Source organism: Carcharhinus amblyrhynchos, chromosome 17, assembly GCF_965287045.1.
Source record: "Carcharhinus amblyrhynchos chromosome 17, sCarAmb.v2.hapA, whole genome shotgun sequence".
NCBI classification, from domain to species: Eukaryota; Metazoa; Chordata; class Chondrichthyes; order Carcharhiniformes; family Carcharhinidae; genus Carcharhinus; species Carcharhinus amblyrhynchos.
The window spans coordinates 1,520,380-1,641,628 of NC_137340.1; the positions used below are offsets into that span (position 1 = coordinate 1,520,380).

Consider the following 121,249-nt stretch of genomic DNA (forward strand, 5'->3'; position numbering starts at 1 on the left):
AGTCAAAATTCTTTGGCCCTGTTCAAAGAGCAAGAAAGTTCTTCCAATGAATGGTCAATATTTATCCTTCATCTGGTGCTTTATCGCACTGTTGTTTGTAGGATCTGGTTTAATTTAACTTGCGTTCTACATTTCCCTAGAAACTACATTGCAAAAATACTTGATTAGTTATGAATTGTTTACTGACGTTAAAGGAACAATAAAAATTTCAACTCATTGTCAGAAATCCTGTAGTACTATAGAACCTTTATCTCAAAATCATACAGCCACAGAAAGAAAATATTCAACTGGAATTATCCAGTTAGTTCCACTCCCGTTTGAATGAACTTGCACTGTGCTTTCAGGCAATGTGTTCAACAAAAGTTGTTTTAAACAACATACACCACAGTGGTTAGCACAGCTGCCTCAGCGCCAGGGACCCCAGGTTCAATTCTAGCCTTGGGTCACTGTCTGTGTGGAGTTTGCACATTCTCCCTATGTTTGCATGGGTTTCCTCCCAAAGTCTGGATAGGTTTATGGACGAAAAGGGATTGGTATAGGCTAGTGGGTCATTGTTTTTGTAACTGGTCGGCGCAACATCGTGGGCCGAAGGGCCTGTTCTGCGCTGTAATGTTCTATGTTCTAAGTCCAAAGATGTGCAGGTTAGGTTGATTGGCCATGCTAAATTGCCCCTTAGTGTCAGGGGGATTAGTAGGGTAAATGTGTGGGGTTTACAGGGATAGGTCCTGGGTGGGATTGTCGTTGCAGATCCGTTAGACCGTATAGCCTCCTCCTGCACTACAGAGATTCTATGACTATTTCCTTATGTCGCCTCTGGATCTTGTTAATTACCTTAGGTTTGGTTACAGACACTTCTTACTGGGAATAGCTTCTCTTTATTTACTGTATCAAAATCCTTCATGTTTTGAACATCTCTATTAAATCTGCCCTCAACCCTCAAGTTCCAAGGTCAATAATTGCAGCTTCTCCAATCGATCCACATTAACTGAGCTTTCTCATTCCAGCACCATTCTAGGAAATTTCTGCAGCTCCTTCCCCTGCACCTTGACATCCCTAAAGTGTAGTGCTTCAAATTGAACAGAGCCTATGATTCAATAAAACTTTACATCTGAGGCATACCCAGTGCTTTAATGTACCTTCCTCACCTTTGCACACTGCTATATTAATAAAGACAAGGGTTGCAATCTTGTGCCCTCCCCCATGGTGAGGGAGGGGGAATGTGGCACTTGAGGACTTTGCCAACGCAACAAAGAGAGAAAAAACTGGAAAATCTCAGCAGGCCTGACAGCGCCTGTGGAGAGAGAATAGAGGCAATGTTTTGTGTCTAAATGATCCTTTATCAGAAAGTCAGTTCCATGTTGAAACATTAGCTCTGTGTCTACAGAGGCTGTCAGACCTGCTGAGATTTTCCAGCATTTTCTGTTTTGCTTCAGATTCCAGTATTTTGCTTTTTGCTTAGGACTTTCCCAACTCCACCCTGATGAAGTCTGTTGTAGGAAAGTCTGTGGGCAACCTTCCAGCTCCATCACCAGCTGAGAACCTAAAGTAGGTAATTAATGTCCGTCTGAGGGCCACATCATGCTATTGCTTGTATTCATCCAGGAAGGGGAGGGTTGCCGTGCAGGGAGCAATATAGGGTCATTCCTCTAAAGGTATTCAGCCTCTCAAAAGCAGCCCTGGCCCAGGCTGCCGATCCCCCTACCTCACAGTGACCAGTCACTGTGCTGAGTCCTACCTCGTGCCTCTGGTGGATGTGGTACCAGTAGCAGTTACTGCCCCCTGGTGGCTCTGACATGGTGAAGCTGCTGTCTTGATTGGCTGGCAGCTTCCCCACCCACCATCCGAGGGTCCTTGATAGCTGCTGGCCTGTTAAGGCCCAGGTGGCACAAAATGCAGCAAACCCTCAAAAGAGACCATGCAGGGTTTTGTCTGATTCCCAGGTACAGTCAACACCGAGGCTGTGCCCATTTGCTTTGTTAACAGCTGTGTCTAACCAATTCCAAAGATTTGTGTACGTACAGCCCAATTCGCTGTCAGAACACCTTTTTAAAAATTCTCCTATCTGGGTTATATTGCTTTTCCTCAACCTTCCTACCAAAATGCACAACTTTACAAGTCTATCTATTAGGTTTCCTCCACCACATTTTCCCGTTTCATCACTCCACCTGTTCTGTTTAGAACATTTTCAAGCCTTGATTTATCTGCAAACTTCTAATTAATTCCTTGAATATCATTGAAACTGGAAGCAGGAGTAGGCCATTCAGCCCTTTGAGCCTGCTCTGCTGTTCACTTTGATGATGGCTGATCATCAAATTCAATATCCTGATCCTCCCTTCCTCCCCATATCCCTTGATCCCTTTAGCCCCAAGAGTGACATGTAGTTTCTTCTTGAGATCACACAACGTTTTGTCCTCAATTACACTCTGTGGTAGTGAATCCCACACATTCACCACTCTCTATGCGAAGATATTTCTCCTCTCCTCAGTCCTAAAAGGTTTACACCTTATCCTCAAACTATGACCTCTAGTTCTGGACTCTTCTTCTCCACCTCCCCCCCACCCACCCCCACCATGGCATCGGGAACATTCTTTCTGAATCTACACTGTCTAACCCTGTTAGAATTTTATATGTTTCTATGAGATCCCCTCTCACTTTTCTAAATTCCAGTGAATACAATCCTAACCAACTTAGTCTCTCCTCATATATGATAGACCTGCCTCCCAGGAATCAGCCTGGTAAACCTTTGCTGTACTCCCTGTATAGCAAGGATATCCGCCTTCAAATAGGGACACCAAAACTGCACACAATGCACCAGGTGTAGCCTCACCAACGCCCTATACCATTGCAGTGAAACATCCCTATTCCTATACTCAAATCCTCTCACTATGAAGGCCAACATACTATTTGCCGCCTTTACTGACTGCTGTTCCTGTGTGCTTACTTTCAGTGACTGATGCATGCAGACTCCAAGATCTCGTTTGAGTATCCACCTCTCTCAATTTACACCCATTCAAATAATAATGTCTTCCTATTATTGCTGCCAAAGTGGATAACCTCACATTTATCCACGTTATACTGCATCTGCTATGCGCATGCTCACACACTTAGCCTGTCCAAATCACACTAAAGCATCTCTGCATCCTCCTCACAGCTCATCTTCCCACCCAACTGCAAATTTGGAGATAATACATTTTGTTTCCTCTTCTGAATCATTAACATATAATGTGAGCAGTTGGGGTCCTAGCACAGAAATCTGCAACAACCCATTAGTCACTGTTTGCCAGTCGGAAAAACTCATTTATGCTTCCTATCTGCTAACCAGCTTTCTAGCCATCTCGAAACATTACCTGCAATCCCATGTGCTTTACCTAGTAGTCTTTAATATACATCAAATAAGATGCATCAAAAACACTAGTTCCAACCTTGACCTCTAAGGGACTGTATCCAGCCCTCCAGTTTTAAAAGTCTACCCTGGAAGTGTTGGGGGACAGTATAAATAAGTAACCTGTCTCCATTTTAGCATTAATATGGGCACAAAATTCACAAAAGCAAGTATAAAATCTGTCAGTTTTTTGGTACGTGATTCAAGCAGAGAAAGGCAGCAGAACCTGGCACTCTCTACCATTTGCTGACCTTTCAGTTGAGGAAATGACTTTCAATAGCTTTGCTTTGTAATCAGAAACACACAGCTCTCCATTATATCAGATATGAAAACATTTACTTTCCATTTCATGGCTGCTGCGTAGAGGGGTCAAGGGCACGATATGATTTCCACGTTAATGCAGTTTTAATCCACCTCTGTTTGATGAAGCAGCTGATAACTAAATTGGGAGCACCAGCAGTCAGCACAAATTGAACAAGTTAACAGGTTATCATTATCTGAACAGGGAAATTCCACTCATCGCACAAAGGTCTCAAATTACAGCCAGCCTTGTCTGTTTGATTCTCATCTGAGTTACAAGCCTATTCCAGCGATTTGGGCATATAATCTCATCTAAAACTGGGCACATTACTATCAAGAGCTAATTCAGTGTTATTAATGTTAAGCAGAGTATAGAACACCAATTTATATTTAGATGATGCCTTTAACAAAATATCCGTCTACACAGGAACATTATGAAATAGCATTAGACACTGAGCAATAAAGGTCAAATACCCAAAAAGAGTGAGATTTTAAAATGGAAAGTGAGGTTGGGAATGGGAGAAATGTTGGGATGAAATTCCATAAAACCAGAAGAGTTGGAGCAGAAGTAGGCAATATCCATCGTACCTGCTCAACCATTTAAAGAGATCATGAATGATTTAGAAATGTGTCTCAGCCTTGACCATACTTAAACCAGCCTCTACAGCTCTGTGGTAAAGAATGCCACAGATTCACTATTCTTTGAGAAGAAATTCCTCCTCATTTCTGTCTTAAATGGGCAACCCCTTTCTCTGACATTATGCTTTCTGGTCCCAGCCTCTCCGACAAAGGGAAACAACCTCTCAACATCTACCCTGCCAAGCTTGCTGAGAATCCAATATGTTTCAATAGGGTCATTTCTCATTCTAAACTCCAATGAGCACAGGTCCAACCTACTCAACCGCTTCTCATAAATCTCTCTATGCCCTGGATCAACCTGGTGAACTTTCTCTGGACTACCTCCAATATCAGAATATCTGTCCTTAGATAAGGGGATCAAAACTATTCACAGTATTCCAGGTCTAGCTAGTGCTCTGTATAGTTTTAGCAAGAATTCCCTACTTTTATACTCCATTCCCCTTAAAGGACAACGTTCTATTTGCCTTCCCTATTACCTCCTGAACTTTCATGTTAGCTTTTTGTGATTTATGCACAAGAACCCCCAAATCCCTTTGTGCTTTCTGCAGCTTTTCTCTGTTTAAATAATACTCAACTCCTTTATTCTTCCTACCAAAGTGCACAACCAAGGAGGCACCACAAATCTCCCCATCCTCAGTGAGAGGGGATGTTAGCAAAAATATTACTGTGTAAGCAGTTTTAATAATCTTTAGTCAGAAATGCCAAACGAATGATCTGTCTCAGCCTCCTCCAGTGGTCCCCAGCGTCACAGATGGCAGTCTTCAGCCAAATTGTTTCACTCCATGTGAAATCAAGAAACAAGCTGAAGACACTGGATACTGCAAAGGCAATGGGCCCTGATAATATTCCAGCAATAGTACTGAAGACTCGTGCTCCAGAACTTGCTGCTCCCCTAGCCAAGCTGTTCCAGTACAGCTGCATCCCTGTGGAAAATTACCCAGCTGTGTCCTGTATACAATAAATAGGATAAATCCAACCCAGTCCATTACCGCCCCATTAGTCTACCCTTGATCATCAGTAACGTTGTGGACAGGATCAACAGCACCGTCAGGTGACACTTTTAAAGCAATATCTGCTCACTGATGCTCAGTTTGGGTTTTTTACGTGCCCTCATTATCTCCTGATTTATTCTCCATTCTACAGTATAGCTATTGTACTAGTATCTTCTTCCCCATATTATTCCTTACTTCCAACCATATGGATTCTACATTTTCTGATCTACGACCATTTCTTGCTATTTATTCCTTCTCATACTAACAGTTACCCACCACCCTTTCCTTCCTGCCTGTCCTTGAGAAAAGCCACATACCCCTGAATATTTAGTTCCCAGCTTTTATCTCCTTGTAACTATGTCTCTATAATGGCTATAAGATTGTACCCATTCTTCTCAATCCATGCCGTTCATTTATTTTGTGCCAAACACTGCGTGCATTTCTGATTAATTTTGCCTTTTGAGCAGTTTTCCCCTTTTTAACTTTATTTGTTGCTTTTTTTTTGTTTGTACACTCTATCCCTTCCTATCACACTCAGTGTGTCATTACTTAAATATCTGCTTTGTAATACTGCCATATCCTTTTGCTTTGTAAGTTTACATATCCCTTGTCCAGAATCATCCCATCCTCCATCTATTTACTTTAAAACCCTCTCTACTTCCCTAGTTATTCAGTTTGCAAGAACAGTGGTCCCAGCACATTTCGGATGTAGGTTGTCCTAATGGTACAGCCCCCACTTTCCCCAAAATTGATGCCTGTGCCTCACAAACCAAAACCCACTTCACCCACACCAGTCTTTGAGCCACTTATCTCTCTAAATTTATGTACCCTATGCCAATTTGCATGTGGGTCAGGTGGTAATCCAGAGATAATAACCTTGGAGGTTTTGTTGTTAAATTTAGTGCCTCACTCCTCAAACTCTCCAAGCAGAACCTCTTTCTTCATTCTGTCTATGTCATTGGTGACATTAACCTTGACAACAGAATCCTTTGTCCTGCAAATTTCTTTCCATCCTGGAGCAGATGCCCTGAACCTTGGCATTGGGCAGCTAATACATCCATCTAGACGCTTGCCCTTTGCTTTTGTTGTCTTTGCAGGGAATAGTGTCAATCCCCCTCACTATACTGTCTCCGACTACCACTACATTGTTACATACTCCCACCACTTGAATGGCATCTTACTCCCAGTGCCACAGTCAGTCAGCTCATCCACCCTGCAGCTCCACTCTCATCCAAAAAGCTGAGAGAAACTCAAATCTGCAGAGGGTGACACTTCTGCGCTCATGAGTCTCCTTACCTGCCTCAGCTGCAATCACACCCTCCTGTCCCTGACCATTTTCCACACTGGAACAGTCAATCCTCAGGGGTGTGACTGCTTTCCGAGGCAAAGCATTCAGGTAACTCTCCCCCTCCCTGATGTATCACAGTGTCTGCAGCTCAGCCTGCAACTTAATGACTCTGAGTCAAAGTTCCACAAGCTGCAAACATGCAGATGTTTTTGCCCTGGATCACAATGTTACCCAGGAGTGGCACACAACACTGCTGCCTCACAGGGTTCAATTCCCAGCTTGGGTGTCTGTCTGTGTGGATTTTGCACATTCTCCCCGTGTCTGTGTTGGGTTTTCTCTGGGTGCTTCGGTTTCCTCCAAAGATGTACGGGTTAGATGCATTGGCCGTGCTAAGTTGACCCTAGTGTGTTCCAGGATGTGCAGGTTAGAGATAATTGCAGGCTAAATATGTGGGGTTGTGGGGATGGGCCTGGGTGGGATTGTGGTAGGTGCAGACTCGATGGGCCGAATGGCCACCTTCTGCAGTGTAGGGTTTCTATGAATCTATTCTGTGAATCTCCTAAATGCCTTGACATCATCTGTCCTGAGATCCTTTAACGTGTTTTTCCTTAATTATTTCCTTATTTATGGCGCTGGGCAATTTATTAAATAGCCACCAGTTGCGATCTTTTTAAACCCTAGGAATAGCATAGAACTCCAACTTCATAGTTACAACTTCAATCATGTTTTCTCCATATCTACCACCACCCCCTCTCCATCCACAATCACATAAGAACATAAGAAGTAGGAGCAGGAGTAGGCCATCCAGCCCTTCGAGCCTGCCCCGCCATTCAATAAGATCATGGCTGATCTGTCGTGACTCAGTTCCACATTCCCGCCCTCTCCCCATAACCCTTAATCCCCTCTCTTATCAAAAACCCATCAACCCGCGTCTTAAATATATTTAGCGAGGCAGCCTCCACCACTTCAACGGGCAGAGAATTCCAGAGATTCACCACCCTTTGAGTGAAGAAGTTCCTCCTCAACTCCGTTCTAAACCGCCCCCCCTTTATCTTGAGGCTGTGCCCCCTAGTCCTACTGTCTTTTTTGAGCGGGAAGAGTCTCTCCACCTCTATCCTATCCATCCCATTCATCATACAAACAAAAGAACAAAGAACAACCCATCATCTTATATGTCTCAATGAGATCTCCCCTCATTCTTCTAAACTCTAACGAGTGCAAGCCCAGTTTATTCAGCCTCTCCTCATAGTTCAACCCCCTCAACTCCGGTATCAGCCTAGTAAACCTCCTCTGCACTCCCTCCAAGGCCAAAATATCCTTGCGTAAGTGCGGCGACCAAAACTTACATCAGCTTTACTCTACTATAATTGGCTCAAACTTTTCTTTATTCCAGACCCAAGTTTTTCACATTCTGCCCTTTCCACCTTTGAAGGTGAAGATGGCGAGAGTGCGATTGAAGGTGGAGCCCTTCCCAGCCAATCAACTTACCAGTTTTTTGTGATTACATAGCTGTCTGTTTTACGGTGGCACTGTTGACTCAGAACACCAGCGACTCGGGTTCAATTCACAGCTTTGGTCACTGTCTGTGTGGAGTTTACCCATTCTCCCCCTGACTGTGTGGGTTTCCTCCGGGTGCTGTGGTGTTCTCCCACACTCCAAAGATGTGCAGGTTATGTGGATTGGACATGGTGAATTGCCCCTTAGTGTCAGGGGGATTAGCAGGGTGAATATGTGGGATTACAGGAATTGGTCCTGGGTGGGATTGTGGTCGGTGCAGGCCCAATGGGCCTAATGGCCTCCTTCTGCACTATAGGGATTCTATGATTTCCTCCAGCAGCAGAGACACCAAATAACTTCTGCAACAGGCTAAGACCACTTTTTGAACTGCATATGAATTTAGATGAGGTTTCTCCTACTGTTTGTGCACCACTTACTTGGGGCCTAGTGGTGGAGCAGTTCAAGTTGAAGATGCATCAAAGGGCAGAATTAGTTGAGCACAGAGATTTCAGAAGGTTGTGAACCTGGAGGAAATCACAGAGATATGGAGCAGATGAAGCCAAGGAGAAATTTGAAAATACAGATGAGAATTTTAAGATCAAGATGCGTGCTTGATTGATAAACCAAGTCCCATTCCCTTGTCCTACATTGGTTGAGTTAAGGCGCAGGCAGCAGAGTTTTGGATCACTTGAAGCTTTCGAGGATATGATGTGGATGACCAGCCAGGACAGCACAGAAATACCCCAGTCCAGAAGTAACAATAGTATGGAAAAGGATTTCAGTAACTGATGAAACAATGGCTAAGTCAAACAATGATGCAGAGATAAAAATAGACAGTCTTAGAATTAATACAATAGGAGGTCGAACCTAGCTCGGGATCAAATGTAACTCAACATTGTGAACAGACTGGTTTAACGTCAGACTGTTGCCAGTAACTGAAATGAAGTCAGACAATGGGGGACGGAGTTGGAGTGGGGTCTGAAAACAATAGCTTCCATCTTCCCAATGGAGAACAGTTCTGCTCATGGTGTACAATGTTGGCGAAGCAATCTGATAACTTAGCAACAGTGGAGGAACAGTTGAGAGAAATGAGTGTTATCGACCTTTATGTGAAAATTAATGCTGTATTTTCAGATGGTGAGGGGCAACTTCTAGATGAGAAATAGGAGGGGCCAAGGATTGAACTTTTCTCTGGAGGTAACAGAGCAGGAACACGGAAGGAAACCATTTTAAGTGCTTCAGGGGCTATGGTTTTTACAGTGGCGGGATGGATTCTAACATGTGAATGTCAGAAAGATGAGAATGGATTTGGGAGATGGCAATAGCTTCATGGATTTTAGAGAGAAAAGGAACGTTATTAAAGTATAGAATTAAATAAAATTACAGCCCAAAGATTCCATTTAGCCTTCAAGGCTAAGAGTGATCATAATATGGTTGAATTTCACATTCACGTTAAAGCAAGAAGAGTGAATCTAAGACAAGTCTCTTAAAATTAAGTAAGGACAATTATGGGGAATTAAGACCGAGCTGGCTAAAATAAACAGGGAAATGAGGTTAAGGGATAGGTCAGCAGAGATGGGTGGTAAACCTTTAAGGAGACATTTCAGAACACTCTGAAAAGATATATTCCAGTGAAAAGTCATCACCTGTAGCTAACTAAAGAAGTTAATGGAAGTATCAATTTAAAAGAAAATGCGTATTATTCCACAAAGGTAACCAGCAGGTCACAAGATTGGACTGAATATTAACAAAAACAAAGAATGGCTAAAAGATTAATAGGGAGAAATAATAGCAAGAGAGAAAGTTAGCTACAAATATAAAAAGATAGTTTCTACAGGAAAGTGAAGTGAACCTTGTCTTCTAGAAAATGAGAATGGAACATTAATAATAGAAAATAAAGAAATGGATAAGTTGAACAGATATTTCACATCTCTCTTCACTGGGGAGGATACAAATAACATCCTAGAAATAATTGTTAATCAGAAAGTGAAAGGAACTTAAAACAATTATAATTACCAGGGAAAGGATATTGGAAAAATGATTACAACTAAAAGCTGACAAGTCCCCAGATCCAGTTCTGTCAGGTCATTTAGAATTTTGTTTCTTTCCATATGCTGCCAGACCTGCAGAATTTGTCCAGCATTCTCTGTTTTTTCACTCCAGATTCTGAGGGACAGGGTAGATTCAGAAAATATGTTCTCACTGGTAGGGGAGTCCAGAACTAGGGTCATAGTTTAAGGATAAGCAGCAAACCTTTTAGAACTGAGGTGAGGAGAAATGCCTTCACCCAGAGGGTGGTGAATGTGTGGAACTTGCTACCACTGAATGCAACTGAGGCCAAAACATTGCCTGATGAATTTAGATGAAGAAGAAATTAGATAGAGCTTTTGGGACTAAAGCATTAAGGGATATGAGGGGGAAGGGGGATCAGGATATTGAATCCGATGATCAGCCATGATCAAGGTGAATGGTGGAGTAGACGCAAAGGGCTGAATGGCCTTCTCCTCCTTCCAGTTTCTATGTTTCTGTGCTTCATACACAATCACACAAATGGAATAAAAAATACTCCAATTGCAATAAAACATTTTCAGACATTCTGAGATTGTGAAAGCTTCTATATGTCTTTTTTTCTTTCTCAATCCAGTGTTTACACATTATGTTTCAGAAATATGCAGAAATAATGTATGATCAAAGCCCCAAAATACAGACACTGGAATGAAGGTTACAGTGCTCGGGAATCTGTGAATTCCCCATACATTCAGCTGCCCAGTTTGATCCCAGTGCACAGTATGGTCCGCGTGTGAAAACTCAAATTACTGGATTGAAGAATTGGGGGAACACGAACAACAAACTGGAATCCAGCTTCAGAGGATCAGGAGCCAAGATTGGTGGATGGGAACTGGAATTAGAATTAGAAGCTGGGCGGAAGATTCAGGAATTGGGATCATGCAATCTCAATCAAAGAATTAGGTACCAGGATTTGCAATGTTTGGTTCTCCTTGTCTCTGTTAAGTTTGCGTTCAGTTGAGAATGGTGTCTCACGGAATTGCTCCTTGTCTGCACTGTTATAATTCTGTGATTCTGTCTCTGAAGGGATATCAATCCTGTACAATATTTCACAGAATGGTTTGAGAGCTGACAGCTTCTCCCTTTGTCTCCTCAGCGTGATCATAATTGGAACTGATGCGACTATTCGCTGTTGTCTCCATTCTAATTGTGGTGTAAGTGCTGCTCCGCGTTATTCGGAAGCTTGCTGTTGTTGTTAACTCCAGTTCATCATATCTACTAACATGGACAAAAGGACAGCATCGAAAAGCTCTCTTAAATCCAATGCGAAATCTGTTAATAACAACAGAAGAATGATTAATAAAGAATCATGGGATTCAACAGCTTTACACCTTTGATTAATCACACTTACTGTCAGGGAAATCTTCTCAGGCAGTGTTTGAATTTGTAGAAACGTCTAAAGAAAGGAAAGAACGCATCACATAACCCCAATCCGATCTCTCAATTATCTTCACTTCATTCCCACCACATTCCTTCATTGGGAAATTATTCCACAACTGGATTCTCCGTTATAGTTCTTCCTGACATCACTTCCTACTCCTAATTTGGGATACAGTACGTGAGGAATTTGAGACACGACAAGGTGAGTAGAAAGCTTGGAAGGAACAGAACTTTAGACCTGGTTCCCAAAGCTCTGCACCACTGAGGAGCTTTTCCTCACCAGGTCTGTGGTGGACTAATCGCTAGAGATTGAATTCTTGATCAGTCAATTTCTCAACGGCCATCTTATCATGTAACTACCTGAATGGTGGCGATAATTGCAGACGGATTGTGGCCTTTTTACCAAGAGCAGCTTCTATGTTCCTAACTTTCTGCTCCTGAGAGTGGAAGGCCATGGCAACATCATAGATTCATAGAGGTTTACAACATGGAAACAGGCCCTTCGGCCCAACTTGTCCATGCTGCCCTTTGTTTTTAAAACCGCTAAGCTAATCCCAATTGCCCGCATTTAGCCCATATCCCTCCATACCCATTGTACCCATGTAACTATCTAAATGCATTTTAAAAGACAAAATTGTACCCGCCTCTACTACTACGTCTTGTTCCAGATACCACCATCTGTGTGAAAAAATTGCCCCTCTGGACGCTTTTGTATCTCTCCCCTCTCACCTTAAACCTATGCCCTCTAGTTTTAGACTCCGCCACCTTTGGGGAAAGATATTGACTACCTCGCTGATCTGTGCACCTCATTATTTTATAGACCTCGATGAGATCACCCCTCAGCCTCCTACACTCCAGAGAATAAAGTCCCAGTCTACCCAACCTCTCCTTATAACTCAATCCATCAAGTCCCAGTAGCATCCTAGTAAATCTTTTCTGCACTCTTTCTAGTTTAATAATATCCTTTCTATAATAAGGTGACCAGAATTGCACACAGTATTCCAAGTGTGGCCTTACCAATGTCTTGTACAATTTCAACAAGACGTCACAACTCCTGTATTCAATGTTCTGACCGATGAAACCAAGCATGCTGAATGCCTTCTTTACCACTGTGTCCACCTGTGACTCCACTTTCAAGGAGCTATGAACATGTATCCCTAGATCTCTTTGTTCTGTAACTCTCCCCAACGCCCTACCATTAACTGAGTAAGTCCTGCCCTGGTTCAATCTACCAAAATGTATCACCTCACATTTGGCTATATTAAACTCCATCTGCCATTCGTCAGCCCACTGGCCCAATTGATAAAGATCCCGTTGCAACTGGAGATAATTTTCTTCACTGTCCACTATGTCACCAATCTTAGTGTCATCTGCAAACTTACTAACCATGCCTCCTATATTGTCATCCAAATCATTAACATAAATAACAAACTACTATAGATAAAAACAACACAAGATAAAGCTCAGCAGACAATAGCCAAGGACCTGCCTTCAAACAAAGCCACATAAGTGAATACTTCTCCTCTCATCTTCTTTAATCATCTTAACCACGTCAGTTAAATCTTTTTTAAAAAATTTATTTATTTGTCACAAGTAGGCTTACATTAACACTGCAATGAAGTTGCTGTGAAAATCCCTTAGTCGCCACACTCCGGCACCTGTTTGGGTACACTGAGGGAGAATTTAGCTTGGCCAATACACCCAACCAACATGTCTTTTGGACTGTGGGAGGAAACCCACGCAGACACAGGGAGAACAAAGAACAACACAACACAGGAAACAGGCCCTTCGGCCCAACGAGCCCGCGCCGCCATTTTAATATTGTGCTTTTCCTCCTCCACCCTTGACCCATGTCTATGCTTATGGCACTCACATTGGAAACCAGATTCAGGGGAGAATAATTTAGGGACAATTTGTTACACCAATCAGCCTAAGAGCACATCTTTGGGGTGTGGGAGGAAACCGGAGCACCCGGTGGAAACCCATGCAACCACAGGGAGAATGTGCAAACTCCCACAGACACTGGCCCAAATCCATGTATCTGCACAGCTAGCAGTGATAGTCACTGAGCTGTCATTGTGCCCATCTGCTGGTCCAGTTTAAGTGTACACAAACATCGCGAAGTACTAGGCTATTCTTGAAACATCCAAGAGCAGCCCACGCACGACCCACCACGTGTATGCCCCTCGTTAGACAACAAGGTGGACCGACACACCTGTGGAGAACGTGCAGACTCCGCTCAGACAGGGACTCAAATAAGGAATTGAAGTCGGATCCCTGGCACTGTGAGGCGGCAATGCTAACCACTGTGTCACCGTGCCACCCCAAATCATTCCTTCTATACTCAAAAGGAATACAAGTCATGCAACCTGTCCTTGCACTTTAACCCTTTTAGCCCTTCCTGAGGTGCCAAGTCCAGAACTCCAAAGTATTCCAAAGATGTGGAACATAACATCCAGCGTTTTGTCAAACATTCTTTCTTCTCTTAGCCTTTTTCATTATTTTTATAGCCACCAATTAGTTTTTAATAATTCTATTCTGCTGCTCAATTTTACCACACCTCCACAGTTCATCATTTCTCACCATCTAGAACATAGAACATAGAACACTACAGCACAAACAGGCCCTTCGGCCCACGAGTTGCGCCGATCACATCAACACCTACCAATCTATAGACCTATCTATAACCCCCAATCCCATTAAACCCCATATACTCATCCAGAAGTCTTTTAAAAGACCCCAGCGAGTTCGCCTCCACCACCACTGACGGCAGCCGATTCCATTCACTCACCACCCTCTGAGTGAAAAACTTACCCCTAACATCACTTCTGTACTTTCCTCCCCGCACCTTAAACCTGTGTCCTCTCGTAGCAACCATTTCAACCCGGGGAAATAGCCTCTGAGAATCCACCCTATCTATTCCTCTCAACATTTTACAAACTTCTATCAGGTCGCCTCTCAACCTTCATCTCTCCAGGGAAAAGAGTCCCAGCTCCCTCAACCTAACTTCATAAGGCATGCCTCCCAGTCCAGGCAACATCCTTGTAAATCTCCTCTGTACCCTTTCAATAGCTTCTACGTCCTTCCTATAGTGAGGCGACCAGAACTGCGCACAGTACTCCAAATGAGGCCTGACAAGGGTCTTATAAAGTTGCAGCATTACCTCCCGACTCCTAAACTCAATCCCTCGATTAATGAAGGCCAGTCCACCATACGCCTTCTTGACCACCTCCTCCACCTGCGAGGCCGATTTAAGAGTCCTATGGACCCGGACCCCAAGATCCTTCTGCTCTTCAACACTACTAAGACTTCTGCCCTTGATAGTGTACTCGTTCATCCCATTGGTTCTGCCAAAATGGACGACTACACATTTATCCGCGTTGAAGTCCATCTGCCACTTCTCCGCCCAGTCCTGCATCCTATTTATGTCCTGCTGCAACTTTTGACATCCTTCCAGACCATCCACAACACCACCAACCTTCGTGTCATCAGCGAACTTACTTACCCATCCCTCCACTTCCTCATCCAGGTCATTTATGAAAATGACAAACAGCAAGGGTCCTAGAACAGATCCCTGGGGCACTCCACTGGTGACCGACCTCCATTCAGAAAAAGACCCATCCACAACCACTCTCTGCCTTCTGCAGGCAAGCCAGTTCTTGATCCACAAGGCCAAAGGCCCTTGGATCCCATGCCCTCTCACCTTCTCAAGAACATTCTTTGATTTTTTTTAGATTTAAATGGATGACCACATATCCTCATCTGCTGCAGCTTTATCTACTGAATATCTTTTTACTGCTTTCTGTTTCCTCCTTGCTGTGCCAAAACATACAACTGTTAGCAATTGTGTACAAAAAGCCCTCCATCCCTTCATCTATTTAACTGATAGATATTGTGAGGTCTCATTCCAAATCACTGAGGGGTTTAACTGTTCACATAGTCAATGCAAGGGGAAGCACTGACGGGAGAGTATGCCAGTTTGTCAGGAATTAGGAAGTTGTTTCAGGTGAGAATTCTTTGCAGCAGGAAGGGCTTTTCTTCAGTCTCCAGTTATTGAGTTTTCTTCCTTGTCTCCAAACTAGGTAAGCAACTATCAATTAATTTTCATCAACATTATTAATTCATTCAATGAGGTTGGACAAAAATAGCAAGGCTGGTGATGTGCTGTGACTACAACATGTGGGAACGTGTGGAATGCACTGTATCTGCAGAAAGTGTCTGTGGTTTAGGTAATGTCAGCTCCAATTGCAGAGCTGGAGTCTGAGTTATGGACACTGTGGGACAGCAGGGAGAGAGTTAACCAGACACTTTATTCCCAGAGGCAGTCAGACCCCTTCAGGTTAGGCAGAACATTAGAGTTGATCTGTGGTCAGGCACAGCGGGTGTGACGGTAAGTAAGGTAGGTAAGGGAAGCCAGCAGACAGTGATGGAGGACCCTCAGCCCCTGACTTTGTCCAATAGGTACAAAGTGTTCTGTGTGGATCAGGAGAAGGACTGCAAGGTGGGAGAGCAGACTGACCCTGGCACCTTGGTGAAGGATGCCATTGAAGCAGTGGAAATGATAGCAGACAGTATAGTCAGGGGGATAGATACTGCTCTCGACAGCCCAGAACATAAGCTCTGAAGGCTGTGCTTTCTGCCCAATGCCAGGGTTAAGAACATCTCCTCAGGACTGGAGGAGAGGATGGCATGGTCCATGTGGGGGCCAGCAACACAGATAGAACCAAGAATGACGTTCTGCTCAGAGAGTTTGAGGAGTTGGGGCAAAATTAAAATGCGGAACATCAAAGGTAATTAATTCTGGATTGTTACCTGAGCCACATGTCAGTTAGAGAATGCAGGACTCCTGGGCTTTGATTCATGCAACACTAGTAGTTGTGGAACAGTGAGCTATTTGATTGGTATGGGCTCTGCTTGAATAGGGATGGAACCATTGTCCTGGCCAATTCTAACAAGGGCTGTGGAGAGGGATTTAAACTAACAGAGTGGGAGAAGGATTCAAGTGAAGAGAAGACTTAGAAAACCAAAGAGAAAAGTCAAGTTCTCGAAACATTGAAGCAATATTGGCAAAGACAAGCAGAGTGGGAAAGAAAGGTTCAGAGAGTTTAACAAAAAAAGTACATCAGCAAATTAGAGTAATAGAAGTAAAGAAAAAGAAAATGAAAGGTTCTTTATCTGAATGCACAAAGCATCTGAGATAAGATAAATTCACTGGTGACATGAATACAAGTAATTGATTTTGATTTACTCACCACCACAAAAGGATGACTACTAGGTGGCCAAGGTTGGGAAATAAATATTCCAGGGTATATAATTTTTCAGAAAGACAGAACGGCAAAGGAGGAGGGATAGCCCTGATCGTAAAAGAGACTGCAAAGAGACACAGACAGGTTTGGTGCATGGGTAATAAGATGGCAGATGGAGTATAATGTAGGGAAGTGTGAGATTATTCACTCTATTTGTAAGAATCAAAAAATTAATATTTTTAACAGGTGTGCTGGTGTTCAAAGAGAATTGGGTGTGCTGATACAAGGAATACAGAAAGTTAGCATTCAGGTACAGCAGCAAGACAGTGTCATATTGGCCTTTATTACAAGGGGATTGGAATACAAGAATAAGTCTTGTTACAATTGCAGAGTGTTTTGGTGAATTATCTGGAATAGTTTGCAGTCTTAGTCTCCATGTTGAATAAAGATCATCATTGCATTGGAAGGTGTACAGCGAAGATTCACTAAATTGGTTTCTGGGATGAGGAGATTGTCCTGTGATGAGAGGCTGAGGGAATTCTGTGTGGGTTTCTGGGATGAGGAGAGTGTCCTGTGATGAGAGGCTGAGGGAATTCTGTGTGGGTTTCTGGGATGAGGAGATTGTCCTGTGATGAGAGGCTGAGGGAATTCTGTGTGGGTTTCTGGGATGAGGAGAGTGTCCTGTGACGAGGGGCTGAGGGAATTCTGTGTGGGTTCCTGGGATGAGGAGATTGTCCTGTGATGACAGGCTGAGGGAATTCTGTGTGGGTTTCTGGGATGAGGAGATTGTCCTGTGATGAGAGGCTGAGGGAATTCTGTGTGGGTTTCTGGGATGAGGAGATTGTCCTGTGATGAGAGGCTGAGGGAATTCTGTGTGGGTTTCTGGGATGAGGAGAGTGTCCTGTGACGAGGGGCTGAGGGAATTCTGTGTGGGTTCCTGGGATGAGGAGATTGTCCTGTGATGACAGGCTGAGGGAATTCTGTGTGGGTTTCTGGGATGAGGAGATTGTCCTGTGATGAGAGGCTGAGGGAATTCTGTGTGGGTTCCTGGGATGATTGTCCTGTGATGAGAGGCTGAGGGAATGAGGTCGACATTTCCCAGATTTCAGAAGAATGAAAAACAATCTTATTCAAACCTACCATGAAGGAGTTTGATGGGGGGGATGCTGAGGGATTGTTTCTGCAGGTCAGGAATCTAAAACACGGGGACAGAGTCTCAGAATAAGGAGCTGAACATTTTGGATTGAGATGAGGAGTAATTACTTCACTCAAAGGGTTGTGAATCTGTGGAATTCTCAGTGTTGTGGGTGCTCCATCATTAGATATATTTAAGGTTGGGATAGACAGAGTTTTGTCTCTCAGGGAGATAAGGGAAATGGGAAACGGGCGGTAAAATGGAGTGGCAGCCCAAGACCAGCCATGAAACTATAGAAAGGGGGAGCAGGCTTGATGAGCCGAATGGTCTACCCCACTCCTGTTTCTTGTGTTTTTTCCAGTTAAGGAATCCTTGCTCTTGATTGGCAGCTTCCTAACTAATTCCTTTCCTATGCTAATTCCAATTCTCCCCCGCTCCCAGTGGCAGACTTTAGTCTGGTTCCGTAACGACTAATTCCCGGAACAACTCGCTAAGTCTGTCTCCAGGGGCTTATAACTTGAGGAGCATTGATCCTATGACAATAGGTCTTTACAATTCACGGACTCTCAGCTGGAACGAAAGCTCCTAGTTCTGTGAGATTCACTATTACTGTATCACAATGCTGTATCGATAGCTGGGCTATTAGTGACACATACACCAGCGCCAGAAATTTCTCCACTCCTCTGTTCACCTGTGAGTGAAGTGCCTTTCATTAACTCATCTGTCTGAGGTTATCAGGGGTGTAGGTGGGAAAATTACAATCAGATCAGCAATGATCTTACTGAGTATCGGAGCAGGCTTGAGGAGCCAAGTGGCCTACTCCTGCTCCTAATTCGTATGTTCATATACAGCCTTGGACCAGTGGTGTGCCTGAGGGATCGGTGCTGGGTCCACTGTTATTTGTCATTTATATTAATGATTTGGGTAGAATTTAGTAGACATGGTTAGTAAGTTTGCAGATAACATCAAGACTGGTGGCACAGTGGACAGTGAAGAAGGTTACCCAGGATTGCAATGGGATCTTGATCAATTGGGCCAGTGGATGATGAATGGCAGATGGAGTTTAATTTAGATAAATGCAATGTACTGCATTTTGGGTCAACTGAACTCAGTTAATGGTGGGGCGTTGGGGAGAGTTATGGAACAAAGAGATCTAGTGGGTATACATTCATAGCTCCTTGAAAGTGGAGTCACAGGTGGACAGAGTGGTGAAGAAGGCATTCGGCATGCTTGGTTTCATCGGTCAGAACATTGAACACAGGAGTTGGGACGTCTTGTTGAAGTTGGACAAGGCATTGGTAAGGCTACAGTTGGAATATTGTGTGCAATTCTGTCACCCTATTATAGAAAGGATATTACTAAACTAGAAAGGGTGCAGAAAAGATTTACTAGGATGTTCCTGGGACTTGATGGATTGAGTTATAAGGAGAGACTGGATAGACTGGGACTTTTTTCTCTGGAGCGTAGGAGGCTGAAGACTGATCTTATATAATGAGGGGCACAGATCAGCTAGATAGTCAATATCTTTTCCCAAAGATAGGGGAGTCTAAAACTAGAGGGCATAGGTTTAAGGTGAGAGGGGAGAGATACAAAAGGGTCCAGAAGGATAAGTTTTTCACACAGAGGGTGGTGAGTGTCTGGAACAAGCTGCCAGAGGCAGTAGTAGAGGCGGGTACAATTTTGACTTTTTAAGTCCTCTCTTTCCCCTTATCCCTCACTGTCTCTATGACCTCCTCGAGCCTGACATCTGCTGAGGTATCTGACCAAACTCCTCCAATTCTCATCTCTTGTGCATTCCCCATTTTAATTGCTCCACATAAAGAGACCATGTTTTCAGTTGCTAGGTGTCAAGTTCTGGGATTTGCTTCCTAAACCACTCCTTCTTAGGCTGTTCTCTTTTAAGACATCAACCTAAGGTTTCTGATAATTTCTTGTAATATATCTATGCATGGCACTGTACCAAATTTGGTTTGCTCACACTCCCATGAAACATCTTGGGACATTTAACAATGTTAAAGACACTGTTGGTCCTGTCAACACATCAACCTTAATATTCAGGCCAAGATGCCCATATTGCCTCAACCACCAGCTGTCCCTGTGTCAGTTCACTCACCGCCTGTCCCTGTCTGCCAATGTACCCACCGCCTGTCCCTGTCTGTCAATGTACCCACCGCCTGTCCCTGTCTGTCAATGTACCCACCGCCTGTCCCCGTCTGTCAATGTACCCACCGCCTGTCCCCGACTGTCAATGTACCCACCGCCTGTCCCCGACTGTCAATGTACCCACTGCCTGTCCCCGTCTGTCAATGTACCCACCGCCTGTCCCCGTCTGCCAATGTACCCACCGCCTGTCCCCGACTGTCAATGTACCCACCGCCTGTCCCTGTCTGTCAATGTACCCACCACCTGTCCCTGTCTGTCAATGTACCCACCGCCTGTCCCTGTCTGTCAATGTACCCACCGCCTGTCCCCTTCTGTCAATGTACCCACCGCCTGTCCCCTTCTGTCAATGTACCCACCGCCTGTCCCTGTCTGTCAATATACCCACTACCTGTCCCCGTGTCAGTTCACCTATCACCTGTTCCCATCCATCAGTTCAACTACCACCTGTTCCCATCTGTCAATGTACCTACTGCCTGTCCCCGTCTGTCAGTGTACTCAACACCACCTGTCCCCGTGTGTCAGTGTACCCACCGCCTGTCCCATCTGTCAATGTATCCACTGCCTGTCCCCGTGTGTCAGTGTAGCCACCGTCTGCCCTGTCTGTCAGTGTACCCACTGCCTGTCCCTATCTGTCAGTGTATCCATCACCACCTGTCCCATTTGTCAGCGTACCCACCGTCTGTCCCTGTCTATCAGTGTACCCACCACCTCTTGTTCTGGTCTGTCAGTGTACGCAGCACCTATCCCCGTCTGTCAGTGTACCCACCACATGTTCCGGTCTGCCACCACCACCTGCTAATGCCCGTGTGCAGCCGGATCTCTTGAACCTTGATGTGGTTGTTGTTTTCCCTCTCTCCCACAGTCAGTGTGTGTGTTGTGCTCACCTGCGATTTAGACAGCAGTAAATGATGGGGTTGTACATGGTGGAACTCATGGCGAGCCAGAATAATCCCAGGTACACCTGCTGTATGTAGCTTTCATAATAAATATCCTGCTTGAAACTTGTGAGGATGAAATACAAATGGTAGGGTAACCAGCAAATGGCAAAGGTCAGAACTACCACAATCATCATTTTTACAATCTGAAACAGAGTAAGGAACACACGTTAGATTGCTTTAAGATGCTGTTAGAGGTGCATAGTACATAAGTTTGAAAACTGAACGACATGATAGTTTTAAAAAAAAAATGCTTAATGAACATTCAAACAGAGTTTTTAAGAAAATAATTTCTGTTTTATCAATTTGTTTGAACTGTTTTGTTAACATTAGCAGTTTGAGTTTTTCTGTTTCTCCCTGGGATGTGGCTAGGCCAGTATTTATTGCCCATCCCGAATTGCCTTTGGGAAGGTGGTGGTGAGCTCGAACCCCTGCAGTGACTGTGTGTAGGTACACTCACAGTGCTGTTAGGGAGAGAGTGCCAAGATTTTGACCCAGTGACAGTGAAAGAACAGCGATGTATTTCATAAGAACATAAGAAATAGGAGCAGGAGTCGGCCGTCTAGCCCTTCGAGCCTGCCCCGCCATTCAATAAGATCATGGCTGATCTGAAGTGGATCAGTTCCACTTTCCAGGGTAGGAGTCTTAGCGGTGTTGAAGAGCAGAAGGATCTTGGGGTCCGGGTCTATAGGACTCTCAAATTGGCCTCGCAGGTGGAGGATGTGGTCAAGAAGGCGTATGGTGTACTGGCCTTCATTAATCGAGAGATTGAGTTTAGGAATCGGGAGGTAATGCTGCAACTTTATTAGACCCTTGTCAGACCCCACTTGGAGTATTGTGCACAGTTCTGGTCGCCTCACTACAGGAAGGACGTGGAAGCTATTGAGAGGGTGCAGAGGAGATTTACAAGGATGTTGCCTGGATTGGGAGGCATGCCTTATGAAGATAGGTTGAGCTGGGACTCTTCTCCCTGGAGAGACGAAGGTTGAGAGGCGACCTGATAGAGGTTTATAAAATGTTGAGAGGAATAGATAGGGTGGATTCTCAGAGGCTATTTCCCCAGGTTGAAATGGTCGCTACGAGAGGACAAGGTTTAAGGTGCATGGAAGCAAGTATAGAGGAGATGTCAGGGGTAAGTTTTTCACTCAGAGGGTGGTGAGTGAATGGAATCGGCTGCCGTCAGTGGTGGTGGAGGCGAACTCGCTGGGGTCTTTTAAAAGACTTCTGGATGAGTATATGGGATTTAATGGGATTGGGGGTTATAGATAGTTCTATGGATTGATAGGTGTTGATGTGATCGGCGCAACTTGTTGGCCAAAGGGCCTGTTTGTGCTGTAGTGTTCTATGTTCTATGTTCTATGTTCCTGCTTTCTCCCCATAACCCTTAATTTCCTTGTCTACCAAAAACCTATCTACCCATGACTTAAATATATTCAGCGAGGTAGCCTCCACCACTTCAACAGGGAGAGAATTCCAAATGGGACCTTTCCAGAATCTAACGAATTTTGGAAAATTAAAACCAATGCTTTCAGTAGCGGCTTCTTTAGAGTCGAGGATGAAGTCCATCAGGACCTGGGGACTTGATAATTTTATAGTTTGAATCATTTTCTTAGTATCCTTTCCTGGGGATTGGAATTGTTTTAAGTTCCTCCCTCACTTTCACCTTCTGATCTACAATTATTTCTGGGATATTATGTGTTAGTGGATGAAGGGAAGGCGGTGGATGTTACCTACCTGGATTTCAGTAAGGCCTTTGACAAGGTTCCTCATGGGAGGTTAGTTAGGGTGTACATGGGGAGGTTGTAAATTGGATTAGACATTGGCTCAATGGAAGAAGCCAGAGAGTGGTTGTGGAGGATTCCTTCTGAGTGGAGGCCTGTGACTAGTGGAGTCTCCTGTATCCCTCCATCTCTAGTCCGCTCATGTGCCTATCCAGGTAAGCCTTAAACAACTCTAGCGTGTCTGCCTCCAACCCCCTACTTGGCAGTGCATTCCAGGCCCCCACCACCCTCTGTGTGAACAACCTCCCTCTAACATCTGAATTATACCTCGCCCCCCTCACCCTAAGCCCGTGGCCCCTCGTAATTTTTGTATCCAACCTAGGAAAAAGCTTACCTCTGTTCACTCGATCTATACCCTTCATAATCTTATACACCTCTATTAGATCTCCCCTCATTCTCTGCCTTTCTAAGGAAAACAGCCCCAATTCATAGAATAGAACATAGAACATTACAGCGCAGAACAGGCCCTTCGGCCCACGATGTTGCGCCGACCAGTTAAAAAAACAATGACCCTCTAACCTAAACCAAACCCTTTCCATCCATAAACCTATGAGAAAAAGGCTATCACTGTCCACCCTATCTAAACCTCTAATCATCTTATATGTTTCAATAAGGTCCCCTCTTAGCTGCCTTCTTTCTAACGAAAACAACCCCAAATTCCTCAGTCTCTCCTCATAGGACCTCCCCTCCATACCAGGCAACATCCTGATAAACCTCCTCTGCACCCTCTCCAATGCCTCCACATCCTTCCTATAATGTGGGGACCAGAACTGCACACAATACTCCAAGTGCGGACGCACCAGAGTTTTGTACAGTTGCAACATGACGCTGCGACTCCTAAATTCAATCCCCCTACCAATAAACGCCAAGACACCGTATGCCTTCCTAACAACCCTATCTGCTTGATTCCCAACTTTCAGGGATCTATGTACACATACACCTAGATCCCTCTGTTCATCCACAATTTTTATACACAATTTGTCCAATCTCTCCTCATAGCTCAGTCCTTCCATATCAGGCAGCATCCTGGTAAACCTCCTCTGCACTCTCTCCAGGGTCTCCACGTCCTTCCGGTAGTAAGGCAACCAGAACTGGACGCAGTACTCCAAATGCAGGTGAACCAACGTTCTATACAACTGCAACATTAGAAGCCAGCTTTTATACTCTATACGCCTCCCTATAAAGGCTAACATACCATAAGCTTTCTTCACAGCCTTCTCCACCTGTACTGCCACCTTCAAGGACTTGTGTACCTGCACACCTAGGTTCCTCTGCATTTCTATACTCTCAAGAGGCCTATCATTTATCGTGTAACTTCCCCCTACATTATTTCTTCCAAAATGCATCACTTCGCACTTATCTGTATTAAATTCCATCTGCCATTTCTCTGCCCAATATACCAGCGTATCTATATCCTGCTGTATTGCCTGACACTGCTCCTCACTATTAACAAGTCCAGCCATCTTCGTGTCATCTGCAAACTTGCCGATCACACCACTTACTCCTTCTTCCAAGTCATTTATGTATATTACAAATAGCAAAGGTCCCAGTACTGAGCCCTGCGGCACACCACTAGTTACAGACCTCCAGCTAGAAAAGGACCCTTCCACTACTACTCTCTGTCTCCTGTTGCCTAGCCAGTTCTCAACCCATCTAGACACCTGTCCTTGTATCCCATGAGCCTTAACCTTTCCAACAAACCTACCATGAGGGACTTTGTCAAACGCCTTACTGAAATCCATGTGGACAACATCAACGGCTCGTCCTTCGTCGACCATTTTTGTCACCTCCTCAAAAAATTCTAACAGATTCATAAGGCACGATCTCCCCTTTACAAAGCCATGCTGCCTATCACTAATCAAATTGCCACACTCTAAATCCTATCTCTAAGAATCCTTTCCAACAACTTCCTACCACTGACGCCAAACTCACCAGCCTATAATTACCCGGGTTATCCCTACTGCCCTTTTTAAACAGGAGTATCACATTCACTATCCTCCAGTCCTCTGGGACCTCACCTGTGTCCAAAGATTTGCGTCAGAGGCCCAGCAATTTCATCTCTCGTCTCCCTAAGCAGCCTAGGATAAATGCCATCGGGCCCCGGAGATTTATCAGTTATAATGCTACCTAAAAGCCCCAACACTTCCTCCCTCGTAATAGATATTTCCTCCAATGGTTCTACAACTCCCTCCAAGACAGTACAACAAGTCCCTGTCCTTCGTGAATACTGACGCAAGGTATTCATTCAGGATCTCCCCCATTCCCTCAGACTCTAAGCACAGTTCCCCTCCTCTGTCTCTAAGAGGACCGATTTTTCTTCTAACCATCCTTTTGTTCCTAACATAGGAGTAAAATGCCTTTGGATTTTCCTTAATCCTGTCTGCCAAGACCATTTCATGCCCCCTTTTTGCCCTTCTAACTCCCTGTTTGAGCTCCCTCCTACTCTCTCTGTATTCCTCCAATGCTCTCTCCATTCCCAGTTGCTTAGACCTAACAAATGCATCTCTTTTCTTCCTGACCAAGTCCTCAATGTCCCTAGTTATCCACGGCTCTCTAATCCTACCTTTCCTATCCTTCCTCTTAACCGGCACACGTCTTTCCTGCAACCTTTTCAGTTGTCCCTTAAAAGACTCCCACATGCCAAATGTGGACTTACCCTCAAACAACCTCTCCCAATCAGTATCTATAAGTTCCTGCCTAATCCGGCTGCGTCTAGCCTTCCCCCAATTTGGCATCCTCCCCTTCAAAAGGCCTGTTTCTGAGCTGTAATTTTCTATGGTTCTATGGTTATCTCTACAGTGAAGACAGATACAAAATATCTTCAATTAATCTACCATTTCCTTACTTTCCATCATTAATTCCCAAGACTCTCTCTCTTGAGGACCAATGCTTACTTACTCTTTTCCTCATTAAAAACCTGGCATAAAATGTTATGTCTGCTGGGCAACCGTGGGTTTTATTTATTTTAGTTTTTATTAATGTCACAAGTAGGCTTACATTAATACTGCAATGAAGTTACTGTGAAAAATCCCTTAATTGCCACACACTGATGCCTTTTCAGATTCAGTGAGGGAGAATTTAGCACGGTCAATGCACTAACCTGCACGTCTTTCAGACTGTGGGAGGAAACTGGAGCACCCGGAGGAAACCCACTCAGACACGGAGAACATGCAGACTCTGCACAGACAGTGACCCAAACTGGGAATCGAACTCAGGTCCCCGGGTGCTGTGAGGCAGCGGTGCTAACCGTTGTGCCACCGTGTCCAACCCTGAAGTCCATTAAAGAGCATCAGGTGTACATCCCACATCATTACGCACTCACGTGATATTTTGCTGGGTGAATGCTGGTGTTGATCAAGCTTGTGCCCAACAATAATTAGATTAAGGGGATTAAAGCACTAATTGACCAGAATTTTACCTTGCTGTGTGATATTAAGCTTGTTGCACAGGCAAGAAGGGCAGCCCAATCGGAATTGGTGTTTTTTAATTGAAGTGAGGGATAAAAGGCGTCTGCTGGTTATACTGGCTGACAGGTATGTGTTTGTAGGGGAGAGCTGAGGTGGTTTGTACTGTGGGAAGAATGTTTTGTATGTTGGGCGTATCAGAGTGTGGAGCTCAAACTAGTTTTCTGTCGGCTGGCACTGGCGATTTTAGTCCCTCTGTCACCCATTTTGCAAGTGACTCCCATTTGCCAACCTGCCAATGGGTATCCTCAGCAGAGAGCTCCTCCTCTGAGGGGGGGGGGCGACAAAGGTTGAGGAGGCAAGGTGGTCATAGGCAGCACCCCCTGGCAGTTGTCCAGTCTCAGGATGATCAGGACCATCAGGGAGGACAGGGAAACCAAGTCTGGAAAAGAGGGCAGTGCAGGAATCCGCTGAAATCCCACTCACTAACCGCTATTCCATTTTGGGGGCTGGTTCCTCTGAGGAATGCAGCGACAGCCAAGCATCTGGCAACACAAGCAGCGTGTATAGGATGGAAGGAAGAAGAAGCGAAGATCGGGCATCCTCCTAGTCAGGGGAGCAGGCAGGTGTTTCAATGCCTGCAGACGTGACTGCAGGATGATGTGTTTCTCACCCTGGGGTCAGGGATGTCACTGATTGGCTGCCTGAAAGGAGAGGGTGGTGAGTTAGATGTTGTTGATATCAATAATAAGGGCAAAGTGAGAAAAGAAATATTGTGTAAAAAATTGAGGGAGCTAGGCAATAATTTAAAAAACAGGATTTCAAAGATTGTAATTTCTGGGTTACTCTGAGCATCACGTGCTAACGAGTATGGAAATCAGAACATAGGATAGAAGTTGTGAAGTTGAGAAGAATGTTGGAATTTGGTGTCTGTAAAATTATACATTGTAAAATGCTAAGAAGGAGAAAGCATTTCATATTTCTGTTAAAGAAGTATTTTTGTTTTGCTTAGAGAGTTAAAAACTGTAGGTGCAAATGGTGTTAGTACACAGACTGAAACATTTGTATTGAGAGGCCAGGCAGTAGTATTGCCAAGACAACAGGCTGTTTTTGAATTTTTCCCAATCAGTTTAAACTAGGCACTTAGCTAACCATAGAACCACAGAAAATTACAGCTCAGAAACAGGCCTTTTGGCCCTTCTTGTCTGTGCCAAACCATTTTTTGCCTAGTCCCACTGACCTGCACTTGGACCATATCCCTCCACACCCCTCTCATCCATGAACCCATCCAAGTTTTTCTTAAATGTTAAAAGTGACCCCACATTTACCACTTTATCCGGCAGCTCATTCCACACTCCCACCACTCTCTGCGTGAAGAAGCCCCCCTAATATTCCCTTTAAATTTTTCTCCTTTCACTCTTAACCCATGCCCTCTGGTTTTTTTCTCCTCTCGCCTCAGTGGAAAAAGCCTGCTTGCATTCACTCTATCTATACCCATCAAAATCTTATACACCTCTATCAAATCTCCCCTCATTCTTCTACGCTCCAGGGAATAAAGTCCTAACCTATTCAATCTCTCTCTGTAACTCAGCTTTTCAAGTCCCGGCAACATCCTTGTGAACCTTCTCTGCACTCTTTCAACCTTATTTACATCCTTCCTGTGACTAGGTGACCAAAACTGTACACAATACTCTAAATTCAGCCTCACCAATGCCTTATACAACCTTACCATAACACTCCAACTTTTATACTCGATACTCCGATTTATAAAGGCCAATGTACCAAAAGCACTCTTTACAACCCTATCCACCTGTGACGTCACTTTTAGGGAATTCTGTATCTGTATTCCCAGATCCCTCTGTTCAACTGCACTCTTCAGAGTCCTACCATTTACCCTGTACGTTCTACTTTGGTTTGTCCTTCCAAAGTGCAATACCTCACATCTGTCTGTGTTAAATTCCATTTGCCATTTTTCAGCCCATTTCTCTAGTTGGTCCAAATCCCTCTGCAAGCTTTGAAAACCTTCCTCACTGTCCACTACACCTCCAATCTTTGTATCATCAGCAAATTTGTTGATCCAATTTACCACATTATCATCCAGATCATTGATACAGATATCACTGTAGCTTATTAGATTTAAATTTGATGTTTTGGTAACCTGAAAACCAATCCTCTTGTGGAGATGTTGATATCGCATCGGGGTATAAGGGACAGCTCTCAGCTTCAGAGAGACACGCCAGCAATTGTCTCTGCCACAGTTCATAGTTTTTAGCTCAAAGCCTCATCTGAATAGAGAAGGTATCAAAAGAAAACCTCATCTTGATAGTGAAGATAGTAAAGAAGAAAGATGACAGAAGATAAAACCTGGTTGTATTTTGAGAGTGACTAGAAAAAAATCTTATTTTTGTTAATAAGTGTGAGCTGTATCTAAACAGCATTCCATTAGAATAGTGTTTTATTGGGTTTGTTAATAGTTTAGTTAATCTGTTCATTGTTAGATAAATAAAGTGTTACTTGTTGATTTTACAGAGAGTGTCTCAGTAATTATTTTGATTTAACCACTAAAAGTTGCCGAAGAGCAGATTGTACTATTTCTTACATACGTTTAACAGATTATGAGGTGAGGTATCCTCTTTGAATGGTTAGGTATTAGCTCTCAGAGGGGATCAGTCTCCCCTTTATAACACAGATGACTGCATTGCTCAAGAGTTGGTGCAGGACGGAAGGTTTTAGATTCCTGGATCACTGGGACTGTTTTTGGGGAAGATGGAACATGTACAAACAGGATGGTCTGCACCTAAACCACATTGGGACCAACATCCTTGCAGGTAGGTTTGTTAGTGCTATTGGGAGGAGTTTAAACTGGTCCAGCAGGGGGAGGGGGACACAGAATATTGGTAAAATAGACACACATCATGATACAGTAAAGCAAGCAAGTCAGAGTGAGTATAGATATTGTTGAGGGTCAAGAGAATAAGGCAAAGCTGGATGGTCTTTACTTTAATGCCAAGAGTGTAATTGCTAAGATTGATGAGTTGAAGGTACAGATTGACACATGGAAGAATGATACTGTTGTCATCTCAGAAACATAGCTAAGGGAAGGGTATAGGACTGGTAACTCAACATTCCAGGGTATGGCATCTATAGTCAGAGAAGGGTGCAAAAAGGGAGGTAGTGTCGCATTTTTAATTAAGGAGTCAATTACTGTATTAAAGAGAGATAATGGGGCAGATCTTCCCAAAAACATTCTAAGTGCTGATCAAGTGAGAAAACAGGAGCATTTGAGACCCAACTTTTGGGTGAGACTAAAAATCAATCTTATGACATTATCACTTTTTTGGACAGAAGTGTGATTCTCACCAGTAGGGGGAGTGGTGGAGACTAAGCCAGCTTGCAGGTTGTTCAGGCTGCCATTCTGCAGGCAATCCATCTCCTGCTGAACAGCGAGACCTCCTGCAACTCCCCCACCCACCTCTCCCCATCACTGGTGGTAGGGTCACCTGCCCATATAGCCCTGAATGTTACAATGTGCCAAGTGTTCATCCAGATATTTTTTAAAGAATGTGAGGCATCCCACTCTATCACCCTCCCAGGCAGTGCATTCCAGACCGTCACCATCCTCTGGGCAAAAATGTTTTTCCTTTCATCCCCCCCAAAACCTCCTGCCCATCATCTTCAACCCATGTCCCTTCATGACTGATCTCTCAACTAAGGGGAAAAGCTGTTCCTTATCCACTCTTTCAATGCCCATCATAATCTTGTATCTCAATCAGGTCACCCCTCAGTCTTCTCTGCTCCAACAAAAACAACCCAAGTCAATCCAATCTCTCTTCAAATCTTAAATATTCCATCCCAGGCAGCATCCTGGTGAATCTCCTCTGCACCCCCTCCAGTGCAATCACATCCTTCCTGTAATGTGGTGACCAGAACTGCACACAGTGCTCCAGCTGTGGCCTCACCAAAGTTCTACACAACTCCAACATGACTCCCCTGCTTTGTAATCTATGCCTTGATTGATAAAAATCCTTTTGCCTTTTTCACCACCCTACTAACACACCCTTCCACCTTTACAGATCTGTGGACAAACACACCAAGGTCCCTTTGTTCCATAGAACTTCTTGCTGTCTTACCATTCATTGAATATTTCTGGGTCAAATTACTCCTTCCAAAGGTGTGACCTCACATTGTTAACCACCCACCCCATCCGTAAACTTACCCCCACATCTATGTCATTTATATAAATCACAAATAAAAGGGGGCCCAGCACAGATCTCTGTGTACGCCACTGGATACTGGCTTCCAGTCACTGAAGCAGCCTTCTATCATCGCCCTCTGACTCCCACAGCTGAGCCAGTTTTGAATCCACTTTATTAAATTACCCTGTATCCCGTGTGAATTTACCTTCTTTACAAATCTCCCATGTGGGACTTTATCAAAGACTTTACTGAAAGCCATACAAATTACATCAACTACACTACCCTTATCTACACACCTTGTCACCGCCCCCCCTCAAAAAAATTCAATCAGATTTGTTAGGCATGACCTCCCTCTGATGAAGTGCAGATAGATACTCTCTGTCAGAAGTTTCCACAGTAGTTTACCGACCACTGACATGAGACTCAGTGGTCTGTAGTGGTTTATCTCTACAACACATCTTAAACAGTGGAACCAATTAGCTGTTTGCTAATCAGCTGGGACCTTCCCCATGGCCAGAGAGGAGTTGAAAATTTGGGTCAGAGTCTCTGCAATATCCTCCCTTGCCTCCCACACTGGCCTAAGGTACAATTCATCTGGACCTGGAGATTTATCCACATTTAAGACTGCCAAATCTCCACTACCTTGCTCTTCCCTACGTCAATTTGTTCAAAAATCCCACAGTCCCCCTCCCTGAATTCCATACTCCAACATAGATTGGGATACTCATAGTGTAAAGGGATTTAGAGGGAGCAGATTTCTTGAAATGTATCCAGGGGAGTTTTTTTTTTCTAACAATTTGTAGAAAGTCCAACAAGGGGTGGAGCAATGCTGGATCTGCTTCTAGGGAATGAAACCAGACAAGTGTTCAATGTGTTAGTGGGGGAGCATTTTAGCAATAGTGACCACAACACACTACGGTTCAAATCTGTTATGGACAAGGAGAAAGATGGCCTGCAAAAAATTGCTTTGGATAGGAGGAAGGCAGATTTCATTAAAATAAAACAAGATCTGGCCAAAGTTGACTGGGAAAAGCTCCTTGTGGGAAAATCGACAGTGGAACAGTGAGGGAGCATTCAAAAAGGAGCTAGGGCAGTACAGGTCCAACAAGAACCCTTTGGGGGAAATGTAGGAGCAATAAGTTCAGGAACCCTGGATGTCTAGTACAATTCAGGACTGGAGAACTTGAAAAAGTAATTAGAGCAAACAGGGAGCATGAAAAAGATTAGGGAGAATCCTAAGATATTCTATAAATACATTAAGGGGAAGAGTTAACCAGGAAAAGAGTAGGGCCCATTAGAGACCAAGGATGCAATCTGTGTGAAACCGGAGGATATTGGAGGGGTGTCATCTTCTTTTCAGTCTTCCCTCAGGAAATGGAGAACATAGGTACAGAATTCAGGAAAAGGGTCTGTGAGGAACTTGCAAATATTAACATATGAAATGAAAAGATATCGGAGACTCCCCTCGCCTGAATGAACTGCATCCCAGGCTGCTGTAGGAGGCGAGACAGGAAATTGCAGGGGCTCTGATTTTTAATTCCTCTCTGGCCACAGGGGAAGTGCCAGCGGATTGGAGGGCAGCTGATATGACTTCTCAAAAAGAATGGTAGAGATGAACCAGGAAATTACAGACCAGTGAGTCTCATGTCAGTGGTGGGGAAACTATTGGAGAAAACTCGGAAGGAGAGAATTAATCTCCACTTGCAAAAGCATGGCTTAGTTAGAGATCATCAGCATGACTTTGTCAGAGGGATGTCATACCTAATAAATCTGTCAGAATTTTTCATAAATTCAATCAAGTGTGTGGAAGAAGGAAGTTCAGTTGATGTAGTTTATAAGAATTTCAGCAAACCTTTTGACAAGGTCCCACATGGGAGACTGATTGAAAAGGTTAAAGCACATGGAATTCAGGGAAACTTGGCAAGGTGGGTCAGAAACCGGCTAAATAATAGGACACAAAGGGTGGTGGAAGAACATAGGAACCAGGAGCAGGAGAAGGCCATCTGGTCCCTCAAGCCTGCTCCACCATTCAATAAGATCATTGCTGATCTTTTTGTGGACTCAGCTCCACTTACCCGCCCACTCACCATAACCCTTAATTCCTTTACTGTTCAAAAATGTATCTATCCTTACCTTAAAAACATTCAATGAGGGAACCTCAACTGGACAGGAATTCCACAGATTCACAACCCTTTGGGTGAAGAAATTCCTCCTCAACTCAGTCCTAAATCTGCTCCTCCTTATTTTGAGGCCATGCCCCCTAGTTCTAGTTTCAAGTCCAGACCTGTTCTAGTCTTCCTGTTTTCTTTTATACACAACTGTTTTGTCAAAACTGCTTATTTATTTATATAAAGAAGATCCTTCTTTTAACAACACATTTGACTACCTTATTTGTGGAGTCAAGTTACCTCAGATATTTAAGGTCACAACTTCAGAGACATACAAAAGGAGGATTGATACAAATGGATCATAAACACATCTCAATTTCAAATAAATCAGTCGTATCCACTGTGGACCTGGTGCTTCTGCTTATGTCTGGTGTGTCTTCAGCTTATGGTTTTGGGTGCTATGTCTGGGTGCCCACCCACACCCTCTTGCTGACAGTGACATTGGAGGCCGGTTGCTGTTTTTGTTGCCCTAGTGACACAGCTGACCTTGGTGGCCATCCTGTAGTCGGCAGGACCTGAGCAGACATCGTCTGGAAGGGTTCATTGATGGCATGGCCAGACAGCCCTCAGTAGGAGCAGACTCCTGGAACGGAGCAGGAACTGGCAGAGGGGCTGGTGTCCTCATCCCAGGCTGTGTGAGGAGAATCCACAAAGAAGGCAGAACCTTGGTTGTCATTCTCAGGTAAGTCCTCACCTCCCTGTTCACCAATGAAGTATGGGCAGCCATGGGTTACACTGGTTGGTGTACCTTTTTGGACATAGGTATTAATCTCCTGGGGTCAGAGCCTGTGTGAGGATTTGCAGGTCCCAGTGAAACCCCAGTCATGAGTATTTCCATTGCTGCAGCTTCCTCATCATGGGAGTTGCCTATCCCTCAATGGATGCGGCTGTGTTCAGAACTCAGGATCAACCCAGATCAACTCAGGATCGACCTTTGCTTTGCAAAGATAGCTCTGTGATAGAGACCAGGGCATGCAGACCCTCAGGGATCTCCACCAGATCTCCGCATATATCCCACTGGATAGCCAGCATGTGCTCCCTAATGGGCCATTCCAGAAGCTCAGACTCAGCAGGAACCTGCTCTCCGCTCTCCTCTGAATGCTGGCAATCTCTACCTCTGCCATCAACTAGTGCAAGCATGAAGTGCCCTCACTGCTGCTTCCTAGCAGCTCTCCTGGTCATGGCCAGCGATGTGACTATATCTGAGCTTGGTGCTTGGTGCTGAGAACTGGGTGCCCCGCGTGTCACCCCAACGTCCCAGATGTCAAGTGGTGGGTGGGGGGGGGTGTTGTCTGCCTGCTGCTCTCTCTGACAGATGCTCATCCATAGGATGAAAACAAAGGGTAAGATTCATTAGTAACATAACGAGGATGATATCTTAGTGCTTGCTGTCAATTGCAATTGGCCACAATTGTAATGAGGTTTCTCAGTGTTCCATTGTTCAGATGGAGCAGAATCTCCATCAACACCCTGACTGTCTGACACTTCAGCCTCTCTGTGGCCTGATGATCTTCCCCTAAGTTTTCCCTCACCCTCCAAGGCTCCCAGCTCGTGGCTGGTTACTCACTGTCCCAACAAGTGGTGGATCATTCCCAACTACTGTGGCTCAGTCGCACCTGGAAGTCAGGGTAGAGCTCTGATTATTATGAAGACCTTCACGTCCAGTGCCACACCATGCTGCTTCACCCAAACACAAAACACCTCAGAGAGATTTGAAAACTTTACCAACTCCCCACACCTGCATGTCTGTTGGATAAGAGGCTGCTGATTCATCTCTCCAGCCTCAGACAGCACGGGAAGCTGTGTGATCCAAGATGACATGAGATCCACATGCTTGATCCATGCAAAGCCACCCTGCTGAGTGTCCAATCAGCACATTGCCCAGTCACTAACCAGCCACAGAAGATCATTGAAAGTTTTGTGGTTTTGGATCAAGATTCTCTGGACTAGGTGATATCTGCTGCCTTGGCTGTGACCTACACTCCAGGCATTCTTTCTGAGGATTACACCCCTCGTGTCGCCCGTCAAGTGCACATTCCTCTTTTGCATGTCTATTTCACAAGGGTTCAGAAACTATCAGTGTGAAAAGGGGCACATGACAGGCACCCAGGAACCTTCCACTGTCTGCTGTGGGTGCAAGCTGCTGCCACAGGTCTCACAGGTCATCGTCCGCAGCCGCCGGGGGCCACTGTTAATGAAACACTAACCAATCTCTATTAGAATAGATTACTGAGACATTAATCATTGTACACTGGGATAGCTTACTGAGACATTAATCATTCTACACTGGGATAGATTACTGAGACATTAATCATTCTGCACTGGGATAGATTACTGAAACATTAATCATTCTACACTGGGATAGATTACTGAAACATTAATCATCCTGCACTGGGATAGATTACTGAGACATTAATCATTCTGCACTGGGATAGATTACTGAGACATTAATCATTCTGCACTGGGATAGATTACTGAAACATTAATCATTCTGCACTGGGATAGATTACTGAGACATTAATCATTCTGCACTGGGATAGATTACTGAGACATTAATCATTCTGCACTGGGATAGATTACTGAAACATTAATCATTCTACACTGGGATAGATTACTGAAACATTAATCATTCTGCACTGGGATAGATTACTGAAACATTAATCATTCTACACTGGGATAGATTACTGAAACATTAATCATTCTACACTGGGATAGATTACTGAAACATTAATCATTCTACACTGGGATAGATTACTGAAACATTAATCATTCTGCACTGGGATAGATTACTGAAACATTAATCATTCTGCACTGGGATAGATTACTGAAACATTAATCATTCTACACTGGGATAGATTACTGAAACATTAATCATTCTACACTGGGATAGATTACTGAAACATTAATCATTCTGCACTGGGATAGATTACTGAAACATTAATCATTCTACACTGGGATAGATTACTGAAACATTAATCATTCTACACTGGGATAGATTACTGAAACATTAATCATTCTACACTGGGATAGATTACTGAAACATTAATCATTCTGCACTGGGATAGATTACTGAAACATTAATCATTCTGCACTGGGATAGATTACTGAAACATTAATCATTCTACACTGGGATAGATTACTGAAACATTAATCATTCTACACTGGGATAGATTACTGAGACATTAATCGTTCTACACTGGGATAGGTTACTGAAACATTAATCATTCTACACTGGGATAGATTGCTGAAACATTAATCATTCTGCACTGGGATAGATTACTGAAACATTAATCATTCTACACTGGGATAGATTACTGAAACATTAATCATTCTACACTGGGATAGATTACTGAAACATGAATCATTCTGCACTGGGATAGATTACTGAAACATTAATCATTCTACACTGGGATAGATTACTGAAACATTAATCATTCTGCACTGGGATAGATTACTGAAACATTAATCATTCTACACTGGGATAGATTGCTGAAACATTAATCATTCTACACTGGGATAGATTACTGAGACATTAATCATTCTGCACTGGGATAGGTTACTGAAACATTAATCATTCTACACTGGGATAGATTACTGAAACATTAATCATTCTACACTGGGATAGATTACTGAGACATTAATCATTCTGCACTGGGGTAGATTACTGAAACATTAATCATTCTACACTGGGATAGATTACTGAAACATTAATCATTCTACACTGGGATAGATTGCTGAAACATTAATCATTCTACGCTGGGATAGATTACTGAGACATTAATCATTCTGCACTGGGATAGGTTACTGAAACATGAATCATTCTACACTGGGATAGATTACTGAGACATTAATCATTCTGCACTGGGATAGATTACTGAAACATTAATCATTCTACACTGGGATAGATTACTGAAACATTAATCATTCTACACTGGGATAGATTACTGAAACATTAATCATTCTACACTGGGATAGATTACTGAAACATTAATCATTCTACACTGGGATAGGTTACTGAAACATTAATCATTCTACACTGGGATAGATTACTGAGAAATTAATCATTCTACACTGGGATAGATTACAGAGACATTAATCATTCTACACTGGGATAGATTACTGAAACATTAATCATTGTACACTGGGATAGATTACTCAGAGGTTAATCATTGTACACTGGGATAGATTACTCAGAGGTTAATCATTCTACACTGGGATAGGTTGCTGAAACATTAATCATTCTACACTGGGATAGATTACTGAAACATTAATCATTCTACACTGGGATAGATTACTGAGACATTCATCATTCTACACTGGGATAGATTACTGAAACATTAATCATTCTACACTGGGATAGATTACTCAGAGGTTAATCATTCTACACTGGGATAGGTTACTGAAACATTAATCATTCTACACTGGGATAGATTACTGAGACATTAATCATTCTACACTGGGATAGATTACTGAAACATTAATCATTCTACTCTGGGATAGATTACTGAAACATTAATCATTCTACACTGGGATAGATTTCTGAAACATTAATCATTCTACACTGGGATAGATTACTGAAACATGAATCATTCTACACTGGGATAGATTACTGAAACATGAGTCATTCTACACTGGGATAGATTACTGAAACATGAATCATTCTACACTGGGATAGATTACTGAAACATGAATCATTCTACACTGGGATAGATTACTGAAACATTAATCATTCTACACTGGGATAGATTACTGAAACATAAATCATTCTACACTGGGATAGATTACTGAAACATTAATCATTCTACACTGGGATAGATTACTGAAACATTAATCATTCTACTCTGGGATAGATTACTGAAACATTAATCATTCTACACTGGGATAGATTTCTGAAACATTAATCATTCTACACTGGGATAGATTACTGAAACATGAATCATTCTACACTGGGATAGATTACTGAAACATGAGTCATTCTACACTGGGATAGATTACTGAAACATGAATCATTCTACACTGGGATAGATTACTGAAACATTAATCATTCTACACTGGGATAGATTACTGAAACATTAATCATTCTACACTGGGATAGATTACTGAAACATAAATCATTCTACACTGGGATAGATTACTGAAACATTAATCATTCTACACTGGGATAGATTGCTGAAACAAGTTGATAAAGAAGGATAGGAGAAACTATGAAGCTGGGCTAGCGCTTAATATAAAAAAGGATAGCAAGAGTTTTTATAAATATATAAAAAGGAAGAGGCTGGCTAGGGTGAATGTTGGTCCTTTAGAGGATGAGAAAGGGGACCTAGTGGTAGGGGATGAGGATATGGCTAAGGTATTGAATAACTTTTTTGTTTCTGTCTTCACGGAGGAGGACGTGAATAATTTGCCGGGTGTTAGCGATGGAAAGGTGGTAGGACTGGAGGGTCTTAATGACATTACTGTTACTAGAGAGGCGGTGCTCGACAGACTGGAGGGGCTGATTGTGGACAAGTCCCCAGGACCGGATGGAATGCATCCGAGGGTTCTGAAAGAAATGGCGGAGGTGATAGTGGATGCCTTGGTGGTTATTTTCCAGACGTCACTGGATTCCAGGGAAGTGCCGGATGATTGGAAAACGGCTAATGTTACGCCGTTGTTTAAAAGGGTGCCAGGCAAAAGGCGGGGAATTATAGGCCGGTTAGTTTAACGTCTGTGGTGGGTAAAATGTTAGAATCTGTCATTAAGGAGGAAATTGCGAGGCATCTTGAAGGGAATTGCTTGATAGAGCAGACGCAGCACGGTTTCATTAAAGGGAAGTCGTGTCTGACAAATTTACTGGAGTTCTATGAGGATGTGTCTAGGGCGGTGGATAGAGGAGAGCCTGTGGATGTGGTCTTTCTAGATTTTCAGAAGGCGTTTGACAAAGTGCCTCACAAGAGGTTATTGCAGAAGGTCGAGGGACATGGAGTTGGGGGTAGGGTGTTAGCGTGGATAGAGGATTGGTTGTCAAATAGGAGGCAGAGAGTGGGGGTCAACGGGTGCTATTCGGATTGGCGGATGGTGACTAGTGGAGTGCCCCAGGGGTCGGTGCTGGGGCCTCAGCTTTTTACCATTTATAGAGATGATCTGGAGGAGGGAACCGAGTGTAGGGTGTCGAAATTTGCTGATGACACCAAGATAGGGGGAACGGCAAATTGTGCGGAGGGTGTGGAGAGTCTGCAGAAGGATCTAGATAGGCTGGGCGAATGGGCCAGGAAATGGCAAATGGAATTTAATGTTGGCAAGTGTGAGGTTGTCCACTTTGGTAGGAATAATGGTAGGAAGGACTATTACTTACGGGGCGAAAAACTGCAGCAGGCGACGGTGCAGAGGGACCTCGGGGTCCTTGTGCATGAGTCGCAAAAACCCAGCCTGCAGGTGCAGCAGGTGGTCAGGAAGGCGAATGGGATGCTGGCCTTCATAGCGAGGGGGATTGAATATAAAAGTAGGGAGGTCTTGCTGCAGCTGTATAGGGCATTGGTGAGGCCGCAGCTGGAGTACTGTGTGCGGATTTGGGCACCGCACCTGCGCAAAGATATTTTGGCCTTGGAGGGAGTGCAGAGGAGGTTTACTAGGCTGATACCGGAGTTGAGGGGGTTGAGCTATGAGGAGAGGCTGAATAAACTGGGCTTGTACTCGTTAGAGTTTAGAAGAATGAGGGGAGGGAAGAATGAGGGACTTATAAGATGATGAATGGGATGGATAGGATAGAGGTGGAGAGACTCTTCCCGCTCAAAAAAGACAGTAGGACTAGGGGGCACAGCCTCAAGATAAAAGGGGGGCAGTTTAGAACAGAGTTGAGGAGGAACTTCTTCACTCAAAGGGTGGTGAATCTCTGGAATTCTCTGCCTGTTGAAGTGGTGGAGGCTGCCTCGCTAAATATTTTTAAGACGCGGGTTGATGGGTTTTTGATAGGAGACGAGATTAAGGGTTATGGGGAGAAAGCGGGAAAGTGGAACTGAGCAGCGACAGATCAGCCATGATCTTGTTGAATGGCGGGGCAGGCTGGAAGGGCTAGATGGCCTACTCCTGCTCCTATTTCTTATGTTCTTATGTTCTTATATTAATCATTCTACACTGGGATAGGTTACTGAAACATTAATCATTCTACACTGGGATAGATTATTGAAACATTAATCATTCTACACTGGGATAGATTACTGAAACATTAATCATTCTACACTGGGATAGATTACTGAAACATTAATCATTCTACACCGGGATAGATTACAGAGACATTAATCATTCTACACTGGGTTAGATTACTGAAACATTAATCATTCTACACTGGGATAGATTACTGAAACATTAATCATTCTACACTGGGATAGATTACTGAAACATTAATCATTCTACACTGGGATAGATTACTGAAACATTAATCATTCTACACCGGGATAGATTACAGAGACATTAATCATTCTACACTGGGTTAGATTACTGAAACATTAATCATTCTACACTGGGATAGATTACTGAAACATTAATCATTCTACACTGGGATAGATTACTGAGACATTAATCATTGTACACTAGGATAGATTACTGAGACATTAATGATTGTACTCTGGGATAGATTACTGAAAAATTATTAAATGTTCTCTAGTTGCCCCCCTCCAGAATCCTTAGAGATTTTTCAACAGAAATGTGTTCTACTCTCTGAATGTGTGACTACAACATAAACATTATCCATCTCAGCACAAGATGTCCGTGTCGTGTGCCAGTCAGCTTCATTGTCAGGGACTTGGACATCCCGGAGGGAATTGAAGAGGAGCCCAGGCTGCAGGGGTGGCTCATGGGTGCTATGAGTTACCCGTTTTGGACATGGCTGATGATGCCTGTGCGGAGCCCTGTGTATGAAGTGTGGACTTGCTTTAATGAGACCCATGGACCCACCTGCACGATAGTGTAGAGATGCACTGAGCGCCTTAAAATGTTAAAATGGATCAATGTGGCGTGGCCCTCCAAATCACCCCAATGGTCTCTTCCCGCACAGTGCTGGCACAGTCTGGCTGTACAGAGAGGTGACAAACGGAGGAAGTGGAGGCTGACCAGTCAGGTGTCACTAGGGAGGATGACCAGCAGGAGGAGGAGGGGGTCCATGTAGGGGAACATCACCCAGGCACTGGAGGGCTGGCAAGGGAAACCCCGGTTCATTCACTAGGGGTACCTGTCTGTGGGTTCCACTCCCACCCCCCATAGTCCTCCTGTAACATTGTCACAGCAGAGTGGTGGGCCTGGGGACGCTGTGTTAGTGAGTTTTATTTGGCAGGCAGGAGGGTGATGACGACTCACTGAGCACCGTGATGATGATGCCCTGGTGCAAACCAGTCTGACTCCTACCTGAGCTCGGCATGCACGCTGGCACCTGTGCCCATGCCTGTGTAGTGGGTAAAGGGTCAGTTAATCCCTGTACAGAGCCCTGGGGCGGGTGGGGGACGGGAGGGAATCACCGTGGGCTCTGGGGAATCAATGCCTTCCTTTCCTCAGTGACACAGAGCGAGGGGCCTCCCCAGCTGACACCGTTCCACTGATCGGTAATGGATTCCTTTTCCAGAGAAATGAATCACAGGTGGGTGGTGCAAAAACATTTAATTGCAGTGAAGATGTTTAAAATCAGACATTTTAACATAAAAACTTGTGTATAGACAATATTAAGGTACTTAAATATCTTTCTAACGAGGTCATCCTCCCTAGTGACACCGGATTGGTCAGCCTCCACTTCCTCTGTATGTCACCTCTCTGTACAGCCAGCACTGTGCGGGAAGAGATCATTGGGGTGATTTGGAGGGCCACGCCACATTGATCCAGGCACCAGAATCACATTTTAAGGAGCCCAGTGCATCTCTCCACTATCGTGCACCCTTCACCTGTTCCATCTCGGTGCAACTACAACACCCTAACCTTCTATGGCTGACAACCACAGCTCAGTGTCTCAGCAGAATATATATCAGAGGTGGAGGGGGCCAGCTGCCTTCCTCACCCCACTGCCTGTGATGTGCGTGCTGGCTGTCCTCTGGAGGTCCTGGACCTGGAGGGTTCTGGCCTGCTTCCAGGTGTCTGAGATGTTTCCAGAACACCCTCTTCATCCCGCTGCCCATGAGATGCCCTGGTGTCAGAAAGGGGGGGGACAGCTGGAAAACCCCGGCAGGGGCTTGAACCCTTCTTCCTCCCTTGGGGCTCCTGTAGGCCCCTGGTTCACTCCATGGGACGGCAGTACTTCTGCAATGAGTTCCAGAAGCTCTGGTGTCACCTGGCACTGCCAGTCTTGGAGGACCACCTGGTTCTACCCCTGCGATGGCACCTTGAGTTGGGGGCCACCTCTCAATGGCCGTAGCAAGTGCCCTCTGAGACAGGGCCATGTCTCTCAAAGGCTGCTGCCTTAGCCCACTGTGTCTCAGTGCTGTCCCGCTGGCTCTCCTGCGAGCTCTCGAGCCTCTCAGCATGAGCCGCAGAACCTCGAGAATCCTGTTCAATCCCTCAGCCATGGCCCTCGGTCATTCTGCTGTGGCCTGTTATGACTTGGCCATCCCTGGGCGCCTGCCCCAGGCTTCTCACAGTGTTGGCTTGGGAAACATGCAAGACAGGCAATAACTGGTCCACCTGAAAGCTTCGGGACTCCTCCCAGCAGCCTCACAGTGGGTCCAGTGAGGCTGTCAGCCCCTCCTGCATTCCCTGGCCCTGTTACTGCATCTCCAGGGAGGAGTGATCTCAGAGACCCAGCTGGGGCCAGCTGAGTCCTCACCTCTGGCAGGCCCCTCGGTACCAGACAGTTTGGATGTTCCGTCCTCCACCCAGTATACATTATCAGATATGTCCTGCTCACCAGAGAGTGACCCAGAAGCCTCACTACTCACTGGACACACCGATGTGTCTGGGATGGTGAGCTGTGAGGTGGAAGCTAACACCAAAACAATGTCCCTTCACCCGTATCCTCCGAGGACTCATCCGAGCTGTCTAGACCAGGATGGGCAGGGCAACTGGATGGTCCTGTTGGCCAGAAGGCCCCGGGGTGTGTCTCTGCACCCTGGACACTAAAGTAAGTGTAAAGGAGGGAGAGGAATCCGGGATACCAAACACATGATTCACATTTCTTCACTGAACAAAGTACTAAAAAATTATATCACAGGAGAAGGCCCTTCGGCCCTCCAAGCCTGTAGCAAACCAGGCTGCCCCTCTGATTTCTAACCCCTACCCTTCTGGATACCATAAACATCTCTCTACATCTCTGTTAAACCTTATCCCTCCCACCCGAAACTTGTGCCCCTGAGAAGTTGCCTCGAAGTGAGTGGAGAAATGTCAGGTGCTCACATCTTGACGGCAACCCGACCATTCTGTTGGTGCCAGCCCACATCTCCCTTTCCCTTGAGAGCCCCAGGGCCCGCTCCTCAAAGGGGGTGAGGACCCAGAGGTCTGGCTCACCGTCCCTTGGCTTCACCCTCTCACGGGTGTTACGGTCGGTCTTTTCCTGTGGAGAGAAATGGTGGCCTGACTCCTGCAGAGTATCGGGAGGTGGCCCTGAGACAACAAGCACAGGGGGGTTCTTCGGGGGGAGGATAGGAAGGAGCTGCTTGGCCGGGGGTCAGGGGCTGGAAACATGCAGGGTGCTGAGGATGGGAGGATCTCAGGGAGATTTGGGGGGGAAGATGCAAGATGGGTTTCAGCACTCACCCTTGCTGCACAGATTGACTTTTTTCCAGCACTGCCTCCCGGTCTGGCGGGGGAGGGGGGGGCCCGCTGTCCTGGCAGCAAGTTCCTTCCAGGCTACATTTCCATCACAGCCCCTGGGTCTGTGTCCTCCTGGTGGTGGTGGGGGGGGGGGGGGGTGTCCCGCCTTGTCTCTGCTGCATCCAGCAGCCTCCCAAGGTCGCCCTCAGTAATCGGGGGCCTGGGCGTGTAGACATTTTGTGCAGGAATGCCTGTCCGTCCATTCTTGAGTTTTTAATAGAGCTGCTTCTGGTTAGGGCAGATCAGCTGCAGGCAGAGTTTTCCAGAAAGTTCCATGCAGTTTGCTTGTTAGTGTTGAGGGGAAGGCAAGTGAGCACTCGGTGGTGTGCTGATGGGGAGGGTCACTGCCTCACTGACTGGGGACAGGGAGATGTCACACAGCCATTGGAATCTGGAGGAGATGGGGGCCTTGTGGGTGGGGGTGAGGGGGATCACTCTGCCTGAGATCTGTAGGGTGGAGGGGGAAGGGAAGTCGGCTGCCCCTCTGCCTGAAATCGGGGAGGGGGAAGGGGGGGTGCTCACTGCCATTTGGCTTCTGATCAATGGGGGAGGGGGGTGGTGAGGAGGGGGGGGCCTGCAGTCGGTCCGGGTGCTGCGGGGGGGGTGGGGGAATGAGGGGATCAGTATTGTTGTGGGGGTGGGGCAATGTATGTGGGGGCCAGGGGGAGGCATTATCCCATTCCATCATTTTTTGTCTGTTTACACACAGTTGGAGGCTCCGATCGGAGCTGCAAGGTTTCAGGCACATTCATCCCCACCCACACACAGCGCAGTGTGATTGGGAATCGCTGATATTTTTGCAAGCAGAGTGAGAACAGGTCGGATCTGAAACACCCCCAAAGATTCAACTCCGCCCAGCACTTAGAATGAAAACAGTAAAATAGGGACCTGGGACTGTGTGTGTGTGTGTGTGTGTGTGTGTGCGCGTGTGTGTGTGCGCGTGTGTGCGCGTGCGTGTGCGTGCGCGTGCGCGTGCGTGCGCGTGCGTGTGCGCATGCGCGTGTGTGCGCGCGCGTGTGTGTGTGTGCGTGTGTGTGTGCGTGTGTGTGCGCGTGTGTGCGCGTGCGTGTGCGCGTGCGTGTGCGTGCGTGCGCATGTGTGTGTGCGTGCGTGTGTGTGCGTGTGTGTGCACGTGTGTGTGTGTGTGCGTGTGTGTGTGTGCGTGTGTGTGTGTGTGTGTGTGTGTGTGTGCGTGTGTGTGTGTGTGGTGGGGGGGAGGTGTTGGGGGGTGGGGGTGGGAGGGTGTGTAGTCATATGGAATTTACCATTGGGTGTGAGGGGATGTGGAATTAAACATTGCCTGGGACGGCGAGGGGGGCGGGGGGGGCGGGGTGGATGTGAACTGGACACTGGGTGTAGAACACAGAACATAGAACGTTACAGCGCAGAACAGGCCCTTCGGCCCACGATGTTGTGCCGACCAATTAAAAAGCAATGACCCTCTAACCTAAACCAATCCCTTTCCATCCATAAACCTATCCACGGATCTCTTAAACGCCTCCAAACTAGGCACATTTACAACTGCAGCAGGCGGGGCATTCCAATCCCTCACCACCCTCTGGGTAAAGAACCTACCCCTGACATCTGTCCTATAACTACCACCCCTTAATTTAAAGCTATGCCCCCTCGTGCTAGCTTTCTCCATCCGAGGAAAATGGCTATCACTATCCACCCTATCTAAACCTCTAATCATCTTATATGTTTCAATAAGATCCCCTCTTAGCCGCCTTCTTTCTCGCGAAAACAACCCCAAATCCCTCAGTCTCTCCTCATAGGACCTCCCCTCCATACCAGGCAACATCCTGGTAAACCTCCTCTGCACCCTCTCCAAAGCCTCCACATCCTTCCTATAATATGGGGACCAGAACTGCACACAACACTCCAAGTGCGGCCGCACCAGAGTTGTGTACAGTTGCAACATGACGCTGCGACTCCTAAATTCAATCCCCCTACCAATAAACGCCAAGACACCGTATGCCTTCCTAACAACCTTATCTACTTGATTCCCTACTTTCAGGGATCTATGTACACATACACCTAGATCCCTCTGTGTGTGTGTGTGTGTGTGTGTGTGTGCGTGTGTGTGTGCGCGTGTGTGAGCGTGCGTGTGCACGTGCGTGTGTGTGCGTGCGTGCGCGTGTGTGTGTGCGTGCGTGTGTGTGCGTGTGTGTGCACGTGTGTGTGTGTGTGTGCGTGCGTGTGCGTGTGTGCGTGTGTGTGTGTGTGAGGATCCACAACCCCCCACACCCAGCATCCACAACCCCCCCCACACCCACACATCCCTCCACTTCCTCTGTGAGGAAGTGGAGGGATGGGTAAGTAAGTTTCGCTGATGACACTAAGGTCGGTGGTGTTGTGGATGGTCTGGAAGGATGGCAAAAGTTGCAGCAGGACATAAATACGATGCAGGACTGGGCGGAGAAGTGGCAGATGGACTTCAACGCAGATAAATGAGTAGTCGTCCATTTTGGCAGAACCAACGGGATGAACGAGTACACTATCAAGGGGAGGAGGTGGTCAAGAAGGCGTATGGTGTACTGGCCTTCATTAATCGAGGGATTGAGTTTAGGAGTCGGGAGGTAATGCTGCAACTTTATAAGACCCTTGTCAGGCCTCATTTAGAGTATTGTGCGCAGTTCTGGTCGCCTCACTATAGGAAAGATGTAGAAGCTATTGAGAGGGTACAGAGGAGATTTACAAGGATGTTGCCTGGACTGGGAGGCATGCCTTATGAAGTTAGGTTGAGGGAGCTGGGACTCTTTTCCCTGGAGAGACGACGGTTGAGAGGCGACCTGATAGAAGTTTACAAAATGTTGAGAGGAATAGATAGGGTGGACTCTCAGAGGCTATTTCCCCAGGTTGAAATGGTTGCTACGAGAGGATACAGATTTAAGGTGCGGGGAGGGAGGTTCAGAAGTGATGTTAGGGGTAAGTTTTTCACTCAGAGGGTGGTGAGTGAATGGAATCGGCTGCCGTCAGTGGTGGTGGAGGCGAACTCGCTGGGGTCTTTTAAAAGACTTCTGGATAAGTATATGGGGTTTAATGAGATTGAGGGTTATAGATAGGTCTGTAGGTTGGTAGGTGTTGATGTGATCGGCACAACTCGTGGGCCGAAGGGCCTGTTTGTGCTGTAGTGTTCTACGTTCTATGTTCTATGTTCTATGTATTCAGAGTCCTCCCGTTAGCCCTATACTCGACACATCTGTTATTCCTACCAAAGTGAATTACCTCACACTTCTCCGCATTAAACTCCATTCGCCACCTCTCGGCCCAGCTCTGCAACCTGTCTAAGTCTCCCTGCAAACTATGACACCCTTCCTCACAATCTACCACACCTCCGACTTTGGTGTCATCAGCAAATTTACTAATCCACCCAACTATAACCTCAATTACAAACAGCAGTGGCCCCAAAACAGATCCCTGAGGCACACCACTCGTAACTGTACTCCATGATGAATATTTACCATCAACCACCACCCTCTGTCTCCTATCTGCTAGCCAATTCCTGATCCAATTACCTAGATTACCCCCAATCCCATACGTCTGCATTTTCTGCAGAAGCCTACCATGGTGAACCTTATCAAACGCCTTACTAAAATCCATATATACCACGTCAACTGCTTTACCCCCATCCACCTCTTTGGTCACTTTCTCAAAAAACTCAATAAGGTTAGTAAGGCACGACTTACCCACTACAAAACCATGCTGACTATCTCCAATCAATTCATTACTCTCCAAATAACTATAAATCCTATCCCTAATAATTTTTTCTAAAACCTTGCCCACAACAGAAGTAAGACTCACCGGTCTATAATTCCCGGGGAAGTCTCTGTTCCCCTTCTTAAACAATGGGACAACATTCGCTATCCTCCAATCTTCCGGTACTATACCTGAGACTAACGACGACCTGAAGATCAGAGCCAGAGGCTCTGCAATCACCTCTCTTGCCTCCCAGAGAATCCTAGGGTAAATCCCGTCCGGACCAGGGGACTTATCTATTTTCAAACCCTCAAGAATATCCAGCACATCCCCCTTATCAACTGCAATACTGTCTAGTTTACACTCCTGCAACCCAGTGTTCTCCTCAGCTACATTCATGTCCCCCTGCGTGAACACCGAAGAGAAATATTGGTTCAATGCTTCTCCAATCTCTTCCGGTTCCACACACAACTTCCCTCTGCTGTCTGTAACTGGCCCTAATCTTGCCCTAACCAACCTTCTGTTCTTAACATACCTATAGAACGCCTTAGGATTCTCCTTAATCCTATCAGCCAAAGTCTTCTCATGTCCTCTTTTAGCCCTTCTTAACTCACTCTTCAACTCTCTCCTAGCCAATCTAAAGCTTTCTAGTGCACTACCTGAGCCCTCAAGTCTCATCCGAACACAAGCCTCCTTTTTCTTTCTAACCAACGAATCAACTTTTTTAGTGCACCACGGTTCCCTAGCCCTACCAATTCCTCCTTGCCTGACAGGGACATACCTATCAATGACTCGCAGTAGCTGCTCCTTGAAAAAACTCCACATTTCGGACGTTCCCAGTCCCTGTAGTCTCCTAGTCCAACCTATGCTTCCTAATTCTCTCCTAATAGCCTCATAATCACCCTTCCCACAGCTAAAACTACTGTCCCGAGGTTCATGCCTATCCCTTTCCATCACTAAGGTGAACGTAACTGAATTGTGGTCACTATCACCAAAATGCACACCAACTTCCAAGTCCAGCACCTGGTCTGGCTCATTTCCCAGCACCAAATCCAATATAGCCTCACCTCTAGTTGGCCTATCTACATACTGAGTCAAAAAACCTTCCTGCACGATTTGTACAAAAACTGACCCCTCTAACGAGCTAGAGCTATAGCAATTCCAATCAATATTAGTAAAGTTAAAGTCCCCCATAACAATTACCCTATTACTTTCACTCCTATCCAGGATTATCTCCGCAATCCTTTCCTCAGCCTCTCTAGAACTTTTAGGAGGTCTATAAAAGACTCCCAACAGGGTGACCTCTCCTCTCCTATTTCTAATCTCAGCCCATACTACCTCAACAGACAAGTCCTCATCAAACTTCTTCTCTGACACTGTGATACAATCCTTGACTAATAATGCTACCCCTCCCCCCCTTCTACCTCCTTCTCTACTCCGACTGAAGCATTTGAACCCCGGGACCTGCAACAACCATTCCTGACCCTGCTCTATCCACGTCTCTGAAATGGCCACAACATCAAAGTCCCAGGTACTGATCCACGCTGCAAGTTCATCCACTTTATTGCGAATACTCCTCACATTAAAGTATACGCATTTCAAACCCTGCTCTGCCCCACCCCTGCGATGCCGTGCATTGCAGTCCCCATCTATGCCCCCCTCACTTTCACCCCCTCTACTCAGGATCCCACCCCCCTCTGAATCAGTTTAGACCTCCCTGCATGGCCTTTGCAAATATACCCCCCAGGATATTGGTTCCCCTCTGATTCAGGTGTAGACCATCCTCTTGTAGAGGTCCCACCTTCCCCAGAATGAGCCCCAATTGCTCAAGGTGTTGGGGGGGGGGGTGGATGTGAACTGGACACTGGGTGTGGGGGGGGGGTGGATGTGAACTGGACACTGGGTGTGGGGGGGGGTGGATGTGAACTGGACACTGGGTGTGGGGGGGTGGATGTGAACTGGACACTGGGTGTTGGGGGGGGTTGGATGTGAACTGGACACTGGGTGTTGGGGGGGTGGATGTGAACTGGACACTGGGTGTGGGGGGGGTGGATGTGAACTGGACACTGGGTGTGGGGGGGGTGGATGTGAACTGGACACTGGGTGTGGGGGGGGTGGGTGTGAACTGGACACTGGGTGTGGGGGGGGTGGATGTGAACTGGACACTGGGTGTGGGGGGGGTGGATGTGAACTGGACACTGGGTGTGGGGGGGGTGGATGTGAACTGGACACTGGGTGTGGGGGGGGTGGGTGTGAACTGGACGGTGGGTGTGGGGGGGGTGGATGTGAACTGGACACTGGGTGTGGGGGGGGTGGGTGTGAACTGGACGGTGGGTGTGAGGGGGGTGGATGTGAACTGGACACTGGGTGTGGGGGGGGTGGGTGTGAACTGGACGGTGGGTGTGGGGGGGGTGGATGTGAACTGGACACTGGGTGTGGGGGGGGTGGATGTGAACTGGACACTGGGTGTGGGGGGGGTGGATGTGAACTGGACGCTGGGTGTGGGGGGGGTGGATGTGAACTGGACACTGGGTGTGGGGGGGGTGGATGTGAACTGGACACTGGGTGTGGGGGGGGGTGGATGTGAACTGGACACTGGGTGTGGGGGGGTGGTGGATGTGAACTGGACACTGGGTGTGGGGGGGGTGGGTGTGAACTGGACGCTGGATGTGGGGGGGTGGATGTGAACTGGACACTGGGTGTGGGGGGGGTGGATGTGAACTGGACACTGGGTGTGGGGGGGGTGGGTGTGAACTGGACACTGGGTGTGGGGGGGTGGATGTGAACTGGACGCTGGGTGTGGGGGGGGTGGATGTGAACTGGACACTGGGTGTGGGGGGGGTGGATGTGAACTGGACACTGGGTGGTGGGGGGGTGGGTGTGAACTGGACACTGGGTGTGGGGGGGTGGATGTGAACTGGACACTGGGTGTGGGGGGGGTGGGTGTGAACTGGACGCTGGGGGTGGGGGGGGTCGATGTGAACTGGACGCTGGGTGTGGGGGGGGTTGTGGATGCTGGGTGTGGGGGTGTTGTGGATGCGGGTGTGGGGGGGTTGTGGATGCTGGGTGTGGGGGTGTTGTGGATGCTGGGTGTGGGGGGGTTGTGGACGCTGGGTGTGGGGGTGTTGTGGATGCTGGGTGTAGGGGGGGTTGTGGATGCTGGGTGTGGGGGTGTTGTGGATGCTGTGTGTGGAGGGGTTGTGGATGCTGGGTGTAGGGGTGTTGTGGACGCTGGGTGTGGGGGTGTTGTGGATGCTGGGTGTGGGGGTGTTGTGGATGCTGGGTGTGGGGGGTTGTGGATGCTGGGTGTGGGGGTGTTGTGGATGCTGGGTGTGGGGGGGGTTGTGGATGCTGGGTGTGGGGGGGGTTGTGGATGCTGGGTGTGGGGGGTTGTGGATGCTGGGTGTGGGGGGTTGTGGATGCTGGGTGTGGGGGGGTTGTGGACGCTGGGTGTGGGGGGGTTGTGGACACTGGGTGTGGGGGGAGGTGGATGTGAACTGGACACTGGGTGTTGGGGGGGGTGGATGTGAACTGGACGGTGGGTGTGGGGGGGTTGTGGACGCTGGGTGTGGGGGGGTGGATGTGAACTGGACACTGGGTGTTGGGGGGGGTGGGTGTGAACTGGACGCTGGGTGTGGGGGGGGTGGGTGTGAACTGGACACTGGGTGTGGGGGGGGTGGATGTGAACTGGACACTGGGTGTTGGGGGAGGTGGATGTGAACTGGACACTGGGTGTGGGGGGGGGTGGATGTGAACTGGACACTGGGTGTGGGGGGGGTGGATGTGAACTGGACACTGGGTGTGGGGGGGGTGGATGTGAACTGGACACTGGGTTTGGGGGGGGTGGATGTGAACTGGACACTGGGTGTTGCGGGGGGTGGATGTGAACTGGACGGTGGGTGTGGGGGGTTGTGGATGCTGGGTGTGGGGGGGGTTGTGGATGCTGGGTGTGGGGGGTGTTGTGGATGCTGGGTGTGGGGGGGGTTGTGGATGCTGGGTGTGGGGGTGTTGTGGATGCTGGGTGTGGGGGTGGTTGTGGATGCTGGGTGTGGGGGTGTTGTGGATGCTGGGTGTGGGAGGGTTGTGGATGCTGGGTGTGGGGGTGTTGTGGATGCTGGGTGTGGGGGAGGTTGTGGATGCTGGGTGTGGGGGTGTTGTGGATGCTGGGTGTGGGGGTGTTGTGGATGCTGGGTGTGGGGGGTTGTGGATGCTGGGTGTGGGGGGGTTGTGGACGCTGGGTGTGGGGGGGTTGTGGACGCTGGGTGTGGGGGGGTTGTGGATGCTGGGTGTGGGGGGGTTGTGGATGCTGGGTGTGGGGGGCTTGTGGATGCTGGGTGTGGGGGTGTTGTGGATGCTGGGTGTGGGGGGGTTGTGGACACTGGGTGTGGGGGGAGGTGGATGTGAACTGGACACTGGGTGTTGGGGGGGGTGGATGTGAACTGGACGGTGGGTGTGGGGGGGTTGTGGACGCTGGGTGTGGGGGGGTGGATGTGAACTGGACACTGGGTGTTGGGGGGGGTGGGTGTGAACTGGACGCTGGGTGTGGGGGGGGTGGGTGTGAACTGGACACTGGGTGTGGGGGGGGGGGGTGGATGTGAACTGGACACTGGGTGTGGGGGGGGTGGATGTGAACTGGACACTGGGTGTTGGGGGAGGTGGATGTGAACTGGACACTGGGTGTGGGGGGGGGGTGGATGTGAACTGGACACTGGGTTTGGGGGGGGTGGATGTGAACTGGACACTGGGTGTTGGGGGGGGTGGATGTGAACTGGACACTGGGTGTTGGGGGGGGTGGATGTGAACTGGACGGTGGGTGTGGGGGGTTGTGGATGCTGGGTGTGGGGGGGGGGTTGTGGATGCTGGGTGTGGGGGGTGTTGTGGATGCTGGGTGTGGGGGGGTTGTGGATGCTGGGTGTGGGGGGTGTTGTGGATGCTGGGTGTGGGGGGGTGTTGTGGATGCTGGGTGTGGGGGTGTTGTGGACGCTGGGTGTGGGGTGGTTGTGGATGCTGGGTGTGGGGGGGCGTTGTGGATGCTGGGTGTGGGGGTGTTGTGGATGCTGGGTGTGGGGGTGTTGTGGATGCTGGGTGTGGGGGTGTTGTGGATGCTGGGTGTGGGGGTGTTGTGGATGCTGGGTGTGGGGGTGTTGTGGATTTTGGGTGTGGGGGTGTTGTGGATGCTGGGTGTGGGGGTGTTGTGGATGCTGGGTGTGGGGGTGTTGTGGATTTTGGGTGTGGGGGTGTTGTGGATGCTGGGTGTGGGGGTGTTGTGGATGCTGGGTGTAGGGGTGTTGTGGATTTTGGGTGTGGGGGTGTTGTGGATGCTGGGTGTGGGGGGTTGTGGATGCTGGGTGTGGGGGGGGTTGTGGATGCTGGGTGTGGGGGTGTTGTGGATTTTGGGTGTGGGGGTGTTGTGGATGCTGGGTGTGGGTATATCCCTACCTGATGTAAATTGATTCGATATGCGTCAGAGTTTCAGTAACTAATTGATATCTTGGCTGAGCTGATGATTTGGAAACCAGGCAAGGTTTTCGGCAAACGGTCAATTGCACAGTCAGCAAAGTCTATTTATTCAGCAAATAATGTTTATTTAAACAGGGCACTATCAGATTTCATTTCAGTCGTCTCGATGAATACAAGTAATTGGAGCAAATAATTGAAACTGCTAAAGTTCTCCCAGAATGGTAAAATCTCTAAAGAAATGCAGAATCTGGAGGATATTTCCATGATACGGATTGTGTGTAAAATCAATCCCCGTGTGTGATTAACTGGAAGATTTCTACATGAATTTCAGTAAGGCCTCTGACAAGGTCCCTCATGGCAGACTGGTGCAGAAGGTGAAGTCCCAGGGGATCAGAGGTGAGCTGGCAAGGTGGATACAAAACTGGCTCAGTCACAGAAGACAGACGATAGCAGTGTGTTTCTGAATGGAGGGCTGTGACAAGTGGTGTTCACAGTAAAAAGTCTGACAACACCAGGTTTTAGTCCAACCGATTTATTTGATAGTAAACGCACAAGCTTTCGAGGTTTCCCTCTTCGTCAGGTGAGTGGAGAGTTCTGGCCTCGGACAGAGCATATAAAGCACAGACAGCACTCTCCATTCACCTGACGAAGAGGGAAACCTCCAAAGTTTGTGCGTTTACTATCAAATAAATCGGTTGGACTAAAACCTGGTGTTGTCAAACTTTTTACTGTGTTTACCCCAGTCCAATTCCGGCACATCCACATCATGACAAGTGGTGTTCCTCAGGGACCTGCTGGGACCTTTACTGTTTGTAATATATATAAATGATTTGGAGGAAAATGTAACTGGATTGATTAGTAAGTTTGCGGACGACACAAAGGTTGGTGGATTTGTGGATAGCGATGAGGAACATCAGAGGATACAGCAGGATATAGATCAGTTGGAGACTTGGGCAGAGAGATGGCAGATGGAGTTTAATCCAGGCAAATGTGACGTAATGCATTTTGAAAGGTCTAATACAGATAGGAAATATACAGTAAATGGCAGAACCTTTAGGAGTATTGATAGACAGAGGGATCTGGGTGTACAGGTACACAGGTCACTGAAAGTGGCACTGCAGGTGGAGAAGGTAGTCAAGAAGGCATACGGCATGCTTGCCTTCCTCAGCCGGGGTATTAAGTTAAAAATTGGCAAGTCATGTTGCAGCTTTATAGAACCTTAGTGTTCAATTCTGATCACCACACTACCAGAAGGATGTGGAGGCTTTGGAGAGAGTACAGAAAAGATGTACCAGGATGTTGCCTGGTATGGGGGGCATTAGCTATGAGGAGAGGTTGGAGAAATTTCGTTTGTTCTCACTGGAGCGACGGAGGTTGAGGGGCGACCTGATAGAAGTCGACAAGACTATGAGAGGCATGGACAGAGTGGATAGTCAGAAGCTTTTTCCCAGGGTGGAAGAGTCAATTACTCGGGGGGCACAGGTTTAAGGTGCGAGGGGCAACGTTTAAAGGAGCTGTACAAGGCAGATTTTTTACACACAGAGTGGTGGGTGCCTGGAACTCATTGCCCGGGGAGGTAGTGGAAGCGGATACGGTAGTGAGTTTTAAGGGGTGTCTTGACAAGTACATGAATAGGATGGGAATAGAGGGATATGTTCCCCAGAAGGGGAGGGGGTTTTAGATCAGTCGGGCAGCATGGTCGGGGCAGGCTTGGAGGGGCCGAAGGGCCTGTTCCTGTGCTGGAATTTTCTTTGTTCTTATTTATGAATCTATTCCATTCTGGCCAGGAATATGATGCCAATATATTTAAGCCTACCGGGCAGCACAATGCACAGTGGTTAGCACTGCTGCTTCACAGCTCCAGGGACCTGGGTTCGATTCCTGGTTTGGGTCACTATCTGTGTGGAGTTTGCATGTTCTCCCCATGCCTGCATGGGTTTCCTCCGGGTGCTCCACTTTCCTCCCACAGTCCAAAGATGTGCAGGTTAGGTTGATTGGCCGTGCTAAAATTGCCCCTTAGTGTCCAGGAATGAGTAGATTTGAGGGATTAGTGGTTATAAGAACATAAGAAATAGGAGCAGGAGTAGGCCATCTAGCCCTTCAAGCCTGCCCCGCCATTCAATAAGATCATGGCTGATCTGAAGTGGATCAGTTCCACTTTCCCGCCTTCTCCCCATAACCCTTAATTCCCTTGTCTATCAGAAACCTATCTACCCATGACTTAAATATATTTAGCGAGGCAGCCTCCACCACTTCAACAGGCAGAGAATTCCAGAGATTCACCACCCTTTGAGTGAAGAAGTTCCTCCTCAACTCCGATCTAAACTGTCCCCCCCCTTATCTTGAGGCTGTGCCCTCTAGTCCTGCTGTCCTTTCTGAGCAGGAAGAATCTCTCTACCTCTGCTCTATCCATCCCCTTCATTATCTTATACGTCTCTATAAGATCCCCCCTCATCCTTCTAAACTCCAACAAGTACAGACCCAGTCTATTTAGTCTCTCTTCATAGTCCAACCCCCTCACCTCTGGTATCAGCCTAGTGAACCTCCTCTGCACTCCCTCCAAGGCCAATATATCCTTCCGCAAGTGCGGCGACCAAAACTGCACACAATACTCCAGCTGCGGCCTCACCAGTGCCCTGTACAGTTGCAGCAAGACCTCCCTACTATTGTATTCTATCCCCCTCACTATAAAGGCCAACATCCCATTCGCCTTCTTGATCACCTGCTGCACCTGCAGGCTGGGTTTTTGCAACTCGTGCACAAGGACCCCCAGGTCCCTCTGCACCGTAGCATGCTGCAGCTTTTCGCCCTTTAAATAATAATCCCTCCTACTATTATTTCTGCCAAAGTGGATAACCTCACACTTGCTAACATTATACTCCATCTGCCAGGTCCTCGCCCACTCGCTCAGCCTATCCAGATCCCTCTGCAGACTTTCCACACCCTCCACGCAATTTGCTTTTCCACTCATCTTCGTGTCATCAGCAAATTTCGACACCCTACACTCAGCCCCCTTCTCCAGATCACCTATATAAATGGTAAATAGTTGAGGCCCCAGCACCGATCCCTGCGGCACTCCACTAGTCACTAACTGCCAACCAGAATAGCACCCATTGATACCAACTCTCTGCTTCCTATTAGACAGCCAATCCTCTATCCACGCTAACACCTTACCCCCAACTCCATGCACCCTAACCTTCTGTAGCAACCTTTTGTGAGGCACCTTATCAAACGCCTTTTGGAAATCTGAAAACACCACATCCACAGGTTCCCCTCTGTCTACCGCACTATTCACATCCTCATAGAATCCAATAAATTCGTCAAACACGACTTCCCCTTAACGAATCCATGCTGCATCTGCTCGATCAAACCATTCTTTTCTAGGTGCCTCGCTATTTCTTCTTTGATGACGGATTCTAGCATTTTTCCAACTACAGACGTTAAACTAACCGGTCTATAATTCCCTGCCTTTTGTCTGCTAACTTTTTTAAACAGCGGCGTAACATTAGCCGTTTTCCAATCTTCCGGCATTTCCCCAGAATCCAGTGAATTTTGGTAAATAATCACTAAGGCATCCACTATCACCTCTGCCATTTCCTTCAGAACCCTGGGATGCATTCCATCTGGTCCTGGGGACTTGTCCACCATCAGTCCTGTTAGTCGATCAAGCACTACCTCTCTAGTGACAGTAATCGCATTCAGGCCCTCAACTCCTACCATCCTTCCATCTTTAATATCTGGTAAACTATTCGTGTCCTCCTCCGTGAAGACCGAGGCAAAAAACTTATTTAAGGCCTCCGCCATCTCCTCATCTCCCACCACTAAATCCCCCCTCTCATCCTCCAAGGGTCCAACATTCACTCTAGCCAGCCTCTTCTTCTTTATATATTTGTAAAAACACTTACTGCCCTTTTTCATATTTAGTGCTAGTTTAGCTTCACACTCTATCCTTCCTTTCTTTATCAACGTCTTAGTCATTCTTTGTTGATTTTTAAATCTTTCCCAATCTTCTAATTGCCCACTACTTTTAGCCACTCTGAACGCATCAGCTTTTAATTTAACACTCTCCTTTATTTCCTTACATAACCACGGCTGGTTATCCCTTCTACTACAGTCCTTCTTTACCATTGGAATATATTCCTGCTGAGTACTGAAAAAGATCTCCTTAAAAATCCCCCACTGTTCCTCAGCCGTCCTACCGACCAATCTGCGCCCCCAATCTACATTCGCTAATTCTGCTCTCATCCTATCGTACTCCCCTCTGTTCAAACAGAGGACACAGGTTTGGGACCCTACTTTCTCATCCTCCATCTGCATCAGAAATTCCACCATGCTATGATCACCCATCCCAAGAGGATCCCTCACAAGAAGATCCCTAATTCTACCTGCCTCGTTACACAACACCAGATCTAAGATAGCTCACTCCCTTGTAGGTTCCGTCACATACTGTTCAAGGAAACTATCCCGACAGCATTCCAAGAACTCTTCCTCAAGCCCACCGCATCCGACTTGGGTCATCCAATCAATATGCAGATTAAAATCCCCCATAATTATCGCCGTTCCGTTTCTGCACGCATCATTTATTTGCTATAATAGGGTATAATATATAGAGATATGGGGGTAGGGCCTGGGTGGGATTGTGGTTGGTGCAGACTCGATGGGCCGAAGGACCTCTTTCTGCACTGTAGGGTTCTATGGCTGCCCCACTAATTCCAGCTTTTCCATGTCACCCTCAATTAGAGACTATATCCAAGGAATAACGAGGAAGAAGATTTCACTTGAAACTTGCAGTGACCTTCAGTCACAGTGAGAACCTTGCAGTGGATTTAAAGAAATGAATCCCATTGGCCCATAGCAATTGTTTCAGGTTCTCAAGCATTCATCAGGAACTGTGCCCTGTTCTCTGATTTGTGGCTGGCGGCCGGCAGAGTTTTAACTTTTAATACGCTGAAAGACCTTCAGTCAAGTCAACCTGATCTTTTGGTAAGTTGTTTGTAAGTATGCTGGGATTTCCTGTGGCCAAGCTGGCCCGAAACTTATCAAGGTGTTAAATGTCACTGCTTGTCCCCGACAGAAGGACATTTTTACAGAACGTTTGGAGCCAGTGTTTCTTGTATGAGCATTGGAATGTAATCTGTATGCAGGAAGGCCTAACCGTGATGGGGTCTGGAGTGTCCAGAGCCTCTGTGCTGGATCTATTTAATTGGCCAAATGGAATGGCACAATCAGGTTTCTGATCATTCATTTGTCGGTTCCCAAAGAACTTTTGGAGTTTATAAATGCTAACACAGTGGGCAGTGTGAAGAACTCGGGGAACAAGCTCACAGGAAGAAGACAACATCTGAGAAGAAGAGAAAGATGATATTTATACAGCAAAATCCTGACCAGGTTTCATATGCAAATGGAAATCAACCTTCAGTTAAGTAACAGGTAATCATTCTTTGATTTATGCATTTCAAGAATGCATAAATCAAATAATGTCTTACTATTGTCTACTATTTAAAATAAAGGAAATTGGGTTTAAGTACCTAAAGATGACTGTATCTTTATTGACTAGTAGCGGTTAAAACAGACACTTTTTGTTTGGTTCTGCTACAGACCTTTCTTTTTGCATTCAGGTGCTCGCGATATCTCTGTGTTGAGTCTCCGGGTATTTCACTGGCCCACAGTGTGATCCCCACCTTGGTATATGTGACTCCCATCACCATCAAAGGCATTAGGTACGTCAGTACGATCACCACAAGTTGGTACCTGGAATATGCAATCATCAATTATACAAACTGGATGTTTTAGAGATTGCAAAAGGGTTTTGAAAAGTTTGAGCTTAAAATGAGTGACTTAATTGGAGATTGTGTCTAAGTTCTAGAAATAGATTAGAAATTAGGTGAACAGTAGGAAGCACAGGACTGGAAGGTACATAACCAATTTGGTGCTTTGTTCTGTGGAGAACCACTTTGCTCTCCATTTAGAAACATAGAAGCTAAAAGCAGGAGTAGGCCATTTGGCCCTTTGAGCCTATTCTGCCATTCATCTTGATCACGGTTGATCCCTGAATTCAATATCCTGATCTCCTCCCTCCCTCCCAAATCCCTTGATCCCAATAGCCCCAAGAACTATATCTAATTTCTTCTTGGAATCACATAACATTTTGGCCTCAATTATATTCTGTGGGAGTGAATTCCACACATTCCCCACCCTCTGGGTGAAGACATTTTTCCTCACCTCAGTTCTAAAAGGTTAGTTCTGGATTCCATTGGGACCATTCTTTCTGAATTTACCCTGTCTAACACTGATAGAATTTTATAAATTTCTATGATATCCCCTCTCACTCTTCTAAACTCCAGTGAACATAATAGTAACCGACTTAGTCTCCCCTCATATGACAGGCATGCCGTTCCAGAATCAGCCTGGTAAACCTACACTGTGGCAAGGACATCCTTTCTTGAATAAGGAAACCAAAACTGCATGCAATACCCCAGGTGTGACCTCACCAACGCCCCATACAATTGCAGTAAAACATCCCTATCCCTATACTCAAATCCTCTCGCTATGAAGGCCATCATACCATTTGCCTTCTTTACTGCCTGCTGTACCTGCACACATACTTTCAGTGACTGATGCACGAGGACTCCAAGGTCTTGTTGATTTGATTTGATTTATTGTCACATGTATTAGTAAACAATGAAAAGTATTGTTTCTTGCATGCTATACAGAGAAAGCATACTGTTCATAGAGAAGGAAATGAGAGAGTGCAGAATGTAGTATTATAACCATAGTTAGGATGTAGAGAAAGAGCGACTCAATGCAAGCTCAGTCCATTCAAAAGTCTGGTGGTAGTAGGGAAGAAGCTGTTCTTGAATCGGTTGGAACATAATCTCAGACTTTTGTATCTTTTTTCCCAACGGAAAAAGGCGGAAGAGAGAATGTCCAAGGTGTGTGGGGTTCTTAATTATGTTGGCTACTTTGCTGAGGCAGCGAGAAGTATAGACAGTAAATGGATGGGAGATTGATTTGTGTGATGGATTGGGCTACATTCACAACCTTTTGTAGTTTCTTGCCATCTTGGGGCAGAGCAGCAGCTGTGATACAACCAGAAAGAATGCTTTCTATGGTGCATCTGTAAAAGTTGTTGACTTTAAGACCTTTATGACCTTTTATGGGGCTTTATGACCCTATACAAATTGTTATGGGAAAATTGATTGACAGGTCCGATGGAAAGTTTTTTTCTTCTCCCAAGAGTTCTTTATTTTCAATTTTGGCTGCTGTTTTAGTTAGAAGGTGTTTGGACTTTGGGGCAATATTTCTGTGCCTCTCTTCCTGGTATTAGAGATTCTGCTAATTTGGAACAAGTTTCTTTGGCCTCTCTCTGGATTGTTGTTAGTGGTCTGCTAGCTAATAACTAGAGACAAAGATTGCCCTTGTCCCCTGCAGTGGTTTGCTGGCTAAAAGCTAGAAGCCAGCAGTGGCATTATCTCTACCTCGAGGTCTTCTGGAAGTTACAAGGCTGGGAATTCTCCAACCCAAGGACTAAGTTCCAAAATCACTTGAGCTTTCTTATTTTCTGTGCTAAACCTGAGACAGGTGTATGTTCGTAACGAGTTTTGTTGTATTGGAACAATGCATTTAGTTGTTAGGGTTTATACAATATCATGTCTTTTTCTTGTTTGTAATTGGTAAAAGTTATTGTTAATTTACTCTCTATGTGTTAATTATATTCTTGAATAAACCTTGTTTGATAAAAGCTCCTAGTGGATCATTTGAATCATACCCGAAGTGAAATATCTCACGCTTACACGAGCCAAATTCAAATTGTAAAACCTATGGTCTAGGCTAATTTCATCAGATACCATGGAGTTTCTGACCTGAATTATAACAGACTATAATCACAAACTCACTAGAAAAGTACAACAGGTCTCTCTTTAGATCTGTCAGTCCCGAAAATGCCTATAAAGTCAAAAGCAGGAAAGTTAGAGCCATTCTCAGCAGTGGGGAATTCTCATCCTGCTGCACTAAACAGAGATTTGGCTGGGAGATAAATTTTCCAATTTCCCTTCAGCAAGAGTGAACAGCCAATGAGCTCATGCCCAGTCTTGGCTGAAGGATTCTCATACAAAAATATCAATTATTATAATCAAGATGGCCTTCATAAGTCTTTTTATTGCATTTAGTGAAGTCTGTGCTTTGTATTACCGAGTTCTATTTGTTCTTGCAGTCAATGCACCATAATGAGGTGTGAGTTTGTGAATCTAAACAGATGTTTCAGTATGAATTAAATGGAGCATGGCAGACACTATAATAGCAACTTAGAAATTGGTGTTAATGCAAATGGTAATGGTTATCACTGTTAGACCAATATATAGAGTACAGAGCAAATATTAGGCAACAAATAAGGATAAATGGTTTCCAGTGACAGAAAGGTCAGTAACTAGAGAACACAGATTTAATGTAATTGATAAAAGAACCAGAGGTGATGTTGGCCAGCTTGGCATGGTGCCCTTTACACTTGCCCCCAGAGGGGTCCCCACGGCACATTCATATCTCAGTGAACCTGTCACAAACCTCACCGACGTAAAGTCACATTGGCGCAGTGTGAATATACGGGGGTGGCTCAATGCCCGGTGGGGATATGGGTAATCATATTGAAATGTGTTTAAATGAATTCATGCCCACTGTGGAGGTGAACCTGATTATGTTGACGGTGAGATCCATGACTTTCGGCTTTCAACACATTTTGAACCCACGCCAGAAATCTCACTGACGGCAATCAAGATCCCACAGAAGAGTTTCAGATACGTTATTCCAGCCAGGCCACCAGTCAAAATAACACAGGAACAGGATCTTCAGCCCACCAAACCTGCATCAACAGTTGACACTTCCTAAACTAAAAAGCTTTTGCCACAATGCTGTCTATATCCCTCTATTCCCTGCCTAAGATCAAAGAAAATTACAGCACAGGAACAGGCCCTTCGGCCCTCCAAGCCTGCACCGACCATGCTACCTGACTGAACTAAAACCCCCTACCCTTCCAGGGGCAATGTCCCTCCATTCCCATCCTATTCATGTATTTGTCAGGGCACCCCTTAAGAGTGACTACTGTATCCGCTTCCACTACCTCCCCCGGCAACAAGGTCCAGGCACCCACCACCCTCTGTGTAAAAAATCTGCCTTGTACATCTCCTTTAAACCTTGCCCCTCACACCTTAAACCTATGTTCCCCAGTAATTGATTCCTCCATTCTGGGAAAAAGCTTCAGACCATCCACTCTGTCCATGTCTCTCATAATCTTATAGACTTCTATCAGGTCTCCCCTCAACCTCCGTCGCTCCAGTGAGAACAAACCAAGTTTCTCCAACCTCTCCTCATAGCTAATGCCCTCCATACCAGGCAACATCCTGGTAAATCTTTTCTGTACCCTCTCCAAAGCCTCCTCATCCTTCTGGTAGTGTGGCGACCAGAATTGAACACTATATTCCAAGTGCAGCCTAACTAAGATTCTATAAAGCTGCAACATGACTTGCCAATTTTTAAACTCAATGCCCCGGCCTTGTGCCTTCTTGACTACCTTCTCCACCTGTGTACCTGTACACCCAGATCCCTTGGTCTATCAATACTCTTAAGGGTTCTGCCATTTACTGTATATTTCTTATCTGTATTAGACCTTGCAAAATGCACCACCACACATTTGTCCGGATTAAACTCCATCTGCCATCTCTCTGCCCAAGTCGCCAACTGATCTATATCCTGCTGTATCCTCAGATGATCCTCATCGCTATCCACAAATCCACCAAGCTTTGTACCGTCCATAAACTTACTAATCAAACCAGTTACATTTTTCTCCAAATCATTTATATATATTACAAACACCTATTCATGTATCTGTCAAGATGCCTCTTAAATGTCGCTATTGTATCTGCTTCTACCACCTGCAATGCATTCCATACACTTATCACCCTCTGTGTAAAAAACTTGCCTCTCACATCTCCTTAAAATTTTCCCCCTTTTACTTTAAACCTATGTCCCCTGGTAATTGACATTTCTACCCTGGAAAAAAGACTCTATCTGTTCTTTACACACCTCTCATAATTTTGTAAATTTTTATCAGGTCGCCCCTCAGCCTGCGACATTCAAGTGAAAAGAAACCAAGTTTATCCACTCTCTCCTTATAGCTAATACCCTCCTGGCAACATGCTGATAACCCTTCCTGTACCCTCTCCAAACTCTCCACATCTTTCTGGTAGTTTGGCGACCAGAGCCCTACACAATATTCCAAACGTGATCTACACGGCTGCAACATGACTAGCCAATTTTCATACTCTATGGCCCAACTGATGAAGGTAAGGCTGCCGTATGCCTTCTCGATGACCTTATCCACTTCTGATGCCACTTTCAGGGAATTGTGGACCTGTGCACCTAGATCCCTCTGTATGTTTATTTTATTCATTCGTGGGACATGGGTGTCACTGGCTGGCCAGCATTTATTACCCATCCCTAGTTGCCCCTCGAGAAGGTGCTGGTGAGCTGCCTTCTTGCATCGCTGCAGTCCATGTTCTGTGGGTTGACCCACAATGCCGTTAGGGAGGGAACTCCAGGGTTTTGACCCAGTGACTGCAATGGAACAACAATATATTTCCAAGTCAGGGTGATGAGTGGCTTGGAGGGGAACTTGCAGATGGTAGCATTTATCTGCTGCCCTTATCCTTCTAAATGGAAGTGGTCATGGATTTGGAAGGACCTTTGGTGAATTGTTGCAGTGCATCCTGTAGATATACACACTGCTGCAACTGAGCGTCGATGGTGGAGGGATTGAATGTTTGTAGGTGTGGTGCCAATCAAGTGGCAGCTTTATCCTGGATGGCGTCAAGGTTCTTGAGTGTTGTTAGAGCTGCGCCCATCCAGGCAAGTGAGGAATATTCCATCACACTCGTGACTTGTGCTTTGTAGGTGGTGGATAGACTTTGGGGAGTCGGGAGATGAGTTATCCGCTGCAGTATTCCGAACCTCTGACCTGCTGTTGTAGCCATTGTGTTTATGTGGTGAGTCCAGTTGAGTTTCTGGTCAATGGTAACCCCGAGGATCTTGATAGCGTGGGATTCAGTGATGGGAACACCATTGAATGTCAAGGAGCGGGGCGGGAGGTTAGAGTGTCTCTTATTGGTGATGTCATTGCCTGGCATTTGTGTGGTGTGAATGTTATTTGCCACTTGTCAGCCCAAGCCTGGATATTGTCCAGATCTTGTTGCATTTGAACATGAACTGCTATCTGGAGAGTCGTAAACGGTGTTGAACATTGTGAAATCATTGGCGAACACCCCCACTTCTGATCTTATGATGGAGGGAAGGTTAATGATGAAGCAGCTGAAGATTGTTGGGTCTAGGACATTATCCTGAGGGACTCCTGCAGAGATGTCCTGGAGCTGAGATGACTGATCCGTCACAACCACACAACTATCTTCCCGCGTACCAGGCATGACTTCAACCAATGGAAAATTTGCTCTCTGATACCCATTGATTCCAGTTTCGCTAGGTCTCCTTGTGCCACACCCGGTCAAATGCAACCTTGATGTCAAGGGCTGTCACTCTCACTCTCACCTCTGGAATTCAGCTGTTCTGTCCGTGTTTGAACCAAGGCTGTAATGAGGTCAGGAGCTGAGTGACCCCCTGGTGAAACCCAAACTGGGCGTCACTGAGCAGGTTATTGCTGAGCAGGTGCTGCTGGATCGCGCTGTCGATGACCCCTTCCATCACTTTACTGATGATCGAGAGTAGACTGGGCAGTAATTGGCCGGGTTGGATTTGCCCTGTGTTTTGTGTACAGGACAGATCTGGGCAATTTTCCACGTTGTTGGGTAGATGTCAATGTTATAACTGTACTGGAAGGGGAGCAGCAAGTTCTGGAACACAAATTTTCAGTACTATTGCCGGAATGTTATCAGGGCCCATTGCCTTTTCAGTATCCAGTGTCTTCAACCGTTTCTTGATACCATGTGGAGTGAATCGAATTGGCTGGAGACTGGCACCTGGGGACCACTGGAGGAGGCCAAGATGGATCATCCGTTGGGTGTGGGATGCTTAGCTCTGTCTATCACTTGCTGTTTTTGCCGTTTGGCATGCACGTGCTCCTGTTTGGGAGCTTCACCAGGTTGACACCTCATTTTTAGGTATGCCTGGCATGCCCTCCCACACTCTCCATTGGACTAGAATTGATCCCTTGTCTTGATGGTAATGGTTGAGTGGTGGATATGCCGGGCCATGAGGTTGCAGATTGCGTTGGAGTACAATTCCGCTGATTTTGATGGTCCACAGCATCTCAAGGATACCCTGCCTTGAGTTGGTAGATCAGTTCAAAGTCTGTACCATTTAGCATGGTGGTAGTGCTACACGCTGGAGGTTATTCCCAATGTGAAGGTGGGACTTTGTCTCCACAAGGACTATGCAGTGGTCACTCTTACCGATAATTCACGGACAAATGTATCTGCAGCCGGCAGATTGGTAAGGATGAGTATGTTTTCCCCTCTTATTGGTTCCTGCTGCAGACCCAGTCTAGCAGTTATATCCCTTAGGGCTCGAACAGCTCGATCGATAGTGCTGCAGCACCATTGGACCTGGACATTGAAATCCTCCCTCCAGAGTACATTTTGTGCCTTTGCCACCCTCAGTCCTTCCTCCAAGTGTTGTTCAACATGAAGGAATACTAATACATCAGCTGAATGAGGATGATACATGGTAATCAGTAAGAGATGTTTAGAAACATAGAAACCATAAAAAAACTACAGCACAAACAGGCCCTTCGGCCCACAAAGTTGTGCCGAATATGTCCCTACCTTAGAGATTACTAGGTTTACCTATAACCCTCTATCTTATTAAGTTCCATCTAAAAGTCTCTTAAAACACCCTATCGAATTTGCCTCCGCCACCACCGCTGGCAGCAGATTCCACACACCCACCACCCTCTGAGTGAAAAACTTACCCCTGACATCTCTGTACCTACTCCCCAGCACTCTAAACCTGTGTCATCTTGTGGCAACCATTTCAGCCCTAGGAAAATGCTTCTGAGAATCCACTCGATCAATACCTCTGAACATCTTATACACCTCTATCAGGTCACCCCTCATCCTTCGTCTCTCCAAGGAAAAAAGACCAAGCTCACTCAACCTATCCTCATAAGGCATGCCTCCCAATCCAGGCAACATCCTTGTAAATCTCCTCTGCACACTTTCAATAGCTTCCACATCCTTCCTGTAATGAAGTGACCTGAACTGCGCACAGTACTCCAAGTGGGGTCTGACCAGGGTCTTATACAGCTGCAGCATTATCTCCCGACTCCTAAACTCAATTCCTTGATTGATGAAGGCCAGTACACCATACGCCTTCTTAACCACAGCTTCAACCTGCGCAGCTGCTTTGAGCGTCCTATGAACCTGGACCCCAAGATCCTTCTGATCTTCCACACTGCCAAGAGTCCTACCATTAATATTTTACTCTGTGATCCCATTTAACCTGCCAAAATGGACCACCACACACTTATCAGGGTTGAACTCCATCTGCCACTTCTCTGCCCAGTCTTGCATCCTATCAATGTCTCGTGCAACTTCTGACATCCCTCCACACTATCCACAACACCTCCAACCTTTGCGTCATCAGCACACTTACCAACCCATCCCTCCACTTCCTCATCCAGGTCATTTTTAAAATCACAAACAGCAAGGGTCCCAGAACAGATCCCTGGGGCACTCCTGGTGACCAACCTCCATGCAGAAAAAGACCCATCTACAACCACTCTTGGCCTTCTGCAGGCAAGCCAGTTCTGGATCTACAAAGCAATGTCCCCTTGGATCCCATGCCCCCTCACTTTCTCAATAAGCCTTGCATGGGGCACCTTATCAAATGCCTTGCTGAAGTCTATATATACTACATCTACTGCTCTTCCTTCATCAATGTGTTTAGACACATCCTCAAAAAATTCAATCAGGCTCGTAAGGCATGATCTGCCTTTGACAAAGCCGTGCTGACTATTCATGGTCGTACTATACCTCTCCAAATGTTCATAAATCCTGCCTCTCAGGATCTTCTCCAACAACTTACCAACCACTGATGTTAGACTCACTGGTCTATAATTTCCTGGGCTATCTCTTCTCCCTTTCTTGAATAAAGGAACAACGTCCGCAATCCTCCAGAACCTCTCCCGTCTCCATCAATGATGCAAAGATCATCGATGGAGACCATCAAACTGCCGGATCCAAGTGGAGAGGATGCCGGCATACCCACATCATGGCAAAGATCATCGCCAGAGGCTCAGCAATCTCCTCCCTCGCCTCCCACAGTAGCGAGGCTTTCAGGCTGTTTAACCTGAAGCCATGAGACTTCATGGGGTCCGGCGTCAATGTTAAGGATTTCCAGGGCATTCTTCTTACCGACTGTATGTCACTGTGCCGCCATCTCTGCTGGTGGGACAGGACATATCAGGGATGGTAATGATGGTGTCTGGGGTATTAACTGTAAGGTATGATTCTGCGAGAATGACTAGGTCAGGCTATGTCAGGCTGCTGCTTGACTAGACTGTGAAACAATGGCCAATGGCCAATATGCCATTTCGAGTTGAGAGTTGAGCACATTGCTGTGGCTCTGGAGTCACATGTAGGCCAGACCAGGTAAGGACAGCAGATTTCCTTCCCTAAACGACATTATTGAACCGGATGGGTCTTTCCAATAATCAACAATAGTTTCATAGTCATCAACAGACTCTTAATTCCAGAAATTTTTTATTGAATTCAAATTCCACCATCTGCTGTGGTGGGTTTAAAACCCAGGTCCCCAGAACATTTTCGAGATTTCTGGATGAGTGATTGAGCGATAATACCATCGCCTCCCATGTTTCTAAGGGGTTCTGCCATTTACTGTATACTTTCCTCTTTCATTAGACCTTTTAAAATACATCACCTCACATTTGTCTGGATTATATTAGCCAGAAGGGAGTTAAAGAGTGAGTTAAGAAGGGCTAAAAGAAGACTTTGGCTGATAGGATTCAGGAGAATCCCAAGGCTTTCTTTAGATATGTTAAGAACAGAAGATTGGTTAGGGCAAGATTAGGGTTAGTTACAGACAGCAGTGGGAAGTTATGTGTGGAACCGGAAGAGATTGGAGAGGCATTGAACCAATATTTCTCTTCGGTATTCACGCAGGGAGAAGTAAATGTAGTTGTAGAGAACACTGGGTTACAGGGTTGTAAACTGGACGGTATTGCAGTTGATAAGGGGGATGTGCTAGATATCCTTGAGGGTTTGAAAATAGATAAGTCCCCTGGGCTGGACCGGATTTACCCTAGGATTCTCTGGGAGGCAAGAGAGGCGATTGCAGAGCCTCTGGCTCTGATCTTCAGGTCGTCGTTGGTCACAGGTATAGTGCCGGAAGATTGGAGGATAGCGAATGTTGTCCCATTGTTTAAGAAGGGGAATAGAGACTTCCCCGGGAACTATAGGCCGGTGAGTCTTACTTCTGTTGTGGGCAAAGTATTAGAAAAAATTATTAGGGATAGGATTTATAGTCATTTAGAGAGTAATGAATTGATTGGAGATAGTCAGCACGGTTTTGTGGAGGGTAGGTCGTGCCTTACTAACCTTATTGAGTTTTTTGAAAAAGTGACCAAAGAGGTGGTTGGGGGGTAAGGCAGTTGACGTGGTGTATATGGACTTTAGTAAGGCGTTTGATAAGGTTCACCATGGAAGGCTTCTGCAGAAAATGCAGATGTATGGGATTGAGGGTGATTTAGTTAATTGGATCAGGAATTGGCTAGCTGATAGAAGACAGAGGGTGGTGGTTGATGGTAAGTATTCGTTATGGAGTTCAGTTACAGGTGGTGTGCCTCAGGGATCTGTTTTGGGGCCACTGCTGTTTGTAATTTTTATAAATGATCTGGATGAGGGTATAGAAGGATGGATTAGTAAATTTGCTGATGACACCAAAGTCGGAGGAGTGGTAGATAGTGAAGAGGGGTATCATAGTTTACAGAGAGACTTGGACAAGTTGCAGAGCTGGGCCGAGAGGTGGCGGATGGAGTTTAATGCGGAAAAGTGTGAGGTAATTCACTTTGGCAGGAATAGCAGATGTGTAGAGTATAGGGCGAACGGTAGGACTCTGAATAGTGTTGACGAACAGAGGGATCTAGGTGTATATGTGCATAGATCCCTGAAAGTTGGAAATCAAGTCGATAAGGTTGTTAGGAAGGCATATGGTGTCTTGGCGTTTATTGGTAGGGGGATTGAATTTAGGAGCCGCAACATCATGTTGCAACTGTACAAAACTCTGGTGCGGCCGCACTTGGAGTATTGTGTGCAGTTCTGGTCCCCACATTATAGGAAGGATGTGGAGGCTTTGGAGAGGGTGCAGAGGAGGTTTACCAGGATGTTGCCTGGTATGGAGGGGAGGTCCTATGAGGAGAGACTGAGGGATTTGAGGTTGTTTTCGTTGGAAAGAAGGCAGCTGAGAGGAGACCTTATTGAAACACATAAGATGATTAGAGGTTTAGATAGGGTGGACAGTGATAGCCTTTTTCCTCGGATGGAGAAAGCTAGCACGAGGGGGCATAGCTTTAAATTAAGGGATGGTAGTTATAGGATGGATGTCAGGGGTAGGTTCTTTACCCAGAGGGTGGTGAGGGATTGGAATGCCCTGCCTGCTGCAGTTGTAAATGCGCCTAGTTTGGGGGCGTTTAAGAGATCCGTGGATAGGTTTATGGATGGAAAGGGATTGGTTTAGGTTAGAGGGTCATTGCTTTTCTCTTAATTGGTCAGCGCAACATCGTGGGCTGAAGGGCCTGTTCTGCGCTGTAATGTTCTATGTTCTATGTTCTATATTCCATCTACTATTTCTCCACTCAAATGTCCAGCATATCTATAATCTGCTGTGTCCTTTGGCAATCCTCCTCACTATCCGCAGCTCCCCTAATCTTTCTGTTGTCTGCAAACCTACTAATCAGGTCACCTACATTCTCATAGAATCCGTACAGTGCAGAGGAGAACATTCAGCCCCTCGATTCTACACTGACTCTGACCACTATTTGTCCCACTAATCCCCTAATCTGTATATTTTGGGACACTAAAGGACAATTTATCATGGTTAATCAACGTAACTTGCACACTATGGAGTATGGGAGGAAACTGCAGCACAAAGAGAAGTCCCATGCAGACACGGGGAGAACATGCAAACTCCACAGACAATCACCCAAGGCTGGAATTGAAGTGTCCTGAGGTGCGTAGATTAGAGGGATTAGTGGGTAAAATATGTAGGGATATGGGGGTAGGGCCTGGGTGGGATTGTGGTCGGTGCACTGTAGGGTTTCTATGATTCTATGATTCACTGTAAGACAGCAGTGCTAACTACGGTGCTACCATACTGCCCAAATTGCTGCATTCTCCTCCAAATCATTTACGTATATTACAGACAATAATGGTCTTAGCATTGATCCCTGTGGAACGCCACTGGTCATAGATTGCCAGTCAGAAAAACACTTGCTAAGTGAACTGGTAAATTCGATTAAGGGATAGGTAAATAGCAATTCAGTGGCAGATATTTGAAGGATATTTCAGAATAGACACATTCCAATGAAAAAGAAAACTTCCAAGGGAAGGACCCACCATTTGTAGTTAACTAAAAAAGTTAAAGATAGTATCGAACTTAAAGAGAAAGTGATTAATTATGCAATGATGGGTGGTATGTCAGAAGGTTGGAAAGAATGTAAAGAACAGTAAAAAAGTGGCAAAAAGATTAATAAGGATAGAAAGCTAGCTGGTAATATAAAGGAGGTTAAAGAAGGTTTCTATAAATATTCTAATAGGAAAAGAGTTAACAAACTGAGTGTTGGTTCTAAAAAAAGTGCATCTGGGGAATTGATAATGGAAAGTAGGCAGATGAATTAAACAGTTATTTTGCATCAGTCTTAATTATGCTCTTGCTGCTCTTGATCATTACCACTGAAGTGGATGAAAATGGTATTTATCTGCTCATTGGAACTGTGATGACACTGTGCCTTTAAGAAACGTCTTTTTTTTGTAGCAGTTAGTTTTTATTATTGGAGTCGTTCTGTCTGTATTCAGCAGCACTGTATTGGAACACCTACCCTGCCAGTGGATTTGTAGGATTTTGTGGAGGCAACATTAATGATATTTTTGCAGTGTTTTGCGGTCTCTGCTATAAATTATCTGGAGGGCAGGGATATGGTTGCTCTGTAGACCATGAGCTTATGCTGGATTTGAGGTCTTGATCTCTGAACATTCTGTTCCTCAGGCATCCAAAGATTGCACTGGCACACTGGAGTCGTTGCTAGATTTCATCATCGATCTCTGCTCCTCGAAAGGAGGCTCCCAAGGTTTGGGAATAGATCCACTTTGTCCAGGTGTTCACCGTGGATCTTGATGGTCAGAGGCAGTTTGGTGTGCCAGGAGCAGGCTGGTAGAGAACTTCTGTTTTCCAAATGTTCAGTCTGAGGTTCATTCTCTCATATGCCTTGGTAAATGCATTGATGATGGTTTGTAGCTCAGCCTCTGAGTGTGTGTGCATACATAGACGTCATCTGCATACTCTAGCTCAATGACAGGAATTAGGTCTTGGTTCTAGCCTGGAGGCATCAGTGGTTAACAGTTTACCGCTTATCCGGTAGGTTAGCTCCACTCCAGCGGGGAGCTTCAGGGTGATGTGGTGGAGTATTGCTTTGAGGAAGATGGAGAAGAGAGTAGGTGCGATAACGCAGCCCTGTTTGACTCCAGTTTGTAGACATATTGGGTCTGTGATGGTTCCATTGGTGAGGATCAGGTCTTGCACGTCATCATGGAGTAGGTGGCGAATGGTGATGAATTGGCCAAATTTGAGCAGAATGTTTCACAATCCTTCCCAATTGACAGAGTCCGAGGTGTCTGTGAGATTAAAGAAGGCCATGTACAAAGGTTGATGCTTCTTCCTGCATTTTCTCTGGATTTGTCACACGTTGAAGATCATGTCCATTGTGCCTCCTGATGGTCAGGAATCACACTGAGACTCAGGGAGGAACTCTGCAGCCAGGGGGAGGAGGTGGTTCAGGAGGATGTCCTTTCCTGTGGCGGAGAATAGGGAAATCCCTCTGTAATTTCCACAGTCTCCTTTCTTGAAGATGGTCACAATTAAGGCCTCTCTGAGATTTCCCAGTATGCTCTCTTCCTTCCAGACAAAGGAAGGAAGGAAGGAAGGGTGATGAATTTGTGGATTCTTGTCAAGACTACCTCCTCCACCGCATTTAATATTTCAGCGGGGATTCCATTTGTATCAGAGACCTTGTTGTTTCTCAGCTGTCGATGGCTTTTTCAACCATACAGCTAGATAGTGGCAGGTACTGTGTCACGATATGGTTTCAAGGGCACTTGTGGTGAAGGATGTGTCTTGGTTGAGGAGTTCCTCGAGGTGCTCTCTCCAGCAGGCATTCACTGTCTCTCTGTCTTTGATGAGCATCTCTCTGTTTCTGGATCTCAGTGGGCTGGGTCCCTAGGTAGATGGTTTTAATTGCACTGAAGAAGCCACATACATCATGATTATCGTGAGTCATAGAATCATAGAGGTTTACAGCATGGAAACAGGCCCTTCAGCCCAACTAGTTCATGCCACCCTTTTTTTTGAAACCCTTAAGCTAATCCCAATTGCCTGCATTTAGCCCATATCCCTCTATACCCATCGTACCCATGTAACTATCCAAATGCTTTTTAAAAGATAAAATTGTACCCCCCTCTACTACTACCTCTGGCAGCTTGTTCCAGACACTCACCACCCTCTGTGTGAAAAAATTGCCCCTCTGGACACTTCTGTATCTTTCCCCTCTCACCTTAAACCTCTGCCCTCTAGTTTTAGACTCCCCCATCTTTGGGAAAAGATATTGACTATGACCTCATTAAAACCACCTTGTCTATGACCTCATTACTTTATAGATCTCTATAAGATCACCCCTCAGCCTCCTACGCTCCAGAGAAAAAGTCCCAGTCTATTCAGCCTCTCCTTATAATTCAATCCATCAAGTCCTGGTAGCATCCTAGTAAATCTTTTCTACACTCTTTCTAGTTTAATAACATCCTTTTGATCATAGGGTGACCAGAATTGTACACAGTATTCCAAGTGCGTGTATTCCAGTATACCAATGTCTTGTCAACAAGACATCCCAACTCCTCTATTCAATGTTCTGACCAATGAAACCAAGCTGCCGAATGCCTTCTTCACCACTCTGTCCACCTGTGACTCCACTTTCAAGGAGCTATGAACAGTTAACCCTCGATCTCTTTGTTCTGTAACTCTCCCCAGTGCCCTACCATTAACTGAGTAAGTCCTGCCCTGGTTCAATCTACCAAAATGCATCACCTTGTGTTTGTCTAAATTAAACTCCATCTGCCATTCGTCAGCCCACTGGCCCAACTGATCAAGATCCTGCTGCAATTGGAGATAACCTTCCTCACTGCTCACCATGTCACCAATCTTGGTGTCATCTGCAAACTTACTAGCCACGCCCCCTATATTCTCATCCAAATCATTAATATGAATGACAAATAATACTTGGCCCAGCACTGATCCCTGAGGCACACTGTTGGTCACAGGCCTCCAACTTGAAAAACAATTCTCTACAATCACCCTTGGGCTTCTGTTAAGAAGCCAATTTTGTATCTGTTTAGATACCTCACCCTGGATCCCATGAGATTTAACTTTATGCAACAACCTACCATGCGGTACCTTGTCAAAGGCCTTGCTAAGTTGCTTAGTCTCCTGCACTCTTTCCACCCACCATTTGTTTTTAGGCCACAGGTTCTTTGTTGTACCTCGGCCTTCAGCTGTATGTAGGTTTACTTCCTCTCACTCCAGCTTTGGTGGAGCTGCCAGTTCAAGAACGCCTCGTGTTTGCGGTCAAGGCGATCCTGGGCCTCCTGATCAGTTGTATCGAATCATTCTGGCTGGTTCCTGGTTGAGAGGCTGAGTGTCTCCTCGCGTGTGTTTTTGATGGTGATTTTGAAGGTGCACCAGGTATTGTGGGCACTCTGCAGCGCTGGCTCGTTGCTCGTGCCAGATTAGCTGTGAGGCACTGACTGAATCATCCTTTCTGAGGAGTCCTGTGATATTGATTCACCAGCAGCACGTTTCTCTCCTCTGCTGGTTTGGGGCCAGGATGATATGGTAGAGGAAATTAGTTGGTGGTCAGTCCAGCTCTGGTTGTGGTGTGGGTGATGTAGACCCGCTGCTGCAGTTTCCTGCTTGAAAGGTGGCAGTGCTTGGAACGGGGGGGTTGCCATGAGGTCTTCTGCTTGTCCCTCTGGTGGAACAGGGTATTTGTAATGACCAGGTCATGCAGTCCACTGGTGTTTTCCCCACACCTTCCCTGCCTAACACACCTTTCCAAAGGTTTGTGACCCTCCCAACTCTAACGCTGAAGTTACTGAGGAGAATCTCAGGGTGAATCATATGGTCAGTTGGTGTTCATTTACTCCGCTGGGGATTTCGTTGAGATGTCTGACCAACTCAGCGGCACAGTAGCACAGTGGTTAGCACTGCTGCTTCACAGCTCCAGGGACCTGGGTTCAATTCCCGGCTCGGGTCACTGTCTGTATGGAGTTTGCACATTCTCCTCATGTCTGCGTGGGTTTCCTCCGGGTGCTCCAGTTTCCTCCCACTGCCCAAAGATGTGTGGGTTAGGTTGGTTGGCCATGCTAAAATTGCCCCTTAGTGTCCTGATATGTGTAGGTTAGAGGGATTAGTGGGTAAATGTGTAGGGATATGGGGATAGGGCCTGGGTGGGATTGTTGTGGAGTTTAATGCAGAGAAGTGTGAGATAATTCATTTCGGTAGGAGTAACAGATGTGTTGAGTATAGGGCTAACGGGAGGACTTTGAATAGAGTGGAGGAGCAGAGGGATCTAGGTGTATGTGTACATAGATCCCTGAAAGTTGGGAATCAAGTAGATAAGGTTGTTAAGAAGGCGTACGGTGTCTTGGCGTTTATTGGTAGGGGGATTGAATTTAGGAGTCGCAGCGTCATGTTGCAACTGTACACAACTCTGGTGCGGCCGCACTTGGAGTATTGTGTGCAGTTCTGGTCCCCACATTACAGGAAGGATGTAGAGGCTTTGGAGAGGGTGCAGAGGAGGTTTACCAGGATGTTGCCTGGTATGGAGGGAAGGTCCTATGAGGAGAGACTGAGGGATTTGGGGTTGTTTTCGCTGGAAAGAAGGAGGCTAAGAGGGGATCTTATTGAAACATATAAGATGATTAGAGGTTTAGATAGGGTGGATAGTGATAGCCTTTTTCCTCGGATGGAGAAAGCTAGCACGAGGGGGCATGGCTTTAAATTAAGGGGGGGTAGTTATAGGACGGATGTCAGGGGTAGGTTCTTTACCCAGAGGGTGGTGAGGGATTGGAATGCCCTGCCTGCTGCAGTTGTAAATGCGCCTAGTTTGGGGGCGTTTAAGAGATCTGTGGATAGGTTTATGGACGAAAAGGGATTGGTTTAGATTAGTGGGTCAGTGTTTTTTTTAAAAAAAACTGGTCGGCGCAACATCGTGGGCCGAAGGGCCTGTTCTGCGCTGTAATGTTCTATGTTCTATGTTGTTGGTGCAGCTCGATGGGCTGAATGGTCTCTCTCTGTACTGTGGGATTTCTATGATATGGTGAAGCCAACCCCGCTAGACAGGACGATCTTCTGCTGGTTGCCTTTCCAGATGAAGGTATACCCATTCTTTCAGCTGGCCTTCCCCTGCCAGTTGTGTCTCTCTCAGGGAGACAACATCAATGTTGTGATGCAGGAGAGCCTGGGTATTGGTGGCAGTGAGGTCTGTCACTGTTGGAACAAAAACAGAAAATGCTGGAAAATCTCAGCAGGTCTCCCGGCCTCTATGGACAGAGAATAGAGCCAACATTTCGAATCTGGATGATCCTTCATCAGAGCTCTGAGGGTGGGACTAACAAACACACATCATTCCCAAATCCTCTGACAGCCCATCAATAACATCACTTTTCAACTCTGATGTCATCTTCTCTCTTGCTCCAATTTTCACTGCTGCCCCCCCGCCCCCTGCTGCACCCCCCAACCCCCCACTCCTGCCCCCCCACCCTGCTGCCCCTCTCCCCCCTGCTGCCCCCCCGCCCCCCGCTGCTCCCCCCAACCCCCCACTCCTGCCCCCCCTCACTGCTGCCCCTCTCCCCCCCGCTCCACTCCCCCCTCACTGCTGCCCCTCTCCCCCCCGCTCCACTCCCCCCCTCGCTGCTGCCCCTCTCCCCCCCGCTCCACTCCCCCCCTCACTGCTGCCCCCCTCCCCCCGCTCCACTCCCCCCCTCACTGCTGCCCCTCTCCCCCCCGCTCCACTCCCCCCCTCGCTGCTGCCCCCCTCCCCCCCACTCCACTCCCCCCCTCACTGCTGCCCCCCTCCCCCCCGCTCCACTCCCCCCCTCACTGCTGCCCCTCTCCCCCCTGCTCCACTCCCCCCCTCACTGCTGCCCCCCTCCCCCCCGCTCCGCTCCCCCCCTCACTGCTGCCCCTCTCCCTCCCTGCTGCTGTTCCGTTCCCCCACTGCCCCATCGCCCCACCCCCCACCCCCCTGCCCCGCTGTGCTCCTGTTGGCATTGATCACAGCCTCAATGTCTCCTCCAGCAGCTCAGAACAGGAGGATGGTCTATACTGTCACATATATACTAACAGTGTGACTCTCTGTGAGGTGTTCCTGCAGTGCTGCTCCCACTCCCAATAATGACCTGTATGTATTTCCAGCCACTGCTGCTAAAGGCCATTGAGTCCATTCCTAAATTCCCGGGATGGGATCTTTTTAATATTCAGGGCCACTGGCCCATTTCTGCAGTAACTCAGGAGAGGTTTCTACCCTCTTCCTACTCATCATAAAATGTGGAAAAGCAAAGATGCTCTGGGGCTGAGGAGGGAGATTTGTTATTTTTCCCTCATTGGAATTCTCAGATTCCAATCACAGGGAACTCATCTTTCCTGACATAAAAACATAAGAACATAAAGCAGGAGTATGCATCTGACCCCTGCTCCAACATTCAATAAGATCATGGCTGATCTTTTCATGGACTCAGCTCCACTTACCCACCCACTCACCATAAATAACCCTTAACTCCTTTACTGTTCAAAAATTTATCTATCCTTGCCTTAAAAACATTCAATGAGGTAGCCTCAACAGCTTCACTGGGCAGGAATTCCACAGATTCACAACTCTGAGTGAAGAAATTCCTCCTCAACTCAGTCCTAAATCTGCTCCCCCTTATTTTGAGGCTATGCCCCCAGTTCTAATTTCACCCGCCAGTGGAAACAACTTCCCTGCTTCCATCTTACTTATTCCCTTCATAATCTTATATGTTTCTATACGAAACATATAAGATTATGGGTGGCACGGTAGCACAGTGGTTAGCACTGCTGCTTCACAGCTCCAGGGTCCTGGGTTTGTTTCCCAGCTCAGGTCACTGTCTGTGTGGGGTTTGCACGTTCTCCTTGTGTCTGCGTGGGTTTCCTCCGGGTGCTCCAGTTTCGTCCCACTGTGCAAAGATGATTGGCCATGCTAAGAAAATTGCCCCTTAGTGTCCAGGGATGTGTAGGTTAGAGGATTAGTGGGCATAATATGTAGGGATATGGGGATAGGGCCTGGGTGGGATTGTGTTCGGTGCAGACTCGATGGGCCGAAGGGCCTCTTTCTGCACTGTAGGGTTCTATGATAAGATCTCCCCTCATTCTTCTGATTTCCAATGAGAATAGCCTCAGTCTCTCCTTAAGCCAACCCTCTCAACTCCGGAATCAACCTAGTGAATCTCCTCTGCACCCCCTCCAGTGCCAGTATATCCTTTCTCAAGTAAGGAGACCAAAACTGTACACAGTACTCCAGGTATGGCCTCACCAGCACCTTATACAGCTGCAACATAACCTCGCTGTTTTTAAACTCCATCCCTCAAGCAATGAAGGGTAAAATTCCATTTGCCTTTTTAATTACCTGCTGCACTTGCCAACCAACTCCTTGAGATTCCTGCACAAGGACACCCAGGTCCCTCTGCACAGCAGCATGCTGCAATATTTTACCATTTAAATAATAGTCCATTTTGCTGTTATTCCGACCAAAATGGATGACCTCACATTTACCAACATTGTACTCTATCTGCCAGACCCTCGCCCACTCACTCAGATTATCTATATCCCTTTGCAGACTTTCAGTGTCCTCTGCACTCTTTGCTCTGCCACCCATTTTAGTGTCATCTGTGAATTTTGATACACTGCACTTGGTCCCCAACTCCAAATCATCTATATAAATCGTAAACAATCGCGGTCCCAACACTGATCCCTGATCAGTAGTCACCGATTGCCAATCAGAAAAACACCCATTTACCCCCACTCTTTGCTTTCTGTTAATTAACCAATCCTCTATCCGTGCTAATACATTACCCATACACCTTGCAGCTTTATCTTATGTAGCAGTCTTTGGTGTGGTACCTTGTCAAATGCCTTCTGGAAATCTGGATACACCACATCCACAGGTTCTCCACTGTCCACTGCGCATGTAATGTTCTCAAAGAATTTCACCAAATTAGTCAAACATGACCTGTCCTTCATGACCCCATGCTGCATCTTACCAGTGGGACAATTTATATCCAGATGTCTCACTATTTCTTCCTTGATGATCGATTTAAGTATTTTCCCCACTACATAAGTTTAACTAACCAGCCTATAGTTACCCGCCTTTTGTCTACCTCCGTTTTTAAACAGTGGCGTCACATTTGTTCTTTTCCAATCTACGGGAACCACCCCAGAATCCAGCGAATTTTGGTAAATTGCCACTAGTGCATTTATTATTTTCCCCGCCATCTCTTTTAGTACCCTGGGATGCATTCCATCAGGACCAGGAGACTTGTCTACCTTTAGCCCCATTAACTTGCCCAACACTACCTCTTTCATGATAATGATAGTTTCTAGGTGCTCACCTGTCATAGCCTTCCTGTCATCAATTTTTGGCATGTTATTTGTGTCTTCCACTGTGAAATACAAAATATCTGTTCAATGCCTCAGCCATTTTCTCATTTCCAGTTATTTTTTCCCCCTTCTCATCCTCTAAAGGGTCAATGTTTACTTTCGCCACTCTTTTTCATTTTATATATTTGTAGAAACTTTTGCCATCTGTTTTTTTATTCTGAACTGGTTTACTCTCATAATCCGTCTTACTTTTTTTTATAGCTTTTTTCATGGCTTTCTGCTGACCTTTAAAGATTTCCCAACCCTCCAGTTTCTCACTAATCTTTGCCACTTTGTATGTAATCAATATCAGTTGCCTTTGCCCTGTGCTTACTGAACCCTCAAAGGTCAAGGGTGATTGAAGTACAAGAGGGTTCCTGCTGCCTTCTCCTCTGCATATTCTTAAGGGCTGCGAGCCTGGATTAGTGCCTCCATTTACTGTATAGGGGAACATTCATGTGAATGTTGCGATTACATACTAACATAGACATGAACATATAAATTAGAGCAGAAGTTAACTTTGCTCTGCCATTTGATAAGACCATGGTTGATCTGAGTGGAATTTCAATTCCATTTTCTGCCTATCTGCAGTCAGTTTTGACCACCACCCCCCCCACCCCCTCCAGAATGTATCTATGTACTATCATTAAAGATATTGGCCAGAATTCTCCCAAAACAAAGTGTCCAAAGGGCAGGAAAAAGGGAATATTTTTGGGCATACTTACCAAGGCGAATCTCCAACACTCTGAGCAATACACAGTGCCTCAGCAAGAATCCTCTGAAATTGGGGCCTATTCCCAACCGAGAGGCTGGCAGCGTAGCACTGAGTGGGCCACTGCGCATGCGCTGATCTGTCAGTGCAGAGGGCGATGCTTGCACACTGACTCTCCCATTGCTGGCCTCCCGATTGCTGGCCTCCCAATCACTGGCCTTCCCTGCGACCTCCACGATTGCTGGTTTTCCCAACTAACCCCACCCCCAACTCCCTGATGAGCAGGCCCAATACATGTACCTCCTCCACAGCCAGCCCCAATCACCTCTTTCCTCTGTCTCCAACCGATCCCACTTACAGAGTTACATTGGGTACCCACCCCTACTTCAATCACCACCCCAACAGGGACCCCCATATGCCCCACCTCCTCTGGCCCTATCTCCTTGGCACTGCCCAGTGCCCTATGAGCAGTGCCAGGGTGCCAGGCTGACACTGCTCATAGGGCACCTCCCCCTTGCCTCCGACTTACTAAGGGGCCTCAGTGGACTTTGTATCCACCTGCGGGGGTGCGGTGCCTGTTTCCAATTAGTGGGGAAGAATTGTAAACCCTGCTGGCGGGAACCACTACTTCTGCTGGCTGAGAATCCCAACTATTGTTTGACTCAATTTACATACATTTGACCAGCTTTCCTGGGCCCGATAACCATATGGAAATTGTAATTTCTGTATGATAATCAGCTCTGTGCTGATTTCTTGAGCAGCACAGCGGGCTGGGAGAACCCCTGCCATTGTTTGATTCAGTTTATATACCTTTGTCTCTCTCTAACCATTTGTTTTCAAATTCCATAGTTTATAATTCAGAACCATTCTGCTTGAACAGATCACACTCCTGACAGTTTTGTTTCTGAATGAATTGGTCAGCGGGTTGTTGCTGGTTTTACAATCTCTATTGAATTAGTTTGTGGGATTCTCCATGAACTGGTTAGCACTGCTATTTCACAGCGCCAGGGACCTGGGTTCAATTCCCGGCTCACGTCACTGTCTGTGTGGAGTTTGCACAATCTCCCCATGTCTGCGTGGGTTTCCTCCGGGTGCTCCGGTTTCCTCCTACAGTCTGAAAGATGTGCAGGTTAGGTGCATTGACCCGAACTGTAATGACTAGGGGAATTTCACAGTAACATCATTGCAGTGTTAATGTAAGCCTTCCCTGTGGCTAATAAATAAACTTTAACTCACTTACATTAGGCATCTCCAAAGTAACCTTCCGATAAGAGAAGGCGGTGACTCGCTGAAAGGTGGTCAGCTGTTGGGTTCAGCCATTGCCCAAGGATTTTTTTAAATTTGCTTTATCACATGTCTTTGTATACGGTGAAAAGTATTGTTTCTTGCACACTATACAGGCAAAACATACTGTCCATAGAGTATATAAGAACATAAGAACATAAGAAATAGGAGCAGGAGTAGGCCATCTAGCCCTTCGAGCCTGCCCCGCCATTCAATAAGATCATGGCTGATCTGTCGTGGCTCAGTTCCACTTTCCCGCCCTCTCCCCATAACCCTTAATCCCCTCTCTTATCAAGAACCCATCAACCCGCTTCTTAAAAATATTTAGCGAGGCAGCCTCCACCACTTCAACGGGCAGAGAATTCCAGAGATTCACCACCCTTTGAGTGAAGAAGTTCCTCCTCAACTCCGTTCTAAACCGCCTCCCCTTTATCTTGAGGCTGTGCCCCCTAGTCCTACTGTCTTTTTTGAGCGGGAAGAGTCTCTCCACCTCTATCCTATCCATCCCATTCATCATCTTATACGTCTCAATGAGATCTCCCCTCATTCTTCTAAACTCTAACGAGTACAAGCCCAGTTTATTCAGCCTCTCCTCATAGCTCAACCCCCTCAACTCCGGTATCAGCCTAGTAAACCTCCTCTGCACTCCCTCCAGGGCCAAAATATCCTTGCGCAGGTGCGGCGCCCAAAACTGCACACAGTACTCCAGCTGCGGCCTCACCAATGCCCTATACAGCTGCAGCAAGACCTCCCTACTTTTATATTCTATCCCCCTCGCTATGAAGGCCAGCATCCCATTCGCCTTCCTGACCACCTGCTGCACCTGCAAGCTGGGTTTTTGCGACTCATGCACAAGGACCCCGAGGTCCCTCTGCACCGTCGCCTGCTGCAGTTTTTCGCCACGTAAGTAATAGTCCTTCCTACCATTCTTCCTACCAAAGTGGACCACCTCACACTTGCCAACATTAAATTCCATTTGCCATTTCCTGGCCCATTCGCCCAGCCTATCTAGATCCTTCTGCAGACTCTCCACACCCTCCGCACAATTTGCCTTTCCCCCAATCTTGGTGTCATCAGCAAATTTCGACACCCTGCACTCGGCTCCCTCCTCCAGATCATCTATATAAATGGTAAATAGCTGAGGCCCCAGCACCGACCCCTGGGGCACCCCACTAGTCACCAATAAGGGAGAAGGAAAGGATAGGTTGCAGAATAAAGGGCTGCAGTTACAGATAGGGTGAAGAGAAAGATCAGGTTAATGTATGATAGGACCATTCAAAAACCTGATGGCAGCAGGTAAGAAGCTGTCCTTGAGTCAGCTGGAATGTGTTTTCAGACTTTCATATCTTTTTAAGAACACAAGAACATAAGAAATAGGAGCAGGAGTAGGCCATCTAGCCCTTTGAGCCTGCCCCGCCATTCAATAAGATCGTGGCTGATCTGTCGTGACTCAGTTCCACATTCCCGCCCTCTCCCCATAACGCTTAATCCCCTCGCTTATCAAAGACCCATCAACCCGCGTCTTAAAAATATTCAGCGAGGTAGCCTCCACCACTTCAACGGGCAGAGAATTCCAGAGATTCACCACCCTTTGAGTGAAGAAGTTCCTCCTCAACTCCGTTCTAAACTGCCCCCACTTTATCTTGAGGCTGTGCCCCCTAGTCCTACTGTCCTTTCTGAGCGGGAAAAGCCTCTCCACCTCTATCCTATCCATCCCATTCATCACCTTATACGTCTCAATGAGATCTCCCCTCATTCTTCTAAACTCTAACGAGTACAAGCCTAGTTTATTCAGCCTCTCCTCATAGCTCAACCCCCTCAACTCTGGCATCAGCCTAGTAAACCTCCTCTGCAGTCCCTCCAAGGCCAAAATATCCTTGCGTAAGTACGGCGACCAAAACTGCACACAGTACTCCAGCTGCGGCCTCACCAATGCCCTATACAGCCGCAGCAAGACCTCCCTACTTTTATATTCTATCCCCCTCGCTATGAAGGCCAGCATCCCATTCGCCTTCCTGACCACCTGCTGCACCTGCAAGCTGGGTTTTTGCGACTCATGCACAAGGACCCCGAGGTCCCTCTGCACCGTCGCCTGCTGCAGTTTTTCGTCACGTAAGTAATAGTCCTTCCTACCATTATTCCTACCAAAGTGGACCACCTCGCACTTGCCAACATTAAATTCCATTTGCCATTTCCTGGCCCATTCGCCCAGCCTATCTAGATCCTTCTGCAGACCCTCCACACCCCCCGCGCAATATGCCGTTCCACCAATCTTGGTGTCATCAGCAAATTTTGACACCATACACTCGGTTCCCTCCTCCAGATCATCTATATAAATGGTAAATAGCTGAGGCCCCAGCACCGACCCCTGGGGCACTCCACCAACCGCCAATCTGAATAGCACCCATTAACCCCCACTCTCTGCCTCCTATTTGACAGCCAATCCTCTATCCACGCTTCCCAATAGCAGAAGGTGAAAGAGAGTATGTCTGAGGTGTCAGGGTCCTTGATTATGCTGGCTGCTTTCCCGAGGCAGCGGGAAGTATAGACAAAGTCAATGGATGTGAGGTTGGTTTGCTTGATGGACTGGGCTACACTCACAATGCTTTGTAGTTTCTTGCAGTTTTGGTCAGAGCAGTGATATATCTGCAGTGATATAGTTGGCCAAGCTTTGATATATCTGGAAAGGATGTTTTCTATGGTGCATCTGTAAAAATTGACAAGAATTGTAGTGGGCACGCCAAATTTCCTTATCATTCTGAGAAAATAGAGGCATTGGTGAGCTTTCTTAATTATAGTGTTGACATGGAGAATGCAGGACAGATTGTTAGTGATCTGGATGCCTAGAAACTTGGAGCTCTGGCCCATTCCACTTCATCACCATTGATGTGGACAGGGGCATGTCCCCCATTATGTTTTCTGAAGTCAATGACTAGCTCCTTTGTTTCACTGACATTGAGGGATAGATTATTGTCCTTTCACCATTTCTCCATTTCTTTCCTGCATTTCTTTTTTGTCATTTGAAAATGGAGGTGGAGCAGAAGTTGGCTACACAGTCATATTTATATAAGAAGTTTCATAACGGGCTAAGGACACAGCCTTGCGGGGCTGTTGGTGTTGAGGATAATTGTGGAGGAGGTATCATTACCTATCCTTACGGATACGTCTGTTGGTTAGGAAGTCTAGGATCCAGTCACAGAGGGAGCAGCCAAATCCTAGGCCATGGAGCTTTGAGATGAGTTTTGTTGGAGTAATGGCGTTGGAGGCTGAGCTGTAGTCAATAAGTAAGAGTCTAACATAGATGTCTTTGTGTTTCTAAGCATTCCACCCGCTCAGAAAGGACAGCAGGACTAGAGGGCACAGCCTCAAGATAAAGGGGGTGCAGTTTAGAACGGAGTTGAGGAGGAACTTGTTCACTCAAAGGGTGGTGAATCTCTGGAATTCTCTGCCCGTTGAAGTGGTGGAGGCTGCCTTGCTAAATATATTTAAGTCACAGGTAGATAGGTTTTTGACAGACAAGGGAATTGAGGGTTATGGGGAGAGAGCAGGAAAGTGGAACTGATCCACTTCAGATCAGCCATGATCTTATTGAATGGCGGGGCAGGCTCGAAGGGCTAGATGGCCTACTCCTGCTCCTGTTTCTTATATATAGAACATAGAACATTATTATCCCAGGGTTGAGTGTAAGGCCAGGGTGATGGTGTCTGCTGTGGACATGTTACAGCGACAAGCGAACTGTAGTGGATCCAGGCAATCCGGGAGGCTGGAATTGATTCATGCCATGACTAACCTTTCAAAGCTCTTTATAATGGTGGATGTCAGAGCCACCAGGATCTAGTCATTAAGACACAGTGCTGCCTGGGTTTTCTTTGATACCAGGATGATGGTTGTCTTCCTGAATCAGGTAGAAACGTCAGGTTTGAGTAAGGAGGTTAAGGATGTCTGGGAATACCCTGGCTAGCTGGTCCACACAGGATCTGAGTGCTCAGCCAGGACCCCATCCCAGCCAGTCACTTTCCATGGGTTAATTTTCAAGTAGACCAATGTGACGCCTGCGACCTTGGGGACCGAAACTGAAAGTACTACAGCTGCTGATGTAGTGTCTGCCAAAACCACTGCCCTGGGAGAGGAAAGGAGATAGGCGTATGCCACAACCAACAGAGAGTGGAATCACAGAGTAATTATAGAAGTTATAATATGAAGCAGGTATTTGATCCAATGACAATGTGTCAGTGTTTACAATGGACACAAGCAAATCATTTGAATCACGTTTCATAGCCTGTTCCCATATTTTTGCACCCACTGAATAAGCTGACCTTGAATGTTAACAGTTGCTGCCTGGTGCCAGTTCCTACTTGTTTCATTCCCTCAGCAGAAGCAAGGACCTAAAGTGGAGTCCTCAGGACAACAAGATGCAGTTAAAGCTCTGTCTCAACCTGCTTTCCCTATAAGGGCAGCACAGTGAATTAGCAACTTAAACCAGTGGAACAGATTATAAGCATGCCATGAAAGTCTTTAAGTTAGTGACCTTGTCTTATCTTACAAGGTCGAATCTCCCATGGTACACAGACAGCCTGATAAGCAACACACATAGCTCACGTTATCAGTGCCTATGAATGAACTGTGATAGTGTGACACCAACACGACAGAGAATGTAGTCCCAGCATTGCTAGAGAAACTTTGCAACCTCTCACCATAATACATTGATTGCCAGGCTGCATAGCGGAAGAACAAGGAACAGAACAGCACAGGAACAGACCTTTTGGCCCTCCAAACCTGTGCCGATCATAATACCTGCCTAAACTAAAACCGTATGCACTTACACAGTCTGTATCCTTCCATTCCCATCCTATTCATGTATTCATCTAGGAGACCCTTAAATGCTGCTATCATACCTGGAGTGTTGATCCCAGTCCAACCTGACCGATATCTGCTCAACTCAATCAGTCTACTCTCAGTCATCAGCAAAGAGATGGCAGGCGTCACTGACGGTACTGTCAAGCAGTATTAATACAGCTGTAACTCGCTCAATGATGCTCAGTTTGGGCTTCACCAAAATCACTCAGCTCCTGACCTCATTATACCCCTGGTTCAAACATGGACAAAAGAGTTGAGCTCCAGAGGTGAGGTGAAAGTGACTTCCTTTGACACCGAGGCAGCATCTGTGTGATATCAATGTGCCCTCGCAAAACTGAAGTCAGTGGAATTCAGGGGAGGTGGGGGGACATGACTCTTCACTGACTGGATCAATACCTGCCTCAAAGGGAGATAGTGCTAAAAGGAATAGAAAACAAAATCTGATCCCAAAAGAAATAGAAATAGTGAATGCATTGATTATAATTTTCCAAAGATCCTTGGGTTCTGGAAAAGTACCAGAGGATTGTATAATTGCCAATGTGACACCGCTGTTCAAAAAGGGAAGGAGGCAAAATGCAGGTAACTACAGGCTGATTAACCTAACATCATCGTTGGAAAAATGTTGGAATTAATTATTAAGGAAGTAATCGCAGTGTATTTGGCAACTTATAATCTAACCAAGCAGGGTCAGCACAGCTTCATGAAAGGGAAATTGTGTCTGACTAATTTATTAGAAATTTTCAATGAAGTCTCTGAGTGGATAGAGGGGAACAGGTAGATTTGGACTTTTAGAAGGTGTTCGACAAGGTACCTCACAAAAGGTTAAGCCATGAGATTAGAGCGTATGGTGTTGGCATCGATAGAGAATTAGCAAATGGACATGAAACAGCAAGTGGGGATAAGAGGTATTTTTTCAGGTTGGTGATTTGTAACCAGTGGGATTCCACAATGACCGCAACTGTTTACAATATATTAATGATTTGGAGAAGGAAACAAATGTACTGTAGCCAAATTTGCAGACAACAGAAAAATAGGTGGAAAAGCAAGTTATGAAGGGGATACAAACAATTTACAAAGAGACAAAAATACTAAAAAATCTCAGCAGCTCTGATAGGATTTACGGAGAGAGAACAGAGTTAATACTTCCAGTCTGGGTGACTCTTTGTCAGAGATTTACAAAGAGATATTGATGCATTTAGTATGTGGGCAAAAAGTTGGCAAATGGAGTACAATATGGGAAATTTTGGAAGGGAGAACAAAAGAACAGAGTATTATTCAAACGGAGAAAAACTGCCGAAAGCTGCAACACAAAGGGACTTGGGGGAACTTGTGCACGAAACACAGAAAACTGTCACATTGGTGCAACAGGTAATCAGGAAAGCAAATGGAATGTTAGCCCTTATTTCAAGGGGTTTGGAGTATAAGAGCCGGGAAGTCTTGCTGCAACTGTACAAGGTGCAGGTGAGACCACACCTGGAGAACTGTTTCAGTCCCCTTATTTAAGGAAAGACATTATTTCATTGGAGGCAGTTCAGGAAAGGTTCACTCGGCTGACCCCGGTATGGAGGGATTGTTTTATGAGGAAAGGTTGGGACTCTACTCATTGGAATTTAGAAGAATGGGAGGAGATCTCACTGAAACATACAGGATTCTTAAGGGGCCGGAATGGGTCATTGCTGAGAGGAAGATCCCCCTCACGGGAGAGTCTAGGATCAGAGGGCACAGTCTCAGAATAAAGAGGTGCCAATTTAAAACTGAGATGAGGAATTTTTCCCCATAAAATCCTTACAGAACAGAAGGAGACAATTCAGCCCATCGAGTTTGTACTGACTCTCCGATAGAGCATCTTACCCAGGCCCACCCCAGCCCTACCCCTGTAACCCCACATATTTACCCTGCTAATCCTCCTAACCTACACATCTTTGGACACTAAAGTGCAGTTTAACTCTCTGAGGTTGTGAGTCTTTCGAACATTTTGCCACAGAGATCGGTGGGGGCAGAGATCTTGTCTATATTTAAGGCTGAGAGAGATAGATTTTTGATCAGTAAGGGAATCAAAAGTTATGGGGAAAGGGCAGGAGAGTGGATGTGAGGTGTGTTGAATCAGCCATGGTTATACTGAATGACAGGACAGGCTTGAGGGGCCAAACAGTCTCCTCATGTTACTGTTTCTTATGGTCTAATAGGACATTGCTGCAGACATTCCATAGAGTCCTAGACCCAACCAGATGCTTCATCAATGACCTTCCTCCCATCATAAGGTCAGCAGTGGGGTGATCACACAATGTTCAGCATCATTTGCGACTCTTCAGATACTGAAGTAGTCCATGTCCAAATGCAGCGAGACCTGGACAATATTAAGTCTTGAGCTGACAAGTGGAAAATCACATTCACAACACACAATTGCTAGGCAATGACCATCTCTAACAAGAGAGGAGCGCTCTTGACATTCAATGGCAATAGCCTCACTAAATCCCCCACCATCAACATCTTTCAGGGATTACAATCAGGCCCCAGGACAGGAGGGTGCACCAGATGGAAAATATTAGGACCTGCACAGCAGTGGCCCAGGCTCATTCCCTAGTCCCCACCACCCCCCCCCCCTCACCCGCCCCTTAATGCTGCTCTCTCCCCAGCCCTTCCTGCCCCACACCAGAAGCAGTCCACACTGGCTGTTGGGAATAGTAATTTCTGTGTTAGTTGTCAGCTTCTGCACATGTTCTGGGAGATAAATGGGAGCTGAGGTAAGAGGTTGCATGTTAGTTAGAGAATAATAACTTGATTGTGCCAAAAAATTAAAGACTGTCAACAAAATGAATCGATCACCTCTTAGCATTTCCTGTACTGAAATCATCATTTTCAAATGTAGTTTCGACACAAGAATTTTTTTGACTAATCAAACAGGTGTTGGAGTGAATCTATACAGGCAGTGGTTTCTACAGAATTGTACAAGGCTTGCAGTATTGAAAAAATCAACTGCAAACTTATGTGGGTTTGTAAAAGTGTGCAGTGAAACTTCACCTTCTACCAGATGTAATATAGCTCTGTCTTGGTTCAAACATGTATGCTATGTCTTTATCAGCAAAGCATCCCATTAGACGGGCACTAAATGCTGACCTAGCCAGAGATAGCCACATATTGTGAAATAATAAAAGCAAGGCTGTCATTGAGGCATTCTGGCCGAGGTGACATACATTATAGGGCAACCCAGGAGCGTGCTGGGCCCAGCTCACAGTCTGAATGGCAGATTTCAACTTCTCTGCTCTCATTACACTTGGTGTTTGTAATCCTGCATCCACTGTATCTTGGTTTTTGGAAAAAAATTTCCACTAAACAAGGTGGTGGACATGAACAGGGGGATGGGAAAATGAGATTTAGTCCAAAAGCCAGTGTTGAGGGTTGTGAGGTACTGAGGAGGGTACCAAGGTCGCAGGAGCGTACAGGCAGACAGGATGTTGGGTTGAGGTGTATATACTTCAATGTAAGGAGCATCAGGAATAAGATAGGTGAACTTGGAGCGTGGATTGGTACTTGAGATTATGATGTTGTGGCCATTACGGAGACATGGTTAGAACAGGGACAAGAATGGTTGTTGGCAGTTCCGGGGTATAGATGTTTCAGTAAGAATAGGAAAGGTGGTAACATAGGTGGGGAGTAGCATTGTCAATCAAGGATAGTTTAACAGCTGCTGAAAGGCAGTTTGAGGGCGATCTGCCTACTGAGGTAATATAGACTGAAATTAGAAATAGGAAAGGATCGGTCATGTTGTGGAGTTTTCTATAGGACCCCAAATAATAATAGAGATGTGGAGGAGGAAATGGCAAAACAGATTATGGATAGGTGTGGAGGTCACAGGGTAGTTATCATGGGCGACTTAAACTTTCCAAATATTGATTGGAACCTTTATAGGTCGAATAGTTTTTGTACAGTGTGTGCAGGAGAGTTTCCTGACACAATATGTGGATAACCGACAAGAGGTGGGGCCACATTGGACTTGGTACTGGGTAATGAACCGGGCCAAGTGTTAGATTTGTTTGTGGGAGAGCACTTTGGAGATAGTGACCACAATTCAGTGTCCTTCATTATTGCAATGGAGAGGGATAGGGTCACACGGCAGGTCAAGGTTTATAATTGGGGCAGGGGTAATTATGATGTGACTAGGCAAGAATTAGGGAGCATAAGATGGGCACAAATGAAAAGTAGAGCTTTGCTAAGGAACAAATACTGCGTGTCCTTAATAGGTATGTCCCTGGCAGTCAGGGAGGAAATGGCTGAGTGAGGGAACCATGGTTCACAAAGGAGGTTGAATGTCTTGTCAAGAGGAAAAAGGAAGCGTATGTAAGGATGAGAAAACAAGGTTTAGTTGGGTCGCTTGAGGGTTACAAGGTAGCTAGGAATGAGTTAAAGAAAGGGCTTAGCAGAGCTAGGATGGGGGAGCATGAGAAGTCCTTGGCGGGTCAGATAAAAGAAAACCCTGAGGCTTTTTACTCTTATGTGAGAAATAAAAGAATGACCAGGGTGAGGTTAGGGCCGGTCAAGGATAGTAGTGGGAACTTGTGCACGGAGTCAGAAGAGATCAGAGAGGTGTTGAATGAATACTTTTCTTCAGTGTTCACTAAGGAAAGGCCATGTTTTTGAGGATGAGTGCGTGATACAGGCTCAGGATGGAGAAGGTAGATGTTCTCAGGGAAGATATATTAGCAATTTTGAAAAACCTGAGGGTGGATAAGTCCACTGGGCCAGATGGGATACATCCTAGGATACTTTAGGAGGCAAGGGATGAGATTGCGGAGCCTTTAGTTTTGATCTTTGGGACCTCACTGTCCATGGGGATAGTGCCAGAGGACTGGAGAGTGACAAATGTTGTTCCTCTTTTCAAGAAAGGAAATAGGAATGACCCTGGTAATTGTAGGCCAGTTAGTCTTACTTCGGTGGCCAGTAAGTTAATGGAAAGGGTCCTGAGAGATAGGATTTATGACCATTTGGGAAGATGCAGCTTAATCTGGGATAGTCAGCATGGTTTCATGAGGGGTAAGTCCTGCCTCACAAATTTGATAGAATTCTTTGAGAAGGTAACTAAATGTGTAGACGAAGGTAGAGCAGTTGATGTCGTATACATGGATTTTAGTAAGGCGTTTGATAAGGTTCCCCATGGTAGGCTCATGAAGAAGATAAAGAGGTGTGGGTTAGAAGGAAATTTGGCCGATTGGATAAGAAACTGGCTGTCTCATAGAAGACAGAGGGTGGTGGTGGAGGGAAAGTTTTCAGACTGGAGGTCAATTACCAGCAGTGTACCAGAGGGATCAGTGCTGGGTTCTCTGCTTTTTGTGATTTTTATCAATGATTGGAAGAGGGGGCTGAAGTGTGGTTAGTAAATTTGCTGACGTCACCAAGATTGGTGGAGTAGTGGATGAGGTGGAGGGCTCTTGTAGGCTGCAAAGAGACATTGATAGGACGCAGAGCTGGGCCGAAAAGTGGCAGATGGAGTTTAACCCTGATCAGTGTGAGGTGATTCATTTTGGTCGGACAAACCTGAATGCAGATTACAGGGTCAGTGGCAGGGTTCTGAGGAATGTGGAGGAACAGAGAGATCTTGGGGTTCATATCCACAGATCTCTGAAGGTTGACACTCAAGTAGATAGAGACGTGAAGGAGGCTTATAGTGTGTTAGCGTTTATTAACAGGGGGTTTGAGTTTAAGAGCCGTGGGGTTATGCTGCAACTGTACAGGACCTTGGTGAGACCACATTTGGGATATTGTGTGCAGTTCTGGTCACCTCACTATAAGAAGGATGTGGAAGCATTGGAGAGAGTGCAGAGGAGATTTAGAAACATAGAGAAACCACAGCACAAACAGGCCCTTCGGCCCACAAGTTACACTGAACATGTCCCTCCCTACTAGGCTTACCTATGACCCTCTATCTTACTAAGTCCCATGTACTCACCCAGGAGTCTCTTAAAAGACCCTATCGAGTTTGCTCCACCATCACCGGCAGCCAATTCCACTCACTCACCACCCTCTGAGTGAAAAACTTACCCCTGACATCTCCTCTGTACCTACTCCCCAGTACCCTAAACCTGTGTCATCTTGTGGCAGCCATTTCAGCCCTGGGAAAAATTTCTGCTCTGTGTGGAGCTAGGTTGAACAGGGAAATAGGAGACAATATCAGTCAAATATCCAGCTCCTCAAGCCTCCTCCACCATTCACTGATCTTTGAATTCAACTTCACTTTCTGACCAAAAATTGATCAAACTCTGCCTTCAATAGAGTCAAGGACTGAAAATCCCCATTCCTGGGTGTCCAGCAGTCAGGAAAGTGGAGAAAAGACAAGATGAGAATGGCCATGATTATGTTGAATGGTGGAGCAGGCTCAAGGGGCTGAACTGCCGACTCTTGCTCCTAGTTTTATGTTCAGATCCTTCTCTGTCAACCCCCGATTAATAAATCTTTCCACATCCATCTAAGATAGACACCCACTTATTCTGAGATTATTTCCCCTTGTTCTACATTCTCCAGGCAATGGAAACAGTTGCTCTGGATCTGAACTGTTAAAGGATCTAGGGGATGAGAGATAATAAACAACTGGGACTAGAATCAAGAACTGGAGTTCAATGGCGGATGACAGTGGGCTCAGGGTGTTTAGGAGGAGACAGCAAGACAGAGGACAGCAGGGGAACAAGTCAGGCAGAAAAGGACAATGAGAATGAAGGTTAAGAATTTGAGATCCAGATAGGAGAGAGGAGAATTGGGCACAAGTATGAATGACAGAAAGTGATGTGGAAGTTGGGGTTGAGGAGCACAACAACAGAGAAGAGAACTGAGTGAGGCTGAGAGTAGGGAATAGGGCATGAGATTGGGGATAGGATTGGTGTGGGCCCAGTATTCTCTTTTTTTTTAGAAGTGTTATTGGCTAGATCAGCACTTTTTGCCTATCCCTAATTGCCCTTAAGGAGATGATGGAAAGCCATCTTTGTGAAGTACTGCAGTCTGTACACCTAAATCCTGAGCCTAGAATAGTGTGCCAAGTGGGACAGCATTGAGATAAGCAACAAGCAAAGATCTAAATGCAACCTGGGACTTTCATATTGGGTAAACAGTGTAAGTTTGTTTCCACTAGTAGTGGGAAACAAGTGGGTAAAGACTGAGGATTTTCACTGGATGATTCAACATAGAAGGGGAGAACAATAACATTAACTTGTATTCATACAGCATCTTAAATGTAATAGGATATCTCAAGAACTTCATTACAGAGCAAAGTCTGATACCTTGCCACGTAAGAGATATTAGGGCAAATTACCAAACACTTGGCCAAACAGCTGGCATTTAAAGATTGTTCTTGGCCCACAATTGTTCACTATTTACATTAATAATGTGGAAGAGAGAACAGAATGTAAGGTTTCCAGATTTGTTGATGAAACGAAGATAGGTGGAAGAGGATGCTGTGATAAGGATATTGTGATTCTACAACAGGATATAGATTTGGGTGACTGTGTAAAGATCTGGTAAATGAAGTTTAATGTGGGGAAGTGTGAGGTCATACACTTTGGTAGGAGGAATCAAAAGGCAGATTATTATCTAAATGGAGAAACTGCAGGTGAGTGAAGTACAGAGGGATCTCGGTGTTCTAGTGTATGAATCACAAAGGGCTAGCAGGCAGATCCAACAAGTAGTTTAAAAGGCAAACAACATTTTGGCATTTATTGCAAAGAGTTGGAGTTTTGAAGTAGGGTGGTTTTATTATAATTGTACACGGTGTTGGTGAGGCCTCACCTGCAATCCTGTGTGCAGTTTTGGTCCCCTTAGCCAAAAAGGACAAAGTAACATTGGACGCAGTCCAAAAGCGATTCACCAGACTTCTTCCTAGGATGAGCGGGTTGTCCTATCAAGAAAGACTAAATAGTCTGGGTCTGTATTCCTTGGAGATTAGAAAGGTGAAGGGTGACCTTATTCAAACATATCCTGAGGGGACTTGACAGGATAGATGGTGAGATATTTTCACTCGTGGGAGAGCCTTGAACAAGGGGACATAGCTACAAGATTAAGAACTGGTCATTTAAAACTGAGGCACATGGAAATTTCTTCTCAAGGAGGGTGGTGAATCTCTGGAATTCTCTGTCCCAATGGATTATTAGAAATATTTAAAGTAGAGGTGGATAAATATTAGATAGATTGAAGAATAGAGGGCTGTGGGGAAATGGCATAGAAAAGATGTTGAGACCAGCAAAGATCAGCTATGATTATATTGAATGATGGGGCAGGGAGGATGGTTGAATAGGTAAACAGAGAAAAGAGTTTAGAATAGGGACCAAAGACGATGGCTTCAGATTTCCCAATATTTAGTTGTTGAATATTTAGAACATAGAACGTAGAACATAGAAAAAATACAGCACAAATAGGCCCATTGGCCTACAAGTTGCGCCAATCATATCGCTACCTACTAGGCTTACCTATAACCCTCAATCCTATTAAGTCCCATGTACTCATACAGCAGTCTCTTAAAAGACCCTATCGAATTTCCCTCTACCACCACCGACGGCAGCCGATTCCACTCACTCACCACCCTCTGAGTGAAAAACCTACCCCTGACATCTCCTCTGTACCTGCTCCCCAGCACCTTAAACCTGTGTCCTCTTGTGGCAGCCATTTCAGCCCTGGGAAAAATTTCTGCTCTTCCTGCTATAGATTTTAGATAAACAGTGTGGTCATTTAATAAGAGTGGAGGAGTTAAGAGAGGTGGTGATAAGGTAGAATTGGGTGCTATTAAAGTACATACAAAAGCTAACACTGTATGGTCATCTAGCTCTTTGAGCCTGCCCCGCCATTCAATAAGATCATGGCTGATCTGAAGTGGATCAGTTCCACTTTCCCGCTTTCTCCCCATAACACTTAATTCCCCTGTCCATCAGAAACCTATCTACCCGTGACTTAAATATATTCAGCAAGTTAATTAACAGTAACATTTCTTTAGATTTTGCCAATTGGTTGCTTTACCTCCTGAAACTATGGAAATTATTTTTTAAGAATAAGCTTTATTCTGGCACCTGTTTGGTACACTGAGGAGAATTTAACATGGCCAATGCACCTAGCCAGCACATCTTTTGGACTGTGGGAGGAAACTGGAGCACCCGGAGGAAACCCACACACACATGGTTAACGTGCAGACTCCACACAGCCAGTGACCCAAGCCTGAAATCAGTAATAATCACTGTGCTACCGTGCTGCCGGTAAACATCCACAGTTGTAAATGGACACAGTTAGTATTGGCTGTAACAATAAGACCAATATCAAAGGAAATTGAGAATAGATTCTTACGTCAGTTGATGTTGTCCTCCGACATCACCGGGCCAGTTCACTTCACAGATTACTCTGCCCCCCGCACGCACAATATGGGCGTAGAAGCACTGTGGGAATGCTAAAGCCAGGGCCAGCAGCCAGATAACACCAACCACTATTTTAGTTGAGCTGGAGGACAGTCTGGGCTTCAATGGGTGGATGATGGCAATGTACCTGTGCAGTGAGATACAGAAATGTCAATAGAAGGTCATCAGATAGCACATCTCAATCCTCCATATTATCCTCATTTTCCATTAACAATTACGTAGAACATACGGAACAGGTTCAACAGGTCAATGTCAATGATAATTCCTCCTACCTTACTTCATCCAAACTTACCCTTTTACTCTTTTCTCCCCCATTCAATTACACTGCTCCCCTTTAAAAGCAGCTATTACTGTTATTTGGCCATTGGCCCTGGCAGCATGCCCACTGTGCTTCTAAACCCATATTGTGTATTGGAAAACAGAATACTGAGGATGTCAAAAAGCAATATCAAATGTGCAGTAACTCAGAGCTGTCTTTAGTACTCCAGTGTCCCAGGAGTACTGTATAAAGTGTCATTTCTCAGCTAATGATGTAATCACGTAATCAATAGAGGCTTGGTGGAGCATGTCAGTCCAGATCATTGATCAATAACAAAAGGGCATTTGTCCATAGAACCATAGAAAATTACAGCACAGAAACAGGCCTTTTGGCCCTTCTTGTCTGTGCTGAGCCATTTTTTGCCTCGTCCCACTGGCCTGCACTTGGACCATATCCCTCCACTCCCCTCTCATCCATGAACCCGTCCAAGTTTTTCTTAAATGTTAAAAGTGACCCTGCATTTACCACTTTATCTGGCAGCTCATTCCACACTCCCACCACTCTCTGCGTGAAGAATCCCCCCTAATATTCCCTTTAAACTTTTCTCCTTTCACCCTTAACCCATGCCCTCTGGCTTTTTTTCTCCTCTAGCCTCAGTGGAAAAAGCCTGCTTGCATTCACTCTATCTATACCCATCAAAATCTTATACACCTCTATCAAATCTCCCCTCATTCTTCTACACTCCAGGGAATAAAGTCCTAATCTATTCAATCTCTCTGTAACTCAGCTTCTCAAGTCCCGGCAACATCCTTGTGAACCTTCTCTGCACTCTTTCAACCTTATTTACATCCTTCCTGTAACTAGGTGACCAAAACTGTACACAATACTCTAAATTTGGCCTCACCAATGCCTTATATAACCTTACCATAACACTCCAACTTTTATACTCGATACTCCGATTTATAAAGGCCAATGTACCAAAAGCACTCTTTATGACCCTATCCACCCTGTGACGTCACTTTTAGGGAATTCTGTACCTGTATTCCCAGATCCCTCTGTTCAACTGCACTCTTCAGAGTCCTACCATTTACCCTGTACGTTCTACTTTGGTTTGTCCTTCCAAAGTGCAATACCTCACATCTGTCTGCGTTAAATTCCACTCGCCATTTTTCTAGTTGGTCCAAGTCCCTCTCCAAGCTTTGAAAACCTTCCTCACCGTCCACTACACCTCCAGTCTTTGTATCATCAGCAAATTTGCTGCTCCAATTTACCACATTATCACCCAGATCATTGATATAGATGACAAACAACAACGGACCCAACACCGATCCCTGCGGCACACCACTAGTCACAGGCCTCCACTCAGAGAAGCAATCCTCCACAACCACTCTCTGGCTTCTTCCATTGAGCCAGTGTCTAAACCAATTTACTGCCTCCTCACGTATACCTATACTGACTCCTCGGAAACACCACTGTATATTTACCTTCAATCTTTAAAGCAAATGATCACCTTTGCTTTCTGCTTTGTCTTGTAGCCCTCACACTGCCACTATCTCCTTTAATCCAATGGAGTTCAATTTTGATGTCATTCTCCAATCCTCTGGCACCTCCCCCATATCGAGGGGAGAATGGAAGATTATGGTAAACCTTCCACTACCTCCACTTCCAGTTCCTTTAGCAACTCAGGTTGCAGGATATTGGGACCAGGGACTTATCCATTATAAGTATAGTCAGCTTGTCCAGTACATTCCACCTCTCAATTGTCATCCAAAGCAAAACCGTATTGTTTGTCTGGTTTCACAGTGCAGCATCTTTTCTGCACTCTTTCTAGTTTAATAATATCCTTTCTGTAATAGGGTGACCAGAACTGTACACAGTATTCCAAGTGTGGTCTTACTAATGTACAACTTCAACAAGACCTTCCAATTCCTCTATTTAATGTTCTGACCAATGAAAGCAAGCATGTCAAATGCCATCTTCACCGCATACAAGAAGCAATCTCCCACTGGGTAAAGTTGATGAAAGCTGCTAAGTTTACATCAGTTTATTTCTAAAGTGGGACAGAGTGCAATAAATTATGGAAGCTTTCTGTTTAAAGGGGATTTATCCTCATTTTTATCTGGTGGGCAGGAAATTAACTGCTATTCTTCAGGATGCAGATCAGCAGTTACTGATGTTGGCAGGACAGGTATTTATTTCCAGAAAATTTTGTAAATAAAAATGTATTAATGAAAATTATGAACCTGTTCTTTTATACAGAGATAATTTAAAATGTGGCTTAATTACTGATTCTGTAATTGTTGGGACGGTTCCACTTTACCAATTAACAGTAGTTTTTTTTTTAATAAGGAAGTGTCTTGGCTGGAATATGGTATTCTAAGTGGTTTTCCCATAGTCCATGGAGGCTGTTGAAAATGAAGTTTTACAGGAAAAGCAGGTTCATTTAAAAGAATCAATATTTTTCTGTAAACCTGCTGTAAAAAAATGAATGTCTCCACTAAAAATGTGACCAAAGAGTCAGAAGCTCAGCCTGTAATTTTCAAATGACATTGAAAAGAAATAATTAATAATAGCTGGAAACAAGTTAAAGCCAGCTGAATAAAAAGTGCACAAAAACATGAGGAAGATGCGATGAAGCAGATGTGTTAGTACTGAAGGCTCATGATCAAACAGAGGAAAACATGATCAAAGAGAGTGGAAAAGCTGAATCCAGTCTGACACAGCAGAGCTGTGAGGAAGGATATATGTTCTTGAATGTAAATTAAAATTTTAAAATGACAAGGTAATCTCTCTTGCTAGACAAAAATTAGACAAGGCTTGAACTCTGTGGGAGGACAGAAAACAAAAACAAATTGGAAAAAACGATGAACTGAATAAAATGAAGTATCAAACTTTCTCAGCTTAAAGTCATAGAGGTTTCCAGCATGGAAACAGGCCCTTCGGACCAACTTGTCCTTGCTGCCCAATTTTTACCACTAAGCTACTTCCAATTGCCCGCATTTGGCCGTATACCAATCTTACCCACTAACTGTCTACATGTTTTTGAAAAGACAAAATTGTATCCGCTTCTACTACTACCTCTGATAGCTCATTCCAGACGCTCGCCACTCTCTGTGTGAAAAAACTGCCCCTCTGGACACTTTCATATCTCTCCTTTCTTAGCTTAAACCTACGCCCTCTAGTTTTAGACACCCCTACCTTTGGGAAAAGATATTGACCAACTACCTTATTTGTGTCCCTCATTATTTTCTAGACCTCTATAAGATCACCCCTAAGGCTCCCAAGCTGCAGGGAAAAAAGTCCCAGTCTGTCCAGCATCTCCTTATAACTTAAACCATTAAGTCCCAGTAGCATCTTAGTAAATCTTTTCTGCACTCTTTCTAGTTTAATAATATCCTTTCTATAATAGGGTGACCAGAACTGTACACAGTATTCCAAGTGTGGCCTTACCAATGTCTTGTACAACTTCCAACAAGACCTTCAATTCCTGTATTTGATGTTCTGACCAATGAAAGCAAGCATGCCAAATGCCTTCTTCACTGCAGAGTAAAAGCAATTTACTGCAGATGCTGGAACCTGTAGCCAAAAGAGAAAATACTGGAAAATTTCAGTAGGTCTGGCAGCATCTGTAAGGAGAGAAAAGAACTGATGTCAGCTCTTTGCTCTCCTTACAGATGCTGCCAGACTTGCTGTGATTTTCCAGCATTTTCTCTTTTGCCTTCTTCACTGCCCTGTCCACCTGTGACCCCACTTTCAAGGAGCTATGAACCTGTATCCTGAGATCTCTTTGTTGTATAACCCTCTCCAATGCCCTACCATTAACTGAGTAAGTCCTGCTCCAATTGGATCTACTAAACTGCCACCAATCTTGGTGTCATCTGCAAACTTACTAACCATGCCTCTTAAATTCTCATCCAGATCATTAATATAAATGACAAATAACACTGGACCCAGCGTTTGACAAAGTCCCTCATGGTAGGTTGGCAGAGAATATTAAAGCTCATGGGATACGTGGCCAGGTATCTAGATGGGTAGAGAACTGGCTTGCAAAGAGGAGTCAGAGAGTAGTAGTGGAGGGGTCCTTTTCTAGCTGGAGGTCTGTCACTAGTGGTGTGTATATTATCAAATAAATAGGTTGGACTAAAACCTGGTGTTGTCAGACTTTTTACTGTGTTTACGCCAGTTCAACGCCGGCATACCCACATCATGACTAGTGGTGTGCCGCAGGGCTCAGTACTGGGACCTCTTCTCTTTGTAGTGTCTATAAATGATTTGGAAGCGGGAGTAGGTGGTGTGATCAGCAAATTTGCTGATGACACAAGATGGCTGGATTGGCGGGCAGTGAGGAGCAGTGTCTGGCAATACAGCGGGATATTGATAGGCTAGTTGATTGGGCAGATACATTGGCAAATAGAGTTTAATCCCGATAAATGTGAGGTGATGCATTTTGGCCGGAATAATTTAGGGGGGAGTTATATGGTAAAGGGTAAGCCTGTAAGGAGTATAGAATCGCAGCGAGACCTGGGGGTGCAAGTGCACAAGTCTTTGAAGGCGGCAGTGCAAGTGGAGAGTGTGGTGAAGAAAGCCTATGGTATGTTAGCCTTTATAGGAAGGGGTATAGAATATAAGAGCTGGAGTCTAATGTTACAGTGGTACAGAACATTGGTTAGGCCGCATTTGGAGTACTGCGTCCAGTTCTGGTTGCCTTACTACCGGAAGGACATGGAGACTCTGGAGAGAGTGCAGAGGAGGTTTACCAGGATGTTGCCTGGCATGGAAGGACTGGGGTATGAGGAAAGATTGAAGAAATTGGGGCTCTTTTCCCTTGAAAGACGGCGACTGAGGGGGGATCTAATAGAGGCATATAAGATTATGAAGGGTATAGATAGAGTAAACAGAGGTAAGCTATTTCCTATAATAGAGACACGTAGGATAAGGGGCCATGGACTTAAGGTGAGGGGGGAGAGGTACAACACAGATATTAGAGGGAGGTTTTTCACACAGAGGGTAGTGGGGGGGTATGGAATGCTCTGCCAAGTAAGGTGGTGGAGGCAAACACGCTAGAGTCATTTAAGAGTAACTTAGACAGGCACATGACTGGGTTGGAGATGGGTGGATATAGGAGATTGTTTTAAATAAGGGTCATTAGCATTGGGGCGTCCCTGGTAATGTAAATGGGTACGGTATGATAATAATGCTTTTTCTGTTTTCATTCACAGGTTTTAAGTTGGTCCACCTCGTGTCCAACGAGGGGCATACAGGCGATGGGTCGTACTGGGGCTGCTCTTGGTTGTTCGAGATTGGCCTAGTGCTTCATGTTGTTAGTGTGTGCCTAAACTGGACCAGATACTGGGCAAGACGACAGCTCAGTGACTATCGCTGATTGCTGTGCAGACACATGGATTTGGGCCGGTGTCTGTGGGAGTTTGCGCATTCTCCCCGTGCTTGCGTGGGTTTTCTCCGGGTGCTCCGGTTTCCTCCCACACCCCAAAGATGTGCTGTTAGGCTGATTGGCAGGAATAAATTGTCCCTAAATCAGATTCCCTCAATCTGGATGGCCATAAAACATTAGACAAGGGTCATGGGTGGAGAGGGGAACTGGTGGTGTTGAGATGGTGGCGCGGGCTCGTTGGGCCGAAGGGCCTGCTTCCTGGGCTGATTTTGTTCTTTTGTTCACTGATCCTTGTGGCACACCGTTGGTCACAGGCCTCCAGTTTGAAAAACAACTCTCTACAACCACCCACTATCTTCTGTCATCAAGTCAATTTTGCATTCATTAGCCACCTCACCCTGGATCGCATGAGTCAGTGTTGTTGCGATCCCCATTGATGTTATAACTATAGTAAGAAGTCTCACAACCCTAACCAGGTTAAATTCCAAGCAGTTTATTTGATAGTAATCCCACAAGCTTTCGGAAACGCTGTTCCTTCGTCAGGTTTGTGGAAGGTTCTGATAAACACACACACAGTTTACAGAATACTGATTAGAACGCAAGTCTTTACAGCTAACCTGCTATTCAAGTCTTAAAGATGCAGACAATGTGAGTGGAGACAGCATTAGCATAGGTTGAAGAGATGTGTATTGCCTCCAGACAGGACAGTAAGTGAGAATTTGCAAGTTCAGACAAGTCGTGGGGGTTACGGATGGTGCTACATGAACCCAAGATCCCAGTTGAGGCCGTCCTCATGTGTGCGGAACTTGGCTATCAGTTTCTGCTCAGCAACTCTGCACTGTTGTTACAAAGATGCAAGAAAGATCAAATAAACCTGTTGGACTCTAACCTGGCGTTGTCAGACTTCTTACTGTGTTTACCCCAGTCCAATGCCGGTATCTCTACTACATGATGTTATAACTGGACAGGAAGAGTCCAGAATGGAACCCTGGCTCAAAAGAATGTAGCATTTGCCTTTTTTCATATAACAGGAGGAACAGAGTCACAGGACTGCTAATTAGCTTTAACAAGAAGGAAAATACATTTATTAAAAATGGAAAAATGGTAGGATGTGGTTTGTACATGTAGATTCAAACCAACATATAACTGGTTTTATTGAAAGAGATGGTCTCTGCATTGCAGAGTGACTGAAAGTAAATAGCAGCCCGAAACAGCCTAATAACATCACCAAATTACATAATTAGCTCTTAAAGCAACCAACAACATTTTAAGTATATAATATCCCTCCCCATTTACTTCTGCGTTCATGACAACAATTACAGATCTCTTATAATCCTCTAATTCAATAATCCTCTAGACATAGTACTATGCACCATTAATTATTATGCACAGTCAATAAGAAAGTCTTTGGTTGTGCACGATGTTCTGGAATTTGGCTGTCCTGGACTCTAGAAGTAGATGTTTGCAGGTTTGGTGGATTGGCCATTGGTCTATAGAGACAAAGCATACTGTACATGGAGAGGGAAAGGAGAAGGTGCAGAATGTAGTGTTACAGTCATAGCTGGGTGTTGTGAAAGATCAACTTAATACAAGGTAGATCCATTCAAATGTCTGATGGAAGAAGTAAATGGGGAGGGATATTAAATATTTAAAATGTTGTTGGTTGCTTTAAGAGCTAATTATGTAATTTGGTGATGTTATTAGGCTGTTTCAGGCTGCTATTTTCTTTCAGTCGCTCTGCAATGCAGGGACCATGTCTTTCAATGTTATATGTTGGTTTGAATTTACATGTGCAAACCACATCTTATTTTGTCAAAACCCACAACCCCAGCAGAGTTAGAACATTACAATATCATCCAAGTTGGTAGGTGACCTCAGACTTTTGTATCTCTTGCCCAACGGAAGAAGGTGGAAGAGAGAATGTCCAGGGTGTGTGGGGTCCTTGATTGACAAAAGAAAGCTTAAACATTCACATATTTTCTCTTTCTTCTCTTCCTATTGTTCTGGTCCTTTTCGAAAATTTACCATTCCCAGAACATAAAATCTTCTCCTTATGGCCATCATTTTGAGTTAAATAAAATTTATTAACTTTGCTTTATTTGTTTATGATCATTGCCCAACTTTAAACCACTTTTCAGTCCACTTGAAATTTGAAAACTGAACACAACAGAGCTTCTTTATCCCCTAAAGCACATTCTTACATATGCCTTATTAACCTGCATAATTTCCAATTCAGCCCTAATCACATCAAATGCCTGCCTTTCACATCTAAACCCTTTATGTCCCTAACATTGCAGCCAAACTGTCTTCAGTTTAATTAAATTTGTCACATACAAACACACAGCCACAGAACACCCAAGAAATATTGAAAGATAATACCCTCTTTTTCAAGAGTAAGACTGGTCAATATTTAAAAGCTCAGCGACTAACCTGAATGAGTACACCACTATAGTAACTGACTTCTTAGTAAGTGTGACAAAGAAGCAAATGTGTGTATTTCCCAGCTGGAAATCATAGGTGATGAGGGATATTCACTGCTTGCTTGAAGTCTGGGTCTGGGGCATTCAAGTCAGGTGACCTTGACCTATACAAGAAATCCAGATATGACCTATCGCGATCCATCAAAGATGCTAAAAGTCAGCTTCGGACCAAGCTAGAGTCTCAAACTAACCTCATGAACTCCGCCAACTATGGTAAGGTCTACAAGACATAACAGGCTACAAGATGAAAGCATGTAAAATCGCTGGCACCAATGTACCCCTCCCTGATGAGCTCAATGCATTCTATGCCAGTTTTGAGCAAGAGAGTATGCCCTCCATCCCAGGAACCTCAGGCAAATCTTTATCCAAGGTCACAATTACAATTGTCAGAGCAGCCTTCTCAAAAGTCAACCCATGGAAAGCGACTGGCCGGATGGGATACGGATGAGCCTTCAGATCCCGAGTGGACTAGCTGGTGGAGGTATTCACAGACGTCTTTAACCTCCTTACGCTGATCTGAGGTCCCTATCTGCTTCAAGAAGGTGATCATCATCCTGGTACTAAAGAAAAGCCAGGCAATGTGCCTTAATGACTATTGTCCGATGCCTCTGATATCCAACAATGTGAAAGGCTTTGAAAGGTTAGTCATGCCACAAAATCAATTTTGGCCTCCCAGATTGGCTGGATCCACTATAGTCACCTATTGCAGCAACAGGTCTGCAGCAAACACCATCTCCCTGACCCTACACTCAACCCTGGAACACCGGGATAACAAGGACACCTATGTCAGATTCTTATTTACTGACTACAGCTCAGCCTTCAACACCATTATTCCTGAAAAGCTCATCTCCAAACTCTTTGGCTGGGACTCAGTTCCTCCTTCTGCAACTGGATCCTGAACTTCCTAACCCACAGACCACAATCAGTAAGGATAGGCAACGATATCTCCTCCACCTCATCCTCAACACCGGTGCCCCACAAGGCTGTGTTCTCACCCCCATACTATACTCCTTATCCACCTATGATTGTGTGGCCAAATTTCCCTCCAACTCGATTTTCAAGTTTGCTGATGACACCACCACAGTGGGTCGGATCTCAAACAATGATGAGACGGAGTACAGGCAAGACATAGAGAATCTGGTGAACTGATACAGTGACAATAATCTCTTCCCCAGTGTGAAAAAAAAAGGCATTAGTCATTGACTTCAGGAAGTGTAGTGGAGGACGTTCCTCTGTCTACATCAACAGGGATGAAGTGGAAATGGTTGAGAGCTTCAGGTCTCTCAGTGTCCAGATCACCAACAACCTCTCCTGGTCCCTCCATGCTGGTACATGCTTTCTCTGGTGCTATCACAGCTTAGCAAGGCTCCTGCTCTGTCCAGGACTACAAAAAACTACAAAGGGTTGTGAACGAGGCCCAGTCCATCACACAAACCAGCCTCCCATCCATTGGCTCTGCCTAAACTTCCAAATGCCTTGGAAAAGCAGCCAGCATAATCAAGGATCCCACGCACCTCAGACATACTCTCTTCCACCTCCTTCCATTGGGAAAATAATGCAAAAGTCTGAAGTCATGTACCAACTGAATCAAGATCAGCTTCTTCCCTGCTGCTGTCAGACTTTTGAATGGACCTTCCTCATGTTAAGTTGATCTTTCTCTACATACTAGCTTTAACTGTAACAGTAACTCTAACAATACATTCTGCACTCTCTCCTTTCTTTCTGTATGTACAGTATACTTGTCTGTACAGCGCACAACAAATACTTTTCACTGTGTAGTAATACATGTGACAATAATAAATCAAATCAAAGTACAGAAAAAGTACAAACATAGGATTATATAATGTAGATAGAGTGAAGGGACTTAGAGTGTAGGGATAGAGAAATAATGATAGTCAGCAGGTATGGAGTGTAGATAGTGTCAGGGATATTGAGAGAGGCAATTGTAAAATGTTATTGTCACTAGGCTAACAATCCACAGAGCCAAGGTAATGTCCTGGAATCCCAGGTTTGAATCCCACTGTGTAGATGTTGAAATTTGAATCCAATAAATATCTGGAATTAAAAGTCCAATGATAACCATGATACGATTGTCAATTGTTGTTAAAACCCATCTGGTCCACTAATGTCCTTTAGGGAAGGAAATCTGCTGTCCTTTCCTGATCTAACCTACATGTGACTCCAGATCCACAGCAATGTCCAATGTGGTTGACTCTTAACTGTCTTCTGAAATATAGCAAGCCACTCAGTTCAAGGGTCATTCGGGATGGGCAAGAAATGCTGGCACAGCTGGCACACCTACATCAAATAATTTCCTTACCACTGATGTTAGACTCACTGCTTGTAATTACCCGTTTTTCTCCCTACTCCCCTCTTGAATAATGGTACCACATTAGCTGTCCTCCAGTCCTCTGAAACCTCTGCTGCGTCTATGAAAATTAACTATCAAGTGGACACACCTGATGATGCCTACTCACCTAGTGAAGAAGCAATGCTCCAAAGAATAATAAAGAACAAAGAAAATTACAGCACAGGAGCAGGCCTTTCAGCCCTCCAAGCCTGCACCGACCATGCTGTCCATCTGAACTAAAACCCCCCACACTTCCAGGGAACATATCCCTCGATTCCCATCCTGTTCATGGATTTGTCTAGATGCTTTAAAGTTCATGATTTCAAATAAACCTGTTGGACTTTCACCTGGTGTTGTGAGACTTCTTACTTGAAAGTTAATAAGACCCCCTGCAATCTCCTCCCTTGCCTCACACAGCAGCCTGTTATACATCTCATCTGGGCCAGGGGATTTATCCACTTTTAAGCCTGCTAAAACCTCCTCCCTCTCAATACCCTTAAAAACATATCCCCCTCTCTGCTTTCTACACCTTCATTGTCTTTCTCCACACTGAACACAGAAGCAAAATATTAATTTAATACCTCACCTACATCTTTCAGCTCCACACTCAGGTTGTCACTTTGGTCCCTAATGGCCCCCACTCTTTGCTTGCCATTGCTTTCTCATGCCCCCTCTTCATTCTCCTTATTTATTTTTAAGTACTCTCCTGCACTTTCTATACACCTCTGTGACATCCACTATTTTCATACCCCTCTATCAGCCATAAGTCTTCCTTTTTTCCCTTATCCAATGCTGTATACCCTTTGACATGCAGGATTCTATGGACTTGGTGATCCCATTGCCTTTTCGAGAGAACATGTTGGCATTGTACTCTATCCATTTCCTTTTTGAATGGCGCCCACTGCTCTGATGTGGATTTTCCTACAAGTAGCTGCTCCCAGTCCATTTTGGCCAGATCCTATGTTATATTAAAATCAGGTCTCCGGCCTATTTGCACTGGAGTTTGACAGTTCTGGAACTCTGTGCTTGTGCAGTGGTCCTGGTCTGTCGGACTCCCCGTTTGCTGGCCAGCCTGATCGCTGACCAGCCCAGGACCACCGCAGTGCTGCCCCACTAGCCCCTTCCCACAGCAATTCCCGGGCCAGCCCTGACCCCCTCCTTGTCCCAGAGTGCCCCGATGCATAGCCCACCCTCACCCTCCCCAGCAGTGGTGATCCCCCCACCCCTCTCATCCCGGCAGACCCACTACCTGCTGACCCCTCCCCCCCCACCCCCCACTCTGGGGTCAGACTCCCCCTGGAAGCAGGCGCCCTCCCAGCAGACCACTCCTCCCCATCGCTGCCTTCCCTCCATCCCAGACTGATCCTGCCTGTACTGTGGCAGTGGGACCCACCCACCCCCACCGACAATAGGCCCTGCCCCCTTGGCTCTGCCCAATGCCTGATGAGTAGTGACAAGGTGCCCCCTGGGCATGGGCACTTTGCCCCTTGGGCAGTGCCAGGGACACAGGCTGGCACTGCCAGGGTGCCCAGACCCAGGGGGCACCACCACCCTGCCACAAAACCCCCTGCGGGGCCCCAATTGCCCCCCCTTCATTCCAGAGGGGTCTCTCACTATCTCCCTGAACACGGGGAGCTAGTGTGAACCCCGCCCGAATGAAGTACTCCTGGTGGGGTGGGAGATTCAACCGAGATCCGAAAGGTTCTGATAATTAACTGCTCAGCATATTTAAAACATATTCAAAAAAGATTCATATTACTTACTGCCTTCCCGCCGGTTTCCAGCCTGGTCTGACCAGGGACGGTTCACCCAGGCTTGGGGGATGCGCATGCATTCCCGGCGCATGCGCAAATCCCAGCACAAGGCCGGTGACACACATCTCCCACCTCGACCCTCCAGAGAAGTTGCAGGTCGCAATGGGAGAATTTTGGCCTTTTTTTCCAGTCCATCCAATCAGAAAAATGTCTATTTATGCCAACTCTTTGCTTCCTATCTGCTAACAAGCTTTCCATCCATCTCAAGACACTACTCACAATTCCATGTGCTTTAACTTTATATAGTAATCTACTATGTGAGATCTTGTCAAAAGCCCTCTGAAAGTCTAAATAAACTACATCCATCGATTCTCCTCGGCCAACTCTTCTAGTTACATCTTCAAAGAATTCCAATAGATTTGTCAAGTATGATTTCCCCTTTGTAAATCCATGCTGACTGTGTCTGATTATCCCACTGCCTTCCAAATGCTGAGATATGAAATCCTTGAGAATGGACTCTAACACCTTCCCCAGTACCGATGTTAGGCTCACTGGTCTAGTTTCCCGTTTTCTCTCCACCTTCCTGTTTGAATAGTGAGCTTACATTAGCTACCCTCCAACCACAGGAACCAGTCCAGAGTCCGAACAATTTCAGAAAATGACAACCAATGTGTCTATTATTTCCAGGGCCACTTCCTTAAGTACTCTGGGATGAAGATTATCAGGATCTGGAGATTTATCCACCTTCAATCCCATCAATTTCCCCAAAACTATTTCTCTACTAATGCTGATTTTCTTCAGCTCATCACTAAAACTTTTTCCTCTCACAACGTCTGGTACATTATTCATGTCTTCCTTTGTGAAGACTGAAGCAAAGTATGAATTTAGTTATTCAGTCATTTCTTTGTTCCCTGTGCGAATTCTCCTGTTTCTAACTGTAAGGAGCCTATATTCATTTTTGTCAATCTTTTTCTCTTTACAGGCCTATAGAAACTTTTATAGTCACTTTTAATGTTCCCCACAAGCTTGCTCTCATACTCTTATTTCCCCTTCTTAATCAATCCCTTGGTCTTCCTTCACTGAATTTTAAACTGCTCCAATCATCAGGTCTATTGCTTTCTCTTGCCAATTTGTATGCTTTTGCTTTGAATCTAAAACTACTTCTAATTTCCCTTGAAAGCCATGGTTTGGCCATCGTTCACTTACTACTCTTGTGTCAAACAAGAATAAACAACTTTTGGAGTTCACCTATTTGTTCTTTAAATGCCTTTCATTGCCTGTCCTTCCTATCAGTAATGTTTCCCAATCGTCAAAGCCAATCCACATCTCATAGTTACCATTATAGAGATTCGGGGCTGTGGTCTCAGAATCAACTATGTCACTATCCACTTTGATGAAGAATTCTGTCACATTATGGTCATTCATCCCCAAAACTAGATTGCCAACCAATCTTTTCTCATTGCACAATATCCAATCCAAATGGGCTGTTTCCTTGTTGGTTCCTCAATATATTGATCCAGAAATCCATCCGATATACACTCCAGAATTTCCTCCTCTATTGGACTGTGACTAATTCAACTCCTCCAATCTGATGCAGATTAAAGTCAGATGTTCCTAACACATGCATCTCTGATTTCCTGTCTAATACAATCCCAATATTTCCAATACAGTTTTATGGTCAGTATAGCACCACCAATGTTTTTTGCCTCCTGGTGTTTCTCAACTCAACATTTCCACATTTATGCTAATATCTTTCCTCAGTATAGTATCAATATCTTCTTTAACCAACAATGCAACTCCACCTTATTTTCCTTTCTGTCTGTCCTTGCCAAACACTGTTCAGTTTCCATCCTTGCTCACGTTGGAGTCATGTCTCCATCATACTAACTATATCATACCCCATTACATCCATCTGTGTAACTAATTCATCCATTTTGTTTTGAATGCTCCAAGTGTTCGGGTTCAAAACCTTAAGGTCAGCCCTTTTGACATTTCTTGTCCCATTCGTAATATTTTGTATTGTGTTCTTATCTGACTCTGATCCTTGATTTATCTGACTATTACTTTGCTTATTTTCCTTGCTGTCTTTTCTTCTTGTTTGTGTTTAAAACCAGCAACCCAATCTATGTGAAGAATTTCAAGGACAGCCTTAGCTGAGTCCTAGGGCCCATGTCTTACAAAGTACAGGGCAAAATTGTCCGAATGGACCATCTCTGGAGTCGGGAGGCCGAGCCAGTACAGGCCTCCTACTAGCCATGAGGATGGCCATTGCCAGCGTGAATCCACAAATGCAGGTCAATTCCACGCTGGCCCCTCCAGATGGTGAAGATAGAGACTCTAAAGTCCTGAAGTTTTCTAAAACTTATTTATTAGTCACAAGTAATGCTTACATTAACACTGCAATGAAGTTACTATGAAATTCCTCTAGTCGCCACAGTCTGGCACCTGTTTGGGTCAATGCATCTAACCAGCAGGTCTTTCAGAATGTGGGAGGAAACCAGGATACCCGGAGGAAACCAATGCAGACACGGGGAGACTCCACACAGACAGTGAGCCAAGCTGGGAATCAAACCCGGGTCCCTAGCCCTGTGAAGCAGCAGTGCTAACCTTTGTACTACCGTGCCACCCCACTACATGCCAGTCCAGTATGGAAGCAGAAGGGACCAGTGCCCCTACTGAAGCAAGGCCTCGAGAAGAGCCAGAGTTTGTGATACTCCTTTTGGAAGCAAATGTCTCCCATCCGTTCCCTATCCTTTGATCTGCATTCATCCAGCCAATGCCAGGCACATTGCTAACCAGTGGAGAAGACCCTGGTGGCAGGGGTGTGAGGGACAAAACAGATTTGAGAGGGGAGGTACGTTATAATGGCCATGGGGCGTCATTAGTAGGTATGAACTCCCTACTAGTTCAGTGGGGGCTTGTCCAATAAGGAAGGGGCAGTGGGAAGGGGGTTTAAAAGCAGCTGACTCCACTCAGGCCAGCAGTTGACTTGGGACTTATCTGCACACTGTAACCACTGAATGGCCTTCAGATATCACTGTAAATAGAAGGGTGATTGGTGATGGAAGACTGGCCTTGGTAAGATTATTACAAGCCCGTTAAGATATCATCCCTCCTCACCGCAGTAATTAACTCCTTAATCAATATTACAACATCTCCTCTTTTAAACACCCCCACCTCCCCAATGTTGCCTGAAGATTCTATACCCCAGAATATTGAGCTGCCAGTCTTGCCCTTCCCTCAATCATGTCTCTTTGATTGTAATAATATCATACTCCCATGTGTTAGTCAACACCCTCAGTTCATCGGCCCATCTTTGCTCTGCCTTCCAGGCTGACTCTTTTTTTATATTTAGCAGTATACCCATCCCTCTGCAACCCATCCCTCTGCCAAATTTTTTAACCAATCAACCCCAACCCCTACTCCCACCTCTCCCCCTACAGCACTAGCAAACCTCCCCACAAGGATAATGGTCCCATTCCGATTCAATTACAACCTACCAGCTTGTACAAGTCCCACCTTTCCCAGAAATGGACTCTGTGATCCAAGAACCTCCCTCTGCAACATCTCTGGCCATGCACCCATCTGCTCTATCTTCCTTTTCCTGTAGTCACTAGCACATGGCACTGGGGGGTATTTAAGGAGATTAGGACCTTTGAGGTCCTGCTTTTTAATCAGCTACCTAACTCCCTAAATACTTGCTGCAGGACCTTGATACTCTTTGTGCCTATGTGCTTGGTACCAAAGTGAACCAAAATCTTTGACTGTTCTCCCTGCTCTTTAGATTGTCCTGTAGCTGGTCAATGACATCCTTGACCCTGGCACCAGGGAGGCAACACACCATCCTTGAGAACCATCAGTGGCCGCAGAAATGCTTCTCTGCATCCCCTCAGTATCAAGATTCCTAACATTATTGCCCTTCCAGTCTTATTCCTCCCGCCTTGTGCAGCTGAGCCACCAACAATACCGCCCCAGAACTATCACTCTCACCGTTTTCCAACACAGAGAAGTGGTTCTTGAGTGAGATGCACCCTGGGGCTTTCCTGGCTACCTGCTTGTCCCCCCTTTTTCTGACTGGGGCTCACCCATTCCCTCTCTGACTGCACTTCCTTCAGCTGCAGGGTGACTACATCTAAAAACGTGCTATCCATGAACCTCTCAGCTCGCAGATACACCACTATGCCTCCAGCCAATGTTCAAGCTCTGAAACCCAACCCTCAAGCTGGTTAAACCGGTGACACTTCCTGCAAGTGCGGTCATCCGGACTGCAAGGAAAGTCTAAGAATTCCAACATTTTGCAGACTGTGTAAAACACCAGACTGGGCTCTCTCCAGTCAGACTTTTAACTCAGAAAGACTCTTATCTTAAATTTATTTCAAGTAGAAAATTATTTTAAGTAACTTTTTTAATAAACTAGAAGATTTACCTTTCCTAAATGTAGCTTTAAATTGGAGAAAGCAATTTACCCATTACTATCCAATCAGCTCTAGCCCTTGTAGCCTGTGGCAGAACGAGACCCTCTCAAACAATTCAAATATTAGACAGTAAAAGAAAAGCAAGAGACTACCCCTCGCACTGAAGTCCCACTGTGCTTCAAATCCCAGATACATACATTCAATCTGCCTGGGTCTCACTCAGGATATGCTCTCCTCCAACTGCTTACGTGCAAATCTTACTCCACAGTTTGATCTGGGACTCTGATGTTGATTTGTTTATCATTGCTAACTGGAGACATTTGTTTCCCCTCCTGCTTTCTGACAGGTCTGACAACACCAGGTTTAAGTCCAACCAATTTAAACCTGGTGTTGTTAGGCTTCTTGCTGTGTTTACCCCAGTCCAACGCCAGTATCTCTACATCATTCTGACAGGTCTCCCAGGAAAGGTGAACACTCACTTCACCGATGCAGTGAGAACGGGACAAGGGCAATACAAAGAGGGAGAGCAATCCTGGGATTCTCCAGGTAGGAGCTGTCCCGATCTTTGTCGCTTACCTATCCAGGGCGATAGCTGTCATTGAGTAGGTAGAGGCGAACACAGCAGTGATGGGCACAAGATTTTGGAAGCGGCAGTAATGCAGCCCGAAATACCAGTCACTGTGAGCAGCGTAGATGAAGTTAAAGGTGGTGTTAAAAGCGGCCATGGCTGTGTCTCCCACTGCCAGGTTGAGCAGGAAGTAGTTGGTGACGGTTCGCATCTTCCGATGAGCGAGAACAATCCAAACGACAATTACATTGCCGCACACAGCAGTCAGCACAATAACCGAGTAAGCGAAAGCCCAGAGACACACCTGCCAGGCTGGCTGGGCAAACTTATTGCCCAGGGTTCCATTCATGCTGCACTCAGTCACATTCAGATCCAATTCTTCTTCGCTGCTCATTCCCAACAAGTTGACTCCGAGCCAGAGCTCTGTCTGTCTGCCAACCTCTCAAACAACGCAATCCTAGATCAGCTCCCTCTCACACCCAACTCACTATCTGCACACTCACACCCAACTCACTAGCCCCGTACTCACACCCAACTCACTATCCGCACACTCACACCCAACTCACTATCTGCACTCACACCCAACTCACTATCCGCACTCACACCCAACTCACTAGCCCCGCACTCACACCCAACTCACTATCCGCACTCACACCCAACTCACTATCCCCACACTCACACCCAACTCACTGTCCCCGCACTCACACCCAACTCACTATCCCCGCACTCACACCCAACTCACTGTCCCCGCACTCACACCCAACTCACTATCCCCACACTCACACCCAACTCACTATCCCCGCACTCAGCCCCAACTCACCAACCCCACACTCACACCCAACTCACTGTCCCCACACTCACACCCAACTCACTATCTCCACACTCACACCCAACTCACTATCCCCGCACTCACACCCAACTCACTATCTCCACACTCGCACCCAACTCACTGTCCCCGCACTCACACCCCACTCAGTGTCCCCGCACTCACACCCAACTCACTGTCCCCGCACTCACACCCCACTCACTGTCCCCGCACTCACACCCAACTCACTATCCCCACACTCACACCCAACTCACTGTCCCCGCACTCACACCCAACTCACTATCCCCGCGCTCACACCCAACTCACTGTCCCCGCACTCACACCCAACTCACTGTCCCCACACTCACACCCAACTCACTGTCCCCGCACTCACACCCAACTCACTATCCCCGCACTCACACCCAACTCACTGTCCCCGCACTCACACCCAACTCACTATCCCCGCACTCACACCCAACTCACTATCCCCGCACTCACACCCAACTCACTGTCCCCGCACTCACACTCAACTCACTGTCCCCGCACTCACACCCAACTCACTATCCCCACACTCACACCCAACTCACTATCCCCGCACTCACAGCCAACTCACTAGCCCCGCACTCACAGCCAACTCACTATTCCCGCACTCACACCCAACTCACTATCCCCGCACTCACACCCAACTCACTATCCTCACTCGGCGATGCTCTCTCTCTGACGACGGATTCCCAATTTCCAACTCAACGCCCGATGAGTTGAATGAGCGAGGTCACCTCTGCAAAGATTTGCCCGGATTTGGAGCTGGCGAGCAGCATTGCTGGAATCAGCATTGATCAGCACCGACTCCGAGTGAAGTTTGCCGGAGTTGCTCTGCATGTATATATAAGAGGTGGGGCATGAAACTGGGAGAACAGCCCAGAGAGGTGGAGACTTCCCCGAATACATTGAGTAAAATAACAGCACCATCATTTTACTAATACAGTAATTAATATTAATACAGTATCTAGTACTAATACAGTATCTAGTAATTAGTATCTAGTACTAATACTGGCATGTACCCGTCCTTCACCTGGAAGAAATTCTCCTCTTATACATTTGGAAGCTTTTCTCTTAATTACCTGGTGCTGCCATTTTAACACAGATAATGTTCGGCAATTTGGTGACATTTCTAAAACGAGCAGTTTTCTGCACTAAGATTGTGGTGAACTTCCATTTGGTGAATACATTTGGGTTTGCATTTGGGGAATCGCAGCCCCATTCCTTTGTTCTGTTAGTAAGTAATCCTCTCATTGTAAAGGGAAAGGTATTGGGGAATATTTCATCTATGTCCGGAATAATCCCTTTCCCAGGATAGCGCCGCTCCTTATTTTTTAATAATGTGAAGGAGGAACACGAATAATGTTTCATTTTAAAAAATACCATTTGTAAATGATACAATAATGAAAACAGAGGGGGAAAGGGATGGGGTAGTAGCAACTTCATTCTCATTTAACTTGTGTCCACTCTAACCTGGGAGTGTTTAATGGGACACTGGAGAAAAAGATTTATAAAATGGATTCGTATTTTACAACAAATATGTATTCTTTACAAAATAAACCTCCATTCGCAGCTAACGAGAAGTTCTCCGGTGATATTAGTTTCAAAGGCGGTGTTTATTGCCTGATGATTCGGAGGATTTTAGAATTCAGCAAAACATCGCCAAGAAATGGGATAAAGAGAAAAAACAATGACAATAAGCTCGAAAGATAGAAACTATAAACATATGCAGAGGAAGAAATTAAACGTAGCTCCGGGAGTGACAGAGACAGAAGAAACATTAAATAAAGCTGGCAATGTGCATTCCCTTCTTGGTGAGAACTGGGGACAGTTTGGGATCCCCTGGGTACAGGATGTCTGTCTCTCCTGGACAACCCTGGTTGCACAATCTTAGTGCTGATGTGCCCGGCTGTCCTGGTTGGACAGTGTCAGAGCAGTATCGGATCAGTATATATTCACCTTGTGTGGGGTGCATCATAAACCCGGCATGATAATGAGGGCTATTAAGTTCTGGATTGAGTAGTTAAGAAGAGTTTGCAGTGTGTAGGCTTAGTGGCCATACAGTTGGATGTGTTAATGTCAGTGTATTTATATAGAGCTGCAGTTCCTTGTTAACGAACTTTCCATCGGGATGCTGAGCGGTCTTGAGAAGGAATGGCTAGAGGTTTGAACAGTGCTTTCCCTTCTTTATTGAGCTATAGTAACTGGGGTAACCGGGCAGGGTAATAGAGCCGGAGGGTGAGTTTGGGGAGCAGCCTCTTGCCAGAGAATCAATTATGTTTCTACATTCTCAGCAGGGGGGCTGCCTGGAGCAGACAAATCAGCAATCAGTAAGTTTAAAACATACCCTTCACAAAAAAAAATGCCACAATACATTTCCTAAAGACACAATATTGTAACAATATGTTGAAATGTCTTCAGTGCCAAGGAGATTTCAGATGACAGACTGTTGAAGTTGAATCTGCCAAAGAGGGTAATAAATGAGGTCAGCGACCTAGACTCTTCATCTAGGGCAAGATTCTAAAAGTTATTGTCGGCATCAAGTTTTGAAAACGCTACTTAGTGTTTAGCCAGGCTTTCATCCACTAAAGACACCAGGTGGACTTCTCTTTATTGAGCTGTGTCAAGTCAATACAAATACAGATGGACCAGTTGACGTGTTTAGCTTTGGGACGGGGACCATCCTGGAACAGCTGGATGTGACCCCCCTTTTTGTTATCTCACCCAGCTGTTGCTGCACTTGCTTCCTGAGTGGGTAGGGGGGAATCTTTCGGGTCCTGAGTGGGTGGAGAATCTTTTTTGGCATGAGGTTTAACATTGTGATCCTGCATTCGTTCTCAGTCACCATAATCCTGTAAAGAGCTTCAGGGATTCCTTCTTACACTCAGAGCCAGAGCCTTGTTAGTTGACTTTGTGATTCCTTTTCCAAAAGGTTATGGTTGACACAGGCTTACAAGTGAGCAGTGAACAGTCCTCCTTGTGGACCACGAGCCATAGAATTCCTACAGTGCAGAAGGAGGCCATCTGGCCGTCAGGTTTGCACTGATTCACCGAAAGAGCATCTTACGCTGGCCCTTCCTTCACCCTGTCCACTTAACCCTGAGCATTTATCATGGCATATACCACATGGACTGCAGCAATTCAAGAAGTTAGCTCAATGTATCTCCTCAAGGGAAATTCGGGATGGGTTACAGTTGCTGGTTTTGTCAGCAACAGTCACATCAAATGAAAGAATTAAAAAGAAAAGGCTTCCTACCAATATATTTTAGCTTTGATACAATTACTGCCCACACTTATCTGCATGGACAAGGCAGTGGGTGGGTCTTTTTTGTGAGGACGATAGCTTCCTATCATATCCCTGCTTTTCCTTCCTAGTGTCAGACATCACTGTGCTGTTAGGGTAAACATAGCAAAGCAGTAACACGGGCCTAAGGCCCACAAGTCTTTTCTCCATCCTTTGGTACGTGAACAAGGACAGAATCTAGTGACCATTTTAGAATCTGGTGCTGCTTTTTTGATTCACTGCACTTGGTGTGGTGCATCTGCATCTTAACAGTGCTGTACAGAGTTCCACTGATTCAATCCAGTCAGGATCCAAGAGGAGGTGCTGGAACAGTCTGACAGTTGATGAGTGGTATTTTTCAGCTATGCTCACCCCATGACCAAAAATCCCGCCCAAGGTTAATGGACCTTGGCAGAGCCCTATCCCACCCGCTATGATTTCCATGATGGGCGGAACGGGAAAATTTCCCCCAATATCTCTGATAGTGGAATTGGGCATCTCTCTACATCCCTGCCATGATGGAGTTGATGAATTCAGTGGCCTGCGGAAGCACTTGTGTGGCAACAACAACAACAACTTATTATGTTAAAGACTGTATATAAATATGAAATGTCTCAAGGTGTCTTACAAGAATGTTATAAAACAATATGACGCCAATCCACATTAGGAGTTATTAGATGAGTTAAAGAACAAAGAACAACACAGCATGGGAAACAGGCCCTTCGGCCCAACGAGCCCACGTCGCCATTTTAACATTGTGAGTCCCCTCCTCTACCTATGACCTTTGTCTACGCCTATTGGGCAAGATTGAGGGAAGACTAATTTAGGGACAATTTGTTACATCAATCAGCCTAAGAGCACAATTTTAGGGTGTGGGAGGAAACCGGAGCACCCGGAGAAAACCCACGCAATCACAGGGAGAATGTGCAAACTCCCACAGACACTGGCCCAAATCCATGTATCTGCACAGCAAACAGTGATAGTCACTGAGCTGTCATGTTGCCCGTCAGTTGGTCCAGTTTAAGCGTGCACTAACGACGTGAAGCACTAGGCAACTCTCAAAGCAACATCCTAGAGCAGCCCTTGCACGACCCACTGCGTGTATGCCCCTTGTTGGACAACAAGGTGGACCGAATCACCTGTGAAGTAAAAGACATCAATAAACATGCACAACTTATACAGACATTTATGGAATCCCCAGAAGCTCAGAGTAAGACAAGTGAGCCATGAAATATGTTGGAAGGTCCATAGGAATCAATTGATTCCCAGGGACGTCCAAGGCTCTTGATCTTTATTTAGAAAAGTCTCCTGTATCCCTCCATCTCTAGTCCGCTCATGTGCCTATCTAAGTAAGCCTTAAACAACCCCAGCGTGCCTGCCTCCACCACCCTACTTGGCAGTGCATTCCAGGCCCCCAACACCCCCTGTGTGAACAACCTCCCTCTAACATCTGAATTATACCTCGCCCCCCTCACCCTAAGCCCGTGGCCCCTCGTAATTTTTGTACCCAACCTAGGAAAAAGCTTACCTCTGTTCACTCGATCTATACCCTTCATAATCTTATACACCTCTATTAGATCTCCCCTCATTCTCTGCCTTTCTAAGGAGAACAGCCCCAATTTGCCCAATCTCTCCTCATAGCTCAGTCCTTCCATACCAGGCAGCATCCTGGTAAACCTCCTCTGCACTCTCTCCAGGGTCTCCACGTCCTTCCGGTAGTAAGGCAACCAGAACTGGATGCAGTACTCCAAATGCGGGCGAACCAACGTTCTATACAACTGCAACATTAGACGCCAGCTTTTATACTCTATACCCCTCCCTATAAAGGCAAGCATACCATAGGCCTTCTTTGCCACGTTCTCCACCTGTACTGCCACCTTCAAGGACTTGTGTACTTGCACCCCCAGGTCCCTCTGCATTTCTATACTCTCAAGAGGCCTACCATTTATCGTGTAACTCCCCCCTACATTATTTCTTCCAAAATGCATCACTTCGCACTTATCTGTATTAAATTCCATCTGCCATTTCTCTGCCCAATATACCAGCGTATCTATATCCTGCTGTATTGCCTGACACTGCTCCTCACTATTAGCAAGTCCAGCCATCTTCGTGTCATCTGCAAACTTGCTGATCACATCACTTACTCCTTCTTCCAAGTCATTTATGTATATTACAAATAGCAAAGGTCCCAGTACTGAGCCCTGCGGCACACCACTAGTTACAGACCTCCAGCTAGAAAAGGACCCTTCCACTACTACTCTCTGTCTCCTGTTGCCAAGCCAGTTCTCAATCCATCTAGACACCTGTCCTTGTATCCCATGAGCCTTAACCTTTTCCACCAACCTACCATAAGGGACTTTGTCAAACGCCTTACTGAAATCCATGTAGACAACATCAACGGCTCGTCCTTCGTCGACCGTTTTTGTCACCTCCTCAAAAAGTTCTACCAGATTCGTAAGGCACAATCTCCCCTTTACAAAGCCATGCTGCCTATCACTAATCAAATTGCCACACTCTAAATGCGTATACATCCTATCTTTAAGAATCCTTTCCAACAACTTACTACCACTGACACCAAACTCACCGGCTTATAATTACCCGGGTTATCCCTACTACCCTTTTTAAACAGGAGTATCACGTTCGCTATCCTCCTGTCCTCTGGGACCTCACCTATATCCAAAGAGGAGACAAAGATTTGCGTCAGAAGCCCAGCAATTTCATCTCTCGTATCCCTAAGCAGCCTAGGATAAATGCTATCAGGTCCCAGAGATTTATCTGTTTTAATACTACCTAAAAGCCCCAACACTTCCTCCCTCGTAATAGATATTTCCTCCAATGGTTCTACAACTCCCTCCAAGACAGTACAACAAGTCCCTGTCCTTCGTGAATACTGACGCAAAGTATTCATTCAGGATCTCCCCCATTCCCTCAGACTCTAAGCACAGTTCCCCTCCTCTGTCCCTAAGAGGACCGATTTTTCCTCTAACCATCCTTTTGTTCCTAACATAGGAGTAAAATGCCTTTGGATTTTCCTTAATCCTGTCTGCCAAGACCATTTCATGCCCCCTTTTTGCCCTTCTAACTCCCTGTTTTGAGCTCCCTCCTACTCTCTCTGTATTCCTCCAATGCTCTCTCCATTCCCAGTTGCTTAGACCTAACAAATGCATCTCTTTTCTTCCTGACCAAGTCCTCAATGTCCCTAGTTATCCACGGCTCTCTAATCCTACCTTTCCTATCCTTCCTCTTAACCGGCACACGTCTTTCCTGCAACCTTTTCAGTTGTCCCTTAAAAGACTCCCACATGCCAAATGTGGACTTACCGTCAAACAACCTCTCCCAATCAGTATCTATAAGTTCCTGCCTAATCCGGCTGCGTCTAGCCTTCCCCCAATTTGGCATCCTCCCCTTCGGTCAGCACTCATCTTTTTCCATTAGTATCCTGAAGTAGATAGAATTGTGGTCACTGTTTGCCACATGTTCCCCTACTGCAACCTCAACCACCTGACCTGGCTCGTTTCCCAGAACTAAATCCAGTATAGCCCCCTCTCTAGTCGGGCTATCTGCATACTGCTCCAAGGACCCTTCCAATACACATTTTACAAATCCCTCCCCGTCCAAACCCCCAGCTCTCGGCACCTTCCAATCCACCCCAGGGAGATTAAAATCTCCCACTACAACAACCCTTTTTTTTCGACACCTATCCAGAATTTATTTACATATACTTTCTTCCACTTCCCGCAGGCTATTGGGTGGCCTATAGTATACCCCTAGCATAGTGATTGCTCCCTTCCTATTCCTGAACTCCACCCACAGAGACTCATTTCCTGACTCCTCTATATTATCCTCCCTCTGCACCGCTGTAATGTGCTCCCTAACTAACAACGCCACTCCCCCTCTTCTTTTCAACCCTCCTCTGTCGTGCCTAAAACACTTATACCCAGGAATATTTAGCTGCCAGTCCTGCCCTTCCTTTAATCATGTCTCCGTCACTGCAACCACATCTAAATTCCTCTCGAACATTAAGGCCTTAAGTTCATCTGTTTTACCCGTTACACTCCTCGTGTTAAAACAGACACACTCCAGACCTCCAGGCCCACTCGGATCCTCCTTCTCCCGGATGATTTTCCTGTAGTCTAATCTTACCCCGTCACCCAACTCGCTCCCAATCCCAGTGCCTAATGAACTATCAGTCTCATCCCCACACCCCCCCCACATTAGTTTAAACCCTGCCGAAACACTCCAGCTAACCTCCCAGCTAAGATATTCATGCCCTTCCCATTTAAGTGTTCCCCATCCCTCCTAGTAAAAAGTCTGACAACACCAGGTTTTAGTCCAACCGATTTATTTGATAGTAAATGCAAAAGCTTTCGAGGTTTCCCTCTTCGTCAGGTGAATGAAGAGTTCTGGCCTCAGAGGTCCGAGGCCAGAACTCTCCATTCACCTGACGAAGAGGGAAACCTCGAAATCTTGTGCGTTTACTATCAAATAAATCGGTTGGACTAAAACCTGGTGTTGTCAGGCTTTTTACTGTGTTTACCCCAGTCCAACACCGGCACATCCACACCATCCCTCCTATACAGGTGCCTTTCTCTCATGAATACTTCCCAATGATTTACAAATGTAAAACCCTCCGTCTTGCACCAATCCTTCAGCCACGCATTCAGTTGAAGGATCTCAGTATTCCTAGCCCCACCGTCACTAGGCACTGGTAGCAGCCCAGAGATTGCCACCCTGGGGGACCTGCTCTTCAGCCTGGCACCCAACTCCCTAGACTGCCTATGTATTTGCCCCCTGCTCCTCCTTCCTATGTCCTTCTCACCTATTTGCACAATTACGTCAGCTTGGTTCCCTTCGCCCTTCAATATTCCTTCTATTGAGTTGACTGAAAGATTGTCATAGAGGTCAGTTTTAAGGAATGTGTTAAAAGAGGGAAGTGAGATGGACAGGCAGGGAGGTTTAGGAGGAATTGCAGATCTTGGGATCAGTCAGCAATAGTGGAGTAATTATAACTGGAAATGCACAGTGGGGAACACTATCAAAATAAACTGGTTGGACTTAAACCTGGTGTTGTGAGACTTCTTACAATGCACAAAAGGCCAGAATTGGAGGAGCACAGAGATCTTAGAGGATTGTGGGGCTGGAAGAGATTACAGAGATAGGGAGGCAGTGGCACTATGGAGATT

General features: G+C 45.8%; 1 protein-coding gene across 1 annotated transcript; it reads right to left on the reverse strand.

Annotated features, from left to right (window-relative positions):
* Positions 1–10,794: 10,794 nt before the first annotated feature.
* tacr2 (tachykinin receptor 2) lies at positions 10,795–112,333 on the reverse strand. Its single transcript, XM_080205234.1, has 5 exons — positions 111,948–112,333; positions 94,654–94,848; positions 58,097–58,247; positions 20,974–21,170; positions 10,795–11,437 (listed from the first exon to the last, which is right to left on the reverse strand). The coding sequence occupies exons 1-5, from the start codon at positions 112,331–112,333 to the stop codon at positions 11,215–11,217; spliced, it is 1,152 nt and encodes a 383-aa protein (XP_080061360.1). The 3' UTR covers positions 10,795–11,214.
* Positions 112,334–121,249: the final 8,916 nt, after the last annotated feature.

What these genes read in the sequence shown, in the direction of transcription:
- tacr2 (XM_080205234.1), bottom strand. Translation starts at nt 112,333, where the DNA reads ATGAGCAGCGAAGAAGAATTGGATCTGAATGTGACTGAGTGCAGCATG. An exon ending in ACAGCTATCGCCCTGGATAG is followed by an intron (nt 94,849 to 111,947) that starts GTAAGCGACAAA and finishes CTCACTGCACAG; the next exon opens with GTACATTGCCATCATCCACC. An exon ending in ACCTGAATGCAAAAAGAAAG is followed by an intron (nt 21,171 to 58,096) that starts GTCTGTAGCAGA and finishes ACTCTGTTTCAG; the next exon opens with ATTGTAAAAATGATGATTGT.